The 144,179-nt window shown below is 41.0% G+C and overlaps 4 protein-coding genes across 6 annotated transcripts; 2 read left to right on the plus strand and 2 right to left on the minus strand.

Moving 5' to 3' along the window:
- Positions 1 to 10,462: 10,462 nt before the first annotated feature.
- Positions 10,463 to 45,104, minus strand: PROS1 (protein S). The gene is made up of 15 exons (XM_082219735.1): positions 44,845 to 45,104; positions 38,124 to 38,281; positions 36,166 to 36,190; positions 31,482 to 31,568; positions 27,281 to 27,403; positions 27,011 to 27,142; positions 25,969 to 26,094; positions 22,027 to 22,148; positions 20,446 to 20,564; positions 20,045 to 20,234; positions 19,280 to 19,447; positions 16,835 to 17,003; positions 15,137 to 15,288; positions 12,998 to 13,214; positions 10,463 to 11,000 (listed from the first exon to the last, which is right to left on the minus strand). The coding sequence occupies exons 1-15, from the start codon at positions 44,921 to 44,923 to the stop codon at positions 10,813 to 10,815; spliced, it is 2,055 nt and encodes a 684-aa protein (XP_082075861.1). The 5' UTR covers positions 44,924 to 45,104; the 3' UTR covers positions 10,463 to 10,812.
- Positions 45,105 to 46,541: 1,437 nt separating this feature from the next.
- On the plus strand, positions 46,542 to 85,352 carry ARL13B (ARF like GTPase 13B). 3 transcript variants are annotated; one of them, XM_082219757.1, is made up of 12 exons: positions 46,542 to 46,703; positions 47,260 to 47,420; positions 48,807 to 48,877; positions 51,784 to 52,033; positions 70,248 to 70,353; positions 71,407 to 71,609; positions 75,307 to 75,421; positions 77,302 to 77,557; positions 79,330 to 79,446; positions 80,706 to 80,777; positions 81,881 to 81,924; positions 83,789 to 85,352. In XM_082219757.1, exons 2-11 carry the CDS (start codon positions 47,362 to 47,364, stop codon positions 81,886 to 81,888), a joined length of 1,257 nt encoding a protein of 418 aa, XP_082075883.1. In that variant the 5' UTR covers positions 46,542 to 46,703; positions 47,260 to 47,361; the 3' UTR covers positions 81,889 to 81,924; positions 83,789 to 85,352. The 3 variants fall into 3 exon arrangements, with proteins under 3 accessions (XP_082075883.1, XP_082075882.1, XP_082075884.1); XM_082219756.1 differs by lacking the exon at positions 81,881 to 81,924 and having other exon boundaries at positions 46,544 to 46,703; XM_082219758.1 differs by lacking the exon at positions 80,706 to 80,777 and having other exon boundaries at positions 46,545 to 46,703.
- Positions 60,458 to 62,716, minus strand: STX19 (syntaxin 19). The gene has a single exon (XM_082219776.1). It carries the CDS (start codon positions 62,658 to 62,660, stop codon positions 61,785 to 61,787), a length of 876 nt encoding a protein of 291 aa, XP_082075902.1. The 5' UTR covers positions 62,661 to 62,716; the 3' UTR covers positions 60,458 to 61,784.
- A 700-nt stretch (positions 85,353 to 86,052) lies between the features above and the next one.
- On the plus strand, positions 86,053 to 102,227 carry NSUN3 (NOP2/Sun RNA methyltransferase 3; the record flags this gene model as incomplete). The annotated part of the gene is made up of 6 exons (XM_082219762.1): positions 86,053 to 86,184; positions 88,662 to 88,771; positions 90,371 to 90,714; positions 92,144 to 92,298; positions 93,247 to 93,368; positions 101,960 to 102,227. 6 exons carry the CDS (start codon positions 86,053 to 86,055, stop codon positions 102,219 to 102,221), a joined length of 1,125 nt encoding a protein of 374 aa, XP_082075888.1. The 3' UTR covers positions 102,222 to 102,227.
- Positions 102,228 to 144,179: the final 41,952 nt, after the last annotated feature.

Below are 144,179 nucleotides of genomic sequence, written 5' to 3' on the forward strand. Positions count from 1 at the left end.
GATTCTGTAAACCTGACATTGTCCTAATTAGTTTATTTGAAATATCTGGTTGGAAATTTGCAGCATCTATCTATCTATCTATCTATCTATCTATCTATCTATCTATCTATCTGTCTATCTGTCTATCTATCTATCTATTTTATATATTGCCCTTCATCCAAGGATCACAAGGCAGTTTTCAGTGTAAAAGCACAAAAATCCATAATATAATAAAAGACAAAACAATAGCGTCCCCCAGTTTCAAACGGCATAGATTGTTTAATTGGCCAAAGTCAACCATTGTAAGATAGTTTCGTAACAGTGATAAATCTAAGGTAACATGCTTTGTATGCTACTGTCAGACAGGCCCTCTTGGTATGCAACAACGGGGGTGAAGGGAGGGTGATAACACTTTCCCTGAAATTTTAATGTCTGTTCAATTTGACCCACAGATTCTAACCTGTAGCACATTCCAGTATGCATAAGTAATTCCATACTCTGGCTTGATTAGGTGGAGGTCCTGAAAGGTAAAATGAAGGTTAGAAAGGGGCCTCACAGAGCAAAATATGTGAGAAACACTGGTTTGCTTGGCCAATCTTATGGGTGTATTCCTTCTGTGATAAGTAATGGTCAAGAGCACAAGCAGTGACTCATTTCTTCCAGAAGAGTCATCCCAAATGAATATTTATCCCAAATGGCTGTTATCTATCTATGAAAGAGGGGCTGTTTAACTATCTCATATACAGTTGATTTATCTTCGTAATCTGGAACCTCTTAATGACCTCTCCTTACTTACATTGTTAAACTTTTATTCAAGTACAATTTGAAGCCAAATAAATAATTTTACATATTTTTAAAGGTCTGATATCACTATAACTCTACGATAGTGAACTCTTGGCTTCATTTATGGGGTTGAATCTAAATTAATATTAATATTTCTTAATCTTTTCCCCCACACAGCCCTATGCATGTTTGATCAAAAGTAAGCCCCTCTGGAACTTATTCTCCCTGAGTTCAGTGGAACTTAAAGGTAAAGGTAAAGGTACCCCTGCCCGTACGGGCCAGTCGTGTCCAACTCTGGGGTTGCGCGCCCATCTCGCTTAAGAGGCCGGGGGGCAGCGCTGTCCGGAGACACTTCCAGGTCACGTGGCCAGCATGACAAAGCTGCTCTGGCGAGCCTGCACCAGCGCAGCACACGGAAACGCCGTTTACCTTCCCGTTATAAAGCGGTCCCTATTTATCTACTTGCACTTAAGAGTGCTTTCGAACTGCTAGGTGGGCAGGAGCTGGGACCGAACGACAGGAGCTCACCCCACCGCGAGGATTCGAACCGCCAACCATACGATCGGCAAGTCCTAGGCACTGAGGTTTTACCCACAGCGCCACCCGTGTCCCACTCAGTGGAACTTACTCCCAGGTAAATGCATACAGTGGTACCTCGGGTTAATAACTTAATTCGTTCTGGAGGTCCATTCTTAACCTGAAACTGTTCTTAACCTGAAGTACCACTTTAGCTAATGGGTCCTCCCGCTGTCGCCGCCGCACAATTTCTGTTCTCATCCTGAAGCAAAGTTCTTAACCTGATATACTATTTCTGGGTTAGTGGAGTCTGTAACCTGAAGCGTCTGTAACCTGAAGCGTCTGTAACCCAAGGTACTGCTGTATTGGACTGCAGCCTTCATATTTTCCAGTATTTACAATGAGAGTGAATCTGAGGCTGTGTAACACAATGTTTCATTCTAGAATCAATGGAGATGGAGTACTTGTCCACACACAGCCTAGATCTATTGTATTCTTTTTCCTTTTTGCCCTTGAAAAGTGCTTCTTGAGAAACTGGCTTCATTCCAAATATGAAATATCACTGCATATCGCTTCTTGCATTACCCAACAGTGTGCTTATTTGAAAATGTATGTAGGGGGTCTCAGCTATTGGAGTTGTATCCTCAGCAGCCCAGAGATACTTTGGGTGGATGTATAACAAGATTGTAATCACTCCTTATTTGTTCACCTGGAGCATTTTCAGGGAGACAAAAACAATGATAACCTAAAGAAGGGAAGGGTTTTAAAATACATTTTAAGTACTCACACTCACCCTTTGGATGGCAGGATCGAGAATCAATCTAGACTGAAAACAGCATGTTGAGGACAAGCATGAACAACTCCAGATTGAGAAAACCTGATTTTGTGTTACACAAGTGTGCATGTGCTGAAAAATGTTCCAGAGTTCCTGTGCTCCAAAACAGCATAGAATAATAATAAATCATTTCATAGTCTCTGGCAAAGTTATTTATTTGTTTCTGTCATGCTTAATTTTCAACCAGTGTTTGAATTTTTGGAGGAAAAGTGGGGGCCATTCATAAGACTTCCCCCCCTCTTTTATCCCCATCATGGCTCCTTTAGGCTTTTAAAGACATAGCTAAGGGGACTGCAACAAATATTAAAGGGATGGCACACCCTCACACACATATTATTTAAACACTGCTTTCAGCCACTAATATATTGCCCTTAACTGGGCTGGAATCTTTGCATTTTTGGATGCTTGTTCTAAATCCTTACAACTAAGGGAATCAGTTCCGCCACAATTTTTCCATCTGCATATGAAGAGTAAGACTGCCAATCAACCAGACCCAAGTTGACCGATTTTTGCTTTTAGGATTGTTACTAGAAAAGCAAAGGGGCAAAACTGCTGAGTGTGTGTTATCACCCAGTGATAGCCTGGGCAGCAAGGTCAGCAGCCAGCTCTGAGTGCTGATATACATTGAGCAGTTTGATACTGACACAGTACAGAAGTAGCCAATCCCCATTCTGCTACTTCACGAAACTGTCAGGGAAGGTTCTTGTGTTCCCTTCCTGTGCGCCTCAGCACTCGGAAGCTCAAGGTGCTGGGATTCAGATATGGAAATGTTAAATTCAAAATTATTTTGCATCCTATAGTCCTGAGAAGCATCAGAAACCCATCATTAGCCTTTCTGAGTTCTGAGTTCAAGCTACCACTAGTGATCTGCTAGCTGATTGCTGGGGAAGAAGAAGAAGAAGAAGAAGAAGAAGAAGAAGAAGAAGAAGAAGAAGAAGAAGAAGAAACAGCATCAGACAAAAGTGTACATATGAGGGTCAGCAGTAAAATCAATAAATATCTTAGGAGAATAAAGTCATTCCATATAGTTACTCTATACAGGTCAAGCAGAGTTCTTGGGTGAGGAAAGTCTACAAGTGCATGAGGCCATCAGTGGAAACAGCCTGACCCTTGTATCCATGAACTTTATAAATCTTAAAGAGTGGGATCTCTGAGGCTGCTCTTAGGACCTGGGCGTATGGCTTTAAGAAGTTATTCAAGTGACTGGGTCCCAAACGGTTCAGGGTTTTAAAGATTAATATTGAAATTTTAAATTGAGCCTGGTAATATATAGGTACACAATGCAACTGTTGTGAAACTGGTGTGTTAAGATTAAACTACCTAGGTCCCACCAGCATTCTGGCAGTAATCAACACATGTGTAAAAGGTAAAGGTAAAGGTACCACTGCCCATACGGGCCAGTCGTGTCCGACTCTAGGGTTGTGCGCCCATCTCACTTAAGAGGCCGAGGGCCAGCGCTGTCTGGCGACACTTCCGGGTCACGTGGCCAGCATGACGAAGCTGCTCTGGCGAGCCAGCACCAGCGCAGCACACGGAAACGCCGTTTACCTTCCTGCTATAAAGCGCTACCTATTTATCTACTTGCACTTAAGAGTGCTTTCGAACTGCTAGGTGGGCAGGAGCTGGGACTGAACGACGGGAGCTCACCCCACCGCGGGGATTCGAACCACCAACCATACGATTGGCAAGTCCTAGGCGCTGAGGTTTTACCCACAGCGCCACCCGCGTCCAACCAACACATGTGTAGCCATGGTCAAACTGATTTCTCCAGACAGGGTCTCATCTGGAGAGCCAACCTAAGCTGGTAAAAGCCATGAAAGTAAACTGCAAAGAAGACACATTGTGAAAATAAGCAATTGCAATCAATAAATCATTGCAATCAATAATTCCCTGAAAAAAATAATAGTGGCACAATATTGTAATGATGCGCCTACATAGCTTCCATATGCTTGCAAAGGTACATTTTCAGTTGACTGGGCCTTTAAAGCAAAGGAACCCCCAAAATAACATGGTTTAAGTCCATAATCACTATTTCTGAATATCCAAACAAGGATGTTCATGGTGAAATGCCAGATTTAAAAAAAATTATTTTGGATTTAAATAAAAATCTGCTTTCTACTTCTTGGATAAGAAAGAGTCCGAAGTGTTCAGTGAAATGATCTTTCATAAGTTATTAGCATCATTTGAACTGAATTATTGCAGTCACTCAGCTCCATCTTCTGGTCTCCAAATGCACAACACCAGTTTTTTAATATGTACATGGATGGAGTGGAGTTTGGTTTTTGGTCTTATGAAACATTAACAATCATTTATATTGCAGTGTTTAGTGTGCAAAATGCATGAATAGTCCATTCTCCTTTCTGAATCATTATCCCCCTTCCCTGTAAAGAAAACCAAGGCTAATAGATAGATGGATATATAAATAGTTTGTTCCACCCTTCCTACAAGGAGTTCATAATGGCTCGCTGCAATTATTTGAAACAGGTTAGACTCAGACGGTGACTTGCTTAAAACACCACACTAGAATCATAGAATCATAGAGTTGGAAGAGGCCACAAGGACCATCAAGTCCAACCCCCTGCCAAGCAGGAAACACCATCAGAGCACTCCTGATATATGGTTGTCAAGCCTCTGCTTAAAGACCTCCAAAGTAGGAGACTCCACCACACTCCTTGGCAGCAAATTCCACTGTCAAACAGCTCCTACTGTCAGGAAGTTCTTCCTAATGTTTAGGTGGAATCTTCTTTCTTGTAGTTTGGATCCATTGCTCCGTGTCCGCTTCTCTGGAGCAGCAGAAAACAACCTTTCTCTCTCCTCTATGTGACATCCTTTTATATATTTGAACATGGCTATCATATCACCCCTTAATCTCCTCTTCTCCAGGCTAAACATGCCCAGCTCCCTTAGCCGTTCCTCATAAGGCATCGTTTCCAGGCCTTTGACCATTTTGGTTGCCCTCCTCTGGACACGTTCCAGTTTGTCAGTGTCCTTCTTGAGCTGTGGTGCCCAGAACTGGACACAGTACTCCAGGTGAGGTCTGACCAGAGCAGAATACAGTGGCACTATTACTTCCCTTGATCTAGATGCTATACTCCTATTGATGAGGCCCAGAATTGCATTGGCTTTTTTAGCTGCCGCATCACACTGTTGGCTCATGTCAAGTTTGTGGTCAACCAAGACTCCTAGATCCTTTTCACATGTACCGCTCTCAAGCCAGGTGTCCCCCATCTTGTATTTGTGCCTCTCATTTTTTTTGCCCAAGTGTAATACTTTACATTTCTCCCTGTTAAAATTCATCTTGTTTGTTTTTGCCCAGTTCTCTAATGTGTCAAGGTCGTTTTGAAGTGTGATCCTGTCCTCTGGGGTGTTAGCCACCCCTCCCAGTTTGGTGTCATCTGCAAATTTGATCAGGATGCCCTTGAGTCCATCATCCAAGTCGTTGATGATGGACTCAAACCACTCACTAGCCACAAACCACTTTGTAACATCTTTTGATTTGGCAAACCCACCCAATGGAAGTGTGACTTTCAAGCTACATGCTGTTTGTTTGGGGAAGGGCTGGGCTTAGTGGTAGAGTAGCTGCTTTGCATGCAAAAACCCCAGTATCTCCAGGTAGGACTGGGAAACACCCCAGTCCGAAATGCTGGAGATCTGCTTCCAGAGAGTGTCGACCAAAGATTTGACTTGGAGTAAAGTTGCTTCCTAAGTTCCTGATTGTTCTCTGGTCCTGACTCCTGTCTGGTTCTACCCCTTCTGCATTCTTGTGTTGTCCTCTGGTCGTAATTGTTTTCCAATTCTGATTTACAGCTCCCAGCTCCTAACTCACTCTGGACTGCTGCCCATAGCCCATCCTTGACAGTTAAGCAGGAAACTGGTAATGTTTAACTGTGGGTAACAGTTGTGTGTATGCTAAAGTCTGCTGAAAGGTAGTGAGACGAATGTTTGCAATGGAGGGAGCAGATGTTCCAGACTGAAAGGTCGACCCTGCTGTGAAGGCATAGCAAAATACCTATCTGTGAGGGCAGTGAGAGAGTCAAAAATAAATATACTATTTAATAATAATATTCACAATTGGAAATAATAATAATAATTTTTAGCAATGAGAAGAAAATAGAAGTATGTGCCACATAATTAGACTATTGTATTGCTTGCTGGTTGGTGGCTGCTTAGCACTTGGAAATAATAGCCATAATAGTAATGTATTGGACTGTGTACAATGTTATCACAAGAAACAAAATACTGATAAAGGCAGAAAGAGAAAACTGAACACAGCTGTAAAAAAGCCTAAAAACTAGAGACAAAATTGGCAAAATCCTGTTCAGACTTCAAAACCCCTAGGCAAACAGCTGACTCAATTATTATGATCATTCCTGCTCAGTATGGCAAGAGTTAGAAGAATAATAAGACATACCACCAGAAGCAATAATATTAATCTCTTGACTCCATACATGGCACCATGAAAATACCCAAACATAGTACAGAAATGGAACTGGTTGTATTTCACTAAAAAGGACACATCCAAACTTATCCGCCCCCCCCCCAAAAAAAGAGAGAGCTTGCTTCATGATTCAACAAAGATGTTAAAACTTAGTTATTTAGCAGCTGTTCCCATTCCCTGTAAACTGCACGGCTTTCCGTTTATATTCCTCAGCTGAGCGTTGTAAAGAGTTCATAGCTGAGCTATTAAAAAAGACCCCCTGGTGCTACTCCAGCTAGAATCTGAGCAGCCCGGATGGGCTAAGACATGCTTTCCTGTCAAAGTGACATCTCTGTTTCAGGCTGAAGAGAAATGGCAGAGTCACCTGCTTCTTGGGTTCTCACCAGCTGAAAACTCTCAGTGGATCTTGTAAGCTTGACTTTGCTACGGTGCTACATTTCAGACAGTAGGCAAGAAAAATGTGGGGTGGGGTGGGGGAGAGGAGGAGAGATGGCAGCTGTAGCACCACCTGAGTACCAACTGCACCCAGGTAAGATTGAGTGCCTGTGCTGAAACTGCGTTTTGGCATTGTACTAGGGACAGAAGCCTTTTTTTCTAAATTGTGTGCATCAGGGGTTGACAGCATGACACCCTTGGGTGCCAACATGCCCACCAGTACCTCCTACTGCATGTGTGAAAACTCTCAGTGAATATTCCCTGAAAAATCCACAAAGGATACAAGACTGTTTCTTCTTTGCATAGGGGCTCACCTCTCCTACATCCTGAACAAGCCTACATTTCACTGGGGTTTTTTCCCATTGATGGGAGGAGAGGGCAGCAAGGCTGCGCCATTTTGTGATCCTTATTCTTCCTGCTCTTTTTGATGCGGCAGTCAGTTTGTGCTACTTCACGCCCCTCCCCCAGTCATTTCACAACTGGGATCCACACAGCAATTCCTCAAAATATCAAATGGCCTCCGAAAGGTTAAGCACCCCTGGTGGACTGGTGCAGAGAGAAAGCCTACAAGGCTGGCTGGCTTCTGCTTCTGTCTCTTGCAGGAAAGGCTATATCTTATGACAAATAAGAACGAAAGCAAAATATACAGACAGACATTCGTATGAATAGTCACAGTAAGAATAGCAGTGAAGATGCTTTGAGCAAATGTGAACAAAACTACCCGAAACTCTAAATCGGTGTAGAAGATGTGCTTTTATATTTGGAGAGGAAACACACATTTTTGTCTATTTCTAGATTGTAAGCCTCTTGGGACAGGGACCAGCTCACTCATTCTTTGTAAATTATAATGTACAAGGATGAGGCTACATTATTAATAATACTAAAGCAGCAAGCATAGGGAAAGAAAATGAAAGGTTTTTGTTTATTTTTTTATTTTATTTTTTGTTAAAACAAAGCAGCATTTACACTTTGGTGAAAAACCCACCTCTGTAATTTACATTACAATATCCATACAGAAAAACAAAATAGAACTCAATTAATTGGTTTTGCAAACTTCTGCAGCAATACATCTGCTCAAACAGATCTTATTCTGCAAAATAATTACTGTCCACTACACTCTATGACTGCTACTATTAAAAAGACTGATATTTTTAAAAATAGGGGAAATGTTTGTTTGGGGATATTGTTTATCTGTTTGCATTTAACTACTACTTACATTTAGTTTTCTTAGAAAGATGTCATTTACAAACAAAACTATACCCAAAAAAATCCTCTTTCCATGGCACAAACTAGCAATCTGCACAAGACTTGCAGAACACAGTAAACCAAGGTTTGGCATAGCAAGTTGTCTGAACCCACTCTTGTGACTAAACTTTGTTCTCACTAGCCACAAGCTGTAACCAAGGTTTGCTCTTGCTTTAGCTCAGCATGGTGCTAGACCAAAAGGGAGCTTGCATGTTCGTGCAGGCTTGCTAAGCTGTAGTTTGGCTTGCTGTTGTGTTGAACAAGACCAATATGTTGAGTATGGTTCCAGTGCTGTGAACTGTGGCAGCATGCCAGAAAACCGAAACAGGTAGGTGCAAAGAAGTTATCTGACTATCCGGCGTCACTGCACCCAGGAATTCAGCCTGCCAAATAATTTTTAATACATTTATTTAGAGCCTTTCTATAGCACGTTCTGCCAAAGGTGACCTCAAAGCCACTTTGCATATAACAGTCACAGAATTTCAATGCAGATCATAAAAGGCAATAAAAACACCAGCCCTAAACAATGAAAACCAATTCATCAAGAACAGTTGAGTGTGTAAAGCTCTCGAAAGGAAGCAAACAACAGAAACTGGGCGTCTTCACACATTTCTTATGCTGGGCTCTGTCCAAGGATGTCAGGTGCTGATATCAGCCCTCTTTGCCATAATTACTCATACTCAGTGCTTTTTCTCTAAATAAAATAAAAAATGTTCAGGGGTAATCTCATTTTCCTACTCATACTGAAATCCTGCCCCTCAATGAGGCCAAATTTAGATTCACAAAATGTTTAGGGGTATGTGTACCCCTGCGTAACCCCTCCCCCAGAAAAAAGCACTGCTCGTACTATTACTTGAGTTAGGTTGAAAAGCTTTTACTTGGTTCTTCTGAATTACAACCTCAATTTTGCAAAAAATAAGTTCCATTAACACTTACTGTAAGCTCTAGGCTCTTGAGACTGCGATCCTAAGCATACTCACTCGAAAGTCATTCCTGCTAGCAACAGGGGGGATGTGTATCTTTAAATACGTATAGGGTAAGATCAGGTATCAAAAATAAGGTTTGACTCAGATCTAAGCCATGATCCTAGGCATGATTCTGCAGGGATTGGGGATCTCAGTTGCGCAGAAAATCCAGTAGGCTGAACTTCCCCCCTTCCCAGATCAAATGATGAACATTGAATTCAACCATTCTTCCTGGATGGATAGACTGTGTGAACTTGGTTGCTGAGCCAATCCAGCCACATATCTACCTACCCCACATCTGATGTCGCATATGGATGTGATTTGGAGGAAATAGCCTTGCAGGCCAAAATGGGCCCAGATTTGGCCCAGAGACTGGAGGGTCATTACCCCTGACATATAATTGACTTCTATTTGAAACTGCAGGTTTCCATTTGGAATTAAGGTGCCAAATCATGAAGTTCTGATGCATGATTCTAAACACATTCCCGCGGTTGATTTCATTGGACCTACTTAAGTGTGTCAAGGATCAAATTTGTAAAATTATTGTATTTTAATCCTATTGGCATCCAAAGTTCCTTAAGCAGCATATAATGTTTCTGAGCTACGTTCTAGCCATGGCTAAAAATATAGTGCAGGTTTCAAGCCTTATGCATGTTTTCCACTTAGAAATGGGAGGAGCATACTCTTTCAGCCAACAGAGGTCTTATGCTATGAAGAAATCTAAATGGGATGCATAGGAGGCCATTACGCTGCTCGCTAAAAAAACATATATAGCATTCTTCCTAGAAGTGAAGCGCAAGGCTGGGATCCCTCATGGTGAATGGACAACATACTTTAATATCCATACAGACTTTCAACCTGTCCAATAAGTCAGATATATCGCTTTCATCATATCTTCCTCTATGAATATCATAACTTGAAATATATAGTACAATGAGATCTTCCTGGCTCAGAATGTTTTATAAATGGAATGTCAGGTTACTCTATTATGGCAACTTTTTGATAGTAGAAGTTGCAGCCTGGTTGCTGCTGCTAATAGATCTGCTCTGAGAAAGAGGTTGGACCCATTTAATATAATCACTTAAAAATAGTAAAAATGCGTTGGGGTGGTCTCATTTGTAATTTTCTTCTAAATACTTGTGTCACTATTATTTACCTGGGACCTTTGAGACAGGATCTTCATATATACTTGATTTGCTCTACCTCTGTAGACCTGAAACACTCTTTTCGTAGGATCTATGTGCAATATTATTCTTTAGAAAAAAATGAAATGTCTTGGTTCAGTTTATTCAGTGTGATTATTTGCAGCCACAATACAATATATTAGAACCAAAACATTAAACTGAGTGCAGATAGATGTTTCTGGATTTATTCTCCAAGGTATAAAATATGAATGGTATAATTGTTGAACAGCAAACAATTCAACTAAAAACTCTTGAAATGTTATAACTGAAACTATTTTGATGAAATATTAATCTTGGTATAGTCCCTTTATTTTGAAAAAGGATGCAATTCTTTTGTTCTCAAAACACATTATTAGAAAAGGAGAACCTTTACAGTTCAATTTCTGTCCTTATTCATGTTGTGCAAAACAATCTGGATTTTCTCACGAGAGATTAATGAACAGATGGGAGATCAGTGGCAGCAACACTCAGCATCTCATCCATAAGCAATGGGCATGAATGCGATCTAATGTCATTCTTTTTGGAGATGGCTTCATCCAGATCCAGCTGTTTGTCATTGATCTTCACCTCCATGCAGCCATTATAAAACACTGTTACAGGGGTTGCCTCAAGAGGAACATCTGCATTAAAAAAATCAGCACTCTTTATTTAAATATTGATCCATGCTTCTTTTTATTTTTTGACATGTATGCATGCTAAAAGATGTATTCAGTTGTGTATCTCGTATTACGCATATAGAGACACACACATATTCAAATAAATGTAGAAATCAAACAAGAGTGAGGAATGTCACACACAGAGATTAAGCAAATAAAATAACATGGAAGACAAACATTTCAGCTATTGAAAATGCTCTGCATACTCCTGACATTAGGCTCCAATCCTTTCTGCAAAACAGCGACAGTCTGTAGGTACCCATTCATAATGTGTTCATCACATTTTTTTGTTTTGTTTTTGTTATGGGTTTTGTTGTTAAGCCTCATATTGCCACAGAAAGGCACATGAACTTCAAGCTGGTACACTTCTCAAGGAGACTAATAGGGTGGGGAGTTAATCTTACTAAAAAGGTCCTTCTCTTTATCCAGCCATTCCCAATCTCTTTTCTTAAAACATCTCATGGTTAAACTGTCGCCACATGGCTCAAACTATGAGGGAAACCTCCCTTAGGTGGCAACTGATGGTAGAAGATTGAGATTTTCCCAGAGAATTTCCCATTGACAAAAATGTGACTATAGGTGATGTGCCCTTTGACTTTCTGTTGCGTTGATTTATGTACCTGGATTATTTCTTTGTGTGTGCTAATTCTTTTTATGGTCCTTGAGAACTATGAAGCACGTGGTGGTTCCATTTGATTCTAATTTGCTCTTTTCCCATTACTTCTATTGCCAAGGTTTAGATCATCAGCATTATTTTTCTCAGCTGATCTCCCCTTTCTCAAATGAGAGGAAAACACCCAAAAGGGCGACTACTGACCACTGGATAGCAAACAGTATGAAACTTCCATACAATGTGCTGAAGCTGATTCCACCCATAGCTAATCTAAACTCAAAGCTTACTTGCACCAGCTAGGTAACTGTGATGGGATGATGAGCTGCTTGTGCGTAAAATCGTAGTCCCTCAGTTTGTGCAACTCCACAAACCTCTGTGTGTGACAGAGCTCCTCAGACATGTCTGCTCTAATCACTTGCAGATTCCGACAGTGGTTGTTTTCGGAAGCGCTTCCAGCATAAAAGCTCCTTAACGGAAACACGTCTTCGGGACTCGCGGCGTGACAGCTTCCTGCGAGGAATGGGTCTCCCTATGGGAGCTTCTGACACCTCCCCACTGTTCTCGCTGGACGTGTCCCTGAGCCCTCCCTCTTGCTCGTTTTCCCTCAGAGATCCTCCCCTTTCCCTGCTAGTTCCTGCTTTAGTTGCTGCGTCTCTCTCAGCCTTCGTGAGACTTTCCTCCAGAGACCCATCTCTCCCCCTGCTGGTCCCTGCTTCAGCTGTTGAGTCCCTCCCAGCCTCCGTGAGCCCTCTCCCCACCTGTTCCTCCGATGGCAGTTCCCTGACAGTAACATTGTTTATTAATGTTACCTCAGTGAATTTCAGTTATTCACAATTTCCAGGTTGATTTTTACACACAGCATTTTTACACACACAAGGAAGTTCACCAAATCATAATAGCAGGTAGCATTTTGGATGGCCTCTCATAAAAAGGCTTTCCTTCACACATCTCCAAATTATTAATATAGAAACAATAGGTTGCAAAATACACTAGCTTAGTTACATTTCGTATGTAATTCCTCAGACTAGCCAGTAGAGGACACTTAAAGTATGCTGTAACAGCTTCATAAGATTACAGAGTGGGGGAAACATAAAGGAGTGGGCAGGGAAGGAGGGAAAATAGGTCCCCTAGGGTCATGTCCAAAAATAGACTTTGTGAGAGAAAGTCCTCTTCTATTAGTGCTAGAACTAATGCAGTTTTAACCACTATTGCAATACCAGGTTCGCTAGAAACTATGCAACAGTGTTTTAAAAGAAACAAAAGGACAAATAAAACTGAAACAAAAAAGTATTAAAGCATAACTTAATTATTCTAATCAATTAAATTAATTAAAGGGAACAACACTTACCAGGAATGCCACCTAAGTAGGTATCGATAGAGCCATTCATTGCTTGATCAAGGGCAGAGAGCTCCTGTTCCAAGGAGTCAAGCAGAGTGTGTGAATCAGCTGTAAGTTCAAGCTGCTGTCTAGTCACTCTGAGTCTCAGCAGCATTCTTCCTGAGGTACACAATCGCTTTGACTCCAACTGGGCCACAATGACATTCTCAACTGATACAATGATATCCTATGGACCGGAAGCAAAGAATGGCCTTGTTAATTGAATTTATTTACCGTATTTTTCGCTCTATAACACGCACCCGACCATAACACGCACGTAGTTTTTAGAGGAGGAAAATCCGTAGGCATGCCACCTGTAGGCATTCCCTCCATAACACGCACAGACATTTCCCCTTACTTTCTAGGAGGAAAAAAGTGAGTGTTATGGTGCAAAAAATACGGTATTTCTTTTTTTTCTATCCACAAGGAAACTCGAAGCAGTTGACAGTAGAACAGTAAAACAAAGACAGCGATATAAAAAATCCACAGAAAAACATGAAAAAAGTTACAACAAATCAACAAATGCTCTAATACCCTATAAATAAAATACCCAAGGAAAAGAAATCACTTACCAAACAATGCACAATTCATAAATATTCAATCAATGCATCCTGACAGCAAAACCATGGTAATAAACAACAAGGGGACATGTACTTTGGTGGAATATAACCCCCAGCTGAAAATATACTGAAAATATTGCAACACACCATTAAAGCAGGCAAATCCACTCTAGAGCCAGCAGGAGCTAAACAAAAGCAAAAGAGGAGCCCTGCTGGATCACACTAAAGGCCTATTCAGTCCAGCATCCTGCTCTCACTGTAGCCATCCAGGTGTCTATGGGAAGGCCCCAGGCAGTTTAGTAACAGAATGGCCAGGCTAATCACAAGATCCTCTAACCAGGGAGGCACCCATTAGTACTCTTTCATCACAGGGAACTGAGTGTCATTATACCCCAACAGACCTTTATGGCAAGCCTGATGGCTCACACCAGGGGCTTCTCTAGACAACCTGTTTATTAAGCATTCAGCCTAATTTACTTGTACAAAGCTTACATAGTGGCTAGACAAGGTTCCAGTCTTTACTGAGCATTTGTTGTGATTTGTATGTGGGATGGATAACAGTGAGCACTCTTTCTGATTTGCGAGTGTGCTGGTTACACATTTTTCCGCTAATCATTCATTCATCCTATATTTTTCAGGGCCTTCAGTGATAACTTCCCCAATTGCAAAGTATCAGCTGTTGCTGTTTTAAAGTGGATTTGATGCACCAGGGCAAGAGAGGGCTTTAACTGTGCAAACCTAGATTTACAATCTCTGTGCTTGAATCCCTCCCACCGGAAAAAGAGAGACTGGGAAATAAGGAGAGGCAGCCTTCTCCATTCTCCCAACTGGCAACATAAAGAGATGAGCTGCTTGGAGGCAACTGTCTCCAGTAATGGTTGTGACTGCAGCCCACCCTGGGGAGTCCTCACAAGGTGACAAAGCTGTACTTCAGTGCCAAGGGAATCTCTGGTCTACTACCTTTAGTTGTTACATGTTTTATTTTCATACTGTAGCACATGAGGAACCAACTGTAACAACGTTTTCAAAGAACTTCAAGCTCAGCTTCATTATTTCTGATGAGGTAAAGCACCTTTGCAGGACTGCACTAACTGTACTATCATCCAGAGAAGAGTTTGCTTTAAAGAATCAGGTCGTAAAAATTCTGCACATAGTAAGCTAGCAGGTCAAGGAGAGATTTGCCGCAGCAAACTTTAAGCACACCGTCTCCCAAGGGCATTCTGGAGTGGTGCAGTCGAGAAAGGAAAGCTGCCCCATTGAGTCACCTCAGAGTTCACCACTCTCAGTGGAAAAGCTCCATTCACAATTCCAAAACCAGCCTAGTCATTCACAAGCCCTAACATTAGAACTGTCCCTGGAGTCTTCACCTTGCTTTAAGCCTCTGTGGGGTGGTGGGTGGAGGAGGATACCGAATTTCAGTCAGATCAGATGCCATGGGAAAGGTGAGGGCTAAAATAGTATCCACACTTTCCCTCAACAAATTACGCCCCCCCCCACTCAGCGAAAAAAAGAATCGGGCCAGCTCTGTCCACCATGCACAAAGAACTACCTGTGTGCCCTTGGAGTTGGAGTCAACTATGGACAAAGCAAGAGGCACCGTTTCACCAGAAACCAAGGCAAGCAGGACTCCAGTGCCTGTGGATGGCCGGATGGCCAGGGTCATGTTTATTAACCAATCTTCGGCGTTGTTCAGGCTGCTGTCTGTTTTATTTTAAACAAATAAAACAAGAGAAAATTGTCAATTTAGCAAGCCACAAAAGAATTGCTTTCTAGGTTTCTTGGAAAACTTGACTCTCTAACCAAATATTTAACACTGGGGTTTTGTCCTTCCTGAACTTTTTTGTTTAACGACCAGTATGTAATTTCCTCAGAGATCCCCCTTTTGATGGTTATAAGCCTCCCAGGAAGCCCTGATAAAGAACAGGATCAGAGTGTGCCAATTGCCCTGACATACTTATTCTTGGTTATTGCTCAAACTGTATGATTGCAATGTTCACAGAAAATAGGTAGCTGTTGATCTACAGCACATCACAAGAAGCTTTTCACCCGATAATCTACTTAGAATCACATCCTGACAACAATTTAGGCCGTCTAAATCTGAAGGACTGACTACTTCCTTTTGCCTCCCTTGATGGTATGGTTTACAAGTGTTTACCTATATATGTTCCAAAACAATATGTCCCACCTCTCAGGGCAAAAGCAATTATATATAAAAAAAACAGAATGCTGCTTCTTAAATACTTTGAAATGAAAAGGTGTCTTGAAAGATGGTAGGGTAGGAGCCACTATATATCTCCCTAGGAATGAAATGGGGCACCAGGCCTGTAGTAAAAATGTGCTCTGACATTTCATCTGCCATACACAGAAGCAGAGCTGAGGCCTGGGAAATAACTCAAACTAAATACAGTGGTACCGCGGGTTACATACGCTTCAGGTTACATACACTAAAGGTTACAGACTCCGCTAACCCAGAAATAGTACCTCGGATTAAGAACTTTGCTTCAGGATGAGAACAGAAATTGTGCTCCGGCGGCGTGGCAGCAGCAGGAGGCCCCATTAGCTAAAGTGGTGCTTTAGGTTAAGAACAGTTTCAGGTTAAGAATGGACCTCCGGAACGAATTAAGTACTTAACCCGAGGTACCACTGTAGAGGACACTGCCTCCTACTTTGGGTATTCTGGTACCACATCAAGCCTACCACCCACATGGTTAGATGGAGAACACTTTTAAAGTTCCATTGATTTCACTGAAGGCAAAGTGAAAGGCAATGCCCTCTCTGTGTGCTGTTCCTTAAATATAGTAACTAAAAGGTAAAGGTAAAGGACCCCTGACAGTTAAGTCCAGTCACAGACGACTCTGGGGTGCAGCGCTCATCTCACTTTACAGGCCGAGGGAGCCGGCGTTTGTCCACAGACATTTTTCCCGGGTCATGTGGCCAGCATGACTAAGCCGCTTCTGGCACAATGGAACACTGAAACCAGAGCAGCGCATGGAAACGCCATTTACCTTCCCGCCGGAGTGGTGCCTATTTATCTACTTGCACTTTGACGTGCTTTCGAACTGCTAGGTTGACAGGAACTAGCACTGAGCAATGGGAGCTCACTCTGTCGCGGGGATTCGAACCACCGACCTTCTGATCGGCAAGCCCAAGAGGCTCAATGGTTTAGCCCACAGTGCCACCTGCGTCCCAAATGATGCAGCTACCCCAGCTGAAAAATGTTTTCAGAGAAAGTGCAATAATTACTTACTGTAGTTAATATGAAACTTTGCTGCACCAGTGCCAGGATAGTAAGATCCTTTCCCAACGCTTACTAAACAGTGTTTGCTTTCTTTCTGTTGAATGATGTCTTTTACACCAGAATTTCCCTGATTCAACAAGTTCCAGGCACGAATACACCCATCCAGGCGTGGGTTAATCTGAAGAAGAAGTTGCAGCATTGTTTGTGGCAATCCACAATGGTCCAAAAACATATCCCATACTACATGTTACCAAATGTCATCTAGACACCTTTTTCTTTCTTTCTTTTTTGGAAAAATTTAATTAGTAAGTTTTATAAATATGCCAAATAGTATAATCTTATATGCTAACAAAATTGTAAATGGTATATTATATGCTGTTAAATTAGTACATTGAGGTTTAATAGGAAAGTAAGCATTTTTTTTCAATTTGCCCAAATATTTCACCACCAACCACAAAAATAGAGAACACGGGCTCTCTATTTCCCACAGAATTCCCACAGACTTTATGTCAGTACCCAGGATTTCCCAGATCATGTACTAAGCTGCAAAATGAATTATGTTCCTAACTTGCCATAAATCCAACAATGTATACTATAGTTTCCGCCCTCTACAAGAATTGATAAATGTCACAAGGTTTGCACGTCAGCAGAAGAAAAGAATTATAGGTGAGACAAGATAGATTCATGATTCTTTTTCTCTTATTCTGAAAATGCATAGTCACCCTGACACAGCAATTGCAATGAGCATGCGCAGTGCTATTCAAGGAGGGTCTGCTTCCACCCCCATCACAGTTCAGGAAAGAAAGAAAAATCTGCTTGGGATCAAGAGTTTTTTGTCCATCTCTGAAGTAAGATACAAAATGTTTTTTTTAGATCACACAGTGAGGTTTTATCCAGCTAAAGAACTGTCAGTGCCTGTGTGGTGCAGCTCAATTTTGCTTTCTGCTCTTTCTTCAAAGAGGTGGATTTTATTTTTATTTTTAGTCAACTGGACAGCAAGCTATACAAGAGCAATGAACAAAAGGACCTGAATTCTAATTTTTGGACAAGCCAATTTCCATGTAACTCTCGTAAAATAAGAGCTTGCAGTAGGGAGACAGCTTTCTGTGGGCTGACTGGTTCTCAGAAAGAAACTTTAAGCATATGCCCATCAAGCTAGAGAGCCCTCAATTTAAATGTTCCATAGGGCCAGTGTTCACACTTATAAGGTTTTTAACCTGTGTGCTGGTTTCTTTATGTGCAGTGTTCCCACACCAGGACAACTTCCATTGTGACCACAGTTTGCTTGTATGCAAATGCTGCACAGGAATCGAAGAACCCTTTAAATTCCTTTCCTTTCTACCAACGTTGCTGCAAGAGTCCAGGGGGTCAGTGTATCTGGCTGTTAATCAGAAGGTGAGGGGCTGAGCCCGCCCAGGGCAGGATTCCTGCATTGTGTGTGCTTGGACTAGATAACCCTCTCCAATTCTATGGTGCTTGGAGCTTAAAGCTGCTTCTTTTATCTGTCCCTTGTTTCAGGGCCTTTGCAGGAGTGGGTTCAAGGATATGGAATGGCTGGGGCAACACAGCCAGATGGGTGGGGTATAAATAATAAAATTACTACTACTACTACTACTATGGAATGTCCTTCCTTGGAAAACTCAGCAAGCTCCTTCTCTTTCGATCTTTAAGTCAAAACACTTGAATTTCACTGGATTTTTGGACTGTTTCTAAGTTGCATCCTGCTGCTACAATTAGTTTACTGTTGCTCTGGTAACCTGCACTTTGTTTCCTTTTTCTTGCAGTAGCATATATTTATTATGATACAAATATATTGTATATATATATATAGAGAGAGAGAGAGTAAACTGCTATAATGTGGCCAAATGGCAGGATACAAATCTTCAAAATAAATAAAACTAGCACAAAACTGCTAGCACAAATTGCAAATCTGTTGCAAATCTGGTGTTTCCAAGCCCTATTCTAGTCCTCTCCATTACAACACTCAATGAGCTGAACCACTTTTTCCTCCATTCCAGGATGGCTTCCCTTTTTTATTGAAGTTACATGAATCTGCAGGAGTAGACACAATTAGTTGCATGCATCCTTGAATACTTGTTTCTGTTCAAAGTTTCCCCAACTTGAATGCCTTTCAAACTAATGTGTTTACTTTTTTCTTTTCTTTTTATCTGGGGTCTGGAATTACCTGGAACGAGGAAGGCCAGACTTGTAGATTAATCTACAAAGTGGATGTGTGTTCTAAGAATAAAACTAAATAATGAAATTCACAAATCTACCTGAAAGGATAATCTCTCACTGGCCACTCAAATGCAGTGGTACAAAGCTTCGTAAAAGATCTCAGGAAATATTGTCCATGATGATGTTTTTAAAAGGGGGGGGAATGCATTAACTCTAATTACAATAAAGGAGATAACGCAACACCTGATGTGTGACATTGGCACTGAAAACAATTACCGGTTTAATGAGAGTGTTGTCCACTTTGCGAGGTAGTCCTGCAATATACACCTTAGTCTCCAGAAAGCCATTGGAGGGCTTAAAAAGATTTCTTGGGCTATTGATGCTCATAACTGCTTCTTTTGCTATTTTTACACTGATGCTGTGCTCTAGTTCTTCCACAGAGATCTAAAGGTAAAAGAAACAAATATACTTATGAATGTTGAGAGAAGTCGTCCCAAACCAACAAAGGGGATCTGTATTCAGAAAGCATTCTGCTTTGACTGGCACAAGAAAAAAGGATGTCAGTTTGGTTAAAAACAAAAAAACAAAAAACCTGTGTCCAGCACCCAGAGTGTGCGCACACTGATAGTATGTGGACACATCCATATACAGATCCATATACAGAAGTGTTGGGAGCATGAACTTCTCCACCCTGAAGCCTTGCACATGAAACAATATCCACACAAGTGCATGTGCTCGCAAAGGACAGGATCTGCTAGAAGTGAATTTTCTAGCTTTTCCTGCCATTCTTTAGAAAATGCCAGTATGAGCTCCTCTTGTCTGAATGAAGAATAGGAACTGTATCGAATCTTAGACTCAGAGCTCCAGCGGAGGGTTCTTTTATTATGAAGACATGGAAGTATTTTGAGGACATGAAAGTATTTTGTGAAAATGACAATCTGAAGCTAGTATTGCATATTCATCAAGGGGCTTTAAAAGTGGCGTCTTCTTTTATAAGCAATTCAATGTTCAGTTTCCTAACTCATGGGGGAGGGGGCTTACCATGTGCCACAAACCATCGTTAATGGCTTTGCCACCGCTTGTTACTTTGGCTGCCAGTTCATTCTTGAATTGGATTTCAATCTTTCCATCACGCAGTGCAAGCAAAAACCATTCTGTGTTGTCGTGGGATTCGGCATACAGTATAACACCCTCATTATCGTAAGTCCGGAAGTCAAATTCTGCAGAAAATCTGGGTTGTTAGGAAGGGGGAGAATGAAGTATGACTGATAAAGGAACTGGATCTGTACTTTAAGAACTTTGTAACAGAATGACAATACAATTAATAAATGTTACTGATAGGAGAGCTGCACACTTTTATTCAACAGCCACTGATAATAGAAGTAAATGTGCATTCATACTGCTATCTACTTAAATGTGCACTCATACTGATATATACTTACCTTGTAACTTCTGGCAATCTGAACCTTAAATACAAAACAGGGATCCCTGAAAATTGCTCTGCCAGATAAAGCAATTCATAGTACTTTTCAAGATTCAGGGCGAGACAATTCTGCACAACCTAGACATAACAGAAAACGAAATGTTACATTATGGTTTGATCAAGTGAGTCCACATTTCTGTTCTGAGCCAGTTTTTGTAATTTATTCCTAATCAATAGGATGGATTCAAGCAACTACCCCCTCCCCAACTATCTCCATGTATGTTGGCTCTTGCAGTCACCATGCAGTGAAGAGGTTTTACACATAAGCAATAATATTGATTATACTGGAATGATATTTAATTTAACTGGTTCCTGGTACTGAATTTCCCACACATTAAATTTGGAAACAGTTTCTACCCACTAAAGGGAAGACTGTTAATAATCCTGCCCAGATTAACAAAGACTTCTGCTTATTCTGCCTAGTATTAAAAAATAAACCTGCGAAGCTGAAATCTTCTAGGGCAATATTTACTCGGAAGATAAATGGCCTGCTTGCCAGTTCCATTATCTTCAGGGAATGGAATCACACCCCAGGTTGCCTAATCATTAAATCACAGTTAACTACCACTCACTAGGTTCTCTTAAGTATGTTCAAGCACAATAGCAACCTTTGATCTGTGAACTATTTAAGCCCCACTACATTGAACTGCGTCAAAGCTTGTTTTAAGTGGTAGTTGTCTGAATACATTTCAACATGCCCAGCCTTGCCAAAGAAGTATAAAGGAAGCTATTCATAGAGGAATGTTTTCATTGAAATCATGCACAGCCTCATGGTTTCCTCAGCAAGAAGTGTGCATGTTAAACTGCTTTGCCCACTTACTACACCTCTTACGAATTTGTAGCTTGCTGCGAGAGAATGAAATTATTTTTGAAAAAGTGGAGCCACATGTTAACGTTATAAAACAACTATACTAGTGATGGATAGTACAAACACAGGCTTTGAACCCATTATTAAACACTTACTTTGGAGAACTATCTGAAGAAATGCGCATGCACACGAAATCTCATACCTATAACAAACTTACGTTGGTCTCTAAGGTGCTACTGGAAGGAATATTTTTATTTTGGAGAACAGAGAAAGAGACAATCATTTGCAGGAGTATTGAAAGTGTTATGATATGGACATGCCATTATTAATTGTTTCCCCCTTGTGTTGTCTCCGGTCAAACAGGATTTAGAAGTTTTTGAAGTGCTAGAAAACCCCTGCAAATTTAATTTTATGGTTACACTCAATGAAGGGTCTCCATCAATGACCTCAGGGCACAGGTAGGTATGTATGAGATGAGATGTTCCTTTAGGTATTGGGGTTCCAAGCCATACAGGGTTTTATAGGTCAAAACCAGCCCTTTGAATTGGGTCTGGAAATGAACTGGAAGCAACTGAGGTAGGGAGCAAGGACCAGCTTTATGTGGACCCAGTTTACGTTCCCCTGCCATATTATGGACCATTTTGGATAAGTGGCTGGTGCATGTGTGGTTTTTCTCAGCATCATTGGGGATGAATATTACTTTCCAAGGAACATAAGGAGGGGATACTTCACCTCACAAGTTTTCATGTCCTTAGAAAGCTTGAAGCCCTTCTTGCCATCACAATAGCAGGTGTAGCTTCCAGGAGTATTGACACACATTTGGGAACAGGCATTTTCAGCACATTCGTCCACATCTGCAGTGAAATGGGAAAGGGCAGCTTGACATTTGCACTTATCACGAGCCCAACCGCCTGGGAAGCAAACTGACACTTAAGTGGCATGAAGCTCAGGCAGTGTTGGGATTGCTCAACACATCCACTGTTAAGTTACATGGCATGGAAGTTCCAGGTAATGGCTCAAAGGTTCCCGTGCCTTTTTCCAAAAATGAATTTGGCATTCATCTCCTGTAAAATTGAATGGTCTGTGGACAACAAACCCAAATGCAGCCCACTAGTTAGGTATTGTGGCTTAGCAGATCCTTCACCCACACTCCAGTTTTGTAACCCTAGACTACCACCACCAACTTCATCAAACTTGTTACAAGTTTTGCCAGGCTACTGCACGTATATTTTCATGCATATTAAGGTGCAGCATGCATGAAATTTCACATTATGTGTAAAGGACTATAGGCAAATCTAAGTCCCTTAGTCCATGTTTAGCTGAAAAAAGAGAAGGTTAAGAAGAGACATGAGAGTGTCTTCAAACACCCAAAGGGCTGCCATGCAGAACATGCGGCAGACTTGTCCCTTCAGATGGCAGAATGAGAATGAATGGGTGGAAATTGCAAGGAAGCAGATTTCGGCTAAGCATCAGGAGAAACTTCCTAATGGTAAGAGCTGCCTGACAGTGGAACAAGCTGCCTCGGGCGGTCCTTTGCTGGAGGTACTTCAGCAGAGGCTGAGTTGCAACCTGTCAGGGATGCTGCAGTTGCATCCTGCATTGAAAATCCTGCACTGAGCAAAGTTTTGGATTTCAATGACTTCTAGAGTCCCTTTCAACTAGTGGAGGCGGTCCATTAAGATGAATGAAGCACTCCTCCACCAACCTCAGTCTGCCCTCAGCCAGCCATCACCTGCCTGCCTTCTTATTCCAGGGAGTTGGCACTGACTGTCTGCTTCCTTCTTCTAGTTGTGGATTTGCCCTTGTAAGAATCAGCAGGGAGGAGGATGGGGAATAAAAGCAGAATTAGTTGGCTCTGCCGATCCTTGGTTCTGGCTCCACCTAGCTTTGGCTACCTTGCCTTCTGCCCTACCACCCTTAATGGGAAACAGCCACTATTGCTTCTATCTCTAGGCTTCCAGTTTATGTGGCTGTCTTTCTCAATCACAGCAACTCAAAAGCAGTTTCCCCAACCATCCACACTCCATTCATACAAATATGTTCTTGTTGGCATCCGTCTGTCTCGGGAGACAATGTAAGCACCTAGAAAATGTCTATGGTGGCTGTGAACTGCATAACCATGACTAACCGTTGGAGAAAAATATTCACAGAAATGAGCTGCAAAGCTAAAAAGTAACAACAATAATAATCAGAGCGTAAATTGTGCGAGCAAGCTCAGACCAAGGTGCCTTAACCATGATATGATATATTGCTATTTTTAAAAAATGTAGCATCTCAAAATGGTCCCTATTATATGCTCAAAACACTATGCACTGCATACATGCATGCTGCCTTTGTAAAGCAAAAATCAGCTCGGTACAATTGCAGTGGGAGATGAGTGTGCGTGCCAAATTGCAAAGCCCAGGGGGCTTGGGAAGCATTCATTCAGAAAAGAAATGTGGGCTGACCAGGGCAAAACACATTTTGTCCTGACTGAGCGAAGCTGACTCCGTTCTCTGCTTTGTTGGCTAAGCACAATAAATAATTTAGAAGTGCAAGGCTGTGTGAAAGACAGCATTAGTAACTTGCCTTCTCTGAGAGTAAACAAGACTCCCACTGCCTGAGAAGATCCCACTGGGATCAAGCCCAGGAAATCTTGCAAATCCTGTTCCTAAAATATCACGCTTGCATGATAAAGACTTATCATGCCCTGAGATGTATAAAATTTAAGTTGCAGAGCTTGGTTTTGCAGCAGCCTAAGCATTTATGTGCATTGTCTGACTCGGAAAGCTAAAAATTTCCAGTGTATTCTAAACTGCAAAGTAGCTATAACCCTTCCACAGCTGCAGAAAAATATTGCTTTTTGCAATATTTCTGCCTCATTTTGGGTCACATAAACATGGTAAAATATAGTTTAACTGACAGAATGGAAGCTACTTAGAATTTAACTAGGAAGATCTCATTTACTTAGATAATAAATTCATTGACTAAGGGTGGTTTTACACTTTACACAGCAGGTGCCAGTTCTGTGAATACATGAGCATTACACCAGTCTTTCTGCAGTAGAACTTTACAATGTGTAGATGTCGTACCAATAGCTTTAAAAGCGGGTGATTAAGCCTTTTCAAGCCAGGTATGGCACTCACCCATCAGCAACATGCGGGGGTGTTATAGGGGGCAGAGTCAAAATGGGTGTGCCAATTTGTATTTTATAAATGGGAAAATGTGGAGTTCCTTTTGACAACACAGAATCATAGCAGGGGACCTGCTGGAGTGGACAGTACAAAAGAGTCTTCTTTTTTCAATAAAAGTTTACAGAATTTTGGGACGTCCCAGAAAACCCTTTGGCATGATGGTACCACAAAGGAGCTTTTGCGGGAGAGGCAGGTGTAGCCTGTGGGCCACAGCTTTAAGCATTCAGCATGGTACCATGATTGGAAATATCTAGCCTCTGAGTGGCCATTGCAGCAGACTCCAGTGTAATACTTGGTGTACTCAGGAAGGTCACATCTGCCACATGAAGTATGAAACTGCTTTAACCAAACCAAATTAGTAAAATGTTCCAAGAACTTTGGAAGGAAGTTTGCATGGCAATCTGTGTGGTGTGATGGCTACTGGTCTTGGGTCTGGGTACAGAAAAGGCACGTCCAAACTCCTACTCAGTTTTGAAGCTCAGATGGTGCTCTTATAGTTCAATTCTCATTATGTCTACTCAGAAGTGTGTCCCACTGAGTTCAAGTTTGCTCGTTTCTTTCTTTCTGGCATTTCTACATAGCCTTTCAAGATCAGTTTTTGAGGCAATTTAAAATAATGTTTTAAAAAAATAGCATAAAGGTTCTTTAAAACCTTTGGTATTGAAAATGCAGGAACAACTTTCTCTAAACCTAACTGACACCAGAGTTGTTAGGAAGCAAAAAAATATGGCTTGAGCCTCCCTAAGGAAGGATGAGATGCAAATAACTCAACAGTGGAAACAGACATCACTAACCACATGGTAAAAGATTACACAGGGACAGAAGCTAACTGGACTGGGGGGTGAATCTTACTTCAACACTGACTATAGGACACTGCAATTTTGGACAGTAGGCTAGTTTAGGGGGTGCTGAGCAGGCCAACGTTGCTGCTTTAAAATGTTTTTATTGTTTTATTCCCAACCCCTTCAGCTGATGGGACCTTGGGTGGCTAGGACACACAGCTCTGTCCTACATCTTACTGCTACTTTCTGCCCCTCTGGCCTCTGCATTACTCTGCCGAATGATAGGGTTAGCCCTAGAGGGAGGAAGGCAATAGTATAGGGCTCACTACTTCACATGGAGATGGTACATACAGATATTTTTCTGTATTCCATATATTTATTTGACTTCTTCGCTGCTGGGTAGGCGTATGTTGTATATATTGATGGATATGGTGTTTTCTTTAAAGAATATTTCCTTCTTTCAGCTTCCTTTATGTTTTAGAAACAAGATGGTAGAAACTCAAGAGGGCTGATTTAGGTGGCATAGTCCCAATATTGTGACATTTGCAATCTGTGTGAAAAGTAATCTAAACTGCCTATGCATTACCAAAAAAAACATGAACTCTATAAAACAAACCACACACAAACAAACTAAATAGAATGTGGAAAATCTGCAGAAAATAATGATGAATATGTCAAGAAAGGTAAGGTAAAACATCATTTAAAAACAAAAGTTCTACCTTCACACTTCTTTGTAGTTGAGTTATAGGCATAACCTGCTGGACATTCACACTCGTACTTCCCAGGAGTATTCTTGCATTGTGCTGTCCCACAAATCTTTGGGTCCAACATGCATTCATTCATGTCTGTAAATGCAAAATGCTATTATAAATTTCCCACAAAAAAAGGGAATGGATTGATTTCTGCTGCTATTGGCTATTGTTTCTTGCCACTTGCCCCAAGGGTAGAAGGGATCTAAAGAGACAATAGGAAATGGTGAAATAAGCAAAATGTGAACAGCATAAACCAATCATGGCCAAACTTGGCCCTCCAGCTGTTTTGGGACTACAATGCCCATCACCCCCAGCTAACAGGACCAGTGGTCAGGGATGATGGGAATTGTAGTCCCAAAACAGCTGGAGGGCCAAGTTTGGCCATCACTGGCATAAACCATAAACTCACAGAATCTAGACATTTTAGTATTTTTTAAAAAGTTGATAGCCATAAGAATGGGCAGTTTTCCAGAGATAATTATCTTATTTTTCATATTTTCTCACAGTGCACTATATTTTCCTTGCATGTGCTTACTCATGTGGCAAGGTTCCATGCGATCAGGCTAAGCAGCTATTTTTGATATTGGAAGTACATGCTCCCCCATTTCCTTTTAATTAAGCAGTACGATTGCAATCCAGGGCCCTGCGTGGGGTGGATGGTTCAGCAGCAAGCTAGACAGATGGCAAATTGTGAACACATGGGTCACACCAGGCATTAGTGTAGCCTTCCCTCTGCCCCTTGTTTGACCCAATCCCATCTGTTAATAGACTACATTTTCAAAGAAGACCAGAGGATTTACTGGTATGTGCCAAAACTCTAAGGCTTTGCTACTCCTGAGGCCAAGGTTGCTAATACACACAGTTCCATTTAAGATATAAGACAAACATGTTGAAACTTGCCCATATGGACCTTAGCACTGCAATCAACAGGTATAAATCCTGTTACATAATAAGATTGCCTTTTTGTTTTATGTGTTGCTGACATTTCTATGTTGGGCTTCTTCCTTACCCTCACAGTCCAGTTTATTTGGATGTATATAATAACCATCTTCACAATAACAACGGTAGCTTCCAGGAAAATTAATACAAGTTTGACTACACCCTCCATTTCTGTTTGTTAGGTCTTCACATTCATTGATATCTAGGGGGAAACAAAACAAAATCTTCACTAAGAAATTGCTTGCATCAGTAGTGCTTGTTTGATATGGAAAGATATATTTAAAAGTGAGCCAGCTCTATTTTCCACTGTAGGGAGAGAAAAAAACCTACGATTACGTACCCTCTTCACATTTCTCTCCTTGCCATCCAGGTTTACAGACACAGGTGAACTTGGCTTGCCCATCTCTGCATTCCTTATAACCTTCTTCATTGCATGGCAGTGGAATACACTGGTCTGATATTACTGCAAAGGCAGGTAGACAAAGCAGAAAAAGTGTCAGTCTTATGATCCACCTTTTCTTAATCTTGATAGTTCATCTTTTCTCTAAGAATGGAAAAACTTTATGTACAAGAACAATAATTGACAAAGCCAATTCAGCCCTGAAAAATGTATTTTATTCCTTGCGGGGTCTTTGGGCACAGCTAATTGATGCCCGTTTGACATAGGTTTTATTTCCAACTTCTTTCACCGGTCTGAATAATAGTAAGCTTCCTATTTCTGATGAAGCGAGTGTAAATTCTTCAAGAGTTAAGGTTGCCTTACATATGCGGCCTTTAGGAATTAGATCCAGAGACTTTTTTTTCTCCAGCCCTATAGAAACAGTTGATATAAGACATAATCCCCTGCTGGATCTCATTTTGTTAGTTTTGTTTCTTCCAATCCTTCCTCCTTTGAGAGGAAAGGCAGGATATAAAGCTAATAAATAAAAATAATATATTGTTAATGTTAAGAGCATTGTGTGTGTGTGATATACAGTATATATATATATATATATATATATATATATATATATATATGCTTTCGTAGATTTTCACGGGTACAGGAATGCAGGTTTTGGTGTCTTCGGGTGTCTTCCCGTATAAGAGTCGGGGTGTCTGTGCGACGTTTCGACGAGGTCTCACTCGTCATCTTCAGGCTGGTGCTTTCGGCTTCTTGTTACTGGAACAGAGCAGAATCTGGTGTTTGAGTTCCTATAAATACTGTTGAGGGGTGTGGTGTATAGCCTCCAACGTTCTGGGCAGAGAGGAAGTTCCTAGATTAGTGGCACAAAACCACAGCTCGCCCCTATACACGAAGCCAAGCCAGAGCACAACTAAATGCAGCACAGCCATCTTCTCAGAAAAACTCTTCACAAGCTCAAGAGGTCAAGACACGAAAGCTTTAGCAACTAATCTACACTTAATGACCCACCCAGTGGTATTCAGAATATCACTCATGAAATCACCCAAGATATCCCTCAAGTAATTAAGGAACAAAAGAAGAAAAGGCACACTAATCTAGGAACTTCCTCTCTGCCCAGAACGTTGGAGGCTATACACCACACCCCTCAACAGTATTTATAGGAACTCAAACACCAGATTCTGCTCTGTTCCAGTAACAAGAAGCCGAAAGCACCAGCCTGAAGATGACGAGTGAGACCTCGTCGAAACGTCGCACAGACACCCCGACTCTTACACGGGAAGACACCCGAAGACACCAAAACCTGCATATATATATATATATATATATATATATATATATATATATATATATAAACTAAATGTGTGCTGCCCTGGGAACCTTCGGGTTGAAAGGCAGGCTAAAAAAAAATTGAAAAATTAAAAATACAACACAATACAAATAATAGGCCTCCCTTCCTGACCAGTATATGAAAGAATACAAGAACAAACAAAGGTTAAGACACCAGATTGCAGAACAACGAATTTGAGAAATTCATTCTGCATCAGTGTGTGTGAAAGAACAGAATGGGCAGATCTACATCAAACATTTAACCAATGTACTGCACATTTAAATCATGTGACTTTCCCCAAAGAATCCCTCCTCATAGAGCTACAATTCCCAGCATCCTTAAGAAGCTACAGTTCCCAGGATAGCACCCCCTGAGTTTTTACGCATTTCCCCCCAAGCCAGTTTCGATATAAAATGAGAAAAAGAATGACCTATCTGTGTTTTAATCCAGTTATGCTTACACAGCCTGTAAAAGCTTCTTCCTGAGATTCCTGTCAAAGAGCAGCAAAAAGAGAAGGGGGAAAGGAGAAAACCAGGAAGTGGTGGTGGTGGTGGTGGGGAACTGTGACGTGTATAAATGTAACAGAGAACACATTAGAAAGCTGTTGCTGCCAATAAACATGGTAATATTTTTCAATACATCCACCCATTAATAATTTGTCCATCCTGCAATTTCCAATGCATTTCCCTGTCACTTTCCTAACCGCAAAAGTCTTTTAAAGTGGATTTATTGCGCTAGGGTAACAGAACACTTTAATCCATTTTAATTGCACAAACCTAAATACCTGGTATGCACCTGAATCTTTCCAGTAAAAATAGTGACAGTCTGGAGGCAACCATAGTGTCCCTAAGCTTTGGGATTCACCAAACCATGAGATCAAGTGTTATGATTTCAGGTGCATCAACCAACCACCTCGAAAATTCTTATGTGGCAATGCTAAGACTTGTGGCAATGCTGAGACACAAAGTGCTTGCTGCAGGGCATGGGGCTCCGATACTCCTGGTACATCACTGCTGCTGCAAGCCCGGTGCATCTCATATTGCAGGCACCCCCAAAGTCGGCCCTCCAGATGTTTTGGGACTACAACTCCCATCATCCCTAGCTAACAGGACCAGTGGTCAGGGATGATGGGAATTGTAGTCCCAAAACATCTGGAGGGCTGAGTTTGGGAATCCCTTTCATATTAGCTTGAGATGCTACAGAATTTTCGGGACTGGATTGCCCGATATGAAGTCGCAGTTACAACATTTTTTGTTGTTGCTGCTTGTAATATCGTCAGAGCTTCTCCAGTGGGTAATCTGTGACAACCGTTTTATGGCACAAGCACATATGAGGAATAAAATTAACATCAAGTACAGCGACGCTCCTCACTAGAGACTATTCAGCAAGATAATTTGCTCACACTTCCCTGCCACTCCCCAAGAGCCTCTAATGAGAGTAAGAGAGAGAGAGAAACAAGGGATGAATAAGAACACACTTTAATTTGTGACTGCAGGCATGCTAGCACAGCAGTCTGGGAGCCACGCTCCATCTCTGACTGCATGTGTGATAATGATCAAGGATTCATTTTTGCCCTTATCTGTTCTCAAGGACAAAAGACAGAGACAGATGCTGACGGATTAGAATGTATGCTTCGCTTGGGATCTCTTTCCAAACACCTCGAAAACGTTGCGATAAGAACAATGAGAAGCAGCATTTACAGCAAAGGAGAGAAGGTGCTTCTGGGGGATTGCTTCCTACTCATGTCTTACACCATACTTTGGATGTGTTTATTTATTTGAAATAATCCATATATTGCCTTTCCAGCCACAATGGTTATCAAAGCTGTTTGCGCCTGATCAAACAGACTGAATGAACTGCAACGTTTGGAGTTGGAACTTTTAAGGAAAAAAAGAAAGGAACCACTAGAATCAGTCAAGAATTTAGTGCAATGGTCTCCAACTTTTTCAGACCCCTAGAATCAAATTCATGTTGTAGAAATTGACCTGTTATTGGGGTTCAGGAAGGGCCTAGACCGGGCAAGCCCTCAACATTTGTGGTAGCCCTGTTCAGGGAGATGTTGTCCCTCTCAGAGTATTATGCCTCAGACTGCACATGCACACCACAGCCCAGTTCCTCGACCCCATGGTGAAAATAAACTCTGGGACTTTGTGGTCAAAGTTCTTAGATACCCAGTCAAAGAAGACTTCTTGCAGACAGCATGGAGAGCTAAGATGGGGCCAAAACAGTGATAAAATCATGATATTTCTTGACTACACGAAGGAGGCCCAGGAGACATTTTGTGGTGCAGAAACACAGCTCAAGAGCACAGCATCATACTGAATTATCTTCATTAAATTTCCCACATTTTTCTGCGTCAGCATTAATAGGAGAGTCCAGTCCTTTAAGGACCCCAATGTGGCTGAAGACTTCCTCAGCAGCGCTTGCATAGTCCTATGAAATGCCTCAGAATAAAGGTCAAGTTCTCTTCCTGCTGGAAAAGCACTGGAGAAACTGAGTCTGTGTAGACATTACTGGCTTAAACCGCAGCCGCGTCATTCTTTTTCACAATTTGGATTGAAGGCGGTTTTGGGGAAAGCACATCCAAGGACAGCAATGCACAAGAAATGACAGGATAGATAAAGGATAGATATGGTTCCTGACTAATGCTGAGTGCACTGGAAGCAGAGTAAACAGAGGGGGGGGTTGGGTTTACACAAGATGAGTAACTGTGTTATCTGCAATCTGTATTTCTGGTAGACCAAGTGGTGTCAGTTACAAGAAAGGCTGGGACAGAAAAAATAAAGGTACCTCTGGACCACAAATGCTTACCTTTCACACAGGACCTCAGGTCAGCTGGAATCCCAGAAGTCTGTAATGGACTTGTGAAAATTTCCGTTCGAAATGAAGCCAGGCAGTCTGTGAAAGCACAAGCAATTTTAGATGTTTATTTATTTACTATATTTATGGGCTGTTTTTCAGGGCTGTCCGTCTCAAGGAAAATTAAGCTGCATATTGAAAGACAGTAACCACTACAACCACAATCTACTATTCTAAAGATTCTTAAGGACGGTGTTCCATATGCAGCTAAATCACAGTGGAGGAATTCTGGCATTGTCTTGCTTCAGACTGTAGAGGACTATTGGTGAGTTGCAGGGAGGCTGCTTTTTTAAAGGCACCCCACATACAAAAAGAGTTCAAAGTAGCCTTCTCCCTTCCATGCTGGCTTTTCTTTTTCTTTTTATAATATTTTAATAGGTTTTATCAGTAGAAAAGTTTAGAAAAAACAAAAAACACAGGCAAAACAGATACAAAATACAAGAGTACAAAAATACAAAATACAAAAATACAAACATTAAACACAAAAAAGAAAAGAAAAAGAAAAAACACATATAAAAGAAAAACAAAATTTCCCTCTTTCTTAATCTCTCCACTTTAGTTAACTTATTTTCCTGACTTCCTCACGTCTCCCATTTTTGCATCCCTTTTAAATTTGGTTCAGCAAATTCATATTCTATTAGTTTATCTATTATTAATCCCCTCATACTTTTTGCCTTGTTGCTAGAGCCCCTTCAATTCATTTCAATGTCATCAGCATTCAAAACATGCTGGCTTTTCATATGCACAGGTAACAATAAAAAACTTGACCCTCCACCTGTAGACTGAATGTGAAATGGTAGAACCATGTGGTTTTGCTTTTTGCGCAGCTCAGGCCTCATCCGCACTTCTGTTTGTGCTGTGATTTCTAGGCACAAGTCTGTGATTTGTGGGCATGGGTCTAAGCGAGCTTCCCTGGGGAAAGGGGCAGGACAAAAAATCAACAATGCTCAGACCTGTGCCTACAAATCACAGACCTGTGCCTAGAAATTGTGGCACAGATGGAAGTCCTGTCAGAATCAGAAGAGGCACATTTCTTTTTCATTACAAAAAAGATCATAGGACTGGAAGAAAATGAAGGTCACCCAGATGTTCAAACTAAGTTCCTTCAAACGCTAGAAATCTATAAGAGCTAGTGATGGGTAGCATATTTTGCTAGAGCTTGAATAATATTATACTCTTTAGCAGTGTTTTTTCCCCAGAGGGTAATCCAGGGTACACAGTACCACCACCTCTTTTTTGTTGTTGTTAAAAATTGTGGCACTTGCTGTGACAACTTCATGGCAAGTAAAGGTAAAGGTACCCCTGCCCGTACGGGCCAGTTGTGACCGACTCTAGGGTTGTGCGCTCATTTCACTCAAGAGGCCGGGAGCCGGCGCCGTCCGAAGACACTTCCGGGTCACGTGGCCAGCGTGACGAAGCTGCACTGGTGGGCCAGCACCAGTGCCGCACACGGAAACGCCGTTTACCTTCCCGCTATAAAGCGGTCCCTATTTATCTACTTGCACTTAGGGGTGCTTTCGAACTGCTAGGTTGACAGGAGCTGGGACCGAACGACGGGAGCTCACCCTGCCGTGGGGATTCGAACCGCCGACCTTACGATCAGCAAGTCCTAGGTACTGAGGTTTTACCCACAGCGCCACCCGCGTCCCTCATGGCAAGTACTGGCACCTATTTTTCCAGAAAAAAGCACTGATATTTAGTGGTAAAGTTATGTAACATTGTTTTGGTACTCCATATCTGACTATTTCTGCCTGGTTTCACAACTGATAGCAATCTGATTCTGGCAAAAAACAAAATACAGTTGTGACCCGCAAGACGAATGCCTCGCAAGACCGAAAACCCTTTCGTCTAGCGGGTTTTCCATTAGATGAAAGGGTTTTCCGTTTTTGAGCTGCTTCACAAGACGATTTTCCCTATGGGCTTGCTTTGCAAGACGAAAACGTCTTGCGAGTGTTCTGATTTTTTTTCGCTTTCCCCCCTTTTTCTAAGCCGCTAAGCCGCTAATAGCCTTTTAGCCGCTAAGCCGCTAAGCCTTTAATAGCCACTAAGCCTTTAATAGCCGCTAAACCGCTAATAGCACTAATCCGCTAATAGGGTTGCTTCGCAAGACGAAAAAACCGCTAGACGAAGAGACTCGCAGAACGGATTAATTTCGTCTTGCGAGGCACCACTGTACCAAATGTGCTAAATACGATTAAACCATTATTATTTTTTCTTTTTTAAAAAAAAGCATGTCAAGATGAGGCATCTGATCAAGGCCTGTATTTTAAAATGAGCTTAAAGATATATTTGCAAATGTTTGTATGTTTCATGCCAGGCAGAAAGCAGCTGGCTAAGTACTTTGGCAGTTGTTTATCTTCCTGCTCTCCTGAACAAGGGCCCCCCTGATTTATAGCAGTAGCAGGAGACAAGTTTCTCAAAGTTGTAAAAAGGAAATTACAGGCTGGGAGCAAATGTTACACTGACCCTACATATTACAGAATACAATCAAGCTGCAAAAACACTAATTAAGAGTTGGTAAATAGTAAGATTTATTGTTTAACAGAAAATAGTACCATGAGCCATTTGTTTTAGCCATTTGTTTTGGAATGCAGGGGCAGCAGGGGCAACAGATGATCTGGTAATTAAGGTGCCTTGTCGAGGCAAATGTAAGATATATGGCTACTTGTCTGCCATTTATGGATAGAAGGAAATATAGCTCTTTGTCTCCCATAAAAGGTAATAGGAAATGGGTGTATCTTTTATGATTGGTTCTAGCAAACAGCCAATAGGAATTTCAACCAGGCTGATTGGACAGAGGCAGCCAAAGGAGGAGCAAGAGGGCTGGGCTGAGGAAATATAAGTGCTGGCCATCAGGGCTGGAGGCAGGCAGAGCTTTGGTAACCATATACCATTGTGCCAATCATTTATTTGTCTGACAAATAAATTATTATTTTATTTTCTCTATTGCTGCGTTGAATATTTCATTCCAGCTAAGCGTTAACCACAAGCAGGGTGCTACAAAGACAGTACAACATTATAGTGCGCCCACCAACAGAAAGCTGACAAATCACTCCCAAGTACAGAAGGTGGGTGTAGACAAGGAATACGATTCCTCAAGCTTAAAAAGAGTGCTTTATGCTGTACAAGGAAGGAAAGGAGAAATCTCAGAGTAATCAGCCATTACAGCCCAAAAACTGGCCAGTAGTGCAACAATCCTAAACACATTTACCTTGGAGCAAGTCCCATGAAAGTCCCAGCTAAGATTATTTCAAATTGTTCATTGAATCAGGCAGCAAAAGACAGCAGCACCTGGCTTGCTGCCATTTCATGTGTCCCTCAATGCCTTTAGATCAATCCCCACACTGCTAGGCCTACTGTGGAGTGAGACACAGCCTCAAAGCTGCTGCTTTATTTATTTGGGCAAAAAAGAAGTGGTCCTGCCCTTCTGTCCCAGGAATGTGACCTCCAGGGCAGCTAAGGTTACAGTACAACCATTTGAAATCACACCAACAAAAAGCAATATCCTTCAGCCTGAATGTCACTCGATAATCAAACTTTGCCAGTAGCAAAGGCCTGTTGAAAGAGAACCTTTTTTTTACTTTTTTGCAGAAGGCAGGGAGAAAAGAGGTCAGCCAGGTTTCCAGGGTAAGGTGTTTTGGAATCAACAAAAATGTCCCCATTTATGCCAGATGCATACTTACTTTTTGGGGGGCACAAAGCAATGCTTACTCTGATGACCACAATGAAACTCATATGGAAGGAAGTTGCCAAGGTAACTATTTCAATTTGTAGGTCCCATTTCATGAATCTTTCCCATCTGATTGCCACCACATGGGAAAAGCATGTGGAAAGCATGTGTGGGTGGGTGGGAGCGTTGCACCTGCCAGGCCTCCTCAGCCATTCTGGGCAGCTCCCAACAGAATATTAAAAACATGATGAAATATCAAACATTAAAAACTTCCCTAAACCAGGCTGCTTGCAGATGTCTTCTAAAAGTTAGATAATTGTTTATTTCCTTGACATCTGGTGGGAGGGTGTTCCACAGGGCGGGTGCCACTACCGAGAAGGCCCTCTGCCTGGTTCCCTGTAACCTCACTTTTTGCAGTGATGTAACCACCAGAAGGCCCTCGGAGCTGGACCTCAGTGTCTTGGCTGAACAATGGGGGTGGAGACACTCCTTCAGGTATACTGGACCGAGGCCGTTCGGCGAGCTCTTTCGTTAGTCATCTTTCAATGACATAATTGCTCCCAAGAAAACTTTCAGATGCAGTTTCTTTCTCCATATAATTGCTATTGTAGACAGAAGCTAGAATGCAGGGCAGTGGGTGATCTCATAGGGAGATGCTAGCCTTGCTGGATTGAAGAAAAGATGGCATTAACAGAGAACAGTTCTGTGCTGTGCATCCTGTTCTCAATGAAAAACATCACATATAGTGTCACAGTGGGGCAGCTATAATGGGAGATGCTGCCCACACAGATGAGTACTTTTATGCTTTGCAAATATAATCACATTAAGCAGTCTCACTGACTGCAAACCATTTCATTGCAGCCACCTTCCAATTTTCTCCTAAAATCTTTTAAAGAAAAAATGTTTTTTTGGCCATCTAAATGTTAAATAAGTAAATAAATTTGCACTTTTTAAAATGAAACTTACCTAAATATCGGGGGTAGAAATAATCCTGTGTTTAAAAAGAAAAAGGAAGAAAGACAGATCCCATTAGAATGTAAATCAAATAGGAGGAACAGCTTAATTGTTTGCAATGCTTAGGATGATAATTAAAATTTGCTTGTGCTGTAACTGTAATAGGTCATAAAGAAATTGATTTTATCCATTTTTAGTATTTGCCGCTTGCTTAATAGTTTAATTAAATTGTTTTTTAATGCAACTCACAAAATATTTATTAAGTAAAGTGCAGCAAAGCAGCCTAACTTTGAAAAGACTTCTTGAGGAACCAACAAACGGAGATCAGGTTATCCTTTCTAATTATGTGGCTAAGAACCTGTAACTGAGCTCACTATTCAATCTCATTTGTGATTTCAAAGAACGAGATAGGTGCACCTTTGCTTGGTCACTCTAGAACCTGGAGGTTCCATAATTTTAAGGTCACACCTTAAAGACATCAATGTATACTCTATACAGTCTGAAATCATGGTCGAGTGCTAAGGGCCACCTGACATCATCATCTCATATATATATATATATATATGCGCCACCCATATGACTGGGTTGCCCCAGCCATTCTGGGCGGCTTCCAGCAAATTAAAACTTCAATAACAAGAGCTGATAAAAGCTCTGTTGCATGGTCATTCTCTATCAAAGTGGAACAGGATGAAATGTGAGCAATAATTAAATGACACAAGAGCCTTATAAAGAGCAGTATAAATCTGAACTAAAGCCATAATATGGAGAAATCCCATATACCGTCACTTGCTGAATGATGTGAAAGTGTACATAGGATTTGGATACACTATTCAAACCCTAAACAAAGGCTCCTAGTATTTAGGTTTGCTGGAAAATTCAGAATAGTGTATAAATATGTGCTTAATGATAGATGTAAAATAAGTGTATGTACACATATTGAACATTAGAAGGGAATGTTACTGGCTGCCCTTACACTGCCAGGCTTGGTTCAAGTTTCTTGCATTAATTTACAAGACCCTTAACAACTTAGGAACAGCATACCTCAGAATGTCCTGCGCTGTCACCAAGGTATTTTGGGGAGTCACTGTTAGTGGTCCCCTGTGGCTTGGATACATGGCTCATATCCATCAGGAGCCACACATGCACTATTGTGGGCTCAATTTTGTGGGACTCCCTTCTAGTTAAGGTCAGATATTTCCCCTCCATGTTAAACTTCCAGTGCTTATCAAATGCTTACTGAAGGCTTACTGAATTGAATTCTGATTTTATAGTATTACTGGTAACTCGTTTTTAGTCTTATTGTACACCAGTTAGAGACAACTGTGATTAACTGGTGTACAAATTGTTGAAATAAATAAATAAAAGTTCTGCCTTGGTCACACCACACCTGGACTACTGTGCCCAGTTCTGGGCAGCCCATTTTAAGAAGGATATTGACATGTTTTGAATGTTTGCAGAAGAGGGTGACCAAGATGATCAAAGGTCTGGAAACCAAGCCCTATGAGGAACGGTTGAGGGAGTTGGGTATGTTTAACCTGGAAAAGAGAAGACTGAGAGAAGATGTGATAGCGATCTTCAAATGTGTAAAGGACTGTCACATGGAAGATGGAGCACGCTTGTTTACTCCTGCTCTGGAAACCAACGGTTTCATGTTATAAGAAAGGAGATTCCAACTCCCCATCAGGAAGAACTTTCTGATGGTAAGAGTTGTTCAACAGTGGAACATACTCCTTCGGAAGGTGGTGGGCATTGCTTCACAGGAGGTTTTGAAGCAGAGATTGGATGGCCATCTGTTGTGGATGCTTCAGTTTAGATTCCTGCTTGCAGGGCGTTGGACTAGACAACCCTCAGGGTCCCTTTCAATTCTACAATTATATGATTCTATAAATCACAGAAGCAGGCTATGCTCTACCAAGACTACTTGCCACCCTTAGTAACTGGAAACTGTCCATAGTCTTAAGAGCTCTTACCGTTTCAGGGTTATTTTCAAAGACCTCTCTGGCTTCTTCCTTGTTGCAGTATTCTTCAATGCACTCCCGCTCCAAATTTCCCTTCTTGCTTTCTTCCATAAAGGAGTTTGCTCGACGTTTTCTTGCAAGAAACTCTGATGCATGATGCTCAGATAAAACTTAAAAAACAACAAGCATTTTGCATGTAAGAGGCTCTGCTGTGCAACCAAGCAATGTCTTAGATTATAACAAAGATTTAAAGTTAAGATTTGGTGGCCACGTGGATCACTATTAAAGCAGTATAACTAATTAAATGTCAGCATTGCTTTGTTTTGTGTGTGTGTGTGTGTGTGCTAAAAATCCTAACCCATTGAGAACTTGATAAACATATTAAGAACACGACAAATTCCCGATGAAGCCAGCTGTGATAATGAAGAATGAACCTATGGAGTGCTATGAAGATTGGAAAATCTTCCAGAGAAGCAGCCAGTTTCTGGTCTAGTCAATTTCACATGATACAGAATTCTTGTTTCCAGTCAGTTAGACGTGAAACTAAGTAGACCTGAAGATGCCTTTCAGGACAGCAGCAAGCAGGAACACTCCATACCTTCTCAATGGAACAGACACCATACATTTAAAGCACCTGGCTTTCACCAAAGTGTACTGGTAACTGTAGTTTGTTAGAGATGCTGAGAATTGTAGCTCTGTAAAGGCTAAACTATAGTTTCCATGGTTCTTTGAGGAAAGGCATGTGCTTTAAATGAACAGTGTGGGTGGGAACAGGGAGGTGGAGCCCAACAGCCTAGCACGTTTCCAGCACCTATAACCTGTCATTTCATACAGAAAGTATCATGGTGACCAGGCTCCTCATGTGATGTGCATCCACATAAGAGAGAACACTGGCCACATCCATGCCACACTAGCAGTCAAGAGCCAGTGTGGTGTAGTGGTTAAGAGCAGTAGTCACGTAATCTGGGAAACCGGGTTCGTGTCTCCGCTCCTCCACATGCAGCTGCTGGGTGACCTTGGGCCAGTCACACTTCTGTGAAGTCTCTCAGCCCCACTCACCTCACAGAGTGTTTGTTGTGGGGGAGGAAGGGAAAGGAGAATGTTAGCCGCTTTGAGACTCCTGAAGGGGAGTGAAAGGCGGGATATCAAATCCAAACTCTTCTTCTTCTTCTTCATGGAGAATCTTGGGAACTGTAGTTTCTCAAGGGCACAAGGATATGTAGGCCTGGTGGTTAGCACTACAGTTCCCAGGGTTCTTTGGGGAAAACCATGACTATTAAAGTGGTATAAGAGTTCTTGAAGGGTATGGTGTGGATGTGACTACTGTGAAAAAAATAGCCACTCTTGAGTTTCCCCTGCCTCAGGCTGGGGGACAAACCAGGCAGGGGATAGTTGGTTTATCCTGGTGATTAGGCAACCATCTACAGTATACATAAGGAAAGGTAGTACTCTGGTTTTGAGCACCGCCTTTCATTTGCAACCCCCTCTAATAGTAAACACAGGGGGCTGAGCACCAGCAGAAAAGGAGCCAAAAGACCAGCCACTGAAAACTATGAGAGTGGTATCAAATTGGGAAAAATAAGGATCACCCCACCCCTTAAAAACAAAACAGCCCAATGAGCACTGAACTGCTTAGCAGCCACAGACTATTAAATGACAGACAGAAAATGGCATGGAATGGGGAAACTGATCAGCTGCCCCTCTGCAGCAAGTTTATCCACCTACTCTACCAATGGATTGTCACTGAACAGTTGCTTGTGTTAGTTATATGTCAAAATGATAGAGAGGATAACTTTAAGAATACTTAAATAAGCTGTTTTAGAGGGAATCTGCAAGCAATGAAGCCCGTGCAGCACGAATGAACAAGCTCAGTTCCCCACATACTGGGCAGGGATGTATAAAAGAGGCCCATGACAGCAGAGACTGATTGGCATGCAAAGCACTCTAGGGAGAGAACAAGGATACTCCAGCTAAACTAGGCTCAACTTCTTCCTACTGGCTTGGACTGGACTGGTCTGTGGGTATTGATATGTATATATGAGAAGGGTTAAGAAGATTGGACATTTCTAACTAGGTGACTGGGTAAAATGAACAAAATATTGAAATAGCCTTTGTATACTTGAGAAACAACTGAGTAAAGAAAAAAACTACATTGGCAAATACAAAAACAGCAGATTTGTGCCTGTACAACTGTACAGCAAGACCATTCCATAGTTGTGTCTGTAATGTGGGATTATCTGGAACTGTGCATTCTTTCCATATTTTTGCCTTGTTAATAACGTCCTGTGATTAAAATCCAAGTAGTGAATAGGCAGGAAGGCGACTAGTAAAAAAACTTCCATAGCCCTATGTAAATTTTAGTAGACTCTTCTTTGTATGGTTTTTTTAGACTGGAACTCAAGATATTTTACAAATTTTTAAAAAGTTATAAAATTAGTAAATGAATGTGCTTATATCTGTAGGATATAATTACATGGCTTATAATATAGCACTAGCAAAATGTGCACAACAGTGTTTACTAAGAAAGAAAGAAACCCTGCCACCTATAACTAAGTAATAAAATGATCTGTTGAGCCTTCCTGGGGAGGGTGTAGCATAACTTCAATGCCACTAGCACTTCTTCAAGCACTATAATCTTATATTCCTGACAGAGGGAACATGCAGCAATATATCATACAAGTGGGCCTACAATAGATAGTTATGGAGTGCTCCTATTCAGGGTACCAGACATGACTTTCCCAAAGACACACCATCCCACCACTACTGCCTGGTTTTATATTCCCCATCCCACAACAGACACTCAGCATCCCGTGGCCACTTATAATGTAAAGACTGCTTTGAGCTGCTCTGGGGTGTCTCATCTCCCTGGTTAGACTTTCTCCCTCTGTATTTTTTAAAAACTTCTGCGAAACTTGGGTTTCTCTGAACCCTGCTGTTAATGGTGCTGTTTTGGTTACTTAAGGAACAAAAGGTTACTTAAGGAACAAAAAATATATATGTTAGGATACACAGCTGTAGGATATACAGCAACTGCTGCTAAAAAGGTATTTTAAAAAATCAATTTTGCTAGTCTGAATGGTTCATAGCATTTCTCCATAATCTGGAGCATTATTCAGATAATAGACAAGGACAGTATTTTGGATAAACAAGGCTGCATTTCTAAATAAAAATAAAACCCTATTTCAGTGGGACAACTTCTGAGCAAATAAGATTTGGTTTGGGCTGGGGGGGTTGAGCAGGAACTCAGGGGAGCTGAGTTCCCTTAACTTTTTAAATTAAATAAATAATTTGAAGGGGGGGTCCTGTGGGGGCTGGAACTGATATACCCCCCAATGCCTGAGCCAAAAATCAATAAAGTTGTTGCCATTTCTAATCCAGATCACTGTCTGCTTGCGCTTATTAATCACATCTTACATCTAGCCATTGCTGTATGTGTATGGCATTGTGACTGGCCCACAACAAACAAACTTGTAGTGAGTCCTCCCACCCTTTTTTCCAGAAAAAAAAGCACTGGCTTGGGCTTTAGGTTTAGGGTTGAAAGTCACTGAAAAGTGAGTCATGAATAAGGCTTTTACTGTCAGGGAAAGAAGAAATCTTCTTGCATGTAGGTCATATGTTTCGATTCAAGTGAAAGGAAACTGACCCATTTAGAAGTGCTTCACTACAATGCAGTGAGGCCTGCAAATCAAATGAGATTTGGGCCCTTTCCAATCAAAACTAGAGAGTATATTTATTTCTTATCTATTTGGGAGAATTTCTATACAGCTCAGTATAGAAAATGCTAGAAAATGGTACATTTTGAGTCTTGAAAGAACATACAAAATACAGGAAAAAAACTGTACAGTGGTACCTTGTTTATGAACTCAATCCATTCTGGAAGTCAGTTCTTAAACCAAAACCGTTCTTAAACTGAGGCGTGATTTCCCTAATGAAGCCTCCTGCTGCCGGTGCCCTTCCACCATCCGGCTTCTGTTCTTAGACCGAGGTAAAGTTCACAAACTGGGACACTACTTCTGGTTTTGCGGAATTCGTAAACCGAATAGTTCGTAAACAGGGCTGTTTTTAAACCGAGGTACCATTGTATAGCATCTTCAATAGTGTGGACAACAAGAGGGCAATAAGAAAGAAAGAGAATAAGAAAGTTCTATCAAGGGTCTAAGAAGGGATGGGAAACTTGAGCTCTCCAGATGTTGCTGAACTACAACTCCCATCATCCCTGACCTTTTGCTATGCTGGTTGGGGCTGGTGCAAGTTGAAGTCCAGTCCTGGAATGCCTGATACACAGGAAATAAGGGAGTCCCTCAAATACGCTGGTCCCAAATTGTGTACAGTGGTACCTCAGGTTCCATACACTTCAGGTTCCATACGCTTCAGGTTACAGATTCCGCTAACCCAGAAATAGTGCTTCAGGTTAAGAACTTTGCTTCAGGATGAGAACAGAAATCGTGCTCCGGTGACGCAGCAGCAGCAGGAGGCCCCATTAGCTAAAGTGGTGCTTCAGGTTAAGAACAGTTTCAGGTTAAGTACCAACCTTCAGAACGAATTAAGTACTTAACCCGAGGTACCACTGTACAACTTCAGTATCAGCAAGACCTCAACCTGGCCTAATAGCACAGTGACAGCCGGTGTAGTCATTTCACCAACATTATATGCTGATGACAGGTTGTTCTAGTCAGGAGTCTTGACTGCTGCACTCTGAGTTAGCTGGAGAGACCAGAGCAACCAGTAATCGATCTCTGACATCACCAATGCCTGAACTGCTGTGGATACAAGTTATCCCTGTCCAGGAACAGCTGAAATTGATCAGAGGTACTCCTCGCCACCTATTTGACCTAGCCATCTTTCTCAAGTCAACAGGGCACTTTCTATTGGCTTCCAAAGGATATGGACTTCATAGTTCAATAAAACAAAAGTAAAAGTGAAACATTTTATTAGCCCCATGTTCAAATCATTGAATGCTTTCAGTTACAAATAACTTTCCTTCCAATGCAGATCTTTTGAGGCAAAAACATTTTTTTACAGCAGCATGGCATACACTGCACTTTCAAGATATATCTCAGTTCTACTAATACAATTGTAAGTTTTGCACAGGTTGCTTTCTGCTTTATAAAAGTCAGTTGGCATTTGCTTGTTGGATCCTTGCCTTTGTTTAATTTGTTGAAAATCTGTTTCTGTATTCTGCCAGAAGTAATATATCCAGGAAAGCAAATCTATTAAGATTTATAACTTTGAAAAAACTTTTCTATGTACAGCATATCATTTCTGAATGAAAGCAATTCCAATCAAAATGTCCATCAAATAAAAGTGTTTTCCCATAGATCGCTGTGAGATGCAGCCGTTCTAATAAAACTTGTCAGACTTCTACAATAAAAATAATAAAACTTTTCTGCTATCTTAACCCCCCCCCCAGCTTTCCTAGCTATGTAACACCATTCTTTTAATTTAATTTCAAGTCTTAGTTTTGGATACCAACGTTGAAAGCAGAGGTAAATTCTGTGTTACTTGAAAGCTAATATTTCTGACATTTTGAACAAGCAATCCTAAACACATTTACCATGGATAACAAATCTCTCCTCATTCTCCTACATTAGGCTAATGGGCATTGTGGTCATAGGCTATGAAAATGCCTTTCCTTTTTGCCCTCAGCAACTTTTTGCCACCGCCCCCATTGTGCCATAGTTTAAAACAAACTATGGTTTATTGTGAATGAGCGGTGTGCTGTTGCATACTGCTGAAAAGTTCCTGTGGAGTCCTCCTCTGCTTCTGTTGCTACTGCACCAAGAAAAAAAAACCTTACAAATCCATCATGGTTTGCTTAGAAACAACCCATAATCTGAGTCCACAGTGTGGTGTGTGTGCATGTGTTAGGAGCATCATGGGAACTTTTGAGCAGCATGCAACAGCACGCTGCTTGTTCACATTAAAACATAATTTGTTTTAATTTAAGCTGTGGTTTAAGGTGACAGGCTACTATAGTATACCTCTTTGTGATAGAAAAAGCACAGTACTTCCAAAAAGAAAGAAAGAAAGAAAGAAAGAAAGAAAACCAAGAATGTGATGGTGAAAGAATACTGCCAAAAACTTGGACAAAAAGAGAACTGACTCTTGATCAGAAAAAGAAACATTATTAATTTTTGTTATTATCCTGTGTCAGATATTGCATAAACATTCAGCAGCACAGCATTGTTTTTTAAGTGACCTCATTATTTTGCAGTAGTGGAAAACATGTTTATTTGTCAGTATTACTAATTACTTCTTCAGCACATTGATTGCTTCCTAGTCCTTAGCTCTGCTTTGCACAAAAACTGATTGCTTCAGGATGGGGGATGGGGATTTATTTGAGCAGAACAGGGTCACTTTTCCAACAAGAGCAGCTCTTTACAATCAAAATCAGCATCTCTCAGCCATACCTGATACAAATCAGCCAAATCAAGTTTACAGTTGTCCTCCGCACACACTCTGGAGAGCAAATTTCCTTGAACTCAATGGGATTTACTCCTGAGTAAACACACAAAGAAAATGTGCTGCATCTCTACTATTGCAGAAATTTGTTGATGCAAAGGTACATGCTTCGCACCCTTTTTGTTTTTAGAACGGTTTTGCAATTGTCATTACACACTACAAGCACCCAGCTGGAGCAAGAGGGCACCGGGACACAATTCTGAGTTTCACTGGAAAAGCAAACAAAAACGAACTTTTAACTAAAGTTGGGAATCCAACTGATTTTACTTACATGTCCTAGCTTCAGAGAGAGCGATCGCTGAAATATACAGGCAGGAAATAAACAAGCAAGCCACGCAGTGAAGCCTCATCCTTTGGGGGAGTAGCTGCAGTGGGTTATGTAGGGCGTGTGTATCTGTTGGGGGTTAGGAAGGGGAGGGGGCTATTTGCATTTGCTGACAGGTCGCCTTCTTGCTGCTGCTTCTCTGTTGACACCGTGCCTGGAATCAGGGAGGCAGCAGCAGGGAAAATGTTCAGACCTCCCCCTGCTGAGGGAGGGGAGGGAGAGGAGACTGGCTGGGGGCTGGAATCTGGTTGCATACAGAGGCAGGACATTTCCAGGAAACATTCCTGCTGCATTTCACATGGTGGGTAAACAGGAAGCACGGGAGGGAACCTCGAGTCCATATCCCAGAGGCCGTTGAACCTCCCTGGTGCTAGTTTCCAGCAGCTGACTGGGAAAGACGGGAGAGAGAGAGAGGAGGGATACAGTATTAGAGACAAAGCTGCCTTTCCATCATATGTTTCCCCACTGGTTTCTTTAGCATTGCACTGCGTCACCGGGCCACTGGCCTTATCCTGCTCGCTCCCCCCCCCAAAAAAAAATCGAAGGCTGTTACTTGCCAGGTTGAGTTTATGTTTGACTGGACTTTGGTTTCTATTTATGTATCGATAGCAGCTAGTCTTCAGAAGATACTGGAGACAGAGCCTAGCCCATGGGTAGGCAAACTAAGGCCCAGGGGCCGGATCCGGCCCAATCGCCTTCTAAATCCGGCCTTTTCCCCTTCCAAAATATAGCCAGGCCCCCCACAAGGTCTGAGGGACAGTGGCCCGGCCCCCTGCTGAAAAGTTTGCTGACCCCTGCTCTAGCCACTGAGACTAGCAGTCATTGGAGAGCCTCATCATCCTTGTATCTGTCCTCTTTTAAAGCCATCCGAGATGGTGAGCATCACCACTTCCCATGGAGGTGTGTTTCATTGTTAAAACAATGCTCTGTGCAACATATTATTTCTATCTTATTTTTCTATCCAGGTGCTCCAGGTTGTGTGCGCTTTGCTCCCCTCCGCCTTGTGTATTCACAACAAGCCTAAGGTAGGCTACGTTTTAAGTTACTGTGTGTACATAAGCTGCCGTTCTTGTCAGTCGATTTGAGATGGGAATCCAGGGAGGGACCTAATCCACATATAGCGTACTAGCCCAGGGACTCCTGCTGGCAGGAAGCCCCTTCCATATGATGTAGGCATTGGACTTTTAGGGAAGAATTATTATTTATTGGGTCACTCCCTGCCTCTCCGCCAAACCTAGCTACCTCGCAGGGTTGTTGTGGGAATTAAAATGAGAACTATGCGTGCCACCTTGAGTTCCTCGGGCAAGAACATGGGACATAAATGCATTTTTTAAAAAAAGTGTCGACTGGTGGTAACACAGGATTTACGTGCTTGGAGAGAACAGTCTCCTACGGCGAGAAAGCGCCTCTCAAAAGGCAGCCTTTGCTGCTGCGCATCCGCATCGCGCGCGAGCTCTGGTCACCCTGGAAACCCTTCCCCGCCTCCTTCGCAACTAATGGTCGGCGGGCAGCCGCCAATCCAGCCGCCGCCCGCTCTCCATTGGCTCCTTTCCTTTCCTTGCCCCCGCCCCCGTTTCCTTCGCTCCGCTCTCCTGGTAACCATTGGAAACCGGCTTGGTTACGCGTCCCTTGCGCGCCCCGCATCCTTATCGGCCTGCCTCGGGGACCCGAACCAATAAGCGATCTCCCGAGGCGTCACGTGAAAGAGGGGAAGGCGGGGCGAAAGCAGCGGGGGGTCACGTGGCTCCGTTGGAAGGGCCGCTCTTGAGAACCGGCGGCCGCTTTGGGGGCTCCCGGAGTGACGGGTGAGGCGGAGAAAGGGCGGTTAGCGGGGAGGGAGGGAGGGGCCGGCGAGTCCCGCGCGGCGCCTTCGAAGAGGACCCCCCCCCCTGCGAGGGTCTGGCTGTGATGGGGAAGCCGGGAGTGGCGGACCTGTCTCGGTGTGTTGACGTGCTCCTACCTGAGGCGCTGGTAAAAGGGGCCCCTAAGGCTCGGGCCCAGATGCCTTCTGGGCGCCTGATTAGGGAAACGAGGCTCAATCCAGTGTGGGGTGCCGGCTAAATATTTCCAAAGGTTAAAATCCAACATCTGGGAATATTTTGTATCCATTATCTAGGAAAACTTAGGATCCAGCTTGCTCCTCTTCACCCTGCTACAAAATTGTGTATCTGGTGCAAAGCGATGATGCTCCACTACACTGAAAACAAAAAAAACCCTGCTTTTTTAAACGGCAACTTTTTCAGTGGGTTAGCCACTTGAAAGCTAGCCTTATAAAAGCTGTTGATTTTTGAGTTGGTTTTGGAATAATAAAGCTTGGTGATTCTTTATTCATTGTACCCCCTCCTCCCTTTTTTATTTTAGGTGTAAGACAGCATCCGAGTTGCTCATGTCTTGGAACTCCAGGATCCGTCTACATGCTGCGTCCTTAATTCATTTGGTGTGCTGAATGGCTGTTAGATAGGGATGTATAGTCTGATGGCCAATTGTTGCAACTGGCTAAAGCGGTGGCGAGAACCTGTCAGGTAAATTACTAGATGTTACAACCATCTCCTTTTTAATACCTTGAAGTAGTCTGAAGATTGTACTATGTCTGGCAAGTGTCACAAAGAGGATGAGTATATCCAATGCTGTTCTACTTGTGCAGCAGACTTCTGCTTGTGCAAAGGAGCTCTGATTTTCCTACAGGCCACTGCACAAGCTCAAAATTTGTTCCTGGGATTCCTCTAGAACAGATTTTAGGGTGAATGAGAACAAATTGTGCAGGTGGAGTGCCACTCATGCAGCACTGGATACAACCCAAAGGCTTTATAAACAACAATAGCACAACCATTTTGAAATGGCATATTTTTAAAACTGTAAACTGAAGAGGGTAAAAGAAATTGGTAACTTTAAATGTGCTCTTTGAAAGGGCATGTGGATGTGAAAATACAATAGACCTTTATTAGTGGCATTCATGTGCCTGTTCTTATTCCCCAGTCTTATTTAAAAACTTATTGGAACTGTTTGGAGGTAAAGGTCCCTGTGTCCATTTTCACTAACCCAGGGCTTTATTTGAACCAGTATTCAGTCTCTGTAGCACTTTCTGCTGGAGATTAGTTCAAGAACAAAGACCTCTGGATATGAGCATGATGTCTTTGTTAACTGGGGGAACATAATCTGTATGTGGGGAAATGTGGTGGTTAAAGGCATGGCAACATGGCACAAGGAAAACCGCGACAACATTTCTGTTCAGTGCTACAATTGACATCATCTATCCACATTCATCAAGAGGCAAAAACAGAATCCCACCCTCTTTTTTCCTGAGAAGCGCTGATGTGCTTTTTTTTTTTTAAGCAGAAAATTGATTTCTTCTACCCAACGCAATATCCAGAGCTTGCTAGTTCTCCCCTGGTACTTGTTTCCAGTGCCACAGTATGGCCCAATAAAAACACAGGTATCTGAACATAGCACGAGAGGAAAGCAACCCAATGCTCAAAGAAATTTCAAAGTTTGTACAAATGTGGGGGAAAAACTTGACAAAAAGCATGTTTAAGTACACAGGGAGACCTCTGCTTCTTCATATTCATGTAACTGCATCTCAGGATCCCTTTGTGCTCCAAGTCCCTTCTCAAAACTTGCATTTTCCAGGAAGCCTTTGGAGTATCTCCCCTAGTCACACTACCCTATGGTATGAGTAGCTGAAAATTTTTGCATATTCTTCCCCTATTTTCCCAATGCCTCCATTCCCAACTCTCCATTTCTTCCATGTAAGATTGCAGTTATGAATGGTGCTGCATATAAATAATAGGTACCTGGTGGTGTTGATGATTCTCAAAGATACATTCAATCCCCCCCCAAAAAAAAAATTCTGTATGGCATTCAGTCAGGACAAAGTCTGAAAATATTTTTTCTTTTTATATAATTCAAAGGAGTGTGACATTAATCATGGTGGGTCTTGATAATGCTGGAAAAACAGCAACAGTGAAAGGAATCCAAGGAGGTAAGTAATATCTAAACTATTTTTTGTATTTATAAAAGTATTAAAATGAGCTTTTTAAAATTATGTTTGCACAGGAGGAATTTTTTAATTTATTGCCCTTGGCTAAAACAAGGCCAAGACTGCAGTCCTAACCTCTGTTATCTGGGAGTAAACCCCATTGAATTCAGTAGATTTACTTCTGTGTAGACATGGTTAGGATTGTGCTGCAAGATGCCATATAATGCTAGTAAATACAAAACCCCCAACTGAATAAAAAAAGAATTTGTGTTAATGGCTATACTGTTTAATTACGCTCAGGATATTTAACACTTTCAGGCATACGTTACAGATACTGCACTTCGTTACTTCATTAAGGAGGGACCAAAAACAAATGAGAGACCAAAACCACATATACAGTGGTACCCCTAGTTGTGAACACCTCTGGATACGTATCCTTCGGGTTACACACACGGCAAACCTGGAAGTAATGGGAAATGTTTCCGCCATGCATGCGCAGAAGCGGCACTTCTGGATGCGAATGTTTCAGGGTTCATACGGACCCCTGGAATGAATTAAATTCGTATCCAGAGGTACCACTGTAGGTCTAGGAAAAGCTATGTAATATAGCAGGATAATTGCTTTCTGTTTGATGCCACAAGTTGCACTTTTTAAGCTGAATGTGGATTCTTTTCTAGTTGAAAGCAAAACTTCTGTTGTATGGCTGTGCCCCTCCGTTGAATTCTGCATGGGCTTATATTTGGAGATGCCATAGGCACTTGGGCTGCAACCTCATGCACTTACTAAGGAACAAGCCCCATTGAAAACAGTTGTGCTTGCTTTTGAGTATGCCTTCGTAGATGGTGCAGTGAATCACTGTCAGAACATCTCACTTTTTTGTGAGCATTGCTTTCATTTGTTTTGTACATCGTTAGCCACATGCACATTTTTAGTGCTTCCAGAGCCTCTGGATATCACTAAAACTTTGGGAGCAATGTAGAAGCAAAATGAGGCTGTTACACTCAGATATATGCACTTCAATATATACATATTACTATTGCATGTTTCCAAAGTAAAGGGTTTACAGACAGTTGTTGAAGACTGGTGCCTCTATCATGGTAGAGAAAAATATTTGTTAGGAGTCACCTTGCGTCATAAAATGGAAGGGAAACATCTTTGGTAAGCATTTGAGGAACTGCTGACATAAATTATTTTTTAATTACAGCGCATATATAAAATATCCACATTAATGAGGCATTTCACATTTTAGTTTAGGATAGAAAATCAATGGTTCCCTTTTGCCTCCCCCCCCTTTGTATGTGCAGTAACTCTTATTTGCTGAAATGCACAGTAATGAGCAGACATCAGTAAATTTTACCTAAAAATCAATGTTGTAGGTACTACCGTTTTATGATATTGACTTGTGATATAATTTGGAAAGAAGGAAATTGTATGTGCATAACAAAGTGTTATTCTAATGATATTTTTATATTCCTATTTATAACTGGGAAGGTACCAACAATTTGCCAGATCACCTTTATCCCTTCAACCATAAAAATCTCTCTTAGCATCACTTTCTCTCCTCTGCCAGCTCCAATAAAACAGCATGCAAGCTTAGCATCAAATAAAATCTCTGTTTCAGCTGGGGAGAAGTTTCAGAAGTGTCTGTTCTGAGTGCTTGACAGTTTACTGACATACATGAACACATTGTTTTGGATGAATCCAGTCCAGAATAACAGTGGATTTTTCATATGTGAAATAGTGAGTATCTTTTCTGGGTGAAAAGATCATATGACTTCAGTATGACCCAGATCCAAAGGGCCCATGGGCAAGGGCTTTTCATTTTCAGCATCTCAGTGGAAGCGCCTGACAACTGAAAAGTCGTTGTGAACATCAGGGTATTCCTCATTATGGTTCTCAACTGAAACTGGTGAAAAGAGAAAGTCACTTCACTTCTCCCCTGCCCTGAAAGCTCTTGGCATGGGCATCTTTTGGCACTGTGATGCCTGTATCTCCAAACAAATTCTCATTCTAGCTTTTCTTGGGTTATGAAGCCCTGGCAGAAAGCATGCCAGCAACAAATTATCTTCATTTAAAACAAATGTGGGAATATGAAATCAAGTGAAACAAGATCATTTTAATATGAGGAGTTTGTCACCTCCCCCTGTCCTTATTGGGTTGATTCTTCAAGGGTTCTACTCAGGGTATGTACCTAGCTCTCTCAGTTCTTCATAAACGTGACATTGTTTTGCATATGCAGTAGACATTATTAACACGAATTTCTAGTCCCACAGTGAAATATTTTCTTAAACATGTCCAGGATTTGTATAGTTCTGTTCTACAGGCTGAAATTGGTAGCCTGCCATCAGTTAGACCATAATTTGCAGCAAGACAGGTGATAAGAAATTTAATTTGCATTCATTGTGATCACAGCAACTTATGCATTATTGTCTGTCCACGTGACATCTTGTGATCCATGTTTGTAATATTTGTAGCCATTATATACATAGAAAAACTGTAAAAAAAACGGGTCTGTAAAATTCATGTTATTCTGATCCTGAAAGTACATCAATCTCTCTTACCAGATTGATGGATCCCCCCCCCCCCTAACCTCATCAAAAATAGGCTGGAGAGGAATAACATGTTGGGAATAGGTTTCCCTTTCTCCAAACTTGATCTTGAGTTGGAAAACATTACCCTCTTCTTACCTTTCCTTTATTTGATACTTTGATGATTATGGTTCCCGATATTCATGTTAAGTGTCTCTCTGTGTGTGCTCACACATGCTTGTGTGTCTGTTAATGTAAAAAAATATAATACTTTACAATTTTAAAAACTAGTATTCTGTTTTAAAGTGCCCACAGCCCCCCAAAAAAGATAATTGAAACTGTATCACAAGTGCCTCATAACTTGTCCTTTAATTTCATCAGAGTCCCCAGAGGATGTGGCCCCAACTGTTGGCTTTTCTAAAATTGATCTTAAGCAAGGCCGGTTTGAAGTCACAATCTTTGACTTGGGAGGCGGCAAGAGAATCCGGGCTATCTGGAAGAATTACTATGCTGAATCATATGGGGTAATATTTGTTGTGGATTCCAGTGATGTTGAGAGAATGGAAGAGACAAAAGAAACTATGTCGGAAGTTCTAAAGCATCCCAAGATAGCAGGGAAACCTGTACTGGTGTAAGTAACAAAAATCAAGAATTATTTTAAGTAGTGATGTATAACTTGAATACAGTGGTGCCCCACAAGACGAATGCCTCGCAAGACGAAAAACTCGCTAGACGAAAGGGTTTTCCGTTTTTGCGTTGCTTCGCTAGACGAATTTCCCTTGCGCTTTTTTTAAAAAAGCCACTTGAAGAGGCGCAGTTGTGACGGACCGTGCTTCGCAAGACGAAAAACATCGCAAGACGAAAAGACTCGCGGAACGAATTCTTTTCGTCTTGCGAGGCACCACTGTATATTTCCTAAAACACTGAGTTTGTGATACTACTTTTTCCTTAAGTTGCCTTTAAAGTGGAATATTTTCTTTCCAACCAAACAAGCAGAGAAATTAAATTGTATTGTGCTGCTGTTGATGTCATTAGAAATGATGGCTTCAATATGGCAGAACTATTGTCTGTGCAAACACTCTTGAAATGAGTTATATAATTTCTGCAAACATTCCATTATTGCCTGTAGTGATAACTCTATAATTGTTTTGACGAATAACGATGTCAACACAAGTAGTATGACCCTTGTGTTGTCTAACATAAGCATGTTATTAGCTAACCGTTGGTCTTAATGAGGTCTCTGTGTTTAACACCAGGGGGTGCAAGTGATGCATTATCAGAAGAACCTGGTGTCTAGAAACTGAAGTTGTCTCATGCATAACTCTGTATCTCGGGATGTGTGCAGGTCTTACTCCAACATGTTCAGTGTAATGATGTAGCAGAAAGTGGATGCACTGCAATTTATACACCTGCAGAGTAAAATACCCTTCTGCCTTTCTGAACAATATGGTCATGATCCAGACACGGTGAAGCAGGTTTAAATCCATTTTAATGTAATGCTAATTTACATGTTCTTAATTCTTCCATTGAAAACAGTGGGGCTTGATAGTCCGTTTAAATTAGAACTATGAATTTAGAATTAGAATGAAATGAGAAAAGTGACACTCAATAGCAGCTGATAATATTTTGACCTGATAGGGCTGCAGCTTTTAATATATTGTGTTTTCAGCACAACAGGACTTAATACATCACTTACTAGAGGGTTTATTAATTGACTGTAAAGTTGTGCTTAAAATATAATTGAACAATTGCAGACATTTAGAGATGAATTTCATATTGTTTAATTATCAAAAAATCAATTTTTCATGTAATTACTAAAACCATTAACTTGTGGTTTTTTTGGTATTAATTACCCATGGGTAGTATTAATTTTTTGGTAACAAAATAAATATGACAATTGTATCTGTGTGAAATTTGTGCTATTACAATGACTTTCTATACTGCATCACCTGTGACTAATCTCACACCCTCCCTCATTTTGCACTCATTGTTCAGACACCAGTTGTACTACCCTAGTTACTCTTCCAGTTGGCAACTTAATTCTGATGACTGTACAAAATAACTGGCAGAGGAAACTGAGCAAACCATCCTGCCAGTTGCAGAGAACACTGAATAATCTTTTATCTTTGATGCTGGATTTTTGGAACTCAAATGTGATTCAACTGACAAGGATTTCAGGAAATTCAGTTTGGAAAAATTTTGGTTGAAATATCTCCCTGTATATCCCAAAACAGGAGAAAGGCTCTCCACATCATTATACAATTTATGCCTTAGTGAATCTGATTTTGCTGTGCAACAGACTGGATATTTAAAGTGTTCTAAGATCTGGCTATTTGAAATTTTAAATTTCATGTGCATTTTTTGAATTTTTGGGGGGAATATACATATACATTTAAAAAGTATTCGTGATTTTTTTTTAATTAAGCCCCAAAATACTGTTTATGATTAAAAGTCAGCAATGTTTCAATACTTTCTAGAAATTAAAATAGGGGCACCAGATGTGGATGGGGGCATAACATTTTTATATAATCTGAGAGGGGGCATGGGTTAAAGGTTCAGAAATGCTGCTTTAGAACTCTTTCCACATTTCTGTCTAGGAGCTTCTTGTTTATAGATAAATCCCTACAGGTGAAGATCTTGTCATCAGTTACTTCAATCATTTTATAATAAAAATTGTTCAGAGTTTTGTTTTGGAATGAGTTAGCTATAGCTGCCAGCTGCTATTTTTATTTCTTAACTTAATTATTGAGCTACATGTTTGGGGGAGGGAATTGATCATACTCCTAGTCCTACCATCTTCACTTTAGACAACTGAAATACTGACAACATTTTGCTCTAAAACAATTAGGGTGAAATGAATGAAGTTTTGCTTCTAGGCAATTTCTTGTTATGATCCCTTTAAGCTAGTATAAAGTTGTAACTTTAGGATGGATGGTTTTGCAGAAGAATATCTAACCTTTTTTATTATTATTTGTGGGCCACTATCTAGAATTAGATTTGTTTGTCTCTGTTGAAGTTTCAGTCAATACTTGCTGAAAGTCCATCCGTCTTCACTGGCCACAAAGAAAGAGTGAATGTGTAGTGTGTGTGTGTGTGTGAGAGAGAGATGTATGCCTATGTACTTGTATTTCCCTGTGACACATAATAACATACTTACCCGTTATCTCAAAAAACTTTCTGCACCTACTTGGTATAAAGAATTTGGTGGTGATGTGATCCGTCTTACTACTGACCTATGTTAAATTGTAGAAACTGAGAACTAGATTGGCTCACCCACTATAATTTTAAAACACTGAAATGGTTGTGAGGTATCAGGCCCATGGATGCCCTCCTCTTTCATACCTGGGGCAAAAGCACAAGTAGTTATGTACAAAAGTACAACATAGTTGTCCATAATATTTTCACTTGAAGTTTTGATAGATGAATATGTTCAACATGTTGATAGCTTTCTTCAATATACACACGCTCAAAATTTCCAAGTTTGTACAAATACTGTATTTTTTTCCAGCTTACCTAGTGCAGCCATCTTTAACATTTTCATACCGAAAGCTCTCTCCGTTAAACCAATAGGTCAAATTGGCACCCAGTTTTAATTATATGTGCACACGCCTGCCCATCTCCCTCCCTCCCACCATCTCTCACCAAAGGAATTCTGGCAGATAATTAGTGGGCTGAATTTTTCTCTTTCACACCCAAGCTCTACCCTCCATTGCATCTGGTGACCTCTGTTAGGCTCCGCTTTCTTGTAGTCTAATGGCAGATTACTATACCCCAATCTTAGGTAAAATCAGTGCTATTTTTCACTTTTCTATGCCCCTTATTTATCTGATAAGAAAAACAAATGTTAAAGAAGCCCTGAAAGTGGTTTTACTATATTAGTGCATCTCATATGAAGTCAGAAAGAGACTGGTTGTGGGTCCTGATTTAACTAGTTGGAACAATTATTCTAGTGTACGTGTTTGTGGCTTTTAATATATTTTGAACAGACCATATCTGTAGCATTAATTTGCATGCTGTTTAGTGGCACCTAATTGTAAGCCACTGTTGGTTGGAAAGGCATGCTATACATGCCTCCTATTGATAGCATAACAGATACCCCTTAACTGCACCTCCGGCTTGGCTGGGGGAATTAGGATTGTGTTGTTGCACTAAAGCATGCATGGTTGTTGCACTAAAGCATGCATGGTTGTTGCACTAAAGCATGCATGGTTGTTGCACTAAAGCATGCACAGTATCTGAATGGACCTGCTGCCTATATGAATCAAAGATATTCTCAGACTAAGTGCTCTTGACCCAAAAGCCCCTTTTTAAAGTGATCAATATTTGTGAGTACAATCCTAGTAAAAACAAGAAAAATACCATTCTGGTATAGAACATAGGAATTTAATATAGAAGGCTTAGTTACAAATACCTATCTGGCTATAAGGCTCTACAGATTACCTCTGGCATTTATATATCAGCCTAAACTATTTCAGAGGGATGTGAGGATTTCAGTGCTGAAAGTTGTAGATAAAAGTGCATTCTGAATGTGTGTTCTTGTACTGAATCAGTCAAATATGTTTAGAATTGCAATTCCTTTTTAAGGGGATTAGAAGACTTTTAAAAATGTTTATTGATTAAAATCCTATACACAGAAATGAGAGTAAGTCTCATTGAATTCAGTGGGACTTGCTTCTGAGTAATTTCTCCAAGATTGGACTAGGAGTTCTCTTCTAAACCATATGGAGCTTTCCATCAGCCAGACTGTACTTTGGAGTCAGCGTTCGAAATTAGCTGAGCGCCAGCCACATTTTTTGACTGGCAACTGGCCTTTTGCGACTGGATGATGTCTGGGTGCCACCGTTGGCAACTAGCATCTCCTCCTGCCTGGCTGCAGTCGGCTGGTCTGCAGGCACAGCAGCAGCAAAAAAAGTGTGCATTTGCGGGGTGAATCAGCTTCTCTAGGGAGGGAGTTCCAGAGTCTGGGAGCAGCCACCAAGAAGGCCCTTTCCCCCGTTCAGGCATGCCTGTGAAGGTGGTAGGACAGAGAGAAGGGCTTCATTGAAAATCTCAAAACCAAGTCATATTTGTATGAGGGAATACAATCTTTCAGAAAGCTTGGACATTAAGGGTTTTATAGGTCATAACCAGCACTTCTGGTAAGCTAGGGCCAGTGACACAGAAGCAGGCAGGAGATTTGATGTGCTATTCTGAGATGTGAGACTCTTTATAAATACGTTTTGTGGCCTGCAAAAAATCCACTGTTTACTTCTAGATAGAAACATTTTTGTCCCTCTTGTCTATAAAAATAAACTTAGCTTAATGCTTTTCCGTAATTATAAACAATGTTCTCCTTCAAACGATGTTTGAAGCTTTGTTTTAGATGGCATCCTTGTCACAGTCAGGAAGAGATAAGTGAGTAGCACATCCTTTCAGAAGGGAACTTGTTTACCAAATCACGCATGTGTGGGGTGTGTGTGGTGCTGTAACATAGCTCTTATTCTTAAAATTATTTAATTACTCCTGAGTCTGAGATTTCAAGTGTCTTTTTTGTAGCAATAATGACTAATAATAAAAGCAGAGATTTTTGGGAAGTAAATTCAGCAGTACATCCTGTACTTTTTTAGCAAATGTTCTGAATCGCAGCCACATACAACTTGCAATATTGTAATATGCCAAGGCAAAAATCGTTGTCTGTTTTTTCCTGAAAATGTTTAATTGTATCCCTAGGTTGATGTATGTTCAGTTGCAGAGGAGGGGAGGGGAAGGGAAGGTATTGCTAAAGCCAGATACTTCATGTACAGGGCCGGTTAAACAGAACTTTGCCACATAGATTAGGAGATTAGGAGCAGTGGTGAAGTAATAAGTAAGCATGGTTTCTGTACCACTTACGTAGTGGTTATTTAAATACTACTGAACCTTCCAAAAAGAGACTCCCATACCACTGATGTAATTATTTCAGGCACTTTTTCTTAGACTCTTTATGCCAGTGAGTGTAAATATCAGTCGCAGTCAGTTATAGTGGATCAAGAATGGTCTCTTACTTGTCTTTGCTTTTGTATATGCCTGTTCCTACAGTGTTGTGGACTATTCCATGCCGTGACTATTTTATTTGTCTCCAGTGTCAGTAGGAGGAGTAGGAGTACAGAGTCAGTAGGAGGCAGATCAAAGAGAAGGAGTATGACTAGGAAAGAATGACTGTCAATAATGTAACAGATGAGTTTTCTGATCTCTTTTTGTTTCAGTTCACATTGGATTACATTGGATTACAGTGGTACCTCTGGATGCGAACGGGATCCGTTCCGGAGCCCTGTTCGCATCCTGAAGCGAACGCAACCCATGTGTGCGGGTCGCAATTCACTGCTTCCATGCATGCGCGTGACGTCATTTTGGGCGCGAGCAGCGAAACCCGGAAGTAACGCGCTTTGTTGCTTCTGGGTCGCCGTGGAGCGCAACCCGAAAAGGCTTAACCTGAAGTGACTTCAACCCGAGGTATGACAGTATCTTGGTGACCTATAAGCATGTTTAGCTGATAACCATTCCTGGGAACTCCATGGCAGTGTTTGTGTCTATGGCTTTCCATGAATGGGGAAGTGTGCTGATGCACCAGGAGGAAACAGTGGCTGCTTCTTTCCTCTCCCATGGTTTCACTCACTGTTGTGTCTAAATTTGAGCTTGTGGTTTGCCTGACTCCAAATGATCCGTTAGCAGTAACTTAGATTTATTATTGGCTTACTGCTTGAAGTGTGTTTGGGAGAGCCCAGGATCCTAGGTATGCAGAACACTAAACCAAGCCATAGCTTAGCTCTCAGTAGCGTAGAGGAGTTTGGGAGGAACTTCAGTGGCTGCAGTTTCATCACTGTGCAGCAGCACACTTGCTCATTCACAGTAAGCCACAGTTTGGCTTAGTGTTATATGTGAATGAGACCAGTGTAGGAAGAAAATATAGCCATTACACTAAGGAGCTATAATGGCTGGTTGGTTGAGGGGGTGGAGAAACCGGGTGTTGTAAAAATAATTGAGGGAAACTCTGTCCTAGAGTCTTATAAGGATAACCAGTTCATCCCATAAACCATACTTTTAAGTACAAAATTTTGTAAATGGCAAGTGTAAAATCCTTGGTGTTGTATTGCTATGTTTTTGCCACAGCTATTCCTTCAGGTTACTTTAAATTACAAGGTTGCATGAATGTAAATACGCTGCTGTTGGAAGAAAATGTTATATGAGATTTTAACTGGACATGCTTGGTCTGAAAAACCTGACTAGCTTGGTAGTGACTATTGTGTGCTAGTCTTGCAAAATGGGAAGGACTGATTTTTTTAAAAAATGCTGCCAGGGTGGGGGAGAATTTTAAGTGTCAGGGTTGAACAACAGCATCAGCTGTTCATGCTTTCCTTTATTAATTGATACAAGAGTCCTAAATTTTACGTGTCTGGTTCAAATTATTGTAGAGTCAATTCACATTTTGTTCTCTCCAAAATGGGGAACAGTGGCTTAATCTCTGTGAACAGACCAGGGTATTAAGATGGATCTGATCTTGTCTTACTGTCCTGGCTTGTTAACAGATGAGTAAGTCAGTCATGGAAATAAGCCAACAAAAGGAAGGTGCTAGCCTGCTACAAATTTAGCACTCTTCATTTCCATGTTGTCCATAGAAGAAAAATCCCATACAGTACTTGGCAGTTCACATGGGAACTTAGACTTCTAACCTCTTGGCAGACTTGTTTTTTGTTCTTTGTTTTGTTTTTTTTAAAAAGCCTTCTATTAAGCAGACTAGATTCCACTAGCCTATTGCATTTCCCTACTAGTCACAAAGGGTACATTCTTCTTTTTCTGATAGCACAGAGTTCCCTGGTTGGGACATAGGAAAGAACTCTGGGCTTTTCCATGCACAAAGTCATTTAATATAATGCTACCCTCTAGTTTTGTACCAGCAAGGAATGATTGCCCAAAGCTAAATGGAAGAGGGAGTGTTCTTTGCTTAGCCCTGACACTTATTCCCAGATTCATAAGCCATGGTTTTTGAAAGGTTGTCTGAACCTGGTCTGCAGATGGGGCCAGATCTCATTTGCTCCTTCCATGTTAATTGTGGGGGACACCTAGCCAGCACATTTTGTACTAGAATTCAAAATGTAATGCTTGAATCTGCTCTGAATGTAGTCTGTATTCTTAAGCTTCATTTTAATATGACGTGTATGAAGTACTTATCAATTACAGTATATTGCATATAATAAAACCTTTATAAAATCTGAAATATGAATATGTATAATTTTCTTGGCCTGACAATGTCCAGTGACTTTTCTTGCATACTTAGGTCAACATTTATTTTCCTGTTTTAAGGCCTGTTTAACTTTTAACTTTCAGCTACACATTTCAAATACGTTACTGTCTTTCTTTTCATATAATTGCAACAAAACGTGTTTTCTTTATATAGTTTTCTAATATGTAAATTGGCAACATGGTTTAATTTAATCTTCCCCACACATACTTTTCATTCTTGTCTCACACTAGTGATAGATTTGCACTTTATGTAACAAACTGTATATATGGTAATAGCCTTTTTACTTTTCTATTCTGAGTAAAAATAAATTAGCTTTTAAAATAAATTAAATTAGTATTTGTGAAATGTGGTAATTTGACAACTATGGAGAACTAAAGCTGCTGGCAGCAAAAAAAGGTCTTCTGCAGACAATAGCTCTTTCGTTTCTGAATAATTATGACTCCAGTGTTAAACCACATTCAGAGTAGACTCAATTGTAATCAATTGACTTAAGCTCCTTAATAATAAGTCTTTAGTTTTGTGTTTTTAGTAGTCAGTGTCATGTTACTGTGTTCTGGCATAATTGTGGGGGGAAATATATTTATGAGATGACCACAAGAATCTCATGCCCACAAACGGACCGATCCCTTTTATGGTCTAATTGTTGCAATGCTTACATAAACAGATGTTATGCTCAGGGTCAAAGAACCACATACCTATTTCTATGTGTCCAATACAACTTTAAGCTTGTGTTGTATGCTCTATGACAAAACATTTGTGAACAGAGAGAACTTTTGAAAATAACTTTTTAAAAAATAAAATGGCTTAGTGGATAGTATTGTGATTCAACCAGAAAAAAATCTATTGAGGGTGATGAAGCCTTTGGACATGCCTAAAATAGATCTTTTGGTTCTAGCCTGTGGCATGATAGCAGCTTATACATGCCCTCTACACCAGGAAACTGGAACTGGCCACAAGGAAGGGACAAACAAATTTCCCCCTGTATAATGTATGAAATAGCCTTTCCCCCCATTTTTATTTTTTACCTTTTTGACCCTAGTCTTCGGATGAAATTAATAAACCTGTATTGCTAACACTTGTTTAACAGACACAGAAAAGCTGTGCTGCGAGAATAATTCCCTTTTTGGAATAACAAATGTTCAAAGTTGGTTGAAGCATGCTATGCATTTGCACCAATTTTTGTTTTTTTTAATCATATATATTGAAGAAACTTATTATGTTTTGAAAGTATAAACCATGACCTTGGTTACAGATGCACATCTCCCAAAATATCATAGAACTGTTATGTTTATACAAATGACATGGAAGAAAATGTGTAACATACAAAAATAGCTATATCCTTTACTGCATTCTTAAAGATTTTACACATACAAAGTTTTTGTAACAACCTTTCCCCCTTTTAACCTGTTTCAGTGCAGCTCCTTTAGCTGAACAATCTATTTCCCTGTTCTTCAAATAGTATTTTGTCAAATACCACAGTCACAAATTATTTCAAACTCTTTGTTCTTAGAAAAGCCAGACAACAGAGGAATGTGAACTCGCTGCAGATTTGCTGAGCACGTTCTGGATGACATTGTCCTAGCATTTATTACACCGGGCATGCAGTTTTCCTTCATCTAAACTGCTGAATAAAATTGCTAGGAACATACAATCACTTCCCAAGGAAGTGAATCGAATGTGGAGGCGAGTGCTGTGTGGCACGTGGTTGCACCTGTTGTCACAAGCACCTGTTTGACTAGTTCCTGTGACCTGTGACTGGTAACAGAACTCCATCCTGCTACACCCAGCACTACCTTGTTCCCTTTTTTGAGAAACTCTTCACTATTATATCAAAGTCCACCACTAGATCTTAAAAAGCAATGGCAGGGGATGAGGGTCAGAAAGTCTGCCTGTTCCCTTGTAAGTCACCCCTTTTGTTCCTTAGATCCCCTGCCAAATTTGCAGCATTCAGGGTATGTGAAAAAGAGAATGTTGAATCAAACTGTGGCTTTGCCTGATAGTGCAAACCCCCGCCCCCAGCAGGGTCACCTATGTTCATTACATACTGGATTAGGGCTATTGCAAAGAACATTTAACTGCCTGTATCCCCCCCCCAAAAAAAAACCCCACACAAAAAAACCTATTAACAGCAGGGGCAGCACCAGCAGCATATTGCTCTGCATGGATGCTTCTTTCGATACCTTGCCGCCAGCCTGAATTTCTCTGTTGTCGTCTGAACATAGTCCTGAGTTTTGACAACTTCCATTTCGATGCTGTCGATCATTTCACCTTGTTCTTCCACCAAAAGTGAGATTTGGACAAAGAGGCCCTTCAAGTCTCTCACCTGGTTCTCCAGATTGACCAGTTCTTTGTGTCTCTGTTCAATCTCAGATAGCTGAGCTTTTGTGATATTGACCTCGGTGAGCAAGTTTTCGTTGAAGATTTCCCATTTTCCTTGCTGAACCATGTCGTTCACTTCTTCCTCGGAGACTTCTTTTCCAGCCACTTCAAGCTGGCGCACAATAAAAGCTTTGCATTTTTCTTGCTTGGCTGTTATGGCGGCGTTGTACAGAAACATGATATTTTGGAAGCGACGGAACAGGACTGCCCGCTGAGCACTCAGAACCCTTATAATGGCAGATGATGAACCATGTTCTTTCTCTGCTTTCTTCAGTGTTTTTGACAAGTCGTCCAAGCACTTGCTAATGTGTTCTGCTTGAACCTTTATCCCTTTTGTGATGCTGCACTCCTTTTTAAGTACGCTGAATCTCCTCATGGAAGCCACTAGGCTTTTTTGCTGCTGGCTGAACTTTTGGACGTCTGCTGCCAAATTGTTAATATCATTGTGAAGTTGCTGGATTTCATTCAGGTACCTTTCAGTTATGGGCTCCTTTTCAAAAATGACAGCTGTTTGTTCAAGTTCTTTTTCCTCTGCCACAACACTAGGAGAACGACTGTTTTCTTCTATTAATTGCAGTTCCTTTGCTCGCAATTTAAGCTCTTGAAGGCGGTCTTTCATCTTCTGTAGAGTTTTCTGTGGTTCTGTTCTTTTTAAAACCAGACAGTTGTGTAAACCTAAGGATTAAAAACCACTTTAGTAAGCTGTTGTTTACCCACAGACCTATTACAAGGATGGCAGAAAACCTTTAACGGAGAGGGAGGGGGAGTCAGAAAAATGCAGCAGCATAAGCTACCATAAATAGGTTGCACATAAAGCAAAATTTATTTTTCCCTTAGTCATGCTCTTTGAAATACTTGGTCCACCTCAAGATTCTTTGAAATGTGCAGGAAATACACATAATTGTTGACTGTCTAATACTGGTCCAATATTGTACTACATCTTTTTATTATTATTTTTTTGTGTGATGGGCAGAAGGAAAACTCAAGTGGTCTGCAAGCTGACAATAGTTTGAAAATTACATATGTAAACATTTTTTTAAAATCCTAATCATGAATTGGAGGCTTGCATGATCTTTCACTTCTTACCTTCTCTCTCCAGAGCTACCATGGTGCAGTCTAAACTTTGCAGAGCTAACTGTTTGGTGTGGTGAAACATTGTACGAAAGTAAACAATAACCATGTCTGGTTAGAATGTACTCTTCTGTATTTATTAATAAATACAACTGTATTTATTAAAGGAATGAAATAGGTAAGATAATTTGTGCAAGAAATCTGCATGGAAATCTGCTAATCGTGGCTACAAAGTCAGAAACATTAGTTCTGAACTTTGGAAAGAACTAAATCTGTGACATTAAAAACAAAAAGCTAGTTTCTTTTTTGGCATGGAAGCAGTCCAGTTATTTTGTAATTCCCAAGAAGAGATACAGCTGTTGCTTCTAAAATCTGAAATGCTTGGAAAATTTAAAGAGTCATTACTTTAGTTTGGAGATGGTGGATTATTTATATCAAGGATGGGGAGCCTTTTTCAACCTGTGAGCCACATTTTCCAGGGAATCTATGAGAGGGTTGGGTGGGATGACAGGCAAAAGGGAGTGAAATGATGGCTTGAGACTCTTCCCTTTTTGTACATTAGGCTTTGTTGCATCCATGCAACAAACACACACAGGACCCTACATACTTCACTTTATCCAGGCAAACGAACAGAATTCATGGAAGCATTCTAGTCAGGCAAAAGCAACTGAGGGCATGGAGCAGGGCTGGTGAGAAGGGGTGTGGTCTGCAAAGGTCCCAAGGGCCGGATAGCGCATGCTGGGGGCCATATTTGTTCCCTGGGCCTGAGATTCCCTACCTCTGCCTTACATAATTTAAATATCTATATCCTCTTTCCACCCAATGGTGCCCAAGGTTGCAAACAGTAAATAAGATAAAACAACCATATAAAACAGCAGATAAAACAGGCAGATAAAAATACAGGTCTTTTAAAAAATAATAAAAACCCAGCCCATTATATTGGAAATTTGGATATTGTAGGGATTTTTTATTACACATCTGTAAATGGTGTCTTGAAAGATACACATGCATGCACACACACACCACTCCCAATTTGAATAACTTTTTTTTAAGAAAAGAGTGGCTCAGCCTGTTCAAAGGATCAGGCATTGCCAATGACATTACCAGAATGTGAGTAGGATTATATATAAAAACTTGTTATTCACAAATGCTTTATTCTGTACTGGACTGAGGGAAGTAATATCAATGTCCCTTTACTCTTCAGTTTCTACTCTCTGAAGATTAAATAGCTTGTTGATTGCTGACTAAGGATCCAATCCCTTGGGGGAAATCTTCTATTCATGTTTTTGACATTTGCAAATGAACTGTTCCCAGTAGAGTGTGCCCTAACATGCAGTCCCATGGCCCTTTGATAAAAGTGTGCATCTCACAGGATTATGCTCCAAATTCCAGCTCTTGTGATGCTTGTTTTTCATTGAAGGGTTTTATTTGTGGAGAGATGGGTGGGAAAGAGAGGGAAAGAAGAAAGTTTATGGCCTTGGAGAGAAAGAAGCAAAAGTCTTGGTAGGCTTTCAGTTTGACTGACCTTTTGGTGCATTGCCTTCATGTTAAGGCTATGCTTGCTGGTTTGGTTCACTCTGATTTTTCTGTTGTTTACCACATTTCTGTATGCTGCTGTGTAATCTATGGTGACCCTTTATTGTAACTATATCCTGTACCCATATGCTGTGGACTTAACTGTGAAATCTGGATAAGGATTGGGTGGCAAGAGCTGTAGGCTTTGAGCTGTACTCAGTGGGATTTTCCATACATTGGTTCCCTCGACATTGCTGCCTGAATACAAGCTTCACTTTTATATGAAGCAGGAGGTTGGATACTTAAAAACCACTTACTATGTTGTTTGGCCAGTTCATATAGGACACCTAAAGCATTTGCAGTTCTAGTGTCAGGACTTTGCACTCAGTTTGGCTAACACACACTGTGTAATGAGTCTACTTATGTTTCAGGACCAATGGTAGAATGCTTCCATGCTGAAACAGTTTCCAGTTGTCTCAGTTGGCAATTGTAAACAGTGGAACTTCCCTAAAGTGCTTGGTTCAGGAATAGTTCCCAGATCAATTAATGATTTGGTTAGAATGCAATACATATTTTAATTTAATAAATTGGGTTTGGCAGCAGTGCTTATCTGACGCCATGCAGACTGTGCCTTTAAGGAAGGTGGTGAGTAAGTACCAGCAATATGGCACCTTGTTGTAAGCATATTAATGAAACCATTTGAGCATCTGAAAATTATATAGCTGGGGTTTATGGCCTGAGATCTGTATTTGCTTGTCATGTGATTCTGTGGGAAACACCTAATTCATAGATACAACTGCTGAGTATGTCCTATTAGTCCCTTTTCAAATGTGTTTTTCTCCCTCCTTAATACTGAGGTATAATTTTCTGTGCCTCCTTGTATCATTCTCCTAAAGTGCAATCTCCAATCCCATTTCCTTAGAATACCATGAGTGTTCTGGAACTTAATAGGCAAGCATATTTCAGTACCAGTTGTTGGAAACTTGCAGTCTACGAGAAAAATAAGCTGTGTTCTGATAATACATTGCAAAACGCTGTGACTTCTAGAGCAGAAAATTTTATGATGACTTTCTTCAGTAATGTTACAAAACTGCTTGGTACAATTTAGCATATTCTTTTTTCTTTTTAAATCAGTTTGGTGCATGTAAAAATGAACTGATGTACTAAATTGAGACTTCAGGGTACCAACCTGAAAATATCTCTTAGCACCGTCTAGCACATCCCTGGCCAACATTAATTTAGTATGTCTAACCACTTAGTAATTAAGTGGCAGAACGATAGTCTCTATTTTGTCACCTACAGAAAACACTAACTTGGATTGCATTAAACTGAATTAATGTAAAACTGTAATTCTTGAAGCCTTGTTATTATGGTTAAAAATAAAACCTTTAAAAGTTGGCTGTTGTTCATACGCTTTTTAAGAGGCTCAGTACTCCATTGCTACATCTCTCTAGCTGTGAAACACAAGTCTACACAACAAAGAATAGAAAATGGGTGTAGTAGACTTTGCACTAGCCTCTTTTGCTTCCAGGAACAATGCAAAACTCTGCTTTTAACTCAATATGATTGCCCTGGTTTTAATTTAAAAAGCCTTGTGCAGTTTGGGATCAGAGTATCTGCCCCCGTATGAATTTGCCCGAGTGTTAAGATCTTCCTCAAGACACTATTCTGTTGGTGCTCCCATTTCCAAAGGTGAAATGACTAGCAGCTGGGATAGATTTCTTTAAATTTTTGAATAGTGTTATCTCATTCCAGGTGCACTCTTTCTGATGGCCATCCTTTCCTTTAGGCATCCGGACAAACTATTAAAAAAAATTTTTTTTTAATGACAATTTTTATTTTTATTTTCCCTCTTACTTGCTGTTTTGGCATTTTATCATTCTGCTGCTGTTGCTTTCTAAAAAGTATGCAACATTTTGAGATGTTAGGCTAGTATTCTTCGAATTCATCCCACTGGTGCAAGGACTTCTGCTGCCTCAGTAGAACTTCCTCATCATCTCCTCTCCTCTCAGGCCCCTCATCTGCTCCCGAGGATTGGGGGAACCCCTAGAACAGATTTGCTGGCGCACAGGGTGAGGAAAGGAAATGGAAGTTCTATTGCACCAGCAAAAGTCCTTGTGTAGCAGCTTCATTGGCCACAACTTTATATTTGCTGCTTGCTTTATCATTCTGTTGTAGGCTGCTGGGATACAAGAAAATTTAATTTAAATAAAAAATGTTTGAAATTGTAAATATATCCTCTCCTACCACTCTATTGCAGTATTGCGCATATATATATATATAATGCCTTGTGAAGATTCTACATTGATTTTTCTATGGCAGAAGTTTGCATTCTCCCTGCCTCAATTTTTAAAGTCTCAAATAAGGAATAGAATATCTTCATTTTTCAAGAATAGCATTGCCCTTCTATTCAAGATTGTTGGTGTTGGACCAGGGTCAACACATGTATCGTTTTTACAACAGCTTTATTATATAACGAAGTATTGGATGAGAGTTGATTATTCCAGAGGTGAGAACCAAATGATACAGGGTGGAGATCACTAAATGAATACTCCCAGAGAAAGGCAGTGTGATTCAGAAATGAGGAGGAGGAGAAGCACTTCGTAATAAGAAACAGCTCATAATGAAACCAGAGCTTCAGTTGCCAATCGGCAGCAACAAACTTGAAAAAACCAGCACCATAAATGTATGCCTTACTTGGAAAGAACCATAAATAAATTGAGTTAATGTTCTTGGTGACTGGAGAAATCAATTGTATTTGTAACTACAACTGTACTGTTCGTTGAATAAAGTTATGAACAGTTTCATATGGGCTGTGCCAATACTCTTGGAGGTAGGAATTGTTCTCTGCAAGAGTTTTGATTGTCAGTGCAAGACAGATTTTGTGTTGCGAGTTTTGCAGGGCAGGCATGATTTGTTCCCTTGTTGACGCTTTCCCTGGTAAACAGGGAGTCTTGAACTGTTTCAGCTGCTTAACAAAATGTCTACTTCTATATTGGTGAAATACTCTAAGGACTTGGATACCCTGCAGTTGAGCTAGTCATTGAAATCTTTACAGTGGTTATTGCACATTTAATCAGGCTAAGAGATACAAAATCTTTTGATAACTTAATTTAATGTTTCCTTTGAGTGTTTGCAGTGTTAACATTGCAGCATTTGTCTAGAACAGTCTTTCCCGAACTGTAGTTTGAAGAACCCTGACATTCTCTAGGAGAATAACAAGAATGGCAAAAAATATTTCCGAAAGGCGGGTCCCCAATGTATGAAATGCTGCAGGTGTTTTAGAGCTGCAGTCTTCAACCTTTTTAGACTTGAGATCCATTGTTTAGCCCCAACAAGGCTTTCCAGAGCTCACTTCTTAATGTTTTAATGTATATTTCTATGGTGGTAATGTTACAGTTGATACGCACTTTAGGTCATGCTGTGACTTACCATCTGAAGACCAGCATTCTGGAATATAAAGTGACTTTGGACAACCTGGCAGTGAAGGCTCTTGCCAGCATGCCCTGATTATTATAGAATACTCTCTGTTTTGAGGGGAGTTGTTGACGGACAAGTTGGTGTACAAGGCAGTTTCTGAATGCAGAAAATATGAAAAGCCGCTATCTAAATTCAGAGTACAGAAACAGAACATTTTAAAATCACTTGTAAAGCCAGACTTTATAGAAAATTTCTAATGTATCAATGAAAGTGCCATCTGAGGCATTACATTGTGCTAACCCTGCAGCTTGCAGCAGGCAAGTTTAGCTGAACTTTTTAAAAAAATCATGTTTTAACCTTTTATAATAATACCCCAGCTTTTTGAGGATTAAGGAAATCCTGGAGTAAAGTTTCATTACATCTGTTATCTGTGAGCATGACCTTTGACTACAAGCGTTTCCACATACAGTACTCATATTTTTTTTCATAATTGTAAGATGATGTCATTTCTGTCAAATGTACACATACACTCCCTTTCCCATGATTCCTAAAATAAAAGTGCTGAAGTTCTCCAACTGTAATAAAGTCCCCTGAGGCTCTTACAACCTTTTTCTGTTTCCTTGATTCCACACCATATTCAAGTAGGTATATTAAGCATACAAGTAAATAAAACAAGAATCCTTCACGCAGTGTTTAGCTACGTATTCTTAACTTTACAACCACCCACCTCCCAGAATATAGCTTCAAGTATATATTTTGCTGTGAACCTTCCTTAGTTTTAAAATGAGGAATTTGTGCAAAGAATGGTTTTATTGACTTGGAAAATTAAAAATGAACTCTCATCTTTTAAGCTGCTGCTGGCATGCTTCCAAATGAAACGAGTTTGGGTGCATAAAACATGCCTAGCAGATTAGTATTCATGTACCTAAGTAATAAAGCTCTACAAACATATCTATTGGAAATGTTTTCAAACTTTGCAGAGGGCAGACGTCTCCTGTATTCTTAACACATCTTAACATTGGGGGCTTTTAAATTACTCAGTGTTCTACTTTGTATTATTTGATGTAAAATAAAACCGGACTACTTACCTTTTTTAAAATCCTGAGTTGCTGGAAGCCTCTTTAGGAGCTGGTGCTTCAAGATGCTTTGCAATATCCTTGTGAGGGTAAATAACAGAGCAGGAGTGCGATTTCCATTAAAACAGTTTCTGCTTACTTAATCCTCCTAGACCTTAATGATCATTGGGAAAGTGCATCTTCGAAAGCTGTGGAGTATGAGAGCCTTCACTAGTTAACGTTGTACAACAGAGCAAATTGCTTACTTTACGCTTGGGGAATCTGGTTCTGCCTGTTGGAAACCCAGCCTTGCTTTCAAGGCGGGCCCTTCTATTCTAATGAGGCAGCACCAGGAAGTGCCCTTGCCTGCCTTCCTCCTTACTGGACTTGCTGGTTTACATTGCAAATGCCTGTTGCTTAATATGATTCTACTCCTAAAAATAAATCCCCTGAACATCGGATACTTGGCATGCAAATAAGAGGAATTTTTAGACTATGCATATCAGTGCCAGGGATCACAGATAATATAGAGGGGAGGAAATGCTGGGGTCCTCAGAGGCCAACAAGCATGCACAAAGTGCTATCGTGTGAATGTACAGAGTGACTGATCCCTCCCCACTCCATGCCATCCTTTCATATCAGATGCTGTGTGTGTGTGTGTGTGTGTGAGAGAGAGAGAGAGAGAGAGAGAGAGTGCACGTATGCAAGAGCGAGATAGAGCTCCAGCCCTTAGGAATAGCTATCCTGCAGGCATGAAACACCATACAGAGCTTTTGGTTCTGGCCACTGAATATACACAAGTTTGAACTCTACTTAAAAATAACTCTTTGAATTTGTGCATTCCTTTTGTTGGAACAATTTACAACAAAACGATAAGCTTGACATTCACCTTCAAAAGAAGAAGAAGTGTATACTGTGTGTTTTAAGAGTAATTAATACAATGTTATGATTTTCCTTTTCTGATAATTAACCATTATGTGTAACTTATTCCTCTGAGGAGTAATTATTGTAAATGGGCAATATCGGAGACTGTCACTGCCTTCTATTGCACACATAAATTGAGATTTTCTCCTGCTATTGCTTGTTGTCTTGTACGTTTACAAGCGCTGTGGCATCTTCTCACTTGGTGGCTTTCTTTTTCTTAGGTTAGCAAATAAGCAGGATAAAGAAGGCGCCTTGGCAGAAGCAGATGTAATTGAGTGTTTATCTCTCGAAAAGCTTGTCAACGAGCACAAATGTCTCTGTCAGATTGTAAGTGCACTTTAATAAGATTAATTGTAGGTTCATTTTAATAAGATTGATTAACTTCCCTAAACCTGATGTGTGAGCAGAACTTTGAAACTAGAATTGTGTAATCCCATTGTTCCCATCCACTTTACAATCAGCCATTTTCTCTTCTTCTGGGCTCCTGAGCTCTGGTTGTGATTGCTGCACCAGTTTTAATACAAGACAGGTAGACTTGCTTCAGCGGCTTAATATCCAAGCTGTAAGGAAATTAAGGCCAAACCCACCCTAGCCTTTGCCACCAGTCAAATGCTTTAGGCTACAGTCCACTGTAGTGTCCATCATTGCATTGAATTTAACTGCTGCTCTTGAGCTTTAGTAACTTATTTATTTAACAAATGTTGCTCATAAAAGGTGGCGGCGGAGTGTGGTGGGGGATCAGTAACCTTTAGAGTAACCGAGTGGAATAGTTTAAGCAATGGCAAGTCTTCCCAACATGTCTTTCACCGTATGTTTTATTCCAGGGTTGTGGTATTTGTTGGAACATTTCTATCTGTGCGATATGCTGGTGTGCACTTATTCCAAACACATGGGAGCGGGGCTAGTAAGCTCAGCCCCACAACCGTCCTCACACGCCCCTTGAATGCCTGGTGGGGTCATGCTTTCTCCCATTTTATTCTTTGACGTGGCAGATTCACTTAAGATGACAGTGCTTTAAATTCCATTAATGTTATGCCACATGTGTACTGCTTTCGAAGAACCCTAGTGAAAAAAATGTCCAGTGTCTAAATCCTCATTTAAATTGCTCTTGTACCAAATTGCCAAAGTGATCATTTTCCTCATATATTGGGAATATATATGAGGGCAGCTTCTGGGAAAGCCATTTTTGGAGTGTGTAGGCAAACCTGCACCTTAACCTCTCTGGGTTGCAGCCTTTACAGTTCAGTACGGAGATGAATCAAAATGTGTATGAGTTCCAATTGACAAGCACCTGTATAATTGCCAGTGAGCTAGGATCTCTTTGTCCACGTTGATAGTAATTTAACAATATAATGCTGCTGATTTTTCTCTTGCATATAGGAGCCTTGTTCAGCGATCATGGGCTATGGAAAGAAAATTGACAAATCTATAAAGAAAGGTTTACTCTGGCTGTTACATATTATAGCCAAAGATTTTGATGCCTTACATGAACGAATCCAGAAAGACACCATAGAGCAAAAAGCAGCTGAAGAACAAGAGAAAAGAGAGCGGGCAGAACGAGTGAGGAAGATACGGGAAGAAAGGTATGTTTGTTTTGCTTTATAAGAAGGGACTGTATAAAAGAACACTATTAAGTTTTTAAAAAAAATATATTTAGTTATTTAAAGATTGTCATTTGTTTAGTTTGAAGTAGCATAATAACTTTCATTTATTTATTTTGAAGTAACGTAACAACTCGAAATAACACAATAACGTATATTTACTTAAAAATATTTATTTTGAAATAAATATAGTAGCAACCCCAAAGGGAAATAAAAACACTTTACCAAGATATGTAAGTAGTTACATAAAACATTTTTTCTACTGCCTTTCATCATACCAAATGTCAGTGTTGTGTACAGCATGAAACAACATCGCATCTCAGACAGGTGTAATGTGCACAACCTTGTTTACTGATGTCTTTATGGGTGCCCTGGAGGGGAACAGTCAATGAATCTTCCATGACAATGTTAAAGTTACTATTTAATTGAACTAGAAAAGTACATGTGTTGGAGATTGCTAAATTATCAAATCATAGAGTTGGAAGGGACCAAGGGTCATCTAGTCCAACCCCCTGCAATGCAGGAATTTCAGCTAAAGCATCCATGACAGGTGGCCATCCAACCTCTTCTTAAAAGCCTCGGAGGAAGGAGAGTCCACCGCCTCTCGTGGGAGTCTTGTTTCACTGCCAAACAGCTCTTACTGTCAGAAAGTTTTTCCAAATGTTTAGTTGGAATCTCCTTTCTTGTAAATTGAAGCCATTGGTTTGAGTCCTACCCTCCAGAGCTGTTAATTGTCGCTTTCCAAGTGTATTGGTAATCATGTGGTAAGGTAAAGGGACCCCTGACCATTAGAATCATAGAATCATAGAATCATAGAATCATAGAGTTGGAAGAGACCACAAGGGCCATCGAGTCCAACCCCCTGCCAAGCAGGAAACACCATCAGAGCACTCCTGACATATGGTTGTCAAGCCTCTGCTTAAAGACCTCCAAAGAAGGAGACTCCACCACACTCCTTGGCAGCAAATTCCACTGTCGAACAGCTCTCACTGTCAGGAAGTTCTTCCTAATGTTTAGGTGGAATCTTCTTTCTTGTAGTTTGGATCCATTGCTCCGTGTCCGCTTCTCTGGAGCAGCAGAAAACAACCTTTCTCCCTCCTCCATGTGACATCCTTTTATATATTTGAACATGGCTATCATATCACCCCTTAACCTCCTCTTCTCCAGGCTAAATATGCCCAGCTCCCTTAGCCGTTCCTCATAAGGCATCGTTTCCAGGCCTTTGACCATTTTGGTTGCCCTCCTCTGGACACGTTCCAGTTTGTCAGTGTCCTTCTTGAATTGTGGTGCCCAGAACTGGACACAGGTCCAGTCGTGACCGACTCTGGGGTTGCGGCACTCAACTCGCTTTATTGGCCAAGGGAGCCGGCGTACAGCTTCTGGGTCATGTGGCCAGCATGACTAAGCCACTTCTGGCGAACCAGAGCAGCATGCGGAAATGCCGTTTACCTTTCCGCCGGAGCGGTACCTATTTATCTACTTGCACTTTGACGTGCTTTTGAACTGCTAGGTTGGCAGGAGCAGGGACCGAGCAATGGGAGCTCACCCCGACCTTCTGATCAGCAAGTCCTAGGCTCAGTGGTTTAACCCATAGCGCCACCCGCATCCCAATCATGTGGTAGAAGTCGTCAATTACTTCGTCAGAACCTGGAGGCTGTTACAGTGATGCCTGCTGCGGTGGTGCCTGCTGTTCTTAGGGCTAGGTTCAGGTTCTTACATGCTGTTATTATGATGTGCACAGCATTCTGGAGTAAAACAACCACGAGTGATTTTATTGATGGAACACATGAGGTTTTTGTTTACTTTTTTAAAAAAACAACAATCTGTGTTCATAATTCCTTAACATGCCAATCTTTTCCATTGATTTGTGTTTTATTCAGCACAGGGTGTACTGTTCACACATTAAATGACCATTCTAAAATACAGCGCTCCGGTATCATTTAATCAGTCCAGATAATAAATGTATTTAAATGTATTGTGCTTCAGTGCAGTTTCTTAACTTTAAAAGCAGCAGAGAAACATTGTGTTTACACACTGAGCATACAGAGTTCATGTGCTCAAGCATCTTGCTTGCTTGCTTGCTTGCTTGCTTTAATGACTAGGCATGGTCATTACATTGAGGCTGCAACATTAACTCTACTTACCTTGGAATAAGCACCATTCAATTTAGTGGTAGTTGCTTTTGAGTAGACATGATTAGGTTCGCCCTGTATGCTTGTTTTTGGTAGAAGTTGTAGATGATGTAAGATTGCACAGTATCAAGTTATTTCCATGACTGCATGCATTTGGGAGCACTTTTTCTCATACAGGAAAGCATGTAGGGTAAAGATTAGAGGCAGGCAGCTGCAGAAAATTCTGCCTGGTTCATCAAGAGGCGGTAAAAGGCAGATACTTTGCACCAATTTTTCTCACTTCAGGTCAGCATCCTAGAAATGGCTACTCAGTAGTCTCGTGTTCCTATAGTTTTCTGTTCCTATTCTATGATAAATAAGGTGAAAATAGTATTACAAGTCTCTGTGGGAGTATTGTGTTTGCTTTTTCTGGTCATTTTAGTATATGGTGTGCAGAAACATAGATGAGATAATGTAGGAAAGATTAAAAATCCATGTAATAAGTAATTAAGTTACAGTGAATGCAGCATGTACATTGATCATACACCAAATCTCTTACGAAAGTTTTCAAAACTATAACAAAAAATCAATATGCTTTTTGTTGCTTGCACCTCTCAGAAAAGTGCTTTGAAATACAGATTTGGTTCCAGCAGAGACTTTCCACGAGAATAAGTGCATCTAACTGGATCTAACTCACAAGTCTTGTATACTGAAAACTTTATATGGTTGACAACCATAACCTCCTTTCCTAATTCTCCCCCTTCTCCAACACAAGCCTCTTCGCCACTATTTTTCCTCTTCTCTCTCCTCCCCACCTTTTTCCTGGCTGCCCCCATGCCTTTATTTTCCTTTTGGTTCCTGACTGCTGTTTGTCTGAATTAAATTGTCCAGAAGCACCACATGGACTACCTCCAAGCTAGTCAAATGATTTCCCTTTATAGAGTGTGCTGTATCAGAGGTTCCCAAACACACTCAACTCCCTTCTATCTATCTTCCTACTCACTGCACCTGGTAAATAAGGCTGCCCTTGTGTGCTTTCAAAGAACAGGCAAGTCTCAAATCATCCAAAATAGGTGCTGCTAACAATACCACAACAACAAAATTGGAGAAACCTGCCATGAGAATCAGGTGGTGGTCTTGTGCACTGTAAAATCTTTGGAAAATATAGGGATATTAAATTTTATCTTTTTCTGATTTGCACTCAATTTTTTTGCCTTAAGGATAGAACAGAATGCATGTTCAAATGCATATTGAAAGCTGGTGGTGCTAATAGCTGAAAGAGTGCGTGCCATCAGCCAGGACATTTCAGAATTGGATCTCATTTCAGCCCCTGCTGGCTGGCCTCAAAAAAGCCAGTGCTCTCACCTTCACATTCGTTCTTTGCAATTTGAGGAATAATACACATTTGTTACAAGGGGTGTTGTACGAATGACTGACATAATGTACATGAGATGCTTTAAACACTTATAATGTGCTAAGAAGCATAACCTAAATGGCATTTCCTTTGGAATTGTGTGGATTAAAGATCTTCTGTGTTTCTTTTTTAAAAAACAACAACAATAACAAAGAGATCGGAAAGAGCGAGAAGAAGCAGAACGAGAAGGAAGAAGTGTTCCTAATGAGGATGACTCTGAACCAATTAGAGGCAACCCATTCCAGCCTATATCAGCTGTAATCACTGAGGTATCAGAACATCCATGTGTTTTAAAAAATGTTTTTGATAATCCATATATTTGAGACTAATACTGTTCAATAATGGATATGGATTCTGAGTCAGTGTTGATTAGAAGTGATTTTTCCTGCTCAACCTTCCCCTTAACAGAAAACGTATTTGGAGTAACACAGATCAGCAACTGCCCCTACCAATATCAAGAATCCTAAATAAGTGCTGGGTTGGGTTTAAAAAGATGGTCTAGAAGTTTTAAAAGAGGTACATTGCAGTATACGTATTCAAGTAGGGATTTTCAACATGATCATCACCATTGTTTACTTGGATTATTAACATTGATTAAAATATGTTCCCACAGTCAGACTAAATAGTCAATGTATAATATTAAAAACTGGTTTGTATCCAGTGCTGTGTGAGCATGGTGTTCCACTTGTGCAAATGGACTTCCTTTCTTCTCCTCTTCCCATGTGTCTCTCCTTAATCTGCTCCAGAGAGTCCCTCAACCCAGTGGAGCAGATTTTGAGGTTGAATGTGGGGGTGGCGGGGGGGTTGCAAGGCAGAGGAGGGGGAAGTTCTGTTGTGCAAATGGAACTCTGCTGTACAAACTGAACAGCAGCATTGGCTACAACTCAGTATCTTAAATAGTCAAGCGAAGACTGTGGTGGACATCTTGTTTGGCGGTTCTCCAAAAATTAATCCCAAACTATTTGGTATTTCATATTATAGTACTGTACATATACAGTCCAGTACCCCTCTTCTATGTCTGCACATCAGGCAGCAGCCCCTTGCAAGTAATGCAAACGAGAGTGCCATACTTAGGACTGTAGGCTTGGCTCCTATCCAGGAGCACCATAAACTTCTGCTGCTGCACCAGGTTTGGCACTCATTCTATAGGATAGCCATCATTGTTCTATGAAAAATACCAAGTATGGGCTTGTTACATCTATGCAATCTAACTTTTTATAGATACTTCATTTCTGTGACCTTCTTTGAAAATGTATATGCTCCTGCTTTTCCAAATTTGCTGAAAACGTAAAATATAATTCAAAACAAATACAAGTGTTAACAAAAGAGCTGCATTAAAATCAGCTTCCTTGTACTCAGACTACTCTTGATTGTTCCTTTCCTCATGAGCCAAAGACCTTTGGAAGCATATATTAAGGTCAGAACTGCCTTCATAATAGCAGCACTTTTTTTTTTAGTTAAACTGGTTTAGAATAATATTACCAAAAAATGTCAGCAGCTCAGCTTCCGAAATCAATGTAAGTGATTAAAAGCTTAGTATTCTCAGCAAGGAAGAAGCTATATTACAAAGTCTAAGTACATTATACACAGTGGTTTGTTTGTGGAATCCCCCAGTAATCTCTGTGTACATACACGGGAACTAAACTAACACTACTGAAAATATTTGTAAAGCTGAACCTTTAAATGCCTGACATTTAAAAACAATTAAAATGTAAAGTTGAATATAGCATGCCTTTACTAAGAATGCAGAAACTAATTAATATTCAGAGATTAAGTCTTCTATATCTGAAGTTTCATTTTATATTATTGATTATCTATGATCTAGCAGAAAGGATGGTGTGCTACCTAGGAGATTAATAAAAAATCTAGGCTGACTGTGAACTCGCTTCAAATAGAGGCACCCTTTCTCTCTCTGAAGATTTATTGCTGAGCTGAATGTAAACAATTATAAAACGTTTTGCTTAGTTTGTGCTACAAATGATTTTAATAATAATAATAATAATATAATATTTTCACTGATCCTTGCAGAGTTGTTTGTTTGTTTGTTTGTTTGTTTTTCTTTTTGCTGACTTTTCCACTGTCCACCCCAAAATTTCATGTCTGCACTGCTGGTTTACAAAAATTGCATTTTTTTTCTTTGCTTTGTTAGAATGAAAAGAAAATTGAACAAGAAAAGAAGAGGCAGCGGGAGGAAAATGAGAAGTCTTCCATTGCCTTGAAACCTAAAACAGATCAGGAGCAAATGGACACTCGGAGCCTGAACAGCCAGCGATCAAATGAGAGTAGATTGGTAGAAGACTATAAATCTGCACTAACACAACGTTTGGAACATGAAGATGAGAATGACCAGCAAATCTCAGAAAGTCTTGACTCTGGTGATAATGCCACTTTGAATTCTGGAATAGGTGGGTTGAGTTTCATGCTCGTAATATAAACACTGGCTTCACTTGCTAGCCAGCTTCTATTGTGTTTGCCACAACTCCCCTTCTCTAGCATGTACTCTAGCATGCACATAATGGTTGGATGAAAGGAAGGAAATATTTTTCACTTGCACTACAGTTTGGAGAAGTGAAGATCCAGCAGGATAGCTGCCTTTTCCTCCTGCTTCTGATTAAACAGGATTTGGGAGAAATGTAGGGGTTCTTACCTCATTTGCAGAAGATAAATGGCATAAGAGATTCCTGCTTCCGTACTGTAGTGTAATTTTCAGCTCAGAGATGAAGTGAATGGGTTGGGGGTTTAAAAGCTGCTCTAAATCCTCCATCTTTGTTAACAAAGGGGGCCCTTGTTGAGTGGGTTTTTATTTTTAATTCCTTCATAAGCTGATGGGTTCCAGTTATGATACCATGTTACAAATGTTGCTCTTAAACTTAGATTGGACTGTTTTAATTGGATAATAGGTATGCAATATGTTTCTGTAGTACGTTATGATGAAAGTTTGCCATGTTTATTTAACGGCAAAGTTGTAACAGTATAAGTTTAACTTATTATAAGATGACATCCCAACATCATGCAAGCAGACAGTCACTCATGCAATGGAACTTCACCTTTCCCCATACCGTCAGATGGGAACAGTAAAATTTTATCTTTTATTCTGAATGATGATGATGACGATGATAATAATAATAATAAAACAACCCCAAAATAAGTTTTCAATTCTCTATACAGTGGTACCTCGGGTTACATATGCTTCAGGTTACATACGCTTCAGGTTACAGACTCTGCTAACCCAGAAATAGTGCTTCAGGTTAAGAACTTTGCTTTAGGATAAGAACAGAAATCGTGCTCTGGCAGCACGGCGGCAGCAGGAGGCCCCATTAGCTAAAGTGGTGCTTCAGGTTAAGAACAGTTTCAGGTTAAGAACGGACCTCCGGAACGAATTAAGTACTTAACCCGAGGTACCACTGTATATTTCACAGAGTTCACTTGTGCTTGTTCTGAGCAAGCAGGCATTGGATTGATAGGGTCATTCTGGTTAGAAGTTGGAACCTTGCTCATCCTGCCTGATGGAAATTAGCAGGGAAAGTCAAAAGTCTTACCATGCAATCCTAAACACCCTTGGTGGGGCGTTCTGCTTTGTGCTGTTAGTCAGAGGCTCTTTAATCAAAACTAACCTTCCCTCAACATTGTGCCCCCCAGGTGATGTTGGGTTATAACTTCCATCAGGATGTTCCACTCTGGTCTGTGGTCAGGGATGTTGGAAGCCGTAGAACAAAATATTCAGCGGGCACCAGGGTAGGGAAGGCTAGCCTGAAAATAGTCAGGTATTCCCAGATTGGCCTGCTTCTTTGGAGGCTCTCCCTAAGATGTTCCCATTATCTTAGGTGAGCGAAAACTGTAAATAGCCTTCTTGATTATAACAGCCAGCTTTGAAATGGTTGTCTCCAGGGAGGCTTGCCCAATGTCCATGTGGATGTCCTTTCAGTACCAGGTGAAAACTTTTTACTTTTTTTCAGGCCTTTTAACTTCTGATAAGGTCGTTTTTAATGTTGCAGTTTTATTTGCTGTTTTTATTTGATTGTCGTTTCAAAGGATTACACTGTTTTTACCATTTGGAAACTATAAGCCATTCTGAAAATAGAAAGGCGGGATACCTATTTGTTAAACGAACAAGTAAACATTAGAGTTGGTTAGATGCAAATGCTACATTGCAAGTGTTGCTTGTGTTTTGCTTTAGAGAACAGCAAAAAGAAAACAAAGAAACTAAAATTGAAAAGGAGTCATCGAGTAGAACCAGTCAATACGGAAGAGACGGTTTCCCCGAATCCTACACCAGTAGCACCTCTTGCACCAGGTTTGTAAACATGAATAACTACTGGTATGTCAGTTTCAAAAAGGCCATTTCACGTGACCTTTCAGATAATAGGAAAATAGATCTCACGTAGCTTTTTTCATGTAAGACAGAGCTGTTCCACTAGGCCTTTGGCCAGGGCACAGCTTGACTCCCTCCTTTGGCAATCTTCACAGAACTCTAGCCCAATGGTTGCCATCAATTTGATTTGAATTAATTTTATAATGAAATGATTTTAGAATGTTGTATTATTTTATTGTTGTTAGCCGCCCTGAGCCAGGCTTCGGCTGGGGAGGGTGGGATATAAATAAAAAATTATTATTATTATTATTATTGTAACATGCAGGAAATTTTAAGAATAAACCTGCCGCTGTTGGATTTTATTCCAGAGTGAACAATACTCTTGCTAGGAGGGATTCCCCCCACCCCACCCAGCACACACTGGGAGATAGTTGGGAGCATCATTTTACAACTCCTGGAATTAAGATGCTTGAGGAATTGGATCTCCATTCCCATAATTCTGACAATAATTGACCTGATTCAAAACTCTTGGGGCTAATGTAACACCACTTTTTCCACTTCCCAGATATTCTGGTGACAGTTCTTGGTGAAAGCCATATCGAGATATTGAATTGAAATTGAAGGAATATACAAGCCTTTGTGCCCTTTAAAAAATAATAATCCTAGATTAATGGGAAACATGACAGAATGAATAATAAGTGAACAGATGTGAAAGTGACACAGATTAGAAATAGTCTGATGACTGTGGGCATATAGGGAATCTCTTTCTCTCCATGCCCTGCTTATAAGTTTCCCAGAAATATTGGCTGGTTACCACTAGAGACAGAAAACTGGATTAAATGGCCCATTACAGCTGGTACTTGTCATTAGTAGCAACTAAAAAGGAGCATGACTGTTCTTACGTTCTTTCTCATCCCTGGCAGCTTGTTTTAAAATGGAATTTTCAATGCACAGTTTATTTATATTATGAATTTCTCCCCAACACCCTAGGTCTCTGCAGACATGTTGTGTTTGGTTCCCACTGACACCTAAAGGAAAATGTTCAGTGAGATTGTGTAATTTGCATATTTTGATTGTCTCGGTGATATGTTGTTTGTTTGCCTTTAAATATATGCGTGTAACCTTTTCTGGGTTATGAATGAATGAATGAATACATTCCATCTTCACAAAGATGAATGTTTGCATCAGTAGATTTCTGTTTGACAATCTGGTGTTGCTCTTTGATATTCTTTTTCCTGTAGTTGGCTGGGAAACTCCTACTAAAGTTAACAGAATTCGAAAACTTGAACCTCTTGGTGAAACCCGTCGTAATGGTAATTTCAGAGGAGATCACAAATTTGTTGGTTTTCCTCAGAACCCTGTTCCATTTTGCATGCTGGCTTTTTCTTTCATTTCAGCTAACCATGTGCAGCTTTAATAGCATATTTTTTCAAGTTTTGAAAAGAGCTCATTCTTTGTTCTAGCTCCCCCTCTCCTGTTTAAAGCAAAGTGTGGGCTGCATCTTGCTTATACAGTATTTGCTTCATTCTGTTTGCTTCAATACAAATTGGTCTCTGGTGTGCCCCTGCACCATGATTTACAAATAAAGCAACCAGCACCCCGTGGTAACGGATCCAATTGCATATAATACTAAATATGTACTTAGGTATAGACCAGAGGAAAAAAATGAAACAAATTGCATATATTGCCAGCTTTACATATATCAATGAATTCCTAAAGCTCAGGTGGGGTGTAGGGATAAATCTGTTTTAAAATAGACCTTTGTTCTAAATCTCATTGATTCTACAATAAATGAACCGATTCTTTTAAAAATTCAGCTGCCCTTTTCTTCTTCTCAGATGACTTATGGAGGGAAAGTATTTCAAGACCTGTGAAATACATCTAGATGCTTTTGCGCTATAGCATATCCTCATTGCTTAAGCATTTCTACTGAGCAATATTTCAAAAAAATGGGGATGCCCTTAGATCAGTGGTAGAGCACATGCCTTGTATATACAAGACCAGACCTCATATCTCTAAAGGATTTCCCCTAGAAAAGGCTGCAAATGATTTATGTCCTAGCGAACTGCTACAAGCCAGAATAGGTAATATTAAGATGGATGAAGATTCAGGTAGGTAGCCTTGTTGGTCTGACGCAGTAGAAATATATATAAAAAATTAAAAAATTGTCCAGGAGCACCTTAGAGACCAACTAAGTTTGTTCTTGGTATGAGCTTTTGTGTGCATGCACACTTCAGATACCAAGATGGATGAAAGCAGCTTCATACATTTGCAGAACTATTATTTTTCAAAAAAAGTAAAAAAAAAAATGTTAATACTTGTAGTGGTAAGCACAAATACTTTGCACTGTGATGAAACGGTTACGTAATATGCCTTTCCACAAATTTGTGTAACAAAATGCATCTTTCTTTTTAAGGAGTATAAAGAGAAGAAAGCAAGAGAAAAGAGAGAACAACAGAGGTAGGGAGGAGAGTGGAGGACTTGCATTTACTGATTTCATTCCCTTTGCTCAAAACAAGGCAGCCCGATTTGTGGCTGGAGCATGAGAATAGAAATCAAAGAGATATATATATCCTTGGACCCAAAACGGAGCGACTTTCCCTCTCTTTCTGATGTGTAGAGCCAAAATGGAAAATCTTCTCATGCAAGAAATACTTCTGATTGCACTTGGTAACTCACCTTGGTGAATTGCTGACACAAGAATGCATATGGTATTCATCACCCATAGATTTGATTCTCAGAAATACAGTTAATAATGTTTATCTGTCACTGAGTTCCTTGCATTCTTGTCCGCATTTCATTAACGAAGACCCACAACTTAGATTTGTGATGATAAAACAGAATCTGGGAACAAACAAAAGCCATGTACCATGGCTTTTTTTTGATGCTACTATGGGCACTAATGAAAGTTTAGAATCTTCTGTTAGAAAGTGTGCATTTGCCCGAATTCCAATACTTTTCAGCGTCAGGAGAAACAACAGACTTCATCAATCCTCCAGAAGATTTGGTCTACACTTCCCATCACCTTTAGTCAGCATGGCCAGTCAGGGCTGATGGGAATAGTAATTAAAAACATCTGGAAGGCACAAGGTTTTGGGGATGTTGAGACAATTTCCCTAAAATTCAAACCGTTTTAAAAACTCCCCTATGCAAAAAAAGAAAGAAAAGCCATTGGATTCATGTATATTTTTACTAGAGAAAACTATGTAGCAAATATTTATGACAATACTTAACATCACGCAACGTCATGTATGAAAAAATAATTAACTTGACAAACTGAATCAAAACTAGGGGGCGTAAGATGTATGTAGCTTACCATCTATTTTTGGTGCCACAGATTCAAAAATATCTTAAGAGCTGCTTGCATGCACTTTTCCTGTTTGCCCTCTCACTTTCCTGCTGAGCACATAAACCAATAGTTTTCTTTTTCTTACTTGATAATTTTGCACGTATTAAGCTTGCATGTCTCACACATGGATTTTTTTAGAGTGTAAAGATGAATGTTTTCCTTCTCCCTTAGCTATATTTATTAATTTGGCTGTGCGGGGTGGGGTGTCTCCTTTTTCCTTTTCCAAATCCTGTTTATCTTAGGAAACATATTGTATTGTCTTAAAAAAAGAACTCCCCAAATGACTATTCAGAAGTGTACAAGCAAATCTGGAACTAGTGTGTCTGGACAACATTACAGTTGAAGGTGTCCACTTAAAAGCCCCTACTATCATTTGCTGCTGCTTTGTAGCTAACTTTGTTGATGTGGAAAACAGTGGAAGAGAGGGAGGAACCCTGCAGTTGAATGGTCGCTTGAAATTCTTCCTTTCCCTTTCTTCATTGCTCCTGGTCAGTGTGGGCTTCACATGGCTAACTATAAAGCAGTTGGGGGAAATAGCAGCAGCAACAGTTTGGGGTGCGCCTGTGTATATAATCAAAATTATCACCCCAACAATTCAGGTTAGACAAGTTTTCAATTCCGTCCCCTCTTTTTTCTTCATATTACGTTTTGACCCCATTCCTATATTTCTTTAACATACTATGATTTTTCTCGCTGGAATACATTACCTGTAGACAAAGTATCTGCTGGTGTGAAATGTTTCAAGCGTTACCATTTTTCTTCCGCAAGTCTTCATGACAAAATAATGTCATTAGGAGAAATTGCAAAATATGGGTTTAAAAAATTATGGGCAAAGGTATACCTTTTGAGTATTGTGTTTTGCCATGCCCCCATACTTAATAAACCAGCAGACATTGGTGTTCCTCTTCTTCAAAAGAATGGCTAGATATATGGCATTTGATATATTAACTTGGTTTCTTTTCTGATATGTGTTAGATTTCTACGGAAAGCCGCTGCCTCCACTGACTATACGGCAAAGACCTAACAGCGATACCCATGAAGTAATTTCTTAACCAACAGTCATGTGGCAGTTTTTAAAGAAGCATGTATCGTGTAAAGGGAAGACCTGTATAAGACACTGTGTTCTTGTTTCCAGAGACACCTGCTTTTCTTAAACATTGCTGGGCAAGGACAGTAAGGCTGCCTTGATATCTCAGCCGTGAATCCTATTTCCTTCTTGACTCACCAATTCTTCTTCAGGGTTAATGTGGAACAAGAGAACTTACATAAGTAAAACTCTTGGGAAATGGAACACTTTTTTTCCTTCCTGGAAAGGATGGTTGCAATCCTGAAGAAAACATTTTCAAGACCAAATGCAACTTAACTGTGCACGTGCAAAGACTCTTTTTAAGTTTGGCTTAATACAACAAGGAGACTTTTTCTTTTGTTCTTTTTGGGGAGTTGTAAAATACATGCATGTTCAAGTGGGGGGGGTATAAAGTGTACATTTTAACTATTTTTATATTTTTCTAGTATTTTGTTTTAACAGAACTATTTGGTTAACAGAACTATTTTGAAATATTAAAGCCCATAGCTATATTCATAAGCAGAACATATTTAAGAATGTCTCATTTTCACAGCACTTCACTCTTGCATGTGATTTGCCTCACAAATTGTCTTGTTACTTTGCCATGTTCTGATCCGCCAAGAAGAAATGTGAGTGCAAATGGATGTTGTACTCATGTCTTTAGTGAACCACAGCTAGACTTCCTGGAATAGTACCATTTCTATCTTCTGGAGGCAAGATTTCAAACAGATTATTAGTAATAGTCTGTGTGCAACGACCATTCCTGGAACTGATTTTTCATTTCTTCCTCTTAGATTGTGTTGCTCTTGTGCAACAAATGGAATTGTATCCAAAATTATGAGAGTTTTCTTCATGGAATCATTTGATTTTGACTATAGTAACCTAAAATGAATTATCTGAGAACAAAGGCCCCAAGGTCTAAGGATGGAAACTACAAGCAATAAAAAGTTGAAAATAATTTAATTTAAATTAAATCACTTATTACAGAAATTGGGAACCTGTCACTCTCCAGATACTGTTGGACTAAAGCTTCTGTCATCCATCACTTTGCAGCTGGCTGAGAGTTGCAGTCAAATAACATCTGGAGGGCCACAGGTTTAGTGTGTATGCATTTTTCTTAAGATGAAATGGTACTTTTTCACACTTTTGTGTTCAGATTTGTGCATATGAGAATATATGATCAGGGAAGCCACTGTACATTTAAGTGTGATGGGCAGCTCTGAATATTCTTGTACACAGTGGGTACAAATTCACACTAGCATTAAAGTGAATAAAGAAGTCTCATCTCCTATTGGAGCCCTCTGGAGCTCTGAAAACTGTCATGTTCTGTCAATGTATTTCTAAACTTTTAACAAACTGGACAGGAAAGGAACATGAAAATATTTCTTTGGTACTATGTTTATGTGTGTTTGGATATCAGTTAAAGAGAATACCTTGTACACCAGAAATAAAACTGACACAGTTGAAGCCTCACATTTGACTGTCAACTTCTGTGAATTTTGCATAATTGTAAATTTCATTCATTTAAATATGTTGCTTAGTCGTGTCCGACTCTTCGTGACCCCATGGACACAAGCACGCTAGGCACTCCTGTCTTCCACTGCCTCCCAGTTTGGTCAAACTCATGCTGGTAGCTTCGAGAACACTGTCCAACCATATCTAACTTAAAACTTGTGTGAATATAAATTTTATTTGCATGTGGATGTAGAAGTTATCCAGCCACTGATTAATTCCCCTTGCCTGGGAAAAGCAAGGAACCACAGGACCAGCTCTTACCACATTTGAGGATAATCCTGTCTTTTTTTTTTGGGGGGGGGGTATTTTAACAGTGTTTTGTGATAAAAACATGCTTTGTCCAAAGTGCTGGTAGAGCATGACAGCATTTTGAAAAGCATTTATTTCCTGCATTTTCTCCTCTCCCAGGGATCTCAAGAAGTGGCCTACATTCTTAATCCTCCTTTAATTCCCCATAACAACCTGTGAAGTAGGGAGCTACTGTCCTGCCCAGCCCAGCACCACGCTGCTTTCCCCTCCGGGTCGCTGCTTCGAGCCCCAAGTCGGGAGACAGATTCCCTCCCCTGCATGGTCCTCGAAGCCCTGCTGCCAGCGGGTTGCGAAGCCGCGGGAGGAGCGGCTGCAGCCCCGCCCTTCGTATGACCCGGCGCGCTCGGCGATGCCATTTCCGCTGCGAAGGGCACGGGGCGCCATGCGTGCGCTGCGGCGCTTGGGCCGGCTCGCCCGGCGGCTCCGCGGCTGGGTAGACGTCTGTCGCCGGAGAGACACCCACTCTTCGGCCGAGGAGCAGGTGAGCGCCGAGCGGGCGTCGCCTCCTCCAGCAGGGAAAAAGGCGCAGCCCGGGCTTCCTGGCCGCTACGGGAACCAATCGCAAAGCAGAGCCTTCCCGGCCGCGCGCCGCTAGCTCCTCCCCTCTTCTCGCAAGGGTTTCAAAGCTGGAAGCAGCTGTAGACGCATTAAAAAATATAGATTGAAAGATGCAGCGCCAAATTCCGGACTCGATAGAACTTTTTCTTTTCCCCTTAAAGGGCCGCCCCATCCGTTATTTTAAAGCTGGTGTTCGTGCCTCCCCCCCCCCTCTTTCCCCACCCCGCGTCGTAGCAAATAGGCGAGGCGCTGCTGCTGTTCTTGCACGTGGGTCTTTCATTAAGAGTTTCCAAAGCTGCAGCCCTGCGCGTTTTCCTCACTTGGCTGCGGTTGGGGCTTACTTCGAAGGAGACTTTCAGAGGATTTCCTCGCGCGTAAAACGGAAAGCTCGGCCTTCCCGCGTGCGCGTTAAGGCGTCTCTACGCGACCGAGCAAGGGGTTAAGACGCGTAGGGTTGTTTGGTAAGGGGAAAGGTTTGCCAGGAGACCCAGGATCGGCCCCGTCTCCAAGAGGCGACCTTAGTACTGGATTGCTGCATGCTGCTTGCTTATTTACTGAGCTTCAGCGTCCACCCCACCCTGCAATATTCATTTCATACCAAGTTGCACAGCCGCTCTCGGGCAGCCTGAACTAGAAAGAACTGAAGCCCTTTCCCCATCCCCGGCTGCTGTTTTATGGTTGAGGCGCCCTGCTCGAGCAAAATGTTGATTCTTCTGCCCTAAGGGGGCATTTAAAATGGTTTCCCCTTTCAGAACTGGGAGATCTTTTTTCACAACTGATGAAATGCAGCTGCCGGTTTTTCTTTTTTTATATATCTCTGTGAACACAGTAAAAGATGGGGAACAGAATTCTGATAAGTTCACCACCACCTGTCTCCCAACTGGGTCTGAGTGGAGAGTAAATCTGCAGATGGTATTTTAAGTAGCCATCTTCAGGCATAGCCAGTTCCAACTCCAGCCATGTTTATTTATTACATTTATATCCTCCCTTTAAAAAGCTCGAGGTGGCTTCCTTGGTTCTCCCCTTCCCCATTTTATCCTCCCCTTCAAGCCCGTTAGTTAATTTTGGGTAGAGAGACCAAGTCACCCAGGGAGCTGCATGGCTGAGTGGGGATTTGAAGCTTGATTTCCCCCGAGCCTTGTTTCTTGCAATCCTAGTAACCACAATGGTTCTGCCTCCATCCTTTTACCTCACCCCCCAAGATAAAGAGAAACTGGAGAGAGGCATCTGATTATCTGCCTAGAATACCTTTCCCCAGTCGGGTGACCTTCAGATGCTTTGCGCTTCAACTTCCATCAGTCCCGGTTAGCACAGCTGGTATAGGAGATAATGAGCAGACTGTTGGCAGCAGGTGTTTTAAGAGGTCCATTTGCTCTAACTGTCATTCAAGAGAGAGGGTGGGGGTAAGCAAGTAAGTAGAAATGATGGATTCTGTGTGTATTTTCTTGGGGAACCAGGATTGGAAAGATTGGGCGTGATGCATCCTTGAGAGAGCAGTAGTATGTGTACTGCTTCCTCCTGCCGCTTGTGGTCCAGCAAGGAAGTTTGGGCAAGGGGAAGCTGCCTTGTCATCTCACCGGCTGGCTCTTGTATGGATGATGCAGCATTGAGGACTTGGGCCCAACGACCTCAGCCCTTCCTGACAAAGGCTGAGGTTGAGCATGGCCAACCCTGCTGTTGGGCAGAGTGAGGCAGTCACCTCAGATGCAAGTACTTGGAGGAGGGAAGTGTCCTTAGCACTCCTGAGCCTCTGACATTTGATCTCCCTCTGCTGGAGATCAGAGCCACACACACACACACACACACACATCCAGGTGCAGTGAATGATGCCATTCTGTTGCCAGTGTTGTCAGCTTCCATACATGGAATTGGGGACAAATTGCCTCAGGCTGCAAAATATTTTGAACTGGTTCTGTGGACAGGCAGGAAGAAACAGTCTTTTGCTTGCTTATTCTAGAGGTTTTTGTTGCTGCGTTTGCATTTTTCTAGAGGTTTTTTACTGTTGCTTCTGCATTTTTATATTTGTAAATGTAGTGTAAGATGCTTGGGGGGAGGGGAGGGGAAACCTCCTGGTAAGATGCAACTAGCAAGCCAGTAATAATAATCAACTTACAGTGAAATCTTAAGCATGTCTACTCAGAATTAAGCATTACTTAATTCATCAGGCCTCTCCTAGGTAAGTGGGGTTGGAATACAGTTATTTTAAAGTGAAGTGGAAGGGGAACTTATTCACAATTTTTTTGTATTAACCTTTTAAGAATCCATGCTGGCGTAGAAACATCAGTTACTTGTTGAGAATACAGCTTATTAAACTGTTCCACATAGAGTTAAAGTATAAGTACAGTACAGCCTTTGGGTAATTGGTATTCATATATGCTTTTTTGTCATCTTCTCTCCAAGTTGGAAAAAAAATCAAAAACAAAGCTTCAAAAGAAAATATGCCAAGTTGTTCTCAGTCATTTTGAGAAACAATACTCCAAAGAGCTGGGAGAAGTGTGGAACTCAATCAGGTCAATTTTCTGTTTCTTTTCTCTCCCCCCCCCCTCCCCCCTTGTTCAATGCACCATAAAATAATTACAGTAAACATAGCTCTTCAGAATGCAAACTAATGCAAAGGTTTGAGTTTTCAAATGTGCTTTCTGTTCCCTCAGTCTTTTATACTGAGAAGGCGGGGGACAAATCTGATGACTACATAAAAAGGGGATGACAAAGTTCTTGGTTTTTACGGGCTAACGTCGTGTACCCTCCAGTTGTTGAACTTCAACTTCCATCAGCAACAGCCAGCATGACCAGTGGTCAAGGATGCAATGCAGGGGATTGGACTAGAATGACCATCGGAGTCCCTTCCAACTCTGCAGATCTCTGATGGAAGTCAAGCAACATCTGGATGGCACCATGTTGCTCTATTTTTCATGAGTAGTCCGGGTCTGAAAGTACATTTTGCCATGTACCTTATTTATCTAATTATTTAGGAATACGTACCTTGTTTTTCAAAGCAAAAAAAACACACACCATTCACATAGCAGTTCATCGGTGTTCTGGTTTCATAATAAGATGTAGAGTATAACTGTTAACAACTTGAAAACATTGTTACTGTTGTTTTCCCTTGCAAATGAAATTATGGGTAAGCATTTGATTAAATTTGGATCACCAAGATTAAATTTGGATCACCAAGGACTGGAAGAATTGTCCCAGGGATTTGATATGACCCGTTCACTGCTAGTTGGCCATCCCTAATGTAAAAGAAGAGTTCATAATTAGGCACAGAAAGCCTAGTATGCATGCAAATGACACAGGAACATTTCTATTTAATACAGACAAATGGACTAAATTCTATGTTTGTCTGGGTTTGCTCAGCTAGGACTAAGCTGTGCACTTTTTAAAAAAATGCCTCTTGCAATGTAAGATAGCCTTTGGGGATTTGCACAATGCCTTTTCTTTGTTTATAGATGATGCAAGCTAACCTGTACATCTGGAATAATGCTTCTGGGACAGAAGAACAAGGCTGACTTCAGCCTAGAACTTTTCATTTTAGAAATTTCCCTGAGCTTTACTTCAAACTCTCGTGTGCTGTTAAGGACATAATAAGAGCCTCCTGGATCAGGCCAGTGGCCTAGCCAGTCTAGCATCCTGTTCTCCCAGTGGCCAGCTAGTGAGGCTGAGAAAGTGACTTGCCCACCCAAGCTGACCCAGAAAGCTTCATGCCATTCAAACCTATGTCTTCACCATCACGACTAACCGCTACACCACTCTGACTCTCCTGTAATACCACAGAAAACAGAAAATAAATCATGTGATCAGGGAAAAATTCAAAAGCAGTTTCTATAATCCAACGCACACTAAGAGTGACTCATTCCAGACTAAAAATCAGGTGCAATATGTTATCCTCCTGTAGCCTTTTGTTCAGTGTATTGATCCAAATGGTGATGATGGAAATGCATTTGCATGTAATGCAGTCTGCAAATTAACTGTAGCCCATCATTTTAGCATAAATCTCTGCTTGGTGCTGAGCTGTTTCCTCCCCCCTTTTCCTGATGCTGACACACTTTTGTCTTCTTATCCCAGTGCATGCCTATGTGTAACATGTATATTTCTTTTTTAATCTCCAGTCAAGCGCTTTCAACACCTCAGTGCTGGCAGTATGCTGTCCTCCTTAATAAATTCAGTTTTTCCTCTGAAGTGGAGAATGACTTGCGCTTAAAGGGCTATCGCCTCATTTTCCCGGAAACTTCGTCCTGTTTTCGGCAGTCACTCAAGTGTTACATCAGTAGCAGTCCTGGAAGGTTCCCTGCTCAGAAACACAGAGCTGGCAAACTGAAAGAATATTACCTGCTGAATGCAGCGTCAGTTCTGGCTGTGCTGGCCCTGGAAGTTGAGAATGGAGAGAAGGTTTTAGATATGTGCGCTGCTCCAGGGGGTAAATCGATAGCAACGCTTCAGTATGCTTGGCCAGGTAAACCACTGCACTCCTAAACCAATTAGAACACACAAATTGGTTGCTAGATTGCTTAAATAACCTATTAAGCAGGTTATTCAGAGGCATTCATTAAGAAAGCTCTTGCGGCATCCTTTCCCCTCCCTATTGCAGTCAAAACCCAGCACATCAGGAACTGGAATCGGAGCTGTCTAATTTTTATTTCAAACGCAATCTGCATATTATGCCCTTGCTGCCTGACACCAATTTTTCTGTGCATTAGTCTGAAGGCACATGAAAAGAAGTGCTCTGCAGTCCTCTGATATTTTCACATCATCTTTGTGATACCCTGGTACTCTAATTTTGCAGGGTCAGCTAGAGAGGGAAACAACGCAACCTTGGGATGCTCACGAGGTGCTGATACATTAAAAGAACGCTTCCCAGTTTGTTGAGTGCAGGAGGCACTTGAAAAGGAAAAGAGAATGTAAGAGGATTAGCAGGGCCAGCACTACTATTTGGCAGACTGGGGAGGCTGCCTCAAGCTGCAGGTGTTTGAGGGGCAGCAGCAAGTTGATTGGAGGACAAGACTTTGTGGCCACATACCCCATCCTATACTCCCTTAAGCTAGCCTGCTGTCCTCAGACCTGGTGAAGGATGCTGTCCTGTCATAACCCTAGATCATCCCTTCCTGTGGGTGCTTTGCAATAAAAAAGGGACAGTAGATGCTTCATTGCACACACATGGAGTATAATGTAGTTTGCCACCAAATGCAATTCTTACAATATTTTTATACTACTGTCAATATATGTGTTCCAGAAGAGACTGCTCGACCATTTGGCTGGATCAGTGGTTCCCAAACCTCCATCTCCCACCCAACAACTTGAAAATGTTTTTTCTCTGTGTTGTAGCGATTGTAATGCTCTGTGCTAGGGCTGTATGATTTTTTTAAATTATGTTTTTATTGCTTCTTTAATTTCTTACATAGAATTCAAATGGTAATGCAGTAAAATGCAATGTGAAAAATAAAAGAAGCAAGTGAAATACAATTAAAATCAGTATTGATATTTAATGTGAAGGATTTGCTGTCTCCTGTCTTCAACCACAAATCCACAGACCCACTATTGACCACCTGAATGAAGCTCGTGGACCAAGCAGTGGTCCACATTTTGGGTACCCCTGGGCTAGATCACTGTTCAGCAGTGATGGGTTCCACTCCTCGTATTGTGTACTGTCAAATCATCTGTCAATGGGCAAGACCAATCAATTGATTGTGTCTCCACTACATGCTGATGTGTGTGTTTTTAAATTAGTCCTAATTCTTGAGATAATGTTGCTACTTCTAGCTTCGGTTTCCGATTTCACAGGGATTGTTCTGATGGTCTGGTTTGCATGCCACCTTGGCCAGTTTGTTGGGACAAGTGGCAAATTGACTGCATGTATTAACTTATCTGAGATTCTGTTTCTTTAGGGCTTCTGCATTGCAATGAGTATGACCATTTGAGATCACGCTGGCTGAAGCAGACACTAGAATCCTTCATCCCAGAATCTTTGATGAGTCTCATTACTGTTTCACAGTTGGATGGAAGGCAAATTGGAAATCTTCAGCCTGAAGGCTTCGATAAGGTATCTCTATCATGGCTGCTAGCTTCATGGGGCTCAGACTCTCTCATTCTCCCATCAACCCCTTTTCAGTTCAGGGATATCACAATTCTCAGCGATGGCTCTTCAATAAAATAGGAAGATAAAAACTGTAATTTATTAATTATGCATTTATCCTTTGGGTCGCAGAGGGTTCCATCAGATCTCTCATCAGGGCACTGATATTAACATCATTTTTTCAGTTTATATCCCACCCTTGCTCCAGAAGGAGCACAGGGCGGCAGACACAGCAATATTATAATATTTAAAAAACAAGTATGCCTTTTCAAGCTATATGATTCTCTAAGTTCTGAGTTTTCAATAGCAATTGAGGACGTTCTTGCTCACCCAAGCTTTTGAGGACCCTTGAGCACCAGCATAAGGGCTCGCTATTTATTATTAGTGTAGTGTATAGTGTATATATTTCTTACATAGTTTTGTGAAGCTTTATTTTTTTAATGGTTGTATGCTGCTTTGATACCTTTTGTGCAAACTGGTTTAGTAACTTCTTAATAAACAATTTTGTTTTGCATTTCCATAAATGTTTGCATTTGAATAAAATATATGTAGTGCTTGAAATGCAGGGGGGGGAATATTGATTTGTAGGGAGATGGCACTGTCCCTGGGTGTATTCTCACAGTACAGTGGTATCTCAGATTACATACGCTTCAAGTTACATACGCTTCAGGTTACAGACTCCGCTAACTCAGAAATAGTATATCGGGTTAAGAACTTTGCTTCAGGATAAGAACAGAAATCGTGCGGTGGCAGGAGGCCCCATTAGCTAAAGTGGTGCTTCAGGTTAAGAACAGTTTCAGGTTAAGAACGGACCTCCGGAACGGACCTACCTTAACCCGAGGTACCACTGTATGAGATTTTTCCGTCCAGAGTTTCCGTGTTCAGTTTATTTTTACTTTGCTATTGGTCACTCAGGTACTAGTGGATGCTCCATGCTCAAATGACAGAAGTTGGTTATTCTGTTCCGATACCCAGCAGGCTACCCTACGATTAGCACAAAGGAAGGCATTATCTGCTATACAGATACAGCTGCTAAGGTAAGAAACACAAAGGAAGACGACTGAAATTCAATAACGCTCAGCCCTGCACTGAAGGACGTGCTGAATTGTATTCTGAGGCTCGGTGTCTGTCTGACCCATATACTATCCTCTCCATATGCAGCCACACAGAGCCAGTCATCATTTAAGACGGCATACAGCTACAGTGTCGTCTCCCAATAACTGGCATGGTTGAGAGAGAGAGATTCTGCTCTTCATGCTGAGCAATAGGCCTTTAACTAGGACAGTCACAGGAGGCAGAGGAACAAGTTTGCGCTTGCTTAGCTTTTAATGTGCTTCAGTACAACACAGTCTCCTAAACCTTTTTTTCAAAAAGCTTTTTCTTTACCCGTAGAAAAAATAATACAATTTTTTATCACCTCAGTACGGTTTGGGGTACAAATGTATCCTAAGAAAGCCATAAAAAATACATTACCTGAGTGAAGGTATGAAATGCAAGACCATTTGCACCTGTATTGAGAACTTTCCTTTTCCAGTATAACAATATTGTTGCCTGTAAGTCAGCAGGTCAACAGTACCCCACAATGTTAAGTATGTACACCTACAAGAATGGCATGTAGAGTCTAACTGACCCTGCAGTTTCCAAAATGTGAAATAGCACACTGCACCATTAACATGCATAAAACATTGGCTGCTGCATTAATTTTTTTGCCATTGCCCTTCTCTTGGTGTCCGCAGTGGTAGGGCATTACTCTTGACATTTCAGGTAAGCTGGGTATGTTTCTAGACTCAGCCTAGGATTTAATCCCCTCCAGATCTGTTAGGAAGAGTTGGTTTTGGGTTGTTTTGTCCATTGTAGATTGTTCAGTTTCCAAATAATACCCGCATTTAAGCAGGAAATGTATACGTACTATGGGGAGGGGAGGAGAGGGGAACCACCATTGGTCACCATCTGATCATGCATTTGGAATTATCCACAACACTTTCTGTTTCATTATAATAAAAAGCAATCTCATGCTTTCTATCTGATTTCTATCTGAAATTGCTGCATCATTATGCATCAAAGGGAACAGAATCGCTGTTCTCCCTGTTTTTTTGGCACATAACAAAAGTGTCAAGTCTTCTAAACCAAGAAAGCTGCTGTTGACACTTCTGGATTTGTAGACAAGGGTTTGTGGCCACATTTCTGGTTTGATTGTTTTCCAGAGTCATGTTTTCCTTAGCCAACCTTCTGACTGGCGGCACACTGATCAGAAAGCTGTTAGTTGTTATATTCTGTGCAAAACCCTGTAAATGGGTTCTTAAGTTTCTTGTTCAACCAAGCTGGCCGAGATTATGAGCCGCTCAGGCTGACTGCTCACGAAGAGGCTTCAGGCAACTCTCAACACTACATTTCGGAAAGATCTTCCTGTAAACAGAAGAAGGGGGTCACCTAAAGCCCCTTGATGGGAAATTGCCATTAAGTCTGGCCACCTGTTGAGATGAGGGTCCATGTCTTTCAAACATTTATAGATGCAGCTGGCCTCAAAATGATCACAGAAGCAGAATCTGTATCACTCAACATAAATTCTAAAACTGGCTATGATGGGAGAGGGATGGTTTTGCTGGGGCACAAGGCAAATTCTAACTGAAAAAAATGGTTTTAAAACTTGGATCAGATTTGCTTATTTGTATCTAATCAGGTTCATATGGGAAAGGCCTTACTTATCTTACTACAGTGGTACCTCGGGTTACATACACTTCAGGTTACATACGCTTCAGGTTACAGAGTCCGTTAACCCAGAAATATTACCTCGGGTTAAGAACTTTGCTTCAGGATGAGAACCGAAATCGCGCGGCAGCGGCGTGGCAGCAGCGGGAGGCCCCATTAGCTAAAGTGGTGCTTCAGGTTAGAACAGTTTCAGGTTCAGAACGGATCTCCGGAACGAATTAAGTACGTAACCAGAGGTACCACTGTATTCCCAATTCTTACCAAATACTTTAATTTAACCAGCTTTGTAATATGGAATATACTCCATAGTATTCCATGTGTCATACAGTCATACCTCATGTTACGTTTGCTTCAGGTTGAGCGTTTTCAGGTTGTGTCCCGCGGCAACCCGGAAGTACCGGAAAGGGTTACTTCTGGGTTTCACCACATGCGCAGACGCACAAAAAGACGTCATGCGCAGAAGCGGGTTGTGTTCTGCTCATGTTGCGAACGCGCCTCCGGAACGGATCCCTTTCGCAATCAGAGGTACCATTGTATTTTACAATAGGGCATTCTAGTTTTTTTAAAAAAAAAACTTTGACTGCTCACTTGCTTCTTCATAAAGAAAAATTATGTTCTATCCAGAGGAGACATTTCCAGCTGGGATCTTACCCTAAGAGCATACTCACAAATGCTCCCAGTGGACCCTATACGATACCATGTATAGCCCTGGTGCTGTGTTTTATCGGTGTTCCTAGCAAGATCGTGAGGCCAGCAGGAGAGTAGTGGTGTTTACATGGTCTCTTTCCAGCAAACATTGGGCTTGGATAGTGTTGACCTGCACTATAAACAGGAACCCATTTCAGGCCATTTTCATTGTTAAAGCCTGCTGTAGGTGATCTGGGAATCGTAAGTTTGGTTTGTACAGTGCTGAAAATCTTGAGGGTGGGGATCTAGGCTGTGTGTGGAATACTTAGCCAACTCTCAGAAGTAGAATTCCCAGAAATCCTCAAGAAAGAGGAGGAGGGAGCTGTAATAGATAAACAATTAACAGGAAGGATTTTTTTTCTCGCGTTTGATTAAAACAAGTGGGTTGGGTCCAGAGGACATTATTCCTGCTTTGGTACCATCAAAATAAGTGGGACTAATATCCTGATTTACTGTATGTGGGATTGCAACTTTCATCAGCACTTGGTTATTGCTAGCCAAACCCATACAATTAAATTAATTTTCCAAATAATGTATTCTAGGTTTTTCATCTATCAGGAAAATTCATGGCTTGAATTAGGTGTATTTGGTTTACTGTTGCTTATACTGCTGCCCTTGCCTTATGTTTTACTGAGGCAAGTAGAAATGATTAGAAATGTAAAATGTAGAGCCATATAATATGATAAGGTTATATGAAAGAGGAGGCCAATGAGTTAAGCAAGGATTTCACCCCCTCTTCCTCATTCATTTTCTCCTGCTATATATTATTTTATGGCTATTGATCAAATACTAAAGCTTTTTAATGCAGTGCTATGTTTCACCTCAGAAGTATCCCAGCTGTCAGGATGAATTGAGAGAGAAATAAAATAGTTTGTTTTCCTAAAAGTAGTGTTCTTTATGGAACGCTATCATAAATGGCAGCACAAGAGAAGGTTGGGGACTGTTTTCCCCCCTTTTCTTTGCATGACTTCCTCAAGAAAAGGTCTACAGGAAGCTTGTGATTTATAACCGAAATATGAGTGTCTTATTGCAGTAATGCATCATGTCACCCATTTCCTTTGGAGAAATCAATCACATTTAAAACACTGACCTCCTTCAGTTTTCTCTTTCCAATATTTGACATGTAAAATCCAATTTGTGAACTCCTGGCTCAAGGAAGCATACATCATTCAGTGAAATTTTTGCAAATTTGTATAAATCATTCCAGATTATAATGCTGAAGTGGAACATTCTTGACAGCAGGAACCTTGTTGGTAGAGAAAAATCCAAACAAACCAAAATTGCCCATCTCCCCAAAGCACATTTAATCCAATTGGGCCTGCTGTCTAGAAGAGAGAGAAATTGTGTGTTTGATGAAAGCATACCAGGCTACAGCAATAGCAGCTGCAAACCAATAACTTTTCTGCTATAGTTTTGAATATTAATTCAGCCGTCCACCTCTTGTTATTCATAAATAAATAAAACAATAAATGCATTGATTAATCCATTGTTATACATCCCTTTTCTGTTATGCCTTCTGGCTAAAACAAATAAAAGTAAGTTATTAATACTATAACATTTCACTGTTTTGCCATGAATCAGCAAGACTCTGAAACAGTGGGATTTTACAGCTTATGTGTGTGCATGAGATCACTCCATGTGGTTTATTACCCATTAACATCTTATTAACACGCTGGCTAAGGGCTAATGTCCTGGAGTGAAAATCACCGCCATTCTTCTTCTCCTTGGGTCTTGCTGCCGCGCTAACCAGGTCTAGGCTGTGGTTTGGCTTAGCGTTACAGTCAACCCTGAGCTTGTGTTCATTTCTTCCAAACAAATTTTGGTTACAGCTCATGGTTTGGCTGGAGGGACTGTTGGAGGGCGAGTGTGATATTTGGCTTCCCACTTCACATAGCCCTCTCACTTGTTGAGGTTAGCAACAGTCAAGAAGGGCTGGCATGCTCACAGCCCTCGGTGTTTAGTTGGCCGTGAAGAAGGCTAGCTTCAACTGTGCTTCCGGGTCTGGATTGCAGGTAACCGTAGCTTGCTAAATTTGGGCATTATAGTAACCTCAAAGTTATTGGAGACCAGAAAGTGAAGGAGTGAATTGGAACTAAGGGAAAGAAGGAGGGTGAGACAGCACAGATTTGAGGCATAGCACTGGTAGCCAGACTGTGGTTTTCCTATGCCATGCAAATGGACCTAACAGCTCACTTCATTTTGATCAAAGAATCACAGTAATTTAGAGCTTTACTTTTTCCCACATGTTATAAATGGCTGCAAGGCTGGAACACACAGTGGGAGAAGTGAGTGATGTACAGTCAGGCACAAAGTACTGCTGTGATCGTTTAAACATTTCTCTAGGTATATTTCTATCTATAGTTTGGACAAAGTATGGCACCAGTTTCTGTGTGGTTTGGAGTTACGAATATTAATCTAGTAGTCTATATCAGATGTTCCTTTGAATCTTTCATTTCTTTAAAGGCAGGCATGGCCAAGTGTTAATTGGGCATGTTCTTAGGAGAAGGGGTGGAGCAACATTTATTAATTCATTGCATTAATCACCTTCCTAAGATCCTAGGGTGATGTACAATAAAACACAAATAGCTACAAGATACATCAACCATGTTTTCAAAATACATATTTTTTTTTTCCTTTCACCTTGCACTACTTACGAGAGAGTGCTGGGTTTTAGTGCCCATTCAAACTAAATTTTGGACAATGTAGAGAAATTTAGTGTGAAGCCCCATCGCCCTAGCAGAAGCACTTATATGGGTTTCTGCTGCTTGGGACCAGGTAGTTGACTCTGGCTCATAGTGTGTTACGAGGGTAGCCAATTTGATGCCCTCAAGATGTTGCTGGGCTACAACTCCCATGAGCTTCATCATGACCAGCAGTCAGGAATGATGGGAATTTTTTCAGTATTTGTTTTCTATCCCTTGGGTCTATTATACCTCTCTTGGTTTGCCACCATCCAGATTTCCAAGAATGCTGTCAGTGCTCCAGATAAAAGATATATAGACTGGACTTAGGTTTGGAATTTAATGTACGTTTGGATATAAGCACCGTCTTATAAGAGGCGCTCCCCCTTCTCTCATGCAAGGGATGAATGCCTCTTCTGTTGCCATTATGACAAAGGAACAACACTTCAGAAACAATGCTTTGCAACCTGTATGCAAATTTAATGATGCAGCTAAAACTCATATGGTCAGTCGGGTTTCAGCCCTAGCCACAGTGACCTGCAGCATCCCTCAAAGCCTCGTTCTTTTTTTACACACATACACAAATCCTTTTCGCAACATGCACACTCCCATCTCTGTAGAACTCTGTAAACTGAGAGGGGCGACAGATTCCCCACAGAAGCCCCCCTTTTTTGCCAATGCTTCCCTCCTCCCCCAGGAAACGGAAGAATCTTTCTTTTTCATTTCATAGGTTGAAAAGCTACACTAAGTTACAGAGCTTCTTATACACCCTTTTAAGACCAACGGCTTTAAGGGCAGCAATATTGTAGCTATGCCAGCTGGATAAACTAAAATGTAGAGGTTAATCAAGATTGCAGCCTCTCTGTCTCTCCCCCTCCCTCCCCAGGCATGGTCTGTTTTGGATAACAAAAATTAGATGAAAACAATGGATGGCTATGTGAATGATAACAGTTCAGCTAATATTTCAACTTCATATATATCCCTTTCAACCTAAAATGCTCTTTTCTTTTGGCTGATTTTTATGCAAAAGGAGCTATCATCACCTCCATAAAGAGAGGTGAGAAATGTATGACGCTTTCTGGCACTGTTTTTGGCACATCACCCATGCCAGCATGTTGCCACGCTTCAGAGGCATATGATAAATTGCATATTGTGGATACAGAAGGGATTTTCTGGCCTTTTCGGATTGATTTTGTATGGGAGGGGAAAGCCTACAATAACTGGGGAATGTAAGTGGAGTGACTGTGATGTGGCTAGGACAGGTTGATCTTTAAAAGGAAAACAAAATCTATGATCACTTTCATAAGAAGGAATGTGGGGATGAAAGTAAATGTGATTTTGGCTGCTTGAGTGGCTTAGAGGGGATTGCTTTTCTGCTGATCAGAAGCAGCCCGGCATTCTCAGAAAACAACTTCTAATAGCAAACACGAGATGGCAGCGTTGAAGTACAGCATAATCTCTCATAACTCAGCCTGGAATTTTTGCTTTCTCTTTTTGCTGCTGTTTTAATACGAACAATGGATAAATTAGGGACAGGATAAAGAACATGTAATTAGTCTCTCAAGGAGTGGGCTGAGGAAGTGGAGTTTGTAATGTGAATGACTGTGCCAACTCTATTGCCCTATCTGTATGTATGTATGTATGCCTATCTCTCTATACAGTGTGTGTGTGTGTGTGTGTGTGTGTGTGTGTGTGTGAGAGAGAGAGAGAGAGAGAGAGAGAGAGAGAGAGAGAGAGACAGACCAAGAGCAAATAAATAGCAATCTATCACAAAGTTTAATGTGCCCTTATGAGAAGGAGTTGATTTTTGGCAACTCCTAGCAACAAAAGATTTTTTTTTGGGGGGGGGGTGAGCTGACATTTAAAATGTTTTTCAAAGTTGCTGAGAATTTGAAGTGATACTTATTGCTCCTATATTCTCTTTTGCTTTCCCCCCCCCTTTCTTGCCTTTCGTGTTTGTTTTCTCTCCAGCTACTGCTAATGGAAGCCTTTAAAGGATATTCAGAATGCGTTAACAGCTTTTAAGTCTTCAGAGCGCTTGGGATAAAAAAATGTTTATTGTCCCATTTATATCCATGGCTTAAATCCACATTCTTCAACTTCCCTGCTTTGTGATTGATTGTGTTCAACTTCGTTCTTTGAGCTGGTGCTAAATTTGCGATTAATTGAGCCTTGCTTAAACTCATAATAATGCTGCGTATAATTTACATGGCCCTTTCCTAGAGTGCTTAAAACACTTCACATTTTATATCAGTAATCCTTAAAGAATCCCTGTAGGATTGACCAGTATTATTACCATATTACAGTCTGTGGGGGAAGTAAAGGGGTGATTCAAGAAAGTTGGTTGTGCTTAAGTTTAATTAAGAACAGTGGCCCAAGGTAGTTGCAACTTGTATTCCATTGAAATCACTGAGAAACAAGTGCAACTAAATTACTTTGGATTAGGGTCACATCTACACCATACATTTAAAGCACATGGCCATCCCAAAGAATCCTGGGAACTGTAGTTCACAGACCTACAGTTTCCAGTACCCTTCAACTACAGTTCCCATGATTCTTTAGGAGGAAGCCATGGGCTTTAAATATATGGTGTGGATTTGACTCAGGATACAGATATGTTTTCTTCCGCCTCCTTCCATCTCCCTGTCCTTTCTAGCACTTCTCCCTAAAAGTAGTTTAGTGCCATTGGCACAAATCAGCCAAATGTAAGAGTATGGCCTATATTACGTGATGTCTTTTCCCAGTTTGTTGGCAGGTTACTGCTACGAAATTTTTGTTCAATACAACTCTTCAACAAATTGAAACTTTCAAATACACTGTATAACCGTTTGTTGATGGTTTATCATTTGGCTAAGTTCTGATACACAGAAGCCAGTTTGACCTTCTCCCTCATATTCTACAGCACAATTTAAATAGTAGTATGTAATACCATTCCCAATAACAGCAGTGTATGAGGATATGTAATATTCCTGCATCAGGAGTGTATGTGGATAGTCTGCCCATTGAGCCCTAGAATGCTATACTGCTTAAGCAAGCTGGTGCCCTCAAAATAGGTACATTGTAAGATGGCGAAATGAAAAGGCGAGTTTCTAGTGAAAAGCAATATTGGGTGTGAGTTTTGGAAAGAGATGCACCATAATCGATGTTTAACAACTCTAATTGCAAACACAAATGAGGACTTTTTATGAGCATGTGACTTCATTTTTTAGTATGCATATCTAGTTATAGCAGTTGCACAGTCAGCATCACAGGTATAACACGATGCTGCTAATAATAAAAAGAACCCCAAAATGCTATTCTAATAGAAAATTTAATGATACAAAATTAAGACTTTAAAAGTATTTTCTCAAATAACACACTAATGGTTTCTGTAATATAATTAAATCGGATTTTATATTCCTTAGTTGCGTGTTAAGAAGTGTATGACTTGCTGCTGATAAGCTAGGCAATGTCCAGTCCACAGAAAGTGTGGCTCTTGCTATAAGGCTTTCTCATTTGAAATGCATACGTTGAATCAATCCAACTCAACATTTCCTGTTCCTTGCACACAGGTCTGCAATTAAAGCCTTGCGTCCTGGAGGATCTCTGGTTTATTCCACATGCACTCTTTCTAAGGCGGAGAATAGTGATGTCGTAACACACATCCTCGACTCCTGCAGCAATGTTTGTCCAGTGGATATGAGCGCCCTGGCCAGTTCTGCATCCCAGGAATTCACTCTCGCTTCTGGTGTCCAGCAGCATGAACTTCTAGTACTTCCAGAAAGGGGGAAAGCTTGGGGACCAATGTATGTAGCTAAATTAAAGAAAATGTGATTGATATTCTTCTTGTGGTTGCAGTTCTTTTAGGTCATAATGACCAATCCTTTTTTTCGGGGCAACAGCTTTTTGAAGTGAAAACCTGAACAGGAGATTGAAATCCAATCTCTTCTATTTGCTGGCAGCATCCCCCTCCATTTTTCTATTTCGTTACCCAATTGGAAGATTGGGGGAGGAGCAGGGGGATGCCCAATGGGACATGCAGAGATGTGTTTTCAGTAATTGCCCCAATTCCGAATCTGAATTTTAAGCATGTTGAAAAACACCCAGTTCACTAGTCTGTGGGCCATGTGTGTGCACTTGCTTGTAGCTTGTAACGGAATTGTCAGAATTTGAGCACTCATTTTAAATCCAGTTAAAATGTATTTGCATGTAGAAACTTATTTGAACACAGGATGACACTAAGAGCAAGCAGTTTAAAAAGATGGAAGCAATTGTTTCATGTATTCACAGCACCTCACTACACAAAACGGGAACATTTCAGGAACAAACCCCTGCTACGAATTCTATTTTTCTATGAGAACAGCAATGGAGACTTTGTATTAGAATCATAGAATTGTAGAGCTGGATATTCAGGTGGCATCTTCTAGTTCTGCGCACACATTGAGCAGTGGACAGCAAGTTAACACCTAGATCGCACTAATCTATACTGCAGTGTCGCCCGCACCCTGCAAATAGTGACAACTGGAATCCCTTTTGCCCAAGATCCTTCTGCTCAACTACAGAGCTCAAATTTGGTTTGCCAAAATAGTCTTGTTTTGGAATTGCTTCACCAACCTTCCATTTCCAAGGATGTTCAGTGAATCCTAAACAGCCGCCATCAACCTCATTTAACCGAGAAAAGTTGCTGAGCAGGCATCTCTTTAGCTAGCTCTAGAAACATTAACTTTCGACTGCTTATTAGCAAGTAAGTATGTTAAATAGAAAGTTCAGCCACTGGATAGCATTTCTTTTGCACGCAAAGAAGTAACTTGGGTTTTGTGATTTTCAGATGCCATGTTGCTGGAACAGTTTTCAGGACAATGAGAGACTGATTTAAAGTTATTAACGTTTTATTTTCCACTATCGCACCAGATTATGCATATCATTGTGCACTTTTAAAAAGTCAGCGTCTGGTTTATATGGAGAATTCATCCCTTTATGGTGAAGCTGTGTCATGTGCCAACAAAATCAGTTTTATTATGAAGTAACTTGTTCCCTTAGAGGATTGTTTTCTGCCTCCCTTGGAGGTTGTAGATGACACATGGAGACCAGCTTATTGTTACTGCTTTTACCTCTGTCAGAATATGCAATGAAAGAGTTGATTGTGTTGAAAGGCCTCTAAAACAGCAGATTGTCAAGCAAATGTGGTGCTTTGGCATGGAGTTTGGAGACATAAATGCATCTTATCTGGCAGCTGCAAAACAAATACTTGAAATGAAACTAGGATGACAAATGGCAGTAGCCGCCACACAGTGTTACAAGAGCATTTCTACGCAAATTCAGCCATAATTACTGGTACAAACAATCCTGAACAAATGGCTTGTCTAAAGCAATGTTAGTTCTATTCTGAATGCAAGAGAGGATGAAGAAATGGCACTCTCAAGCAAATGTCCAGTCATAATTTATGAATTATTGCAAAACAATACTAATATTTATTTCTTCAGTATTGATCACCCGCTCATCACTGAATATTTCAATTTTAAAGCAGGGAATGATGAAATAAAATAATAGCAGCATGCCGAAAATAATATACAAATATTACAGAATCCATAGAAACAATCAATAAATTAATTAACAGCTCCATCATAAAACAAAACTGAACTGATGTTAAGGCAACAATTAGCATTTCCAATTTAACCAAGTATCTGGGTATAGAAAATAGGATATTCAAAGTGAAACAACCAAACGGCCTTAGCAGTTGTTCCCATCCCATCTCTCAACTGGAGCAACCCACTCCCCTTATTTTTCACATAAAGAAGGCTGCACTCTGTGCCAACAGATTTTCACTCTAGAGCTTATGAGCAGCTTCCCACCAATCACTCTCAGTATCCAATCCAGCTAGGGTTTCACTCCTAGTGACATCAACCCTTGCCTCAATTCTCCCCAGCAAAAACCCACCTTTTTCTACAATAGCAATAGAGAAAAATACACAAGAGAAATAGAGTTGAGATACCCAAGTGATGACACCAAAGGGGCACAACCCCTGGACTGTAACTTCCATTATTGGCCATGGTGGCTGGGGCTGAGGAGTTGGGAGTCCAACCGCATCTGGAGGGTCACAGCTTTCCTGTCCCTGATACACTATGCTGTACTAGATGGACCAATACTTCAATAGACCAAGGCCACTTCCAATGGACCTGTGCTCCCAGGCCCTTAGGATTTCCCACAAGGACAGCCTAAGACTCATATGCAGAATGGCTCTCCTAAAACCTAAGAAGAGTCTGCTGGATTAGGTGAGTGATGTTAGAATTCCTGCTCCATGATTGCAGTCATGGGATTTTTGTCCATCACATGACGGTGCATGTTTTGACTCCACAGAGTGGGAAGTGATGGAGACAAGATGTTTGTGTTACTGTGTTCCGTGAAGTGGGACTATTGATGACACCCAACTCTATCTGTTGATGGATGGCCATCCTGACTCGGCCCCAGACACACTGACCAGATGTCTGGAAGCTGTGGCTGGATGGTTACGTGGGAGCCGGTTGAAGTTAAATCCTTCGAAGACAGAGGTCCTCTGGCTGGGTCGGGACGATATGGGATCGAGGGGGCAACTCCCATCTCTTGCGGGGGTGCAATTAGTGCCAGCACCGTCCGTTAAAAGTTTGGGTGTAATCTTCGATACCTCCCTCTCTATGGAGGCGCAGATTACAGCTGTAACAAAGGCGGCATTTTTCCATCTCCGCCAAGCTAAGCAGTTGGCCCCTTATCTCTCTCGCCCTGACCTAGCCACTGTGATCCATGCGACGGTCACCTCCAGACTGGATTATTGTAACTCGCTCTACGTGGGGCTGCCCTTGAGACTGACCCAGAAACTCCAGCGGGTGCAGAATGCCGCGGCGAGACTCCTTACAGGGTCTTCGCTGCGAGATCACATTCTTCCGGTGCTGTACCAGCTGCACTGGCTCCCGGTGGAGTACAGGATCAGGTTTAAGGTGCTGGTTTTAACCTTTAAAGCCCTATACGGCTTAGGACCCTCGTACCTACGGGACCGCCTCTCCTGGTATGCCCCACAGAGAAACCTACGGTCTGCAAATAATAACATCCTCAAGGTCCCAGGCCTCAGAGAGGTTAGGCTGGCCTCAACTAGAGCCAGGGCCTTCTCGGCTGCGGCTCCAACCTGGTGGAATGCTCTGTCACAAGAGACTAGGGCCCTGCGGGACCTGACATCTTTCCGCAGGGCCTGCAAGACAGAGTTGTTCCGCCAGGCCTTTGGTCAGGGCGCAGCCTGACTCCCCCCTCTGGCAACCGCACAAAATCTTGCTTAATCGGTTGCCATCAATTTGATTTTAACTAATTTTATAATGAAATATTTTTAGAATGTATGATTATTTGATTGTTTATTTGATTGTTGTTAGCCGCCCTGAGCCCGGCTCAGCTGGGGAGGGCGGGATATAAATAAAATTTATTATTATTATTATTATTATTATTATTATTATTATTATTATTATTATTATTTTTCTCTCTTTGCTGTCTGATGCTAGAGAGAGAGAGGGAGCCATGTTGCAGTGCTCCTTGTGTGTTTATATCTAAATAAAGTAGATTAGCCAAAATGCTGAGTTGCTGAGGTCTGTTATGCAAGCTGCGAAGACTCTGCGGATCCCTAAGTGTGCCGATGTCTGTTGGCATTGGTCGCTGTGATGTTCGGGCAGAAAAAGCTTTTGAAGCTCCTGAACGAAAGACCAGGAGGTAGAGAACATGCCAGTCTGGCATGTGTCTCTGCCAGGGTCCTACTTGAGAGTAGGACGAGCTCCTGACAAGCGGCTCAACTAGTCAAGCATCGTGTTCTCACAGTAGTCAACTAGATGCCCTATGGGAGACCCGCAAACTGGATCTGAGCAAAACAGCATTCTTCCCTCCTATGCTTTCCAACAGAAAGCATACTCCAACTATGGAGACAGAACATATCCATGAAGGTTAGTAGTCACTGATGGATATGTTCTACCTCCGCAGTTTACTAAAACTGTTTACAGGAATTCACGCCACCATAAATGGTTATGTGTCTCCTTTAGCATCATACTGGTCGTATTTACTTAGTAAGGTCAGTGAGACCTGCTCTTAAGTAACTGCACAGCCTCACAGCCTTTGTTGTTTAAGACTGAGAAGTCTTCTATGCAGGGTGCCAATAGATTGGGCTAGCCTCCAAGGCTACAGCATTTAGTAACAGCATGTTTAAAAGCTCCCTCAGCCCACGTAACAGTGAAGCAATTAAAAGGCACCACCAAGCTATAACATAATTTTTAAAAACCCAGCAATTCATGAAGCCAGTGTGTTCACATAAAACTGCCAAAAATAATAATAAAAATATGCAGATCAAAGTTTGTACAGACCACAGAGGCACTTTAAACACACAATCCTCCTTCCGCCCCAACCTAACCCTTAAAAGCTCTCAGAATGGATTTTACTGCATCTCGTACATATATTTAGGTGTCAACATGCATTTATCAGCCTAATGATGGCTTCCCCCACAAGAATCCTGTGAACTGTACTTACAGGTGATGGGAATTGTTGCTCTGTGGAAACCAGAGTTCCCAGGATTCTTTGAGGGAATGACCTATGAATGTGTTTTCTATGTACGGTATGGTTGTGACCACAGGCCATATTAAAATCAGTTCTCCACCACAGTTCTACCCATCCTTATTTGAAAAACAAATAACATTGATTTCAGTGGGGTTGAGCTTGCAGATCTGTAATGAAGCCCAGCTTTTCAAACATTCTTCCACTGTATTTTGGATTATGCTGCTTCAAGTTATTTTCAGCTGTGTGTTTGATTTGCGTGCTGAATAAAATATATTCTTGCTTTTCTGCTACACTTTCTACATGGTAAATGAAACTGATGGAAAGTGTTGCAGCAGGGATATTGTGATTCACCCAACTGAATTTATATCTTGAAATGATTCCAAATTCTGGCATTACATGTAATATTCTGGGGATTACTGCTGTTAGGTGTTTTCAGATTGTCATCTGAATGTATTAGGAACTGTGTTTCTTCGTGTGATTATTCTTCAGGTTTCAAGGGCAATTTTATAACCTTTATGACTCTGATGATCAGCTTGTACACAGGGCACTGCCTTGAGCAAAGTCAAACCAGCTCACAGCAAGGTCCAGTGTTTGTTTTCCAATCGTACCTGGACATGAAAGGAATTGTTCTTAAAAACTAGGGAACAAACAAAACTTCCAGCAACTGGCAAGCCCATCACCCAAAAAAAACCCCCTACAAAAAACCCAACCATGATTGGGTCAGGCGAAGATCTAGTGAGTTGGCATCCTATTCAGATCTGGGAACAGCTTCCAGTTCCCAGTCTAAAGTGATCCTGTCAGGGTGCCTGCAAAGTGATTGATATGGTTAATACAAACTAGAGATTTCTGCTGAGCTGCCAGGCTGCACTCTTAGCCTTGCCTTTGAGGACGAGAAGCCTGAGACAGCAACAACAAAAGCATCACAGGGAATGCCAGGCAGCTATTTTTGCCAGGGTAACTGGAAGGACTCAAATGGAAGAAAGACAAGACATGCATTTGCTATACCTTTTGTGTGTTATCACACAAGTGTTTTTTTTAATTAAAAAAAGGCCTCTTTCTCTCAAATTTAATAAGCACATTTCTGGGATTACATAATTAGAATTAGAATTGGCTTTTTCTGTGTCAAACACTGCATTTTAGAGAGAGAGAGAGAGAGAGAGAGAGAGAGAGAGCGCACTGGAGTCCAGCAATGCAATGTCTGGAAATCTCCTAGGATATGCAGAAATGTATGGTAACAAATCATTGAGATGTGTTGCTTAGAACAGCAGTGCCCAGATACGGCTGAGAAAAACTCCCATCCGAAAGCCTAACAAGTCACTCTTCCTATGTTCCTATGAAGTGTTTTAAGAAAAAATACAATGGGTGCTCTCCTAAATGATTTGCAGCCTGTTCCTCTCTCCCATTTCCCCCACTATTTCTTTAGACAGATTTTTTGTGTGCGTGCATAGTAAAAGTAGAAGAAGATGGGCAATGACAACTAATGTACAGTTAATTCATTGTTTCAGCTGCCTTGCCTAGATTTGCCCAGACCAGAAATAAAGAAGATGGATATTGTACAACTGGGGGCAATCTGGACACTGGAATTTTAGTATGGAAGGAGAGGAAGCAAAAAATGACAACAGTAGCAGGAGCAACACCCATCAGGCAGCAAAAGGACCATGATTTAAGCAAGGAGGTTGTATTTAAGTTGGGAGTTAGGGCTAGATTGATAGCATTATGTCAGTAGCAAAAAGAGAAGGCCTGGAACAGTAGTTAATGGTTGTTTGGGTCTATGTTTAGCCACATTATTTATAAGTGTGCACAATGTTGGGATGCAAATGGTGTTTCCATATGCCATCTCTATATTTCCTTTAGACTTGCTTACATCTTTTAATTGCATACACAAATGAGCAATTTATTCTCAATCACTCCTCAATTCCTATTTCCAGACAATGTGATCTCAAAGAATGGGTGTACCATTTGACTAAAGGTGTATTGAGACACTTGTGTCCTCTACAGTCCTAGAACAATACAAAATGTATTCTAGGAAAATACCAATAATTCATGTCCTTGGTGCCAACTCATCACTCCCATTCATATTTTTTTACCCTGAAGCAGTTAACAATTTAAAACACCGTAAAAATACGATTAGCAATAAAATAACTATAGAATACAATAAGCACTACAACATATGAATAAAGCAAGGTAAGAACCATCTCAGCTGCATGGAAACCAATACAAAAGTAGCTACACAGCAACGTTAAATCTATTTCCCCAAAGCCCTTTCCCCTGAGTAATTGCCTCTGAGTTACTGTGACGTTATTGAATTTGTATTAGTTGTTTTGATGAATTTGTTGCTGTTGTTTGCTTTATTTACATATTATTGTTTTTGATATGACAATAATCATGCTGTTTGGTGTGTGTGTGTGTTTTTTATAATGCTATTGTGATTGTTGTGAACTGCATTGAGCTCAATGTTGTTGGAAAAGCAGAATACAAATATCAAATCAAATTTGTCTAATCCTCTTTTAAAGCCACTCAAGTTGGCATCGTGTAGGAAACTTGACAAAGTATTACTGACCATGAATCCAGCCTTGCTGCCTAGCCTCCCACAATTGTGTGTGCTGCAGGAATTTACAAGGTTCTGACAGCGTCCCACTGTTAAATACAAATGAAGGTAAATGTGGAAGTTATTTACCTATTCAGTAATCAGGTTGTCAAACTGAAACGGCAAGCATGGGGACTACATGTGAGCTCCTCTCATCTTTGAAGCGGTGCCGTGTCTCCCATACACAATTTTGACTGAGGGAAATTTTGCATAAACCGTTTCTTAACAGCAAAGAGACATCTGTCAAAAAGGACTTTCATCAGCTAGTCTTTCAGCCTTCCCAGAATGCCTGTTGAGCCCTTGAGGGGGTGTAGTGGGCTTGGCTATATATATATATATATATATAATATTTCTGATTCCCCCACCCCTTACAGTTTACAGAACCACATGCAGTGTGTGGCAGGCATCCCACAGCTCACAGGGCCCTATTTAAAATGCATTGTAGGTAGTAACTAAAATAAAATGACTTCCTTCTTCAGCAAAAATGTCATAACTCTCTTTCATGGCTGAGTGGCTGTGAAACCATTCTCAAGGGGAGGGGCTGGTGTCAAATTATAAAACCGAGCTTGGTATAGCTTTCATTATTTATGTGCATGTGCACTGAATTTTTCTAGTTTTTGCTCAGATTTACAGCCTTCCCCCTAACATGCAACAAAGAGATACCTCCCACTCCCCCACAATTATACACTTATTTTATCAAAAAAAATATTCAATTTGGATTATGTATTATTAATATTTAATAGCCCTTAAATATTTCATATTACAGTCTGAACACCTGTGTGATTCACGGCCAGTGGTTCAGCAATCATTTAATAACTCTGGGATGGAACTCAAGACCACAAGTGTTTAAAAACTGTCCATTATAGCTGTTTCATCCACAATTTCTTGGCCTCTGACTCCAGTAGGAGGTCCTCTTGTGTGTGTGTGTGTGTGTGTGTGTGTGTATGAATTGTGTTTTGTATGAGAATTGTTATTGTTTTATGCAAATTTTTAACAGTATTCATGTTTTTAAACGTAAGTCACTTGGAGACCTTGAGAAAATCCAACTAATAAATCTAAATCTTAACAGAAAATAAAGGAATAAATAACACGAAGAACTGGACAGCTTGAAATATTGCAATTGGGGTAAGGATAAACATGGGATGTGCTAGGTCCAATGCTGCAAACAGGGAGAGCTGCTACAGTGAGGGCCTCCAAATAGGAATAATGTTAAAGTCTAGAGTGACCCCAGATAAGACTAGCAGTTCATGCTTAGTATGAGTTGGCCTCCTAATGAAGGGATGGGGAACCTTAGGCCCAGGTGCTGAATGTGTCCCTCCATGCCTTTCTATCTGGCTCCCATAACTGTCTCTAGGCCACTCCTTGCCAGGTCACACTCCTGACTCACCCTGCTTCACACCCTGCAAATTTTTGACCAGCTGTTTGTGTCCTTGAATTATGATAACGTCTCTTGTGTCATGAACTGGCAGACTGTGGGGAGGAAGAAGAGGATCCCAGCGAGGGATGGCGCTGGGACTGGGACACACTATGGCAAGCTGGGGATGGGGGAGGAGAGGTTGGCATAGGAAGTACTCAGAGGGTGACGGAGGATAGCAGGGGGATGGAGGCCAATACACAGGAAGCAGAGCAGCAGGACCCGTTCTGAGAGCCAGGGGAGCTGCTGTCTCCATAAACATAGTGGGCTCTGAGGTGTGGGGTGCTCCAGGAGGCAGAGGAAGGCAAGAGCCCACAGCCCAGTTCACTGGCTCCAGGAGGAAGTGTGTGAGTCCTCAGCTGGAGTAGGCTTGGAGCAGGTGAGGGACACCTGCCTCATCAAGCCCAGATGCTACAATCATCATGTTAAGTATAACTGGGCAGCAGAGTTGAAGTGCTGGGTCTGCTCAACTGCCTATGTTGATAGACTTTAGCTTGAATGCACCAGTATCTCTGAGGCACTGTGCTTTGGTCTGGACTTTGGACACGTGGATTGACTCTGGACTGGGGACTTGATATCCTGACTTGCTGCCAAGTAGGCCAGGGGTTCAGGACATCTTGCTTGGGTATGTGTGGAAACTAGTCTATGATACAAAGGTTCTGTCCACTGTTCTGTCCATTTTTGCCTCTAGTCCCATCCATACCTGGCCTCATACAGTGGTACCTCTGGTTACGAATTTAATTTGTTCCGGAGGTCCGTTCTTAACCTGAAACCGTTCTCAACCTGAGGTACCACTTTAGCTAACGGGTCTCCTGCTACCGCTGCACCGCTGGTGCAAGATTTCTGTTCTCATCCTTAAGTAAAGTTCTTAACCTGAGGTACTACTTCTGGGTTAGCAGAGTCTGTAACTCGAAGTGTTTGTAACCTGAGGTGTTAACTTTCAGTGGTAACCTGAAGTACCACTGTATTTAAGGCCCCCAGAAATGAGGCCCTTGGGGTGAAAAAGGATCCCAACCCCTGACCTAATGGGAGTTCAAATATTTAAAGTGTTGAAGGTACATTCTTTCACCTTTGGTGGACGTGCCCAAAGATTAAGGCTTTCTGGGAGATGATCTATAATGAAATGAAAAAGGTATTTAAATATACCTTCCTGAAGAAACCAGAGGCCTTCCACTTGGGCATAGTTGGCCAATTGGTGCCAAAGAAGGACAGAACTTTTTTTATGTATGCAACAACAGCAGCAAGAATATTGATTGCAAAGTATTGGAAGACACAAGATTTACCCACACTGGAAGAATGGCAGATGAAGGTGATGGAATACATGGAACTGGCAGAAATGACTGGCAGAATCCGAGATCAGGGAGAAGAGGCGGTGGAAGAAGACTGGAAGAAATTTAAAGACTACTTGCAGAAATACTGTAAAATTAATGAATGTTAAAGGGATGTTGGATTGAAAATAAGCGGTATTGGTAAAAAGATTAACAAGAATATGTGAATACGGATTGATAATGGTTTAAAATATACAGTTATAATAGGATAAGATATTGAGTAAAAATAAATGATAGAGGGTAAGGATTTGCTGAACTAACTATGTGAACTGGAATACAAAAAAGGGGGTGTGAGGAGGTCAGGGAACAAGTAAATGAAATATAAGTCATGAAAATATTGATTTCTTTTTAATTTTTTCTTATTTTTTACGTGTTTTGTCTTTCTATTTTTGCATCTCTTTTTCTTTTATTATTGTTATTCTTTTTTATTTTCTATTTTTAATTTTGTAACTTTTTATTGTCTGTTAAATTTCAATAAATATCTTTTTAAAAAAACAAAAACAAATATTTAAAGTGTTGAGTGTCCACCCACACATTGTGAAGCCCTTATTTTCATCTCCTAGCTAGGCTTCTATTGGAGATAATATGCCTGACAGATAAGTGGAAATTATTTATGGTGACTGATGATGGCAGCGCCATGCATCCATGCAATCAAGTAATAGCTTGACATGATTTTATCCTAATTCTCTATCCCTAACAGAGACAGTTAAGGTCAGAAAATAAATCTCAAAAATCAATTGGGACATTTTCACAAATCAAGAGAGATGAAAGCCAACAGAAGGGTAATTTGGATAACTTCAATGTGTGTTACATCAATGTGTGTTTGTTCAATGTATAGACAAGCCAATGAGAGAACAGCAAAAAAAATTATGGTGATTCTATTTATGTGTAAATCTTCAAAGCAAAGACAGCACAGATGACCAAACTATAGATGACAGGGCTGCCACATACATTTTTTCCCCATGGATATCTTCCATTTGCAATTAAAGTGGGGAATGCGAGAGGTCTACTTTTGTTCTGAAAAATGTGCAATGGGAGAATTAAAACATGCCCCTTTCCACTAACGTATCTCACTGTGTTCCATTATGCTGCACATTTTCTCTGAGTTCAGGTGTGGGGGTTGGCTTGAAATTGTTTCAGGCACTCTACCCCAACCTGGTGCACAATGGCTGTGAGGGCCAGGGATGATGAGCATTGTAGTCCCAAACACCTGAAGTGGAAAGGTGATAGAAGGAAAGGTGATAGAAGAACCAGTTTCACTCACGTTCATGAAAAGAGGAGCCGCTCACTCTCCTCCATGTGAACAGTGAAGACAGGGGTGACTGTCCTGTCACATCCCGTTGGGCCCTAAGCATGCTGCTATATCAAAATGGGGGATATTTGCCTAGCAATAGAGAATTGGTCAGCCATTACCATGTTTAGGGAAGTTTTTAATGACTGCTGTTTTAATGTATTTTTAATATTTTGTTGGAAGCCACCCAAAATGGTTGGGGAAACCCAGCTAGATGGGCAGGGTATAAATTATTATTATTATTATTATTATTATTATTATTATTATTATTATTATTAATTCTAATATCATCATCATCATTATGGAAAGCACTTTCTGCTGTTTCTGGTTAAGTGCAATTCTCTTTTTCTTTCTCTCCACTTACCCACTATTGCTTAGAAGACAATTGAATGAAGCTAATGACTAGTAGCAGACGCTTTCTGGTTAGTGCCAGTGACATAAACTGGACATCATTTACATTTTCCGAAGCTAACTTTAGTTGGATCAGACTGCAGAGTGTTTGATAGAGACACTGTATGAAAAACAACTCCTCCCTTGCCTATAGCAGCATTTTAAAAATTCTACTCTGATCACATGCTTGTCAGTTAAAACTAGGATAGCTGTGACAGTATATTTTTATTAAGACTACAGTATGTGTTTGTGTGCTTTGCTTTTAATTGGGGGAAATGATTATTTTTGCATGAGGTAGTTCAAATCTAGCATCAAGGGAATGGTTATGGCATTTCATCTCGTACTCTGTTTGGCAATACACAGCAGCTGCTGGTATTCTCCAAATTAATTTTCCTCACCTTCAGTAGCAGATGCCACCGTGGTAGCTGTAAAATACTGTGAGCTCTGGAGGTTTCAAAGATTAAAAACAAGCCAAAGTCAAAGCTGAAAATAAATAAATTAATGAGCACGAAAAGAAGCTATTTCCTGCACTAAGAGGATATAATGCCTCTACTATGGTTACATTGGTTCTTCACCTCTGCCCCCACCCATATATTTAAGTATAAGAATTGCACGGTATGGTTGTTTTGTGATAGCATTTCCTGTGTTGGAATCAGAGAACTGGAGAGTTGGAAGAGCCATCAAGTCCAATCCCCTGAAATGCCAATGCATCTCTAACAGATGGCCATCTGATTTCTGCTTTGAGACCTTCAATGAAGGAGCGTTCACCACCTTCCAAAGCAGGCCACTGTCTACTTTCCACCGTCAAACAGCTATTAGTGTCATAAAGTTCCTCCTAATGTTTGGTTGGAATCTCCTTTCTTGTAATTTGAATCCATTGGTTTGGGTAAAGGTAGAAAGACGCGGGTGGCGCTGTGGTCTAAACCACTGAGCCTCTTGGGCTTGCCGATCAGAAGGTTGGTGGTTCAAATCCCCATGGCGGGGTGAGCTCCCATTACTCAGTCCCAGCTCCTGCCAACCTAGCCGTTCGAAAGCACGCCAAAAAGTCCAAGTAGATTAATAGGTACCACTCCGGTGGGGAGGTAAATGGCATTTCCGTGCACTGCTCTGATGTCAGTGTTCTGTTGCGCCAGAAGCAGCTTAGTCATGCTGGCCACATGACTCAGAAAAACTGTCTGCGGAGTGAACAAATGCCAGTTCCCTTGGCCTCTAAAGCGAGATGAGCGCTGCAACCCCAGAGTCGGTCATGACTGGACTTAACTGTCAGGGGTCCCTTTACCTTTACCTTTAAAAAGATAAAGGACCCCTGGTTGGTTACGTCCAGTCAAAGGCAACTATGGTTGGGTAAAGGTAGAAAGACGCGGGTGGCGCTGTGGTCTAAACCACTCCTGACATATGGTTGTCAAGCCTCTGCTTAAACACCTCCAAAGAAGGAGACTCCACCACACTCCTTGGCAGCAAATTCCACTGTCCTTGGCAGCAAATTCCACTGTTCCAATTACTTAGAAAGCAAGTAATTGACAAGGATTTCCTTTCCCCATTTGGCCTTTATGAACCTGGCAGGTGAACGTCAGCTTCAGTGATGACCTTTAAGAACATTCTACAATATCATTGTTTCTGACCAGAACAAGTCATAATAAGTTTAACTTCATCCATAAAATAGCAATGAAGCTGTGATGATTCATTTGGGCAAAAAGTGAGGAGGGAATGGTGAAGTCCATTGTTGTTCCTGGACTTTTAAGATTTTAGCTGTTTGTCATTTCCTACTGTATTTCCAGAAATCACTGGTAGTTGGGCTGGCTACTTGCAACGTGATCAGATGAATCACAATCCTTCATAAAAGGTGTTTGTATATATTATAGCAGTAGAGTATGTTGTAGTACATGCCTCAAAGGTCCATTGTTGAGGAATGCTCCCTTCCACTCATGGCAAGTGTAATATCTACAGCCTTTAATGGCAAGGAGGAGAATGATGTTATAAAGTTCTCACATTTGTAGCACAGAAAAAGAGGAATAAATAAATTTAGTAGGCAACGGATGATTAGGAAATGGAAAAAGAGGAGGAGAAAACAGACAGAGACTTGAGGGACAGATCTTAATTAAGGGAAGGAAGGTAGCAGGGTCAAGTCTACAGCTTGTTAGAGCCATTACAGAAGAAGATGGAAAGTATCTGGCAGCAGTCCCAGTTAACGTTCAGAAACAGGAGGTTTCTGATTATCAGGAATGCTTGATAATTGCAGGGCTCTCTCTATGTGAAGCAGTATTTGGTAGTAACTGTTTAAATACCCTAGTAAAAGTATTTATTTATTTTTGGCCTTTGTATGCTGCCCAGTCAACCATGTCCTCTTGGGGTTTCATAATTTAAAATCCATAAAATAAATATAATAACAATTCAAAGAATCATCATAAAACAAGTATAAAACCCATGATATTTTACTGTGCTAACAGTGCCAGAATATGATTAACAAAAGTGTACCTGTGAGTGATTTTGTTTCTGTGTGTGAGCATTTGTGTGCAAGAGAGAAAGATTTTAAACAGAGAAATGACTTGTGATAGTCACCACTGATACAAGCACTTCAAACTTTGTCCCAGACAGTTGCTACAGACTATAATGCTATAGAAATGCTCTAGTTACCTATCTGGAATAGATAGCGTGTGAAGCCAGCTTCAGGCTTGTCTTTTGTTTATGTTCCTGTTTCTTCAAAAATCAAAAGAAACTACAAGATACTTGTCAGCTTTCTCATTTCAGCTCATGTAACTGTGTCCTGGAATCCATATTATAACATATTTTATCTTGCCACCACACACTACTGAGAAACGTCAATACAAATGATAGAGTAGAAGACTACCTAACAGCTTCTCTCTATGTGTTGACCCCCATTGCTCCGAAGTCATACTGAAAATATTATCGCCTTTCTATGCCAGAAGGTTTTTCCTAGTCTCTGTTGCTTTCTCTGAAGATGTATTGTACTGTATAGCCCATATTTCCATTATCAAGGTTGGCAGGTTTGGAGCAGTGTTTCTAAAGGGTTTGTTAAGAAATTACCCAGAGACTGTTGTGTCTGGTGAAAAAAACAAACCTCGCTGACTGTAGGTTTTATTACAAAATAAGATAGCATAAAAATAAGCACAAAGCTCAGTAATGTGAAAAACAGTGTCTTAATAGATAGAGCAACATGGAGTCAGTGGTTAATTGGATTTATTGTTAAAAATTAAAATAAATCCCTGCCTTTTCAAAAGCTGTAGTTATGAAACCGCCTGTGCAGAAGAGATGATGAACACATGGAAGCCAGGAGTTGGGCCTTACATTTCAATTTTGCTTCCTTGCCCTCCAAATATGTAGACTGCATTCAGATGTGGCGTTTATTGCATTAGTTTTATTGGTTATAATGCTAGAGCATCTGTCACAATTTCTAACATTCCTTTTATAATGCAGTGTTTATTTTTTCTTTGGATGGGTGTAACATTTCAGTTAACTAAATGACTCTTAACGGTTCCCAATTTTTCCTAATTAATTCTTGGTAGTGTTTTTGGTATCTGACTCTGCTTCCATGTTCCTAGCAAAGTAAATTCTTTCATGAGCTGCTGTGTATTTGTGTTTCATATACCTTTTTATTTAAATTGCATCGTGTATAATTTAAAAAGGTACACTTGTTTCCACCTAAAATATTTTCTTAATGATTGTTATAACCATTTGCCATAATATTCTGGCTTTCCTACACCTACATCACATATGAAAAAGATATCCCTTTTCCTCGTGACAGATACAGCATTTTCCATCCTTCACCCTACTGGTCATTGAGTTCTTCAGGGACGGTCCAGTGCTACAGAGATGCCATTTTAATGCAGTTTTCCTTATAAATGGTTGCAACTGAAAAGTCAGATCATTCTCTAAATTTCCAGACTTCCATTCTCATTTCTTTTGCATGTCTATGTTCCACTTCAACACACACACATACATATTTACCATGAGCAATATTCAACCATGTACTGTAGTTATGTTAGTGCAACAATTTTAGCTGTATCTCTCCCCACCCCCATCTACTTCATTGTGGCAATGAAGATAGTACAAAAATGAAGTAGTCGCCATGGCAGCAGAACCAGCCATTTTAAAAAAAGGATGCAGAAGTTCTGGAATGGGGTAGATTAACATTATATCTCTCTTTCTCTCAGCAAGTGTAGATGTAAACCTAAAGCAATGTGACTTTGGAAGGGTTGAACTCAAGGAAATAAATTTTACTTGGCATTTCTGTGAATAAAGCAAATCCATCTCTCAAAATCTTTGCAGATGCTATCTCACCATGCACTCTGCTTCCCAAAACAAGATTTGAATTTCACAAATGAAATTAGAGTGGCAAGGCCTTGCCCTGAATAGAAACTAATCCTTCAGAGTCTTTACCCTGAAGCTGCTCATGTAATCTACAAACTTGTTAATGTGCAAGTTTTGCTAATTCACTCACAATAACCTGTAATATTAATGCAGGCAAGTGTCAATATTAACATTCAGTATTAGATGCATAAAATGCTTCCTGTTTGCCTTTTAAATAATAAAAAATGTGCACTGTAAGATTCAGGTATATCACTCTGAAATTTGTATTTTATTCGAGCAATCCAGATCTCATTACATTAGGCAAACACTGTACTAGCGGAAAGTGGATCATGTAAATACCTCTAATATTATTCATGAATTTTCTCTTCTGCAGTGGGTTGAAAATATGCTACAGATATTCTCTTATAAATGACCTTGTTTAAGTTTTAGTATTGTATTCCTATATATTTTCATTACTATTTAAGAGGCTTTGATTTACTTCGCTAGGTGTGATTTAATATTTCCCTGTTCTTACTGTTCATCTGCATTTTCACTATATTTTAGTTCCTTTTCTTCCCCATATCCTCTCCAGACCTTGCTGGTCTGTTGTCGCTGATTTCTATCCCTGGTTTGAACTGCCACCTATACTTAATACGTTTAGCCTTAGACAAAGTTTTAATGTAGCTTTTAAAAATCAGTCCATAAGTTATGACTACTTTTTGCTGTGTCATCCACTGGTAGAAATGAGCCCATTAAATACTTGTTATAAGCTGTCTTGCAGTGTAATGCCGCTAGTATATTGGCTGCAGGGAAAATAAGACTTGCTGTTAAAACACTTCAGAGCATAGAAAGAGAGGTGTACATGCCATGTATAGTAATGTCATTGCAATCACCTTAGGGCACTGAACTTGTCTTGATTTTTTAAAAAAATCCTATTAGCAGAAAATGGTGCTTTTGATGAGCTTTTAGAATTCATAATAGATATATGTCTCATGAAAACATGCATGACAAGAGAGCTATATGTAATCCACATATATGAGCAGACTCTCTCTCTCTCTAGTCTGCTCACACATGTGGACAACATCCTCATGTATACATACATGTACAGACATCATTGCTTACTATGATAGGAATGTATCCTCATATGCTTTCCCCTCTCCTTTCCTCCTTCAGATGCTTTTGTTCCTAATTATCCAAGTTTAATGCAGGTTTAATGAGAGCTGGACCATAAAGAAGGCTGATCGCTGAAGAATTGATGTTTTTGAATTATGGTGCTGGAGGAGACTCTTGAGAGTCCCATGGACTGCAAGAAGATCAAACCTATCCATTCTGAAGGAAATCAGCCCTGAGTGCTCACTGGAAGGACAGATTGTGAAGCTGAGACTCCAATACTTTGGCCACCTCATGAGAAGAGAAGACTCGCTGGAAAAGACCCTGATGTTGGGAAAGATGGAGGGCACAAGGAGAAGGGGACGACAGAGGATGAGATGGTTGGACAGTGTTATCGAAGGTACCAGCATGAGTTTGACCGAACTGCAGGAGGCAGTGGAAGACAGAAGTGCCTGGCAAGCTCTGGTCCATGGGGTCACGAAGAGTCGGGCACGACCAAACGACTAAACAACAACAAGGTTGATTAAAAAATAAATAAAAACAAAAACTTCTGAACCCCTCCATGTAGCTGTACCAGAAGTCTGGGAGGAGGAGGGCTATAGTTCCACAGTAGAGCAGCTGCGTTGCATACCGAAAATCCCAGTTTGAATCTCAGGCATCTCCAAGCAGAGCTGGGAATGTCTTCTCCTGGAAACCCTGGAGAATTTCTGCCAATCACTGTGGCCAATGCTGAGCTTGATGGGCCAACATTCTGATTCGGTATTGACCCAGGAGAGGCCAGGTTTGTGCCCATCACATTAATCTCTGCTCATGCTATTTTTGGTTCTTGAGGTGCTACAAAAGCTTGAAGCCTGTTTGACGACAAATTATGTGATTCAGGAGAAGTAAGTGTATCACCTTGCTCTAACATGGCACTTTCAGCTCTCTAAAATGGAACCATAGTCTGCCTCTAATCTAATGCAGTATGAGAAGTGTTGCCCCTTTCCATTATTCTGTAGCAAAATTAGTGGACCTTAAAAATTCTGCCATAAAGCCATATTGCACTAACAACATAAGGCTTTCCGTGAATGAATCTTTATAACATCGTTAGCTTTGCCTCTGGTCTTTAGCTCCCACTATAAAAAAACCCCTTTTACATATTCTTTACCATTCTCTCCCTCCCTCCTTCCTCTCCTGCTTAAGTTCAGCAATTTTAGCAACTGGTTCTAATTTTGGGTCTTTTGCTTCTGCCAGTGCACTTGCAAGAACTCTCAGTAATATTCTCCAAGCAGGTGATGGCTCTGTGGCGTCCAGGGTCTTCTGCTTTATGACTCTAGCCATTACATTTTGGAATGCCATCTCTGAAAGGCTACTTGAAAACCCTTCACTCAGATTTTCATTACTACATAATAGCCATCCTTCTGGAGACGTGCCCTCTTGCATAAAAAAGAAAATGAAGTAAGCTTATTCTGACAATAGCCCGAGCACATGCTATGCCTGAGAGTGGAGATGGTACAACACAAAAGCAACCTCATCTTGTTTTCTAATCACTTTACAAAGCAAAGTCAAGACATTTTAATTTATTTTTTTGCTTTTGCTTTTAGATAAAAGGCATTCAACTGAGTTTCACTCCATTGAACCCAGTCTGCAGAACTGACAACATACCTTGAAAAGATTCCTTCAGTAGATAATTAGATCAGTATAATACAAGTATAGCATGAATTAACCTTTGCACTCACATGTGAACGCAGTCATATATTCTTGGTGTGAATTGTTTTCACTGATTAGCAGGGCTGTCTATTAGGAATTGTAACGTATTGATTGGTGCAAAATGGCAGCAATTAGAGATTTTTGAAAGGTCCAGAGGCTCACAGATTAGCCACATCATGCTAGTAGTTATGGGTTTTAAATAAAGAAGATAGAAGATGTGTTGAATTTTGAAGCAGAAGAGTTCTTAATCATTTCATTATGAAAAGTAATGGCGTAGCTTATTTTCTATGGTAACCTGACCTCCCCTTCACATTAGGCGAGACCAGATTTTCAGATTATTGTCTTTACTCTTTACCATGATCATTTATAATAATAGCTTGATTCATGCAACCATTTTTAATGTATTGAAATTAGCACAAGTTCACATTTTGGTGTGCTGGGCACATTTGTGATTAAGCATGTTTCCAGATCATGACTTTATTTATTTATTTATTTATTTATTTAGTAAGTAAGTAAGTAAGTAAGTAAAGTAAGTAAACCTCCCTTCATCCAAAGATCACAGGGTGGTTCACAAAATAAGAAAAGACTAATATGGATTGGTTATATTTCAGTCTGCTTAGGTGAGCTGAAAGAGAAGTTGTCTTGAAAAGTTTTAAACTGGAAGAAGTCAGATTGGGCTATTAAATGAAAAGGAGGCAGGGGTTTTAAGCCTTTCCATTATAACTTTTATATGATTTTGTCATGAATGATAGATGTGTGAGTAATTGATATTATAGTTTGAGTATAAAATGTTTAAGTAAAATATACTCTGAATGTTCATGTTACGTATATTGAATACAGGGACAAGCTGCCTCTAGTTTTGTACAAGTGTATACTTGTTCATTTGTATTACTCTGCTATTACTCTACACAGGCACAAACTGCACATTCATTGAAAGTTACATGTGCATCACTTTACAAGTGTACAGCTCAACTGTTTTCCATACACAGATTGCATTCTTGCTGAATGTAACGTGTGAATGTTCAATGCTAAAATGGTAGAATTTGTCTGACACAGTTTAATCATTTTGGTGTTGTCTTTTTAGAGTATACAATTGTATCCTTTTAAAATTGGTTTTGTATTTGTTCGCCCAGGTTGTCTCGATAAAGAGAAATGGTTGAAAATGCCAGGAAGCTGTATATTGCATTTTCTAAAGGGTGGGATTTTCTTTTGTTTTTGTCCTTGCTAATCAGCCTTCACTTTGCCTGCCCTTCTATGTCCTTTTTGTTCACAGACTGCTGAGATGTTCTGCTGTTTCCCTACTCCATTTTCATGTGGGGGTCCTAACTTCTTCCCTTCCTCCCTTTTCTATATTCTTCCATGTGGCCCCACAGCAAACCATGAATAATGGCTCCCCTTAGCTTGTAAGGATCAAGTTGCTGAAGGAGGAACTAAAAAGATGAATAAGTGTTAATGAAAGGCTCACCTTTCCCCAACTCTCTGAGAACAGAATTAGGCTGGGGAGCACAATTCAAGACAAATATTTGTTGTTGTTGTTGTTGTTGTTGTTGTTGTTGTTGTTGTTGTTGTTAAGAGCATTTACAAATCGATTCCATAAATCTGTGAGGCAGGAGTACATAGGAGGCCAAATATATGACACCTTCCCTTTCCAGGCAATCAGGACTTATTTGCTATGTTCTGTCTCCACCATCAGATGCAGTATGTCTGAGCAACAGTTGCTTTGAATTACAGGTGGGGAGAGCGCTGTTGTACACAGATTTTGCTTACAGACTTCCTATAGGAACCTGGTTGACAACTGCAAGAACAGGATGATGGGCTAGACACACTATTCTCCTGATCCAGAAGTGCTTCTCTTATGGCCAGTGATAGCCAATGGTTTGTAATCACTGATGTTGTTTATCAACCAACACTATATATTGGGTGTAAAGAGTTCTTTGTTTGATTTAGCATTGGACCTTTCTAAACCCCTTGGCTGGCCAGAGTGGTTGAGATCTGTGCAATGCTGCTTGTGGATGTGCTGAATTTCAACAGACCATTTTAGCTATGCAACTTGGTGAGCTTTCTCACCTCGAAAAAACGAAGACAAGGCCTTTGCAGTTGTAATAAAGAAGTTACATTAGATAAAGTTATTTTCAATGGCTCTTTCCAAAAGATTGAGAGTCAATTATGCCAGCAGGTTCATCTTCAGGACAGCAGCACAGATGGGTATATTGTACTTGTCAAGAAGATTTAAAGATGCAATGTCAGAGGTTAATCCCAAGGCCTTCTTTTCTCCCAGCAGGATATGAATAATTTCCATTGAATTCCATGGAGTTAGTTGTATTCTGTGGTCAGGCAATTCTGGCTCTCCAGCTTCCTTGTATAGTTACAGTAACAAAATCAGAATCATTCTTGTTAAATATATATCTGGCTACACCAGCAACGTAGAAATTAAACAGGAAGGAAATGTGGTGTTCGAAGTCAATTATTCTCACATGGACGGTTGAGACCCACCATGGGGAGACAGGAACTTTGCTAGAGAGTTGCCAGCAGATGACTGGGCAGCTGGTTGAAAAACACTAAGGGTCTCAGGGAGGACAACAACAGTGTCCCAAGCAAAGGAAATCTTCAGTATAGCTGAATACTTCAGTAGTTACCCACCATCAAGAAAGCTTGAAATCCTACATAAGAGGAGGTTTCTGGATTATACCAATGGCCCATCTAGTGCAGCATCTTGTTCTCTCAGTGGCCAAAAAGATGCCTGTGGGATATCACTGAGCAGGACCTGAACACAAGAGCTCAGCAACTAGTACTCAAAAGCATGACTGTCTCCATGCCTGGAGGCAGTAAATCACCATCATGGTTATTGGTAGCTCCTCTGAAGCACCATGTAAAGAAATTAGCACAGTCCAGTCCTGTTGTTACTTCAAACAGAATAGATTTGGTGGGTAGTATCAGGATTGGTACCACAGTATGAGGGAGGGGGCTTGTAACTCTTCCCCACTTGCACTGTGGTTACAGCAAAAATCACTCCTCCACAGTGCTGTTATTTTCTCCAGGTGGGAAACTACTATGAATGCTGAATTGTTACCTTTAAAGAAGCAGCAAAATATAAATGCACAGCAGGAGCACTGGGTTAAAATCAGCCAATAAGCAGGGAAGTTACCAGAAGTTCACATAGTTTCTAATACGCTTGTTTGCCTAACATGTTGTTTCAGCTATTATGTGGTCCACCCACACACTTTCATTTATTCATTTATATTCTAAAAGCCTTTTTGGTTTTGATATGAAAAAAATAAATTACACAGGATGCTTTTGTTTTCGTTCCTTACATGGGAGCTTCAGTACAATACAAAAACCACAATATCAACAGGCTAATTACAAAGCTGACATAAACATTATTTATTTTTTAAAAGCAATGTCCTAACAGTGGCCATAACAAAGAACCTAACAAACCAGCATTGTAAAACTGATTTGAATGCAGCAAACCTTAAAAATCCTTCAGACAGTTAAAATTCTTTAGGACCACAGTATATTTACTCAAAGGCCTTCTAAATCAAATGAGCCTGCAGTATCTGCTTCAAGGCATCCCCTGCATTGCCCTTCAGAGGGAATTCCTTAATTGTGGGACCACTGCCACTTTTGTGTAACACTGACAGATCCTACTGAGGAGAGCCTCTGACCCTGATCTTCATAAGCATAGGCAGGCTGGTACAGGTGAAGATGATTTCTCAGATAACCTGGTTCCAAACTGCTTAGGGCTTTATAGGTTAAACAGCAACACCTTAAACTGGGCTAAGAAATATACTGACAACCAGTGCAATCCATATCATATTGGTGTTAACAGGCTTGATCATCCTGTTTCAACCAACAGAGTGGAGAACACTGTCCCACTAGGACTTCTGAGTCTTCAGAGTAAAGGAGGACAATGCTGCCTCCTCGGGTTGGATAGGCACTGACCCAACAGGTTGCTCTTCCACAGAGCCTCTGATTCAGTACATCCATGTTGGATTGTCTCTGAGGACAATTCATTTTTCCACTCCAAATCCCTAGCCACATCCCCTGCAGTTTGACCCCAGGGGCATGGCACAGGAGGAACAACAGGGTTGCACACACATTCATCCATTCCCTGGTGCAAGTCTATCTGCCATTCAGTGGAATAGATCAAAATCATCAGCATAATCCAAGATCAGCCGTTCTTCTAAAAAAAAAGAAGGTAGTTTATGCTGAATAAATTGTAGGTAATCTTAGTTTTCCTTCAGAATCTGAAACAGGCAGCTGCACCGAGGTTTTGATAATATTCATATATATTTAAATGCAGGGAATGAATGAATAAAAGGGTAGGAAAGGGTAGGTGATTGTTCAACTAATTATCCTATAGCCTTATCATTTCTTAACTCACACTGTAAAGGAGAATGATAAAAATAAACCTGTATATGGCTTCTACCTGCCAGCACACCAGAGTTCTTATTTCTTATTTTTTCCTTGCAGCTGACAAGGTTTTATAGTTATTTCCTTTCCACTTCGACATATCTTTTGAAAGCACACTCTCCGCAAAACTTCAGTAAGTTTCTGTTCTTTTATTTTCCAAGTTTTCAATTAGACAGGAATTCAAAATCCAGAAATGGTTAGATTCCCACTTATCGCTAACCCCAAGCTCAGCTTCAGCTAGCTGGAAATAGCTGGTGATTTTGTAGTCAAGCAATTTGTCTCATTTCCCCCCTTATTAAAAATGGTATGTCATATAAGTGAAAGGGAGAAAACTAAGCTCTGTCACTCTGAAGTTCAGATGTTTGATTCCAGCATTTAACTTGTCAATAGACTATTTTTAAGATGTTAGGGAGAGAATTGTTTAACTTCTCCATCTCAATGTCTCTTTTGAATCTTGTACTTTTATGGATATAAACACTTGGAACACATAAGCAGTTAAGACTCCACACTTTCAAGCAAAGGTAAGAAGTCCCCGGTGTTTACCTCTTCCGATTGTCAACAACTAATAGCTTTTGGCTATCTCCTTTCATTTGAGCCAACTCCAATTCAGTCCCGATACTGATTATCAAAATGATCGGCTTTCTTTAAATTAGTACTGAGTGCCATGATTAAGGGTAGCCAATGTCTTTGACAAAAAGCAATATATCCTATTCAGAAAAGAATGCAGGCAATGTTATGAGTCAGTAATGTGGTCCTCCCAGGCACAGAATATTCAAAATCTGGATTCAAATCCCATCTCATGAATTCTGTAAATGGGACTTTTACGTAAATTGCATCCACTGCAGGACCAACCCAATGCTAGAACAGTGTGAGCCACAGATTTGCCAAGAGCTTTATAACTCTAACTGGAGTGTCCCTTGTATATGTATGCATCTTCATGATCAGAGACTGTTTTAAGGTAGCATGACTGGTGTGGTTGCCCTGGGTACTGCCCATGGTGTGCCAAAACAATGCTGTAGAATGGAGCGTTGTCGGGGAGGTTGCCAGATTTTAGCATCACATGGGACACCACTAAAATTTGAGAGTCCAAAGCCTGCCACTGTCATGACGGGCTTCTGGTTGTCCTTGCTTAGAGAGTTTGCCTCTACTTTTAATTGTACTGCGTGAGACTATAACCACTGTGTACCTATGATAGAGCACTAGATTGAGCCACAGAGGCCTGCTTTCAGACTTGCTGTTCATAAATAGTTCTATCCTGTGAGCACTGTAGAGCAGGAGAAAAAATATGGCTTTTGTAGGAGTTAATCATTTGGAATTCAATTCCCTGCAAACAGTTAGGGCTCTTTGAACACGGTCAGCCTGCACTTGAAAAGTTGGCTGTGTGGTTGCATGCCATTGCAAATACTCTGGGAAATTAATTTTCTCTCGCCCCTGCTGAGAGTCTCTCTGCAGAAGCAGGAACTGAAGCCACACATACACTAATGAATGAACACCATAAAGGCGTGTGAGGTTGGACAGCATATCACAGTCATGTAGTCTTCTGAACTCTGGTGGGCTCCCTGGGAGTTTTGTGGCAAAAAACCCTACACCCTGCCATTTCAGTCGGGAAAGGAAATGCCATATTTCTTCTTGTATCCGCTCTTGAATTTTTAAGCTTGATCAAAATACCTTTTGGATTCACTGAAGTCTCCTCGTCTGTCCCCTTGGAACAAAGTCGAACTTGGCTCCACTAAATTAATCGTGCCTAGTTCTGCAATAAATCAGTATATAGGGAATTCTCTGCTATATTAGATAATGTAATAATACTAGTGCGATCTTGTCCCAGATTTATGCTTTCTACTGAAGAGGAGGGTTATGTCACCCAGATCCAGAGTAGTGCCCACAGACTCCTTTTTCAAATGGCTAAACCCTACCACTCAGTTGTTCCACAGAATGGTGGAAACTGCAGCCCATTTCACCTTTCTGGTGGTTAATAGCCAAGATTATGTCTTTACACACACGGCCCTGGCCATACATCAGAGAAGAAAACCACACACACAGAACTTTATTGCATCTGCATCTAACAAGGGAGAAAATCAGTGAATGCAGCATTGTTAACTGGGCTGAAGTACCTGTTTACATTCAAACCAGGATTATTCTCATTGTTTGGCTAAGAATCATAACTTGACACACTGCAAATGGTAAGAGAATTCAGGGGTTCCAGCGCGCACCTTGGGGGTTTGGTTTCCATGGAACAAAAGTCACGAGCCTGCTGGCATTTTGGGGCGATGTAAGGCTGATCATAAAATGTTCACAACATTGATTTCCCCACAGATCCTGCTCTCCCATTAGGTTTCCAGGTGGCTCTCAAGTACCTCAAGAGGCAGTGAGTCAGACCTCTTTGTCTCCAGTCCTCAAATTAAATGTTCTATTTCGGATACATGCCTTGATGACATCACCTCCAGGCAAGGAAAGGGGAGTGAAGCCATGCCCCCTTCGGCTCACCTTCCACACTCATCACTAGCTACAGTATTTTGTTTCTATATGTCAACACTATAGTCCAAGCTTGCAGCTACTTAAATGACGTGCAAACTAGACTGACCATTTCAGTAGCCTCCTTTTTCTTTAGGCCCAAATCTTACAGCTATGAAATGGTAGCAATCAGTTACAGGGGTGTTCCATTTAGTTATCCAGGCCTTAAACAAACCATTTGACCTGGGAAATACCTCTGTATTAATATACAAATACAATAATAGTAGAAAGAAACCTTATCTACTCAACAAAAATGGCCAATAGTGTTTTTTTGTTTTGTTTTGTTTTAGTGACAATATATTTTGTTATAACCCTGGCTTTGGGGGCAAACACCATTCCTTCTTGCCCAGTCGTCTTTAAATCTTTGTCCTCCCATAAACCTTTCCCCCCTCTATCCCCCCTCCCTATTTTGTTTTCTTAACTTCAGAACAAGTACACTAAGATAACCATCACAAGCCAGGAAATAAAACTCCTGTTTAACATTCAGGGGCTGACAGAACATACTTCAAAGATCTGGCAAAACTACAGAGGGTTAAAGTGATTGTGCTTTAAGACAATGGAATTTACATGCTTCAGAGGTTTTCTTTCTCCTTATCTTGTCGGTGAGGAATTAATAAGTTAGAGGCATTCAGCTCAGAATGGTGGCTTGATTGCATGCCTTTTATTAAGTAGCTGAGGCGTGAGGAGACTGTGGAGCTTGATAGATTTTCATACATGGTTCATTTTGAACCTGACTCCAGCTCTTCAATGTCCTTAAACCCCAAGTTATTAACTGTAATATGTACACACAAGCATTGCCTGTAGCCTGTATATGTTTTATTTCTACTAAAAACCAGCCTTTTCTGAAAAGGTCATTTCAAGGACCAGCCCTACCATTAGACAGAATGAGGTGGCCTCTTCAGGCCCCAATTGCTATGTCCCAACGTCCGCATGTTCAAAGTACATGCAAAAGAAATTCTACTTACATACCAATGTGCTCTTGTGTTGATCCTCCACATAGGATTGAGCCATAGTCCCTCATCACACAGAGGACCACCATACACTTACATTGGTACATGCGTGAAACATTTCTGACACATTCTGATTCCCTCAAACCTTCTTGCAACACATGGGGGGGGCGTTGTGTGAAAAATTCTAATAAAACCCAGACTTGAATACAGACTCTGCTGCTCTGGGGAGTCTGGCATCATCTGCAAAAATATTGTGGTATGCTTTGCTGTTTGCTCATCCATGTCTGCATGCAAGATGGATATTTCTGTTCTATATATATCTATGTACTCATACGCATCACACAGGGAGAACACACTTCCATAAAGATGGCATTCACTGTTATAGGCTGCATTACTAATGTCTGAATGGGTCATTCATCTTTGGTCAAGGCCTTTCAGTGTTTATTTACAGCCAAATGATCAGCCCAAGCCCTGCTGTTTCAATTTTCCACAGCTCTAAGAGCATGGCTATTTCTTTTAGGTTTCATATATTAATGACTCATAGGTTGGTAATGTCTCTCTGGCTCTTTAATGGCATAAAGAATTTGAGCATAGTGTTATGCACATTTACACAGTTAGGGAAAACTGTGCAGGAGTATGCCTTGCTTAGCACCTAGATATCTATCATATTTATTTTCTTCTGCTCTCCTACAGGGTGAATGCTTGTAGCTGTGCATTCTTGTTTAACAAGATACATGGGGAACATTGTTTGAATCCATGAAAAAACAAACAACAGCTTGATTGTGTTCAAAGAAGCACATTTATAGGGAGAACACAGGTGGAAAACGCACTGCTGAGTAGCAGGAAAATCAATCTATATAGAACACAATACACTAACTCCCCCTCCCCATATTCATATTAGGACTATGGGGGAGAGTAATAACTTTCTAGAAATCTGTTGAATGAATGAATGAATGAATGAATGAATGTGAGGCTAAGAGAGGGGTCTTGTCATCTGGACAGCCTAGGACCTCCATACACACTGCCCAGGCTTGTGCCCCAGAGAAGTCACTTTGATGCTGCTAACATAGCTGTTTGACTTCATCCCTGGAGGCACACTCCATTTTCTTGAAACAGATGGATACCAATACTCACGCCATTTAGAGATGAAATTCACATTATTTATATCTCACCATGCGTTTCCTTCTTGATTTCTAGCAGACACGTTTTAGATACCTGAGATAGTTTTAGAGTTATCCGTTCAGGTTTCTTAACCCAGACAAAAATTCTTTACATGGGCAGAAGCACCCAAGATGTATACAGTACACATGCATTCAGTAAGGCAGGGATGGAGAAACCTGTGACTCTCCAGATGTTGCAAACTTCAACTCCCATCAGCCACAGCCAACATGGCCAATGGTCAGGAATGATTAGCATTGTAGTCCAACAGAGGGCCACAGGTTCCCTGTCTCTGCAGTAAGATCTTTATGCATATCTATACATTCTTTTCCCTTTCAAAGTCTGCCCTGTAGTATTTATAGACAATAGGTTTCTAGCAACAGTTTACACCAACACAGAATTCAGTACCCTATTATAAGAAATTTCTACAAGATAAAACTAGAATCCTAATGTATAATGGCAATATATATTGCATTAATTGCAAATACACTGCTATAACACTTTTGTTAATTGGAATTAGTTCACTTTTATCAATAAATGAGTCAATAAACTTTATGTGGCTGATGTAACAAGATGCTAGTACATAGATTCATTTAGGATAGGGGGAAACCCACAGGTATTTTGTTTATTTGGCAAATGCAGTTACAAAAGCGGCCTGTATAAGATGTCATTCAAGAATTAGTTCAGTATTCAAGTCCTCTGTAAGTGTGAGGTTTCTCCCCCCCAAAAAAAACCCCCCTCTTCAACTAAATAGTGAAAAGCTAAAAAATCATTGACTGGGTTTGCTCTCAGGGCACATAATTCCATTACATTTTCTTGCTTTTTGTCACTCAGAAGATTCTCTTTTGTGTTGGGCTTAATAGCAGACACACAAATTGTTCCAATCTTGCCTTTTTTCCCCAGCTCCACTTTTCACTTCAGCTATGACAGAGAGCTCAGAGTAGCAATACTTGATGGAAGGGGAAGACATGACTTGGAGATCATAACCCTGCCACGATGAGATTGGCCATTTATGCAAATTCAGTTAGAGCCATTTTTCATACTTCTCTTCCTGTAGCATATCTAAACCAAGCATAGAGTGCCTCTTCAGAATGAGACACAATATTATTTGCCCCGGTGCATGCTTCCGGAATCAGTCCATCAAGGTACGACATAATTCACACTATGCTGAGCTATTTATGCAAATTCATGGGACAATGCGAAACAATATATTAGATTCTGAACCCACCCTTCCTCCAAAGAAGAGCAAGAAACAATAAAGCAATAAAATTATAGCTTTTTTAAAAAGAAAATAATTGATTATGGTATTAAGGGACTTTGGGATGTAAACTAGGTCATTGGCAGATGCCAAAAAAGCAGGGTTCCTAGCTTCTCAGCATTTCACCTGCCTATTTGATAGCATGTGTTTTGCCTCTGTTTCAAGTTACTTTGTTGGATAAACAAAATAGTTTGAGCAAGGAGTTGGGCTGCAACTCCACTGGCACAAATTTGCACATATGCAGGGCAAACAGCTGTAGTGAGGGGCCCTTCACTCATATAGTAGTTCTACATGTGATGGCTTGCAGCTCCTGGGGAAGTCTTCATGTATACAACTGAATGAATAAAGGACATTTGCGCTGCACCAGGTCAGGGTCAGGCCTGCTCTGCACAGCCCTGATGCTTGTTCTTGTGCTGCTCAACATGGGAACAAAGAACACCCAAGCAGGACCAGTGTTACCTCCATAACCCTTTTCAATTTTATTTTTATACTGTGTTATAAAAACATTTCACCTCATGCCCTTCTTAGATTCCCCACAGAAGCAATGCCCTCACAAAGGCCCAAATGACACTGCCTTTCCATTAAAGATTCTTCTTTTGCTGGAATTTGCATCTAAATTCACCTTCGTGTTCTGTTGTTTCTTCTGCTATGTGGCTGGTATCCAGGGGTGTAAAAGGGGAGTGGGTAGGTGCGGTCCATTCTGGGTTTCATCCCTGAGGGGTGTGTATAACAAAATTCCCCTGGGCAGATTGCCGTGCCACCCCCCTGGGCACCAATCACTGTGCCGATTGCCCCCAATGGGCGCCGATTGCTGCGCCGATTGCCCCCCTGGGCACCAATCGCTGCGCCGATTGCCACCTGGGTGGCTCACCCCACCCCTCTGGGGGCCCGAGCAGCTAGCTCCGCCGCTGCTGGTATCATAATAATCTTTAACATTTTCAGGTCTTATCTGCACAGCACTTTGAAGTGTCAGATCACTTCAAATACATAATCTAGTTGCAATCAGCCCAGAAAGGTCCGTCTCCCATATTGAGGATGGGGAAAAGCAGACTCAGAGAGCGTGCCTTGCTTAAGGCCAGCAGGTTGAGTTCATGGTGTAGGCAAGATTCAGTCCAGGGATTACTGTACCGTATTCTCTTAGCCACTATGCTGCATCAGCTGTCCACACAAGTGGTGTCTTAATCAAGTAGATTCTTGCAATAATCACACACTTCTTTTTCTAAGCCTCTGATTAGGCAAGGCGATTCATCTCTCTTTTGGCAAATGCAAAGTAACCCCCCGCCCAGTTCTTATTTCACAGGGAAATAGTATATTTAGGGAGGATGTGCAAATGCAAAGTGCAATTAAACATTTTCAAATATGGAGAAACCTCTTCAGCTGGCCTTTCCTTTAAACAATTGACAACACAAACAAATGGAGTGTTTCATTTACCAGACGCCAGCTGTCTATTGTGAATGGAATTGATGAGGCTGTGATGGCGCATGGTTGCATTGAAGAAATCTGCAAAGGAGAAGCAGCAGGAGGGAGCTCATCCTGCAGGTGCCTCTGTTGGGGGAATCTCTTTCCTCTTGATGTTTTACTGATGTAATGTACAGCTGGTCAAAGAATGCCTTCAGGCTGTTTAAAAGTTTCTATAGGAAGTAGAATGCTTTGATGAAGTTGGTCCCAGAGTATTGCTAGGGAAAGCATCGCTAATTTCATCTGTCTTGTATTCCAGCTGATCATTCCAAGCACCATATTGTCATCACTATTTATTTCCCACCCACACCCCTCAAATTATTTGAAGTGTTTCACAGGCCAAAGACACTACAGGGTTTTCCATCTGTAAGCATTCTGTACTTTTTTGGGTGCAAATCAATACTGGAAGCCAAGTAAGAAATAACTGGGGAAGCTTTTAGATGGACCTCTGCAGGAAGAGAGAATTACTCCGCTAAGAACTTTTGTCTCGGTGTAAGACTCTTTGTGGTTATTTACACCCTTGTTACATGGCATTACTAATTTTAAAAACAATGGAAAACATTATTTGAACTTCACTGAGAACCTGAAAACAATTGAAAGCAAAATGGATCTGTTTCCTGAATACTTGTTCAAGCTGCATTTTTCCTCCACTTAAAATTTTTCTTCACATTTGGATTCTACTCTTCCTTTGTTGAACTTAAAGTTACACACCAGGATTTGAACCATGCCACTTAATCCTCAGAACAGTCTTGTAAAGTAGGTAGGAAGATAGGAAGCTCCTTCAGACCATTGGTCCATCTGGCTACGCTAACTGGCAATGGCTGTCCAGGGTTTCAGGCAGAAGGCATTCCCTGCCGTATCTGAAGATGCTGGCAACTGAACCTGGGACCTTCTGAATACAAAACAGGAGCTCTACCACTTAGCTACAGCCCTTCCCCATATTGCTCCATGGGGACCATCCATAAAGTATGGCATGCAACAATGGGTGACAGGGGTAAAAAAAAAATAATGTGAGAAATGAGGCATTGAGTATTTAGCAAAGCAAAATGTGACAAAGGAGAGAGGTATAAAAAGAGGAGGTTAAAATAAAAAATGTAACATACAATTTGGATTGTGTCATAGCAAGGCCATCCCTTCATTATACTTGCCACTATTTCATTTCACATGGCAATCTTAAGGAATTGAGTCTTTTAAAGAATCCTCTTTAGATGGCTCTGACATTCATATCTGAAAAGATACGTTTATATTCCTGACTTCTAACACCCATGTTTTATTTTATTTTTTGCTCAGTAAAGGAAAACTTTTGTTAGAGCATAGACTATAGAAGAAACATAATAGCTTCAAAAGTTATAAGTAACTGAGAGAACAGACATTTTCCAGCAACTTCAGCTAGAACTGTCACAAGTGTTTCAAGTTTAAAAGTAAGAATTAATAAGAGTACATGCTTTCCCAAGTACTGTCTCTCTCCCAGGTGGTATCCTTTCTCTTTCACTAACACCCAACACATGGCACAATACATATTTTTCCTATTTCTAATACTTTTTCCATTTCCATTTCCTTGTTTCTAAAAGGCCATTTGAAAGAAAATGTTCTGGGTAGATGGGGGAAGCTGAGAAGAGAGTGTAACATTCTGGGGATGTTTAGAAGCAGAAGCAAAACCTATTATGTTCTGGGGGGATATGGAAAAGGCAGAAATGCAAATCTGTCCCCATTTTCAGCTAGGGCTCTCCAAAGCCCTGAGGCAGGAAAGCTTTTAAGAATAACTTGCTGGAGCCAACTCCTGTTTAGCAAAGCTCTTAAGCAGATGGTTAACTTCATCAGTGTCAACTGTTATGCTTAGGCAGCTATCCTGAGTGATCTTACTAGGACACAGTGCTATTTTTCTAGAAAAAGAGGTGCCGGAACTCACCATGAACACCTCCTTCATTCTCTTAGAATGGCCATGGTGACCACCTGAGAGGTGCTGGAACTGATTTCCAGTGGGTTTCGGCTGAAAAAAAACAAACCCTGCTAGGACATTAGCTTGGGTACCACCACTTTCCACTGCTTTCATTCTCCCCAAAAGGTTTAGTTTCTCCCTTGTTCTTTTCAGCCGCTCTTCCACTTTAAGCACATATACACAAAAGACAGAAACGCTGTTTTCAATGCAGCTGGATCAGATGTTTAAATATTGTTACATGCCACCCCAATCTCCACAAGTGGTGATTCTTCCAGAGGTTCCAGGCAGGGTCCCAGGGTTGTGTTTCCATTGGGAAGGCCAAGGAACAGTGGAGGCTAATGTCTTTAAGAAATATGGTTTATTGCACACATATTTATACCTGGAGGGGGCTTCAATGGAGGGGGTACAGAACGTTATACCCCAAGCCTATCTCTCATTGCCCCGCTCATAGCTTCAGCAAGGTTAGGCCCAAAGCAGTGATCAGTCATGGCTCCTGATTCTTAGTGCCAAGTGCCAAGATGGTTCTGGTCTGCCCAGCAGTTCAGAGGTCTGCACTTTGTTCTCCTTCTTTTCCCCCAGCACACCTCTCTTCCAAAACCCCAAGCTTCCTCTCCATCACTGTGGAAAAGCCACTTCCGACGTAGAAAGGAGGTGGGGTAGCGGGCTTCACCCTCCCACCATGTGTGCAGGGGGCTGGCTCTCAGCCTCAGTGCAATTAAGGAAATCCCAGATTGCGTCATGGCCTGCTCCATTTAACGCAGAGGCAGCCTGGGATCTCCCTCTTTGCCACTTCCAGCTGTTATTGTCATGTAGATGGAAGGGGGGGAGGAAGTGCCATCACCTCCCCCGCATATTGAAGGGTAGTCCGATAAAGGATTCCGGGGGGGGGGGGCGTGGCCCTGTCCGAAGCCTATGGAGGTGAGGGCCTAAGGCACGCCCCCGAGTAGTGACCCCAGGGGAGTTCCTAGTTGATGTGCATCAGCAGGACTCCCCCTACTGGTGGTTACCCCTTTCTGGACTTCAATCGAACAGGCTGAAGCCGGATAGTCGGTTAGGACCAATGCCTAAGCCAATACCGCTCATCACCTGTAACCAATAAAGTTGTGGCCATATTTAGCTCATTAACCTTAAATATCTGTGTCATGTGTCTTTATTTCCACTGGGGGGAGGCGGGAACTCGCCACGCAACCTCTGTTTTGCACAGGCCCGAGAACTTTATTAATAATAATAATAATAATAATAATAATAATAATAATAATAATAATTTATTATTTATACCCCGCCCATCTGGCTGGGTTTCCCCAGCCACTCTAGGCGGCTTCCAAAAGAATATTAAAATACTATGATACATCAAACATTAAAAGCTTCCCTAAACAGGGCTGCCTTCAGATGTCTTCTAAAAGTCTGGTAGTTGTTGTTCTCTTTGACATCTGGTGGGAGGGCGTTCCACAGGGAGGGCGCCACTACCGAGAAGGCCCTCTGCCTGGTTCCCTGTAACTTGGCTTCTCGCAGTGAGGGAACTGCCAGAAGGCCCTCGGTGCTGGATATCAGTGTCCGGGTAGAACGATGGAGGTGGAGACGCTCCTTCAGGTATACTGGACCGAGGCCGTTTAGGGCTTTAAAGGTCAGCACCAACACTTTGAATTGTGCTCGGAAACGTACTCGGAGTACGTTAGATGTGTAAATGCCTGGCCATTTTTTCATAATGGCTTGTGTTCAACTGGACTATCCAGGCTGGTTTGCAGAAGCCAGCCCAAGGAGTCATTGTCTGGCACAGTTCTGTAGAATGCGTTTTTCTATCCTATCCTAAATATTAGCTAAATTCTAACATCCACTAATTTATTGGGTTGGTGTTGGGGATCTCCCTCAACAAAGGTATAACAATATTATTGATGCCTATAAAGGAAGACAATCACATTTTTACTTGTATGTGATTTTTGCATAGCCGGGGATCAGATGCATTCTATTTGAATCACATTTTTGACATCCACTATTTTTAAAAATTGAACTGCACACATTTGGGAACAATATCTAACTTTATATGTAAGTGACTTTTTGATCCTTAACAGGTCTTCCTTTTTCCATTTCTATGGATACCTCTAGCACGAGCATATCCTTCACTACCTTCCTGCTGTCTTATTTCTGGCCAAAATGTAAAGGCCCTGGAAAAGTCTTGTCAGTTTCATATCCCCTTTAAAATGGCCTGTAAGAGCGCACCAGCACCAGGGCACTTAGGCTCCTATTGTGCATGCACTTCCCTGGGAATAAGCCCCTTGAACTCAATGGGTTTCATTTCCGAGAAAATGTGCATAGTAATATTTTATGCCTTTCTGATGAGTGTGCAAGGATCTTGCTGAGAGCTGTGAAATTAATATGCTGGTCTGACCTAACGAGGTAATTCTTATGTACTCGCTCTGTGGTTAAACAAAAGTGTGGCTTGAGAAAGAAATCTCTTCTTCATCTCCTTGCTCCCCTTTTCTTTCAATAGGAGAGTTTCTCCTTTAAATCTCTAAACTACCAGAAGCCTGTTCCACAGGAACTCAGAGCAGGGCTTTCAGTGTAGTAGCCCCTTTCTGCAGAAGAGTACCCCCTTTGGGCTAAACCAGGCACCAACTGTTCATAGTTTCTGGAAACAATTGAAGACGTTTCTATATTGCTAAGCTTTTCCACTTACGGTAGGTGAAAATATCTTGGCCTCATTCTGTATTGTATTGTTGTTTTGCTTTAGTTGTATTGTTTTTAAAGATATTTTAAATGGTTTTTATGTAAATTGCTTTGAGACTAGTCTGGAACTCATTGTAAGTAAGAAGATAGGGAGGCTGAGGACAGAGTACTTTATAGGGGACTGTCCCATTGGTCCCAAATGGAATCATCTCCACTACTTAGTGGGACTTCAGACTGAAGATGGGATTATCCAAAAGAGAAGCCTTTTTAATGTGTAATGTTTCATGGTTTATATATGTTGGAAGCTGCCCAGAGTGACTGGGGAAACCCCGTCAGATGGGGGTGGTGGTGATACAAATAATATGATGAGGATGATGTTCATACATGCTAGACCATATGAGAATGAGGATGCCTATTTTCTAGAACAGAAAAACTCTAAGCAACTTTCAATAATGAACATTAAAAACAAGGATAATAATGAAAGCTTATCATATTCAGAGGTGGAGCTGCCCACGGGGGCACTGCAGAGAGCATCCCAGGGGGCGCTGTGGCAATGTCATCCCCCCTCAGGGGGTGACATCCACGGCAGACCGTACCACCCACACCCCCTTCCTCCACTAGTGATCATATTCATCTTCAGTGATGTACTTTATGTTTTACCTCCAACAAGCGTAGTTGTGCTGGTTGTTTTTCAAAAACCATATCCCTTTATTGGAAAAAGAACAGCACCTGCCATATTCATAGATTTATGCTATTTTAAAACATTAAGAATGAGAGCACAGTGCCACACCTAGTCTCTTGTGAATAAGACCTACTGCTCACATTTCACTCCCTCTATTTTTACCCAACTCAGTATTTTATCTCCTCAAATGCAGATTATGGGCGGCGGGGGGGGTGTTTATTAGGAAAACTTTCCATATCGCTTGTGGGTGGTATCCAAACTAGGTCACTTGTCCATGTACAATGATTTTATGTGACCTATGGCTTCCTTTGTGCTGCTTTTAAAAGGTCACCTAATGATGACTCATATTCTTTCAGGCATGAAACTGTAGCAGAAAATGTGTGGGAGGGCTGATTATTCCATTTGTTATGTGTGAAATCACATGTAAGAAAAAGGAAGAGAGGAGGAGAAAGGGACCAATAATTTGAATCTACTCTAAATTATCACTGTGTAGCTAACAATATTGCCAGCTGCCCACCTGGCCTCTGTAGTTGTGCCTTTAGCAGCCGTTTGATATACAGGGATTGGCAGCTGAAACTTTTTATGGTACAGAGATAAACATGAAGTGCCAATGATCAAGGCCCAGGTTTTTTTTTTTAAAAAAAATATATTTTTATGAAAAGATTTTCTTGAGTGACAGTAGAACATACAGAATCTCTGTTTTCAAGTCAAAGAATCATTCAAACAAGTCAGTCATATTCAGAGTAAGACATTACTCTTATAGGCAATATGGGGTTGAGGGAAAAGAGAAGTGGGAAGAGAGAGAAGAACGAAAGGAGAGACAGTAAAGTTTCATTCTTTTATATCGCATATGAGCAAAGCTTCTTGTCAGCATCATGCAAGCAGGCATTTTATTTTTGCTGGTGCTATGAGATACCATAGGGCCCAGAGTGTGGTTGGTTGAGGTGTTTTGTTTATGTATGTGTGGGTGGGTGGGTGGGGGTCTTGCTGGGTCAAGCTGACCTCTCTCTCTGTGCCACTTTCTCCAGTTTATAAACATACCTAGAAGCCCAAAAAGGTTGGTCACCCCTGTGCTCAATTTTTGTTATTTTTAAATGGGTCAAGGAAATCACCGAATGTACCAATTTTCACTCCCTTGGTCACAAACCAGACATATTCAGCAAAATTCTGACTTGTTTTGATTGGCTGCTTAGTTTGATTGACTTCGTTACAATTGTAAAAGTTCCTAAATTATTGGTAAAGGAACTCAAGAGTGGCTTGTGGGAGCCATGTGGTATGTCCTGGAGCAACCAGCATAGCCTCTTCACACGCTGAGCTTCTCAGGTAGACTGGGGGAGACAATAAGCCTGATTACCTATTCCCTCCCAAGGTAAGGGAAGTGCACATAGCTAAGCCTGGCAGGACATCTTACTCTATGGTAGTAATCCCTCCATGCATTAACTAAACTTAAGTATGTTGGTTATATGAGGCTGGTTATCCCACAATAACTGAGGGTAGTATACTATCTGCCTTGTGGTCCATCATCAGTTCCAACTCATGTTGATGCTTAACTCCAGTTCATACTGAACAACTCTCCATCCCCCAGCAGCCAAGTCAGCCACTGATTTAACTAATTGGTTTGCTTGTTGGTAAGCCCAGCAGGAAAGCCAAAGCCTGACAGAGCTTTATGACTGAATAATCCTTGGCTCCCATAGGGCATGATGGAGGCAGATTGTGAAAGCACAATAGGGAAGTCTTTGCTCCAGCATGGTGCACATTGCAAGCCATTCCCAAAATAATCAGAAAGCTTGCATCTCCTGGGTTATTACTCTCACACTTACAATCAATACATTCACTTTGAAAAGTAGAGACTTCCTGCAGAAAATCTAATTTGATGGCAGAAATAACTGCAGTGTCTGATTATCCAACTTGAAATAATCTATATTTGAAGGACCAGTGATGTTAATGTGTATCCACAAAAGCTAATTAGGCACAGGACTTTTCTGTATGATCAATCAAAGCATGCCCCATCCCAGCCACACAATTCCCCCTTTTTGGTGAAGTGTAATATTCCATCTACATTGCATACATGAGAAGGATGCAGCCTTGCTGCAAGCGATAGCTTTGTTGCTGTTTGTCTGCTCCAATCCAGGGGAGCAATTTAGGGAGTGTAGGGAAAACAAAACCACCCCACCCCCATGTTTTAGGGTTTCATACAATTCTTCCTCAATACCTTCTTTATGCTTACTTGTTCTATACACTACCTGTCCAGACTATATAGAGGAAGGAGAAGGGCGTGAGATCACATGTGCTTGACATCTACACACTTATGATAAGGTCTGAAAGAATTCCAGTGTATACACACAGAGGCCTTTCTTCATGCAGCTAGAATCCCTGTAAAAGCAGAGTTGTGGTCCCAGTCACAGCGCCACCCTCCCAGTGCAGTGGCTATAGCTAAGGTGAAATGAACAAACTCAAGCTGGCAACAATCTGGGCTAAAAATGGCCACATTGATTCCAGGGATAGGTGGATTTTGACTTAGGCATTGGTTATATATCTGACGTAGCCTCCTGCCAGAGGGCTGAAATTTTTTGACAGGGTTGTTCCAAGGAGTATGGCTTCTGCAAGACACCAAGCTACTGAGGTGGCTCTGCTAGGCCACTGCTGGAAGCTCTACGACCCATCTGCTCCACATTTGGCTTCTGGACAGAGACTTCCACCAAGACCCCTATAAAAGGGTATCTTGAATATGCTGCTTATTCAGATCTGGGTGATGCACCACTTCACCCAAAAGTTTGATGACTAGGTTTCCACCCAATGCCTTAAATGTCAAAAGTTGTGATTGGCCCGTTTGAATTCAGGATTTGGGTGGGCAGTCCTGCCCTGCAGAACAGCTGGTTGGAAAGATTATCAGCCGCCAGCTAAGACTGTGTGGCCCAGCTGCCAGGAACTGTGGCCAATCCATGAGGGGCTACAACAGCTGCCCACCCATGGAAAGAGCTTCATGTGCACACATTTATACACTATGGAGCTCTTTCAGATCTTACCATAAATGAATGAGGGTCAGGCGCATGTCTGATAAGGGCTACAGTGTAAGGACATTATAGGAGATCTGCTAGATCAGCCCAAAGGCCCAGCAAGTCCAGCATCCTGTTCTTAGAGACCTGGTTCTCATGTAATGCTAAGTCAAAACAGGGCTTAGTGTGGTGTGAGAGTTGCAGGCTCCTGAAGAGGAAATCTTGGCCATTCAGCTCCTCCTACAGCCCTGCTGCTCTTCTGCTGCTGTGAGCTAAGCCATGACTTGGCTTAGCCTGTCACCTGAACCTGGGCTCATGGTTTGTCTCGCTTCAGACAAAACACAAGCTATAACCAAGCAGTAACTCTGGGAAAGGCAAATCACAAATCTGGGTTCAGATACCCCAAGACCATCTGTCTGGAGTATTATGCAGCAGAGGAGAATGCAGACCTTATCCATTCTTGTTGTAAGCATAGGGTCACATTGGAAGCTGTGCTAAATGCATAAAGGTAAAGGTAAAGGTACCCCTGCCCGAACGGGCCAGTCTTGACAGACTCTGGGGTTTGTGCGCCCATCTCACATCTATAGGCCGGGGGCCAGCGCTGTCCGGAGACACTTCCGGGTCACGTGGCCAGCGTGACAAAGCTGCATCTGGCGAGCCAGCGCAGCACACGGAACGCCGTTTACCTTCCCACTGGTAAGCGGTACCTATTTATCTACTTGCACCCGGGGGTGCTTTCGAACTGCTAGGTTGGCAGGCGCTGGGACCTAACAACAGGAGCGCACCCCGCCGCGGGGATTCGAACCGCCGACCTTTCGATCGGCAAGCCCTAGGCGCTGAGGCTTTTACCCACAGCGCCACCCGCGTCCCTCGTGCTAAATGCATAGATAGCAGCTATTTCAGGCTGAACAAAGTGTGTGTGTGATTTACATACAAACTGTAATATGTAAGGAGTTCACAGCCAGGATTCCAATAAAAAAAAACCTTGCAATTAGCCTTAATAACTCTTCATCCTATGGGAGCCAATACGAGCCTTCCCACCCCATAAAGCCAATTGCAATTTGTGGGGAGGTTATTTTCTTTAGCTTCCCAGTAGGGGAGAGGGGGAGTAACCCACCCTTCCTAAGCAATGCAGTCCTGATGAAAATCATCACCCTACACCTACAATTAAACTATTAAGCCAGCTTTGTTTCAGGCTTTGTATCTAATCTGTGCTGCTTTCTATTCAGCCTCCTTTGTCAATAGGTTAACACAGTACACTTGATCAGGAGGCTGTTGAGTGCACTTATTCTCCATCGAAACCAATGGGTTAGAAGAGCTTAACAGTGCATTTATGTCATCCTACATAACTGTCTTTCTGTGGTATGCATCTTGTTACAGCACAATGATCTGGGCTGAAAAAAGGTACTATGAAAGATTCTATAAGCATTGGGAAGGAAAGAGGCTCCAGTGTGCTCCTTTGCATTGTACTTCTTAAATTCTTGATGCTTTAAGCTAGATAATAGCATATGAGTAATTATGTTAGGAATAACGGTGCTGCCAGGCACATGGATAATTTAGTAGATGGCAGAAGAATAAATGCTTGATATCTCTTCATAGTTGAAATCCTTTCGAAATATTATTTGAAGAGTTATCTTTGGAGAGCAGCCTGTGACTTTATTCTGTTTTATTTATAATAGTTATGTGTTTCTTATTGCCATGGTATGTAAATTAGTTTACTGCCACGAACAAATTATTAACTGTTGCTTTTCCAGCATCAGCATCATCAGTGGCGGTTCTTTGCATAGACCAAAATGGAGCAATCATGGTCGCAAACTCATTGCCCAGTTATGACACACAAGAAATACGGTAATCAGGCAGTTAGGGATATGTATAACTGGACTTCTTGTTTTCTGTTTTTGTTCCAACAAGGGTTGTTTTTAATGGTAGGCCATACCTGGATGGTTTTAATTTTGTGGATCTAGTTCACAAGTTCTATGATTCCAGTTACAATACGCAGGTGATATAAGGATACTCGAAAACTTCCTAATATTTGACAAATTTTATCCTTTGACTCTACTAGCATATAGTACTGGGGTGAGAAACCTGTGGCCTTCCAGATGTTGCTGAACATCAACTTCACCCATCATCCCTGACCATCAGCCATAACAACTGGGTGTGATGGGAGTTGGGAGTCTAACAGCTTCTGTAGGACCACAGGTTGAAGCTCCTAATCTATTAGATAGACAAGGGGAGAAGCATACATTAAAATTCTAGCTTGGTCTTCAATGACTGCACAGTCGCTATTGGACTATGGAGTCACTACTGGACTTTAGAGTCAACTATTTCTTACTCTCAATTTCTGCCTGTAAAATTAAGGCATTGGGTTTTAGCTACACAAGACTGATTTGATGGTGAGGTAGCTAGAACTTTTATAGTCGTATATGATTATATGTCCCACTGATTTCAATAGCATTCATTTCATTTACAGTGCAGTCATATACAGTACATGTCTACAATGAGTTCATGGAACTTACTTCCAGGTGTGTGCATAGGACCACAGTCTTAGAATTGTACTCAAACATCCTGATGCTAGCTATGTTTGCTTGCAGATAAAACCCACTGGGTTCAATGGGCCTTTCTTTGAATGCATAGGATTAAGCTTCAGTTTTACAAAGAGCTTTGTAAAAGATCAAGAATAGTAAATCCTTTACACTGGCCAGTTGGCCAGAATTCCTAGATATGAAAGCGAATGCCACTATCTTTTGCGAATGCCTTGAGCTTTGATATGAATTAATCTAATCTTTCTAAAAATATTCACAAGCTATGTTTTTATTTTGAAAGGGAAAGAAGATAAATAACCTTGATATTGGAGGGAATCTTTCAAAGAGGGAACCGTTTCAAAAATAGCAAGAGTGACTAGGAGGCAGAACTATAAGCAAGTTTAGGCTCTGAGGTATCAAAGTGACTTCTTTAAATACCTATCTAGAGAAAGGAGAGAGTTTAATTTTGTTGATAAAATTAGATCAATTAATCAGCCAGACCCAGCAAAGGAAAAGCAGCTGTTATGACAAGAAACCTATATGTATTAGCAAGAGTGTTGTCCTTACATTT

This window comes from Podarcis vaucheri, assembly GCF_965113315.1.
Source record: "Podarcis vaucheri genome assembly, chromosome: 4".
NCBI classification, from domain to species: domain Eukaryota; kingdom Metazoa; phylum Chordata; class Lepidosauria; order Squamata; family Lacertidae; genus Podarcis; species Podarcis vaucheri.

Bases quoted from the DNA above. Each gene is read 5' to 3' on its own strand.
- STX19 (XM_082219776.1), bottom strand. From the start codon at position 62,660: ATGAAAGACCGCCTTCAAGAGCTTAAATTGCGAGCAAAGGAACTGCAA.
- ARL13B (XM_082219756.1), top strand. From the start codon at position 47,362: ATGTATAGTCTGATGGCCAATTGTTGCAACTGGCTAAAGCGGTGGCGA. The intron at 48,878-51,783 runs GTAAGTAATATC...TAATTTCATCAG, and splicing joins AGTGAAAGGAATCCAAGGAG to AGTCCCCAGAGGATGTGGCC. The intron at 77,558-79,329 runs GTGGGTTGAGTT...GTTTTGCTTTAG, and splicing joins CACTTTGAATTCTGGAATAG to AGAACAGCAAAAAGAAAACA.
- PROS1 (XM_082219735.1), bottom strand. From the start codon at position 44,923: ATGAGGCTTCACTGCGTGGCTTGCTTGTTTATTTCCTGCCTGTATATT. The intron at 31,569-36,165 runs GTAAGTTTCATT...GTGCTTTCACAG, and splicing joins TTTCTACCCCCGATATTTAG to ACTGCCTGGCTTCATTTCGA. The intron at 15,289-16,834 runs GTAAGTAATTAT...AAAATAAAACAG, and splicing joins AAAGTTTCATATTAACTACA to ACAGCAGCCTGAACAACGCC.